The sequence below is a fragment of the Eptesicus fuscus genome, chromosome 11 (genome assembly GCF_027574615.1).
Source record: "Eptesicus fuscus isolate TK198812 chromosome 11, DD_ASM_mEF_20220401, whole genome shotgun sequence".
Taxonomy (NCBI): Eukaryota; Metazoa; Chordata; class Mammalia; order Chiroptera; family Vespertilionidae; genus Eptesicus; species Eptesicus fuscus.
The window spans coordinates 59,456,313-59,569,049 of record NC_072483.1 but is presented as its reverse complement, the minus strand read 5'-3'; the positions used below and the strand labels follow the sequence as shown (position 1 = coordinate 59,569,049).

Sequence of the window (112,737 nt, the reverse complement as noted above, 5' to 3'; positions counted from 1 at the left end):
TTCTGGTTCTCTCAGCCAACCAGGTTCAAGGACAGCTCTATTCTAGCTTGGGAGAAGAAATGAGGGAGGTCTTTTCATTCTTCCACTCCACTTCTCCCCCAGAGCTGACTGAAAGGCCTCCTGTGCCCCCAAGAAGGCTGAGAGCTGGCCCCCAACCAGGACAAGCTGTGCTGAAACTTTGGGGACACAGGTGACACACCTGAGGGAGGACTTTGCATGTGTACCAGGAGTAAGACTCAGCCCCTGTCCAGCGCCCAGGGGCCACAGACAGCACCACAGCCCCCCTCAGGTCCTCCCACAGCCCCCTGCCCCCCAGCTGTCTTGCTCAGCTCCCACATCCTAATGGCCCGCAGCCCCTCATGCTAACCCAAGGCTGCCAACAGCAACTGCCCTTCCATGGCCCTTATTTCTCCCAACCCCCTAACTTGCAATTTAAAAATGATTTCCAAAACTGGTATCAATAGAACAGTGAATTCCTGTTGCTGGGTTTGTCGTTTCCTTCCTCGGGATTTTAAAAAGGTAACTGCTTTCTAGTTTTCAAGTCCTGGCCCCATAGATCACGCACAGCTGGAAATGGTTTTATGGCCCAGGACACAGGCTGGGCAGGCATTCACCCAGGCTGTTCCCTGTGCTTGGCCTGGAGGACACCTGGATGCCACCGGCTAGATCCAAACTTGGTTCACTGGAGGGCAGTAGGATCTCGGATTTCCCAGCTCAGCCAGGGCCCCACCCCACCGGTCCGGCTGGCAGAGAAAAAAACCTTTCCCTGGGTGCTCGGCTGTCCGCTAGGGGTGCAAGTGAGTCAAAGGCCACCAAGAGGGACCCAAGGCAAGAGGTGACTCCATCAACTCCTTACAGAGCCGGCCACCTGCCCAGCAAAAGACCCATCCTTACTTCTCTCACTAACTCAACCCCCTTCTTTTTCACAAAGGCATATACACGTGCACAGCGCAGAAAGGCCAGAGAAATTCCTAGTGCTTATAACAGGGCCAGACACATGGTAGATCCTCAAAAGTATTCATTGAATTCATTCATTGTAATTAATAACAGTGAAATACAGCTTCATCAGCAAGTCCTCTGCGGTTAGACATTTAACTTGTTAGCAGTTTCCCTCTATTTCTTATTGCCATGCCAAATGCTATTTTAAAATAACCTCTTTTATTATAGAAGTAACAATATAAAAATACAGGTAAACAAAACAAAATAAATTAAAAGCTTTCATTGTCACCATTCAGGTAGTTTTTAGCATACATTTTGGCAAGTAGTCTCCAAACTGTAGCGGGGGAGGGGGAGTGGCTGCTAACAGGTACAGGGTCCTTCTGGGGATGATGATGAAAACGTTTCAAAGTAGACAGTGGTGATGACAGACCAAAGTTGGGAATATACTAAAAACAACTGGATTGGGTACTTCAAAATGGTGAATTTTATGTTAAAGGAATTATATATCAGTTTTTTAATTGGAAAAAAAAAAGACAACTAATGGTAAAGTAAAAGTAACTCTACAGTAAAGAAATCTGGTAAACCTCCGCTCAGCCAAGTGATCAAGGTTAACATCATTGGTGGTAAATCATGATGATGTGTATTTTTTAAAAAATATATTTTACTGATTTTTTACAGAGAGGAAGGGAGAGGGATAGAGAGTTAGAAACATCGATGAGAGAGAAACATCGATCAGCTGCCTCCTGCACATCTTCCACTGGGGATGTGCCCACAGCCAAGGTACATGCCCTTGACTGGAATCGAACCTGGGACCCTTCAGTCCGCAGGCCAACGCTCTCTCCACCGAGCTAAACCGGTCAGGGCTGTATTTTCAATATGATGTGTTGAGAACGGCACTTTTCCTCTGTGGTCTTCCTTCCAAAAAACTACCTCTGTCTAAGCATGAGAAAAACATCCGACAAATTCAACCTAAGGGACATTCTACATAACCCACAACCAGTCCTCCCCCAAACTGTCTAGGACACCAAACACAAGCTGAGTCTGAAGAACTGTTCCAGCCAAGAAGAGCCTTAGGAATCATGACAAGTAAATGTCACATGGTCCCGGGGTGGGACCCTGCATATGAGAAGGACATTAGGGGAAACCCCAGGACATCTGAATAAAGTGCAAACTTGAGTTACTAAAAATGTGTATCCATATTAGCTCCTTGATTGTAGCAAATGTGTCATCTATACTAATAAAAGGGTAATATGCTAATTAGACTGGATAGACCAGACGTCTTCCGATGTCCTTTCTGACAAAGCCAGGGCCTGGGCAAAGCCGGCCAAGGGTCCCGGGGGCACCTGCCCGGGCGAAGCTAGCCCGGGGTCCCAGATGCCTGCAGCCGGCCAGAGGGAGGGAAGCCCAGGTCCCGGGTGGCTGTGGCCGATCAGAGGAGGAAAACCTGGGTCCCAGGTGCGGGGGCTGAGGAAGAGGCAGTTAGGGGCATCAGACAGGCAGGCAGGGGGGTTAGGGGTGATCAGGCAGGCAGGCAGGCAGTGTGGTTAGGGATGATCAGACAGGCAGGCAGGCAGAGTGGTTAGGGGTGACCAGGCAGGCAGGCAGACGAGTGGTTAGGAGCCAGCGGTCCAGGATTGCGAGAGGGTGCAGGCTGGGCTGAGGGATACCCCCGCCCCCTGCAGGAATCTTGTGCACCAGACCGCTAGTATATTATAATGTCAGAAATTAGTAATAGGATGAACTGTGCGGTAGGAATATGTGGGAATCTTCATACTCTCTGTGCAGTTGTCTGTAAATCTGAAACTGTTTTAAAATTTAAAACATTTATTTTTCTTTTTTTACTGTTGACAGTATTACATATGTCTCCCATTTTTTCTCCATTTACCCCCCCTCCCCCTTCCTCCCAGCTCCTACCTACCCCGCCAGGTCTTCACCTCTTTATTGCCCATGTCCATGGGCTATGCATATAAGTATGTAAGTTGTTTGGTTTATCTCTCCCACCCTTTATGGAGGTATGTTGGTCTGTTTCATGCCTCCATGATTCAGGTCTTGTTTTGTTGGTCAATTTGTTCATTAGATTCCGCAAATAAGTGAGATCATGTGATACTTGTCTTTCTCAGATTGGCTTATTTCATTTAGCATAATAGTCTCCAGGTCCATCCATGCTGTCCCAAAAGGTAAGAGATCCCTCTTTGTTTTTTGTTTTTTTGTTTTTTGTTTTTTTTTTTTCAGCTGTATAGTATTCCATTGTGTAAATGTCCCACAGTGTTTTTATCCATTCATCCACTGATGGGCATTTGGGCTGTTTCCAAATCTTAGCTGTTATAAATAGCACTGCTATGAACATAGGGGTGCTGGTTGGTGTTTCAGGGTTTTTAGGATATATTCCCGGACTTGGATCGCTGGGTCAAAGGGCCGTTCCATTTTTAATTTTTTGAGGAAACTCCATACTGTTTTCCACAGTGGCTGCACCAATCTGCATTCCCGCCAGCAGGGAACTAGTGTGTTTCCTTTTCTCCACATTCTCGCCACACTTGTTTGTTGATTTATTGATGATGGCCATCCTGACAGGTGGGAGGTGATATCTCATCGTGGGGATTTTTGTGTGTGTGTTTTGTTAATCCTCACCCGAGGATATTTTTCCATTGACTTTTTGGGGGGAGAGTGGAAGAGAAAGGGAAAAATAGAGAGAAACATCCATGTGAGAGAAACACATCGTTTGGTTGCCTCCTGCACAAGCCCTGACCAGGGCCTGGCCGGGGAGGAGCCTGCAACCGAGGTATATGCCCTTGACCTGAATCGAACCCAGGACCCCTTGGTCTGCAGGCTGATACTCTATCCACTGAGCCGAGTCAAACCGACTAGGGCTCATCGTGGTTTTAATTTGCATTTCTCTGATGGTTAGTGACTTTGAGCATTTTTTCATACGGTTCTTGGCCATTTGTATGCCCTCTTTGGAGAAGTGTCTATTCAGGTCCTCTGCCCATTTTTTAATGGGATTGTTTGTTTTCCTTTTGTTGAGTTGTATGAGTACTTTATATATTTTGGAGATTAACCCCTTATCAGATGTATCATTGGCAATTATGTTCTCCCATACAGTGGGTTCCCTTTTCATTTTGATGGTGGTTTCTTTTGCTGAAGCTTTTTATTTTGATGTAGTCCCATTTGTTAGTTTTTTTCCTTTGTTTCTCTTGCCCTAGGGCAGTGGTCGGCAAACCGCGGCTCTCGAGCCACATGCGGCTCTTTGGCCCCTTGAGTGTTCTAACGCCACTTCTTCAAAATAGACTCGCCCAGGCCGAAAACCGACTTCTGCGCATGGGCCACGAAGTTTCAATCGCACTGTACATGCGTGCCCGCACGTGGTATTTTGTGGAAGAGCCACACTCAAGGGGCCAAAGAGCCGCATGTGGCTCTCGAGCCGCGGCTTGCCGACCACGGCCCTAGGGGTAGGGAAGAGGGCTGGAGGCCCAGCTCCTACTTTTGAGGAGGAAAGGGCAGCGCCTGTACAGGACTCTGAAAAGTGAAGGAGAACCTAGACCCTCTCTGAGGACTTGGCAGAGGGAGGGGCTGTGCGGAATCCTGGCCCTGGCAGTTGGGGTTCATTTTCAGGAAAGGGGGGAGCTGGAAGGCCCAATTCCTAGAGCCCTGGCCTTAGAGAAAAATGGATTCTGTCTTACCATATGCCCAGACCTAAGGATCACTGTTTGTGCCGCCCGGGCTGAGGTCCTGGACCAGCCCTCTCTCAGGGTGCTCTTGAATTCTTCAGTGCCCATGCTCCCCACATCACCTCCCACAGGAGAGGTCATTTCACACCTCTCCCCCGCAATGTCCTCCTCACTCTCAGCTCATGGCCTCACTTCCCATGTCACTGACAAACAGAAGGGAAATGCCACATGCCCCACACACGTGCACCTGCATGAGCCACGTACCCCGCCGAGCTGGCTGTGCTCTACTGAAAGCCCTGCCTGCCCTCTCTGGCAAGGACATCTCTTAAGCACTGATCTCTTCCTCTCTGGCATCATCAACACTCCCCTGTCTAATGGGATGATTCCTGACAGCCTCCCCTTAAAAGAACCCTCCTGTGACACCCCTCCCCCCACGTCTTCCTCTGGTGACCCCATGTCTCCATTGTCCTTAATAGTAAAATTACTGGAAAGTGGTTCTAAACTGGCTGTTTCCCATCCCTTCCTCCGGGTTCCCTTGAGGCCACAGGAGGCGGGCTTTCAGCCCCACCACTTGCTCACTTGCTCAGCTGAAGTACTTCCTGCAAGGACACCGCGATGTCCAGGTTGCCAAGAGAGTGGCCAATTCTCATGTCATCTAACTTGACCCATCAGAGACTTTAATGCGGTTTTCTCGCCTCCTTGAAGCACTTTCTCTTTAGGTTTCCATGGCAGCAAAGCGGCTTGTTTCTTGTTTCACTGACCCCTCCCTCTCAATCTTCTTTAAGGGACCCTCCTCATCTCAACATCGTCTAAACTCCGAAGTGACCCAGGGCTTGGTCCTTGGTCCTCTTCTCCATCCACACTCACTCCATGGTGACCTCAGCCACCCTCACGGATCTAAATACAATCTATTTGTTGAAGACTCCCAAATTTATTCTTCCTTCCTGGGCTTCTTCCTGAGACTCCAAACATGCACATCCAACTATCTTCTCAGTATTTCCATTTGGATGTTTGCTGGGCATCCCAGGAGACTCCTGACTCTGGCCAGGATGTAGTAACAGGGATCTGATTTATTTACACTGTCACCTGGACAACAACAACTAAACCAGACAAAATACAGGGAAGGATGGCTTTCATAGCAGACCTCACAGGGCAGTGATCTCTGAGAGGGGATAACGAGCAAGGTGAGCCCCACAATGGCCCCGCTCTGAGATCGGGAGGGGCCTGATGCAGAGCCTGGCGCAGTCCTTGAGTTGAGGAGATGAAGCCGAGTGTCCAGGGAGACCCAAGCAGCTAGAGTTCTCAGGACAGAGCGCTGGAGAGGAGAGAGCTTCCCAGAGAGTGCTCGGCAAAGCACCAGCCAGCACCTGTGTGAGGACACTACCTGGGCTGCAGCTCACCTCTGCCTGGGAACTGGGCCTGTTCCCACCAGCCAAGCTGGAATGGGACTCTAGATAGAGTACACAGAGGGCATTGGTCAGCAGTGGAAGTAACTGGTCCTATCGTGAGCACTGTTCCGCTCTTAAAAGCAGGAGCCAGAAGAATCAAACTGTGTCCAAGTGACTTAGCTGTGCCCCAGAACGAAGCCCAAGGATATTTCTAGGATTCCAGAATATCCACTACTTGACAAGGAAAAATTCAATGTTGGGCATCCAAGCGAAAATTGCCAGGTATGCAAAGAAACAGGAAAACTTGACTCGGGATGAGGACAGAAACCAATCGATTGAAACTGATGGACAGTTGACACAGATGTTAGAATTATAGAAAGTTGTTATTACTGATGACAGTAATGAATTTATCGCTTCTCAGCTCCAGATTCGCCCTTTAACATGAGCTCTGTGGTTTTTTTGTTTTTTTTAAATATATTTTTATTGATTTCAGAGAGGAAGGGAGAGTGAGCAAGAGATAGAAACATCAGTGATGAGAGAGAATCATTGATCGGCTGCCTCCTGCATGCCCCACACTGGGGATCCAGTCTGCAACCCAGGCATGTGCCCTGACTGGGAATTGAACCGTGACTTCCTCGTTCATAGGTTGACACTCAATCACTGAGCCATACCAACTGGGCAGAAATGTATATATTTCTAAGAACTTGTCCATTTCTCCTAGGTTGTTGAATTTGGTGGCATATAGTATTTCAGAGTATCCTTGTGTGATCCTTTGTATTTCTGTGGTGTCTGTTGTAACTACTCTTTCATTTCTGATTTTGTTTGAGTCTTTTCTCTTTTTTTATTAGTGAGCCTAGCCAGAGGTTTGTCAATTTTATTAATCTTTTCAAAGAACCGGCTTTTTGTTACATTATAATTTTGTATAGTCTTTTTGTTCTCTATTTCATTTAATTCTGTTTTAATTTTCATTTTTTCCTTCTGACTTTGGGCTGCATTTGTTTTATATATAAGTTATATCTATAGTTTTATATGTAAAACTGTAAGAATAAGGTGATTTTGGTGGAAGGATAAACAGCTCAATAGAAAATGGGCAAAGGATATAAAGAGGCCATTCCCTGCCCTAACCGGTTTGGCTCAGTGGATAGAGCGTCGGCCTGCAGACTGAAGGGTCCCGGGTTCGATTCCAGTCAAGGGCATGTACTTTGGTTGCGGGCACATCCCCAGTGGGGGTGTGCAGGAGGCAGCTCATCGATGTTTCTAACTCTCTATCCCTCTCCCTTCCTCTCTGTAAAATATCAATAAAATATATATATTTTAAAAAACAAAAAGAGGCCATTCCTAGAAGGAAAAGTCTGAATGGCCAATAGACATAGAAGGGATGCACAAATTCAGGGGAATTACAAGTTAATGCATTCAGGGAAATGCAAATTAGAACCACAATGGGAGACCATTTCATACCCAATACCCGGAGGTTACTAGACATTCAAACTGCTACATACTGCTTATTGGCATGGTAAATAGTATAACCACCTAGAAGACCAACCTGGTAATTCTAGCAAAGTTGAAAATGTGTCTGCTCCATCAGCCAGCACTTTCTCCTCTGGGAACAGACCCCAGAGAAACCCCTCACCTGTACCCTGGATTGCTTTTGCCAGAGTGTTTACTGCAGCTCTGTTTGTAACAGCAAATGATTGGAAGCAACCTAAATGTCCAGCAATAGGAAACTGGATAAATAATGTGAAATACTCTTATATATGAATAATCTATGCACCTATTAAAGTCAACACTATAGATCTTTACATAGCGATATGCATACATTTCAAAACATGGTATGAAGCCTAGCTGGTGTGGCTCAGTGGTTGAGGGTCGACCTATGAACCAGGAGGTCACAGTTTGATTCCCGGTCAGGGCACATGCCCGGGTTGTGGGCTCCATCCCCAGTGTGGGGTTTGCAGAAGGCAGCCAATCAATGATTCTCTCTCATCATTGATGTTTTTATCTCTCTCTCCCTCTCCCTTATTCTCTGAAATGAATAAAAACATATTTTTAAAAAAACAACATGATATGAAGCTAAAAATACACACGTTGTGCCCTGGCAGGTGTGGCTCAGTTGGTTGATCACCACCCCATGCATCAAAGGATCACTGGTTAAATTCTCAGTCAGGGCAGGTGCCTGGGTTGAAGGCTTGATGCCCAGTGGGGAGCGTGCAGGAGGCAGCTGACTGATGTTACTCTCTTACATCGATGTTTTTCTCTCTTGCTCTCTCTTGTTCTCTCTTCCTCTCTCTAAAATCAATAAAAACATATTTTAGAAAACATAAGTTGTGGAACGATAAGTACTTCTCTGTGTGTGACGATATGTATATTTACACCCAGAGTTGGATTGCATTTGTTCAATTTTAGGAGACAGCACCAACACCCAAAAGCCAACACACCAGTGCTCACTGCCCTCAGTGGTCTGAGAGTGGCCAGTGCCCCATATCCTGGCCATCGCTGGGTATTTCCCATTCTTGTCATTTAAGCTTCTCTGATGTGCGTGAAGGGATGTCATGTCATGGTTCCTCTGGCCTTTCCCTGATGACTAGCGAGGAGGTGCATGTTTCATGTGTTTCTTGACCTTTGAATCACCTCTTTGGTGCACGGCCTGTCCGTCTGGTGCTGGATTCTCTTTTGGGAATTTCTGCCTTTTCTTGATGGATAAGGTCTTTACAGGTTCAGGTTATGAATTCTTCGTGGGATATACATATTGCAAATACCTTCTTCCACTCTATGGCTTGTCTTTTTAATGGTGTCACTTGAAGAGAAATTCTAAATTTTAATGTAATCCAATGTATCCCTTTTGTCCTTTATGGTCAGTGCTTTTGGTGTTCTGTTTAAGGAATTTTTGCCTTCACTGGGGAAAGTACTCTGTGAGTTCTTCTCCCAGGTACTGCATCTTTCATATTTAGCTCTCGAGTCCTTTATGGAGCCAGCTCTGCTCACACTGTGACCGAGGGCTTTCAGCCTCCAGAGCTATGAGACAATACATTTCTTTTGTTTAAGCCACTCCATTTACCGTACTTTCTTCAGTCAGCCCTGGCCAACTAATACAATATACTGGTAAATATTTTCTGATAGTTTGGAAACTTATCTCTATCTAAACAGACTATTTTATACAAATGCCATTGCACTACTCATGTCACCTTGCCACTCATTTTTCCATTTTATGGTATATAATGGGCACTGTGAAAATTAATAAAAAGAAACCACACCAAAATGGAGTCAGAAGGCCAGAAGGGGGAGCTCTCACACAACCTGTCATGTCAGTCACTGAAAGAATTGTCAAAGACCCCAATAGAATTGTTCACAGGAAAGAAGCATTATAGACCCCACAGGAAAAGATGGATGTCGTGTCTCCAACAAGACATCAGATGCCCCAGCAACTCAGCCAGTGAAAAACTGGCATCTCCCTGAACTATCGGTTGTCTCCAATGGACTTTTATTCAACCTCTCCCAACTTTCTCCTTTTTCTCCATAAAATAACGTTCCTCTCTTTTGTTTATTGGACTTGGCGTAAAGCTTTTGCTATAGTTTGTTCTGAATTGCAATTCTTTGCTGTTCCCAAGTAAATCCATTATGCTGGTAAAACAACTGACCTTTAGTTTTAAGGTCAACAGCACTTTTTCATGCCTGGAGATCTGACAAAACTCTGTGAGCCCCATCCTTTATTCCCCTAGGCCAGTGGTCAGCAAACTCATTAGTCAACAGAGGCAAATATCAACAGTACAATGATTGAAATTTATTTTGAGAGCCAAATTTTTTAAACTTAAACTATATAGGTAGGTACATTGTTATTAACTTAATTAGGGTACTCCTAAGCTGGCCTTTGCTAAAAACTCAAGGGGCCAAAGAGCTGCCTGCATGTGGCTCGCGAGCCGCAGTTTGCCGACCACTGTCCCAGGGCCCTGTGGTGAAGATTTAAGTGGCTTCCAAGCTGTCACTGCTGAAAATGCAGCAGTGGTAGGGTGACATTTTCACCCGTTCCCCACCTGACATCCCATGCGGCCTCTGAGCCATCCTCCAGAGGCTAGCTGGGGCCTTCCCAGGCCTCAGGTCCTACTCTCCCGTCAGCTGGGTCTTGGCTGGTTCCTTCATGGGATGTGAGTTCTAAAGTATATCTGCCATGTACATTTTGAGAGACATAAAGTTTGTAAAATTTTTTATCCTGTTTTTTTAAAAAAAATCAACTGAATAAATTGAAGATCTAATTGGCTTTATTAAATTATTTATAAACCAGGCAGCATCTCGTCTAGCAAGCAGAGAGATACTCCATTTCTGGTGAGTGCCTTACTGAGTGAGTTAGCTAGAACTCCCAGAATAATATTAGGTAATAACAGTGAGGATGGATATCTTTGAATCTTTCTTCAGCCTACCGTACATGCCCTCTCCATCCTTTCTTCATCATAACCTGTGTACACGTCCCCAAGGGCCGTTCTCTTGCCTCTCAGATGTGGGGAGTATCTGCTTTCCCCTGCAGTACATGTTGGGGACTGCCACAAGCAGACCATATTTTCCTGTAAAAAATGTATGTTCAGAATTTCATTGAATGGACCTGAATGTGCTGTACGCTTAGCACATGGAGGGGCAACTCTATTGCTACATGGAAGTGACCTAAAACTAATATAATAAAGAGGCAATATGCAAATTGACCATCACACCATCACAAGATGGCTGCCTATGAACAGGCTGGCAGGGGGGTTAGTGAGGGACGACCAAACAACTGAATAGCAGGCTGCGTGGAGTGACCAGGCCGGCAGAGGGGGCAGTTGGGGGCGACCAGGCTGGCAGGGGGGCAGTAAGGGGTGACCAGGCCGGAGGGGGGGCAGTTGGGGCAACCTGGCTGGCAGCAGGGAGCAGTTAGGGGCGACCAGGCTGTTGGGGGGGCAGTTAGGGGCAATCAGGCCAGCACGCAGAGGCAGTGAGGGGCAATCAGGCTGGCAGGGGAAGGGGAGCAGTAAGGGGCGACTAGGCAGGCAAGCAGGTGAGCGATTAGGAGCCAGCGGTCCAGGATTGTGAGAGGGATGTCCGACTGCCGGTTTAGGCCCACTGGGATCTGGCATAAACCGGCAGTCGGACATCCCCCAAGGAGTCCCGGATTAGAGAGGGTGCAGGCTGGGCTGAGGGGACCCCCCCCACCCATGCATGAATTTTGTGCACTGGGCCTCTAGTCTCTAATAGTCACCATTTATTTCAAAGTGACTTTTTCTTCTTGGACTTTAGGAAGGCTTTCTCAGCATGATTTGCATTGCCTATTTTTAAACAACCTGTCTGGGAAGCCTTAAGCTTCTCCACATTTATTTCTCTAGTGACTAGCAGCATTAAAATTACTTATTTTGCATAAGACCTGTCTTCCAAATTAAGGATCAACTGTGTTTAAAAGAGACCATTGTATTGTGTTGCTATGAAAATAACATATAAACAAAGTAAGTGACAGGTTTTAAAAAAGAGAGGAAAACTTATAATCCTACCATCTAGACACAACAATTATTCATTTTTGTTTATTTACTTCTAGTTTCTGCCCATATATTTGTCTTTTCCAGAGTTGCAGTCATGGTATTTAAACAATTTAAATGTTACTTATTTCACTTATTAAGTATGTTTGTGGTTTTACATAATCTGCGTAATGATGAAGCTTAATGGCTGTGTAATGTTTCTGTAAGTAAATGAGCAGTAATTTAGTTAACCATTCCCCTAATGCTGAGCCTGAGGTTGCTTCCAAGTTCTATAACACAATGGAAATTTTTGTGCCAGAGCTTTTTCTGTTCTTGGCTTACTTCCTCAGGCCAATCCCTAGAGTGAAATTACTGGGTCAAAAGATTCGAAGGCTTTTAGGACTTTTACTGCCCAGCTAAGGGATTGTGCCAAGTCACCTGATACCAGCAGAGCAAGCAGTGGTCCAGGTGCACTCTGAATGGTGACTCCTCTTCACAGATAGATGTCATAGCATCGCTGCACCGAGTTCTGGTGTGGGATTTTAGTCATGACTTGGGAAAGGAGTCCCCAGAATGTTGGTTCCTTCCCCCAGTGTACAGGGAGAGAGAGCTGTGGCTGCAAGGGGAGGGACACTATATGGAGGTGGCACTGCCTTGACATGCCAGGTGACTGCTTTGGGTGACGCCAGTGTGGTCTCAAGGGTTGCAGCCCAAGATGCAGATCACAGACACCACCCTGGACGTTACAAATGCTCAGAACATGGTATAGTTGCTCCAGATTGTTCCTGCCTTGTTCACTCCAGTGTTCACATAACTAATGGATATACATTTCAACTGTGTGGGTTTGGTTTTTTTTTTAAGGGAAAACAGTGTTTTGTGGCATTTTGCCCACAGCACTCACTGAAGTGAGTGTTCTGATACCTGGTGTAACAGAAAGTATAGGTACTACACAAAATATGAAACATGGGCAGCAGTGCATTGCTGCCACAGTGGGTTCAGCATCCAGAGTGTGCCACGAGGAGCCCTGGGTAGAAGGTACCTGTCTGGACCCTCAGCAAGACCTCCTAAATGCCCAGACCCTAGGCCACACCTGCGCGGGCAGCAACCGTCCTGGGAATGCTTCCTGGAGATGACAGGTGCATTAGCTTGCTAGGGCTGCTTCTGTCCTGTGCGATGTTCACTGACTCTGGGGCCCCAGCCTGGAAGGGGAAAGAATCACAGACGTGCAGCTGCAGGAAAAGGCAGTGGGACCTGAGGAACTGACTGCACAACCTCTCCAAACTTAGAGAAAATGAGGAGTTAGCTGGGTGAAGGAGGAACCTGTTCCAAACAGAAGGACTACCATGAGCAGTGCTCTTGGCTGGTCTTCCTGGCTCTGGTCTCCTCTCTGCCTGGCCCCCCTCCCCTCCCACCAGCTCACTCAGAGCCAGAAGACGTTTTTAGAAAGAAAGTCACTCCACTGTTTCAAACCTTTCCACGGGGCTTCTGGAAATACAATTCCAACTCCTTGGCTCTTTCCTCCCGGTGTATGTGGTGAACCTCATCTTTCAGAGGGCCCATCCTCCAGGAGCCTTGCCTGAGCGCTGCTCCCCCACCCCCACCCCTTATCACCAATCACACAAATGGACGTGAGAAGAGTTTGTACAATTTGAGAGACTTTTAAAGTACTTTACAAAAGTGTAAAAGGAGAAAGAAGGAATATAACCCATTAAGACAAGCACAGGAAAGGCCCCAGCCACTCCTCTGCAGCCTCAGCCAAGGCACACCGAGGGTGGGTGGCTGTTTACACATCTCACCGCCCCGCCCTCTCACCCCCTCCACTGCAGGCTGTGGGGTCGGCCCTGTCCTCTGCATCCTGGGCACTGCGCTGGGCACACAGCGGGGACGTGCACCGAGGCGGTCAGTTCCGGCGCAGCGCGGGTCTCTCTGAAACGCAGAGCAGGCCCAGCACAGGGCGAAATGAATGGACGCAGAAACGAAGCGCAAAGGCCCGGGCGCTCGGAAGCGCAGGCTCCGCAGAGGACTGGAAGAACCCGCCCCCAGCCGCCACTCGCCAATCAGCGAGGACCGAGAGATCCGGCCCCGCCCCCGGCCGCACCCTCTGCCAATGAGCGAGGCCCAGCCGACTTCAGCGCACGCAGTTGTTCGCATTTCGTGCGCCAAATAAAGTTCTTCAGGGCTTTGAATTTTTTTTTTAAAGCGCCCGCCGCAGTCCCAGCAGCCGCGGACGAGAGTGGTCGAGTCTCCGCCCCGCCACTTCCGGTCCCGCCGCCCGGAGCCGGTGCGGCTGTGAGGGGCCGCGTCTCGCCGCCGCCGGCCGGGCATGGTGTTGGGCGCCGGGCCCGCCTCGCCTGTCTCGAGGTGCCCAGGTGAGGAGCGCGCGGCCCCGCGGCGGGCGAGGGGTGGTCGCGGGCCTGCAGTCGGCTCGGCTCCCGCGGCGCTGCTGCACCAGGCGGGCCGAAGGCTGGCGGCGCCGGGGCCGCCTCAGGCCGCGCGGCTGCTCCCGGGCGGGCGGCGTGAATGGGACCGGCCGGGGCCGGGGCGCTGGCCGGGCCGGAGGGGCCGCCCGCAGGAGCACCAGCCGTGCCGGGCACACACACGGCCGCCCTCGCTCGGCCCGCCGTCGCGGGGGTGCTGCTGGCCGCATTGTCCCGAGGAAACGGGGCGCCGGGCGCCGGTCCAAGGTCACTGGCCCGACGTGGCGGCGGGAGCGGGACTCGGACGCGGCAGTCCGACTGCGACCGCCATGGAGTCGGCCCGGGACCTGACGCAGTTGGGGGCGGCCGCGGCGAGCTGGGAAGCTGTTCCCGGGGGCGGAGGAGAGGACAAGGGAGGGCGGAGGACATCTTGGAACGATCGGTGCAGCTGGTCCCGGGTCCAGACCCGGTGCCGCTGGTGTGTAAACTTGGGCGTGGCCCTGCCCTCGGCGGGGCTCGGTTTCCTCCACTGGTCCCCGAGGGGGCTGGGCCCGCCCCTGTCCGCATTCCTCCAGCGCGGGAGTGGGTCTGGGTGGATCGCCGCGGCCCGGGAAGGCTTCGCGGAGAAGCTGGAATCTGGGTGGGAATGTGTTCTTCCTGTGCGAGGAGTAGGATTGGGTGGTGAAGGGAAGGAGGGCATTCCGGACCTGGGTATCCCAGTGAACAGAAGCTTCCAGAAATGACATGCTGGGTGTTGGGGAACAGGGAGGAGGCAGGCCTGCCTTGTGCAGAGGACTTCTGTTTGGGATGAGGCAGGGGCAGGGTACAGGTGGGAGAGGTGTTCAGGGACAAGTCACCCTGACATACCTGCCTTTCAGGTAGTAGGGTGCAGGAAGGGGCAGGTTTACTGCTGAAGATAAATGTATTGGACTCCAAAGGTTGATCAGCCAAACCCCAGTGACTCCGCTGCCTGCTGGGAGGTTCCTGGGCCCTGGCTTTCTGCCGGAGGAGAGTGGGGTGTGGACTGTTTTGGGTCCAGATCTGGGCCTCTTTGGCTGGAGAAGCTGGTGTGGTTGTTCCCTTAGTGACTTGCATTCAGTTCCATCTTTTACACTTAGACGGATTTTTCATGGCAGGAAGAATTGTAAACCAGGAGTTCCCCACTATGAGCTGACTGGCCCCAATGTCCCTGCACAGGTGACATGGTCTGATTTTGCCAGTACACGCAGGTAGGCTGAGTCAATCTTACTTGATGATGAAACTAGTAAATAGCACATATGGATCTTTGAACAGTCTGAAAGCGAGTCCCGCCCAGAGGAGGAACTTAAATGTGTGGAATTTAGAGAGACTGAGCATGCTAAATGCTGATCTGTTTCCAAAAATGCTGCCTTAGTCAGTGTTATTTGCAGTAAAGGGAAGTTTAGTTTTGAACCAGATCTTCAGTGTATGAAGCATACTGAAGAAGCAAAAGAATTCTGAATCAACTGGAGCTGTTCAGCAAACCTCTTGGCAAGTTTGAATATTTTTTCTTCAAATCTCTTCGTTTAGTGTTAATTTAGCACCTATGGACACATTTCCAAATTAGGCCTTTTATCCCTAAAGTGACATGTGATAATGATAATGATATAGGTGGTGGAGAAATAGGTGGTCATTATATACTTAAAATTCTTAGAATGCTAGGGGAGTAAGTCTTGTATTATCTAATGTAGAAGAGGAAACACCAGTGTTATTTTCTTTTATATGTTGCATGGTCAGTGCCCAGTATGTTTTATCAAGGACCACAAACTTGAAGGTCTCAAGCCAGGAACCTAAGTGGAATTGAGTGTGGGCTTATCCCAGAGAGGAATTGAGTGTGGGGCAATAGGGTTATGAAAGAACTAAGCAGAGTCCTTAGACTGCAGTGGCACAGAGGAGCGCTGGTGTGAGCCTTTCTTGGTGCGGTGAGTCTTGCCAGGGCCCTCTGAGTGGCTCCCTCAGTAGGCCCACCCAGGAAGCTGGGTGTGGACCAGGCATGTGCCCGTGCCCTGACTTTTCCACGGGGCTCTTTCTCGTGACTTTCCTCATGTGCTGTCTGCTGAACTCTATACGTGCTGTGCTTTTATTTTATTTTTTGCCATATTTCATTGCCAAGGTCAGGTAGAGGATAAAAACCAAGTGCTTCCAGCCAGACCCCAAGTGACAGATGCCTGTTTTGGCCATCGTCCTCAGGTGGCCCTGATGATGTGGTAGGACTGATGTGCTCATTCTTGGTGCATGGCAGTGGGCTTGGCTGGGAGGCAAGCCCTGCTTTGTGGTCCAGATCTCCTTAAGGGTGTCTGATGGATCATTCTAGGTGGGGGCTAATGCAGCACCAAAAGGTATTCTCATTCTGTTCCCATTCCCAGTGCTCCCCCTCCCCCTTTTGTGAAGTTACTTTATAAACTGAACTGGGAGCCCCTGCTCTGGGTAAACCTGAAAAGGCGTGCTCCTTGATTGTGGTCCATGCCTCTACATAGATCCACCTGAAAAGATGACATGATAGATGGGAATGAAAAAGCTAGTGTTGGTGTGCTTTCACCTTTTTTTCAACTTTCTTGAGGTGTAATTGAAGTACACTAACTGCACATGTTTTGAAGTACTAGTATACAAATTGCTGGATGGATGTATATACCTTTGGCACCATCACCACACTCAAGGTAAAAATGTTCCCATCATCTCCAGAAGGGAAACTAGTATTTCTGTGGTTACTGCTTCTGGCAGCCGAGTGACCTCAGACAAGCTAGTCCCCGGGCCCCCATGGTCGGGTTCCACATCTGTAAAAAGTGCGAGGGGTAGAAGGCCTTCCCAGATTTGAAATTCTCATAGCTTGTGAACCCTAATGTGTAATTGAACTATCTTCTGAAGCATTTAGACCAGTGATTCTTTAAGGGGTTAGAGGTGTGAATGTGTGTGCATGCACATGTGTGTGTTGCACACATGTGTCTGCAGAGGTCACAATTCAGAAGATATTTAATATGTTGTTTTCATGGCACAAATAATAGAAAATAAAACCTTACAGTCTCTGGGGGGATATAGAAGATGGTGTGAGAAGCTATATAATGGACTTGGGTTAAAATGGTAAAAAATACCCAGAAGGAGAGATACCCTTGTACATATTTTGCCTTTAAAGATCTTAGCCTCAAACTAATGGTTCTGTGCTTAGATCAAGTTTTCCTCTGAAGGTTTATTTTTATTTTTATTTATGTATTACATACCTTTATTGATTTCAGAGAGGAAGGGAGAGAGAGATAGAAACATCAATGATGAAAGAGAATCTTCGATCTGCTGCCTCCTGCCTGCCCCCTGCTGGGGATCGAGCTGGCAACCCAGGCATGTGTCCTTGACTGGAATCGAATCCAGGACCCTTCAGTCCACAGGCCGACGCTCTTTCCACTGAGCCAAACCAGCTAGGGCCCTCTGGAAGTTTTAGGTCATTTTCTCTTGAAAATGATCAGAGTGGCTCAGCCGGGTGTAGCTCAGCAGTTGAACATCGACCCAGGAACCAAGAGGTCACCGGTTCGATTCCTGGTCAGGGCATATGCCCTGGTTGCAGGCTCAATCCCCAGTGGGGAACGTGCAGGAGGCAGCCAATCAATGATTCTCTTTAATCATTGATGTTTCTATCTCTCTCTCCCTCTCCCTTCCTCTCTGAAATCAATAAAAATATTTAAAAAAAAGAAAAGAAAAGAAAATGATCAGAGTGTTATTGAAAGAAATTGATGTTAAGGTAATGCAGGAAATTATGGAAATACTGGTCTGGGAACCAATTTGTGTCCATAGTCAGAAGAAGCTTGAGTCCCTTTCCAACTGTGTCAAAGCAAGTAAGAACTAGGAGGCATGGCAGGTGAATGGCATCTTACATAGAAACGGAGGGCAGATTCTAGAGCAGCGGTCACCAACCGGTGGTCTGTGGCCCACTGGTGGTCCGTGAGGTCCAAAAGGTTGGCGACCGCTGTTCTAAAAGACAGTGATACCTGTACAGATTTAGTGACATTTCTTGAGCCCTTTCTTCCAAGCAGTCAGGTACATCACCTTGTTGGTCTTTATTATTCTTACCTGTGAGCTCTCAGTGGGAATCTGAAACACAGATGGGTTGGAAGCAGCCAGCAAAGAGAATCTATTTTGGGGGCATCGGTTATAACTTAATCTTGATGTTGATATTGCCTAAAAATGTAAATAAAAAGCAACAAATAAATGTGAAGATGCTTATTAAGGTTCTAGCCCCGCCTTTCTTAAAGGAAGAAGGAAAGCAAAGCATCACAGTGTCTTCTCCTCACCAGAGGCTGACAACCCCCCTAGTCTGCCATGTGCCCAGCATGCGGGGCACACACAGGTGCATGTCCCTGCAGTGGGGAAGGGCAGACTCACATGGACAGTGGTGAGCCCAAGTGGAACCTGTCAGTGGAGGCTCCCCTAGACTGTGAGCTCTGGAGCTCTGTCCCCACCATACCCCAGGGCCTGGCACCCAGTGAGTGTTAAATCCATTTTAAAAATTTTAAACTCCCTTTTAAACATTTTAACTCATACTTTAAAAAATTAGACTTATAGAGGGTGGTGTAGAGATTACCCAAATTTATTATGAAGGAATCCAGTCTTCATGTAGCTAATATGCTAACTTTTTCTATAACTAAAGAAAAAAATGAAAACCACTTACATCATTGTAGTCAGTATTCAACTGCTGTCTAGAGATTTGTTCTTAACTAAGCTTCCATCTGTCTTTCAGGGTAAAGGCAGCAGTAATGCTGACGCTGGCGAGCAAACTGAAGCGGGATGATGGTCTCAAAGGGTCCCGGACGTCAGCCACAGCCTCTGACTCCACTCGGAGGGTGTCTGTGAGAGACAGACTGCTCGTTAAAGGTGATGACGTCCATGTGAGCTCTTTTATCCCACAACAACATGAAGGCTGCTGGGGGCTCTGTTGGGGTGTGAAGCAGCTTGTTTGAAAATATGTTAAAGTGTAACCACTTATTACTTACAACCTGTGTGCTGTGGGAGTGCTGCTGGTGAGGAAGTGGATTAGAAACTGGTGTGTCTTATGTACTTGGAGTATTCTCTGTGGGGCTGCCAGGGTGCTGGTGGCAGGAGTAAAGTCCTGAGACTGAGCACGTCTACCACTCTGGTCTCAGTGCTGTCATTGTTGACTCCTGGGAGAGGGGTCTTTGTTCCTTCTGGACTCCTCAGCACCAAGGGAGGGAGTGGAATTGGGTAATCTCTTAGGATCCTTCTCCATTTAGTCAAGTCAAAGCCCGAGGAGAGCCTGTGCAGACTTAGTTCCCCTTGCAGAATTAACAGCACGTCGTCCCAGGGCTGTGGATCACATGCGTTTGTGTGCAGCTTCTGCGTGACTCATTGCACAGACTTACAGCTCTCAGGTGCATAGGCAGTTTCTTAGGGTCGAGGACTACAGAGTTGAGGGAGAAACGGCCCTGCCTTGAAAGAGCTTATGACAAATGTTTTCATTTCTTAAGTGTGAGGAGCTAGGAAGCACTTGGTGTGTGAGTAGTTTGTTAGAACTGTCTGTGTTCGTGTTCTTTTAGGCAGACACGGTGGGGGTGACTGGTATTTGATACCCTGACACTGAGTGTGGCAGGGGAGCCATGCGTATGCACGCGCTGTGTATACACGTGCTGTGTTGGGCCTTCTCGGAAACAAAGCAGTGCTCAGCTTGGGAAGGAACGGGAACAGGAAGGCCTCAGGTTCAGGGGCGCATGCTTCCTTGTTCTGCTGCCCCCGAACGTTGACTCAGCTCTGGCTTATGCCTCCTGGTAGAGTAAGAATCATTCTATACAATATTTTGGCATTGCCTGTTCTGTCGGGGAGAGCGCTGGGCTGCAGTGGGTTTTCTAAGCAGCTTTATCCTGTGGGGTCAGAGGGTGGCGTGGTGGCAACACCTCACTTGGGTGGGCCCTTTAGGACCTGAGTCTCTTTTCCAGGTGCTGGCTCAAGGGTTCCATCTACAGAGGAAGCAGGAACCAGGCAGCACCTGGAAAAGGGTTTGATGCGTGTTGTTGTGGTCCTTGGAGTGGAGGGTGTTTTGGTGCCTGGGGAGTTACAGTGAGGATGGTCCAGACCTTTGCTAAGGAGGAACAGGTGGGAAGCTGGCAGGTGTACTGTGCAGTCTGGTTGACCATACCCCCATCATGGTTATAGCAGCTTTGTACACTAAGCTCTCAGGGCCTGGCCCTCTGTTGGGCACTTTCTAGTGCAAATCTAGTCTGACCTTTGCTAATTTTGCTGGGTGGTGGTTCATTTTGAAGCTGGACTCAGGGGGTTGAGAAACTTGCTGGAGGCAGCTTTAGTGCAGGAGGACAGCTGGACCCACATATTGGGGCAGGGCAGGCTCTCGGGCAGGCCCAGCAAGCAGGAATGAAGGAGCAGGACAGAGTGCAAGGGCAGAGAAGAGAGGCTCCCACACACATCCAGCCCTGACATAGCTGGGTAGCCTGCTGGGGCTCGCCACGCTGGACTTTGCCCCTTCTCTAAGGGCAGGAGGTGTCTTCCAGGACCTGCAAGGTCCAGTTCTGAAGGGCAGCAGAAGGCTGGAGTCAGTTCTCCTTGGATGCACCAGAACCTGTCTCAGAGCAACGAGCATCCAGGAAAGAGACTCAGGTCCCAAGGGCCCAGCCAAGTGAGGTGCTGCCGCCACGCCCACCCTCTACCATACTGACACCTTCACCACACCAGCTCTTGATTTGAACCCCCAGGATGGTTCTCAAGGATGTCTTCCAGCTCAGAAATGGGGAGTGTAGAACAATCCAGTGGTCTGGGCCAGGATTGAGGGCCACTGCCTGCTCTGAACCCTGTGAGCTGGGGACCCTGGGGGAAGGGTGTCAGATCCTGTGCATTTCCTGTTGGCCCCAACTCAGGTCAGCCTGACTGGGGAGCCAGTGCTTTCAGCCAAAGGGCAGTTGGTGCTGCGTTCCTGCTGGACCTTTGTGGGGCTGTTGAGTCTGATGGTGTTCCCACCTCCCCAAAATGCCCTCAGGCAGAACTGCTGACTTCTTGTCTTTCAGAAGGTGGTCCTTTTCATGCAGTGGGAGTATGTCTGTCCCTGTTCTTTCACTTGTCCACCCAGCAAACTTAGTGCCTGCTTGCTGTCAGTCTACTGATTCTGACCCCCAAAGACCGTAAAGGGGCTCCAGCAGGCTGGCGGGCACTTTTTGCCTATGTTAGTCTTTGTTAAGTGTGGAGATTTGGAACTGAGTTGACTGAGTTCAAGCTCAGGTCTAGAATCAGCGGCTCTAAAGGGAATGAATCCGTGTGCAGCCTTTGTCCCCAGCTATCCCAGGAGAAAGGCTCCTCACGCCTCAGGACATTCACTGCCATCTTGCCAACAAGTGTGCTTGTTTGTCAAGCACTTCCTGAGCACCCTGTGTGTGCCAGGCTTAGAGCCAGGTACTGTCCCAGGGCTGGGCAAGTCTGTTCATTCTCCGCCATGGAGAGAATGCAGGTTCATCTGATCTTTCTGTGCAGTCATGCTTCAAGTGGGCTCTGTGGTTTGATCTTTAGTTAGAAAGGAAAAGAGTCTCATTTCTCAGAAGGAAGTTGTGCAGCCACGGAATTGTGCAAGGTGCCAGGTGCCTCCCAGAAAGGCCGGGCCAGTGTGCAGTGGAGGTGTTAGCATCTTGGGACAGGTGAAACCTTAAGCAGGGTAAAACTATCTGAATTTCTTGTTATGGAACGGGTGGGGTCATGTCCTTTGGCACTAAGGTTATGCAGGAAAGGGTGGCTGCTTTTCCAAGAGGCCGCAAGCATGTAAAGCAGTCCACTTGTTTCTTTGGTCAGAGTCTTAGTGTACATGGATTCTAAGGTGGTAACTGTTGATGTTGATGAATAGTATTTGCCATCATTGGAGATGTAGAGAAACTGTTGTCATTTATGACAGCTCCCCGAGAGCAACACCGCGTAGCTTCTGTGGCTCGTTTTGTCTTGTATAGTGGCCTGAATTAGAGTACCTGGCATCTTTATTGAAGTCCTTGTGCCCCCAGAATGCTATTCCTTGAGGGCCACTGTTGGACCAGAAGCCTGCAGATGTCCTGCCTGTGGTGGCAGTCATTGATGGACTGGGTCTGAGGGCTCTTCCCGGCCCTGTCCACCTTCCTTGAGTGAGTCACACTGACCGTGGAAATGCAAGCAGGAATTTAAGTTTAGTGCTCATTCAAGGGCTCATCAGGAATTTAAGTTTAGACCCCTGGTCGGCAAACTGTGGCTCGAGAGCCACATGCGGCTCTTTGGCCCCTTGAGTGTGGCTCTTCCACAAAATTAGGAGTACCCTAATTAAGTTAATAACAATGTACCTACCTACTCATTAGTCAACAGAGCCAAATATCAACAGTACAACGATTGAAATTTCTTTTGAGAGCCAAATTTTTTAAGCTTAAACTTCTTCTAACGCCACTTCTTCAAAATAGACTCGCCCAGGCCATGGTATTTTGTGGAAGAGCCACACTCAAGGGGCCAAAGAGCCGCATGTGGCTTGCGAGCCACAGTTTGCCGACCACAGGTCTAGACTATAGTATGAACTTGTTAAGTCTGTGTAACCAGCTGTGTATAAATATAGCTTGGCACAACAGCTGACAGCAATTTCCTGTACCTGGGGAGAGTAGCAACTCAGAGGCCTGGGCCCCACCTAGAACTTCTGGTGTATTGGCCTGGCAGGGCTGCTGAGGGGGCAGGGTTTGCTCTGCAGGTTCTAGGTCAGGGGTGGGAACCATTTCTCTGCCAAGGGCCATTTGTGTATCTATAACATACAAAATTATCAACTTAAAAATTGGCCTGCTATCCTTGGTCAAACATTTAATTAACTCACCCCTAATACCTTGGCAGGGCCAGACCAAATGATTTCTCGGGCCTTATATGGCCCTCTGGCCAGACATTCCCCATCCTGTTCTAGATTGTGGCAATGGAAGCACAACTCCAGATTTTACTAAAAATCATTGAATCATACACTTAAGTAGGTCTTTTTAGTGTGTAAATTGTACTCACTAAAGCTGTTGAAAAGGTCAGGAAAAATCTCCCCGGGTGAGTGGCATTGCTGCAGGGTAGAGAATCCCTGTCCTAGAGTGAGGCGTCCTCCGCCTGTGCCAGCGGTGTGGGGGCTGCTTCTGTGGCTCTGTCATCATCATGCCCTGGTCAGCACCTCCCCGCCACCCTGCGTCCAGACCTCCTCTCTTCCCTTAGCACTAGAATGTCTTCTCAAACATTTCACTTCTGTTAGTGCCCCCTCCCCCAAGTCCTCTGGGCACATTTCACTGGGCTTTTGTAAAGCTGGGCGAGCAGAGCTCCCCTGACTGTAGATGGGATAGGCCCCCAGAGAAAGCCTGGTTCCTGTGGCCAGCATCTATCTCAAAAGAAAGGCCTCAAGGACCGTTTCTTGCAAATTCTTATCAATAAAAAGTTAAATAATAGTATAATAAAATATGTAAATAAAATTTGCCTTAAAAACATAGTTTAATTATATGATAACTTTTAAAATTGTTAATATGAATGACTCATTTATAAAATGTCTGCTTTTCTGATACAATGAAATCCTCTGTGAGCTGTTGGAGCAGAGCAAGGCCCTTGCCCCTCCCCGTCAGAGGACCTGGTGTGGATGCCTCGGAGTGCAGAGTGCTGTGGTCCTCTACACCCCACTTTCTTTCGTGAGCACCCTGCTCTAGGGTAGGGCAATAGTAGGCCAGTCAGGAGGCCAAAACTGAAGATCACTGTGGTCGTTATGAGAGTAATGATACTGAACTTCTCACGGGCTCTCCATGATGTTTTGTTAAGTGGATGTTTGAATGTACAACATATCACTGCCAAGAAGGGAGACTCCCGGGCTTGCATTTCACCACAAAACCTGGTCCTTTTCCAGTCATGGCCAGAGGATGATTAGGGTTACTGCTCTCCCCACGCCCAGCTCCGCTGATTGGCTATAACACCCTGAACTGTGTTCCCTGGCTCCTCTGCCCCACTCCACTTTCTGGATGCAATTCCAAACCCCTGGGTCCCCAAGCTGATACATTTCGTAGGCCACCTGTCCCTACCCAGATTCTTAGTCAGCTGAAGTCAAAGGCCTGTGGGTTTCCTAAATCTTAGCCTGAGAACAGAACCGCCCACCAGTCTTCCCACTAATGCACTCAGCACTCAGCTTTGCAAACACGGTGGCCTCTGCCCTCCCCTCCCCTCCCCTCCCCTCCTCACATCACTTGAAGAAATCTTCATAACTGTAGCATTTATATTTTGACCACTCATTTGCTTTTTAGTTTTTTAAATCTGGTTTTCATCTTTCCACTTGCCTTCCTGCTGTTTTGAATGTCCTCAGCTGGGTCCATCACACCCACTGGCTATGCCTTGGGCCTCATTCCCCTTGGACCAGTCTGTCCTCTCTTTCATGAATCACCACATTTCCCCATAGTTTTCCACCTGTTTCTTACTATTAACTTTCCCGGCTTCTTGGGCTCTGCTTTCTCCTGAGGTTTTTTCACCAGTCTCCCCACTTTTGTTGGTCTCATGACCTCAGGTGGCATCACTCTACAGGGGCTCCTCGACCCTGACTTGGTCATGCACCCAGACTTCAGCTTATTTCTCCCAGGGCTTCCCAGCCCTATGCTCCATTTTGGACTCCTCTCGCCCCACACAGCTGGCAGCTCCTTCCATGCTCTGCCCTCAAGCACCCTGCCTCTGCCAGGCCCTTGCTGCCATCCGAGTGCCCAGCTCACAGGTCACCTGGCCTTCGCTGTGCCCTTCCTAAAGTGGTCCTCTTGAGGCCAAGCTTAGGAACTTTGGTTCAGAGATCTTCCTTGGCTGCTGTTGCTGCAGGATATAGTTTAGAATTCTGAGCCATGCTCTTGGGACCTCCACGATCCTGGCCTCCTTTCCCGAGCACCACACTGCTTGGCCTCTGTGCCTGTCAGTGTTCTATGCTTTTGCACATCGCTAACCTCCACCTCTACTGGACTAAATTCTACTTTTTCTTTGGAGCCCACTCAAACCCTCCTCCTCCTTTTAGTCTCCACAGCTGAAGGGAATCCCAGCACGTTCTGTTATGCCTGAGGCAGAGAGCACTGGCCTGCCCAGTTATTTCTGGGTGCCCCCCCAAGACCAGCTGTGTAGTAGCAGGATGGCTGGGGGTTTGTAGCTCTGTGCTGGCAGAGGGTGCTGGGCTTCAGTGCTGTAGTGACTGATAGAACAGGCCCTGGAGGAGAGCATTGGGGCCAAGGAATGCAGCTCCAAGGGCATGGGCACGGGCACAGGTGAGGCCCCAGCAGACGAGTTCTCTCATTGAAAAGTGCAGCACACAGTAGGTGAGCCATCATGGGAAGGCAGGTCTGAGAAGCTGGAAGAGAAGAGACACAGGTATATAAATAAATCAATTTTGAGGGAAGGAGCGTCTATACTTGGGAGGAACAAGGTTTTAGAAATTACCTAGAGGTAATTTCTGTGTTAATGTTATGGTTTTCATTTTGAAAGTAAACTCTCAAGGGCCCTTGGATGTATTTGGTGGCATCCTACATGTCACTTTGTATATTTGAAAGCAACTTCATGGCTTAAACTCTAAACTTGAGGCCAAGTGTAGGGTTTGGTTTTTTTTCAGTTTACTTATTTTTTCCTCAGTTCTGACAGAAATTGCGAATTTAGAGTTGGTAATTTCATGTGGAGTAGTTGACTGATATTAACAATAATCTCTTTGTTTCTACAGAGGTTGCAGAACTTGAAGCTAACTTACCTTGTAAGTATAGCTCCCCATCCAGCATTAGTTCTAAAAAGTAATTGCATGGAGAAACTTGTGCGTTTTAATAACCTGTATTTCATGTATGGTAGGAATACGCTTTAATTTTGTGCAGGCAGGGAACAGACTATTTTCAAGGCTGTGATAGGAGGAGATGAGTCTTTCTGACCGTAGCAAGCGGTGTCTCTCTCCTCACTGTAGCAGAGGTGCGTTCGGCTAGGTTTCCTATCTGCCCACGTCCTCTTTGAGTGAAAAGGTCTATAAATCAATAATGGACAGCCCTAGTTTTGCTAGTGATGATGTACCATTTTGGTCCAGAAAGTGCTCATTTATCTTTGTGCTGAGGTAGGATGGCTGTACTGGCTGATGTCACCAGGTCCCCACCCCTGCTTGGTTCTCCCACTCAGACCATGTGCAGCCCTCACTCCTGAGCAGGCTTGCTATCCAGGCAGTAGTGAACCTGTGATATGTGGCAACGTTCCTTTCTTAAGACCTTCAAAGTCTGAAAGCTTTGGCCATTTAAATGTTTTTCTGAATTAGAACTTTTTCTCGTCATACTTGGTTAAAAATGGTTCTGATACTGAGGATGTGTGTGATGTGGGTGAAATGTTTTACAAGTGGGTCTCCCAGTCTGGGCAAAGGCTACAGAGTGCCCATCTGACTGGGGAGAGAGGGGGCCCATTTCCACCTAAAGCTGGAAAGATAATCGTGGGGTACACCCTTCAGTAGTCATGAAATCAGTTTCTAAGGGTAAGTTCATATTTTTAAAGCATTTTTAATATATAGTATTTATGGGTATAGTGGGCTGTGATATGAACTGTTTCTTATTTGGGTCCCAGTAAAAAATGTCTTAAAAGTCATTGGATTGCTTGACCTCAAAGTTTTCTTCTAGTCAGAACTAGAAGGAAGTATCTTGGGATTCTATTAAAAGGTTACCTTTCTACCTACTGAAGTATTTATAAATGATTTGCTTTCAACTGTTCTGGGAAAACAAACAAATAATCATGTATTTGGATAGGTTAGACAGAGCAAGATTGGCAAAATGTTGAAGCTGGGTGAACTATTATACTATTAGTCAATAGTATAATAATTCATTATACTATTCTCTTTTTTCCCTATATATATATTTTTTAATTCTTACCTGGGAATCTTTTCATTTTGTTTTTGTTTTATTTTTTTATTAACTAGTTTTAGAGAGGGAAGGAGAGGGGGAAACATCCATCAGTTGCCTCTTGTACACAACCCCTATCAAGGATTGAACCTACAACCTTTTTGGTGTACGGAGGCGACATTCCAACTGAGCCACAGGCTGGGGCTTTTTTCCTTTTTAAAAAAATACGTTTTTATTGATATTTTTATCCACTGAGCCAAACCGGTTAGGGCTTTATTGATATTTTTAGAGAGAGAGGGGAGGGAGAGAAACATCAATGTGAAAGAGAAACATCTATTGGCTGTCTCTTTCATGCCTGCTACTGGGGGTTGAGCCCATAACTCAGGCATATGCTCTGACTGGGAATTGAACTGGTGACGTTGGTGCATGGGATGATGTTTAGCCAACAGAGCCACACTGGCTGGGCCTTTTTTCCTATTCTTTTAAAATTTTGTATCTAAGGACATTTTTCTAATTAAAAAATGAAGTGTCCCTGGTGGTGTTGCTCAGTTGTTAGGGCGTCGGCCCTTGCACCAAAGGGTCTCAGGTTTGATTCCCAGTCAAGGGCATGTACCTTCCTGGGTTGCAGGTTTGGTCCCAGGGCCCCAATCAGGGTGTGTGCCAGAGTGCGTGTAGGAGGCAACTGGTCAGTGTGTCTCTTTCACATCAATGTTTCTTTCTCCCCACTTCCCATCCTCCCTTCCACTCTCTAAAAATCAGTGGGAAAAGTATCTTCAGGTGAGGGTTAACAACAACAACAAAAAGAAGTGATTTTCTTGTTTTCTCCTCCCATCATGTCTTCTCCCCCACCCCCAATGTGAACATTTACACACACGTAGACATTTAATCAAGGACCACAACAACTTTCCACTTAAACACAGTTCATTTTGTCTTTGAATATGAATCTTACAGATTGCGGTTTTTAGCCCATAGAGTATAGCTTCAGCTTTACCTAAAAATTTGGATTAAAAATAATAAAACTTTATAATTGGCTTTCAAACCAATATTTTAACTAAATAGCTTAGGTTTAACTAAACATCTTAGCTCTTACAGCTAAAATGTCAGATTAAAAAGGCTACATGCTAGTCCTGGCTGGTGTGGCTCATTTGAGTGGAACATCATCCCATACACCAAAAGGTGCGGGTTCGATTCCTGGTCAGGGCACCTGCAGGCAGCTTATCTCTCTCTCTCTCTCTCTCTCTCTCTCTCTCTCTCTCTCTCTCTCTCTCTCTCCCTCTCTCTCTCTCCTCTTTAAAATTAATTTTTAAAAATGTTTAAAAGGTTACATGCTATATCCCTCTTCTTTTCTCCTTTTCTCCCTACCTCACCCCCAGTTACAGTGGGGAGATCTAAATTCCTTTATACAAATAGGCCACTTACTGTGGTAGGTGCGAATGACTGGTGCTAGGTGAGCAGACCAGAAGTTTGACCTGGGTTCTTTTTCTGGTTTCCCTATGTGTAGTGAGCCTTTATTTATCCATGTGTTTTAATCTCCCTGAGGTATGGTTTCTTCTTTTCTAAGTAAAGTAGCCTGATTCTTGAAATTAATGGAAAGATTTCTATTGTTAGTGACCATTTAAAGGAAAGAAAACATCTCAATCTAGAATTAAGTAGTAAAAGACAGTAGCAGGAAATCACATGGGAAAAATCACTGGTTTGCCAGTTTAGCACATTGGCACAATTATCAAACAAGCAAGGGGATCCAACACCGTTAACCTGGGTGTGTGTTTCGAGGTTAGCCTCATGGGAGCTGCCACCAGCCCTCAAAACTTCCTGACGTGCTATTTCTCTTGCAGGTACATGTAAAGTGCATTTTCCTGATCCAAACAAGCTTCATTGCTTTCAGCTAACTGTGACCCCAGGTAATATTCTTATATACTTCTTACACAGCAAATTTTAAAGGCTGCCCAAATAATCTTTGGCTTGATTTGTCCTCTAACTTTTTGAGTTTATGACAGTAATGACCTTTCCATATGACATCAAGATATATACTTTGTGGTCAAATAGAGCCTAATGCTGTGAATCTGAGGTATTCATTCCAGTAACTAGGGACAGACCAGGCCACAGTGAACAAGGACAGGTTGCTGGTGTGTGGTGAGGAGTGTGCGCTCTGGGTTCAGATCCTGCTCTGTATGTAGCAGCTATGGGACCATGAAATTACTTCCTGACCTCTCAGCCACAGCCCACCAGCATGGAGTGGGATGGAACGGGCCTACCTCCCAGGACAGTTGTGAGGATTATACAGATAGCGGAGTGCAGCACAGGTGGACAGGGCAGATTGCCAGCTGTCCTCCTTGGGACTGATAAGTGTCTCAGCTGCAGGTGCCCGACTCTTCCCTGGTCACACTGGGCAACGGGAGGGAGGACTGTGGTTTTCTGTTCACAGTGCAGCTCCAAGGGTTCCAGGTTCCAGCACAGGGCCAGCATTACCTTGGGCAGTGGGTATGGTGCCAATGGGAGGGAGGGAGGGAAGGGGAGGACCAAGGGAATTAACTAGAGGGAAAGGAATGTTGTGGAGGAAGTGAGGGTGCTGTATGTGGAGGATGGAGAGGGGATGAGAAACAGACTCAGGAGTCACTAGCTAATTTAAAAGTGAAAGAATGCAGAATTTCAGTAGGTGATAATGACCCACAAATAAGCCCTGGAATTGTCTTCCTATAGGTAGAGAGAGAGAGAGAGAGAGAGAGAGAGAGAGAGAGAGAGAGAGAGAGAGAGAGAGAGTGATGTGTGTGTGTGTGTGTGTGTGTGTTTCCTGTAAGATGTTTTTTATAATAGGAGAAATCCCATTTTCAAAATGTGCTTGAAAAGTTTTAAAAATTTATTGAATCCATGTGGTGGTTCCATAAACTGCTCTGGGACATGAACATAAATTCACTCTGGTACTATTTCCACTAAGATGAGTGCACTAGCATAGAGTTAAACCTGAATGGGCTGTTCCATATGCCTGATGCCCAAAGATAACCAGACTTGGCACGTCAAGCTGAAATGGCGAAATGGTGACCACTCTTGGCCACCTTCCTAAAACCCACTGCATGCTCTGCTGGTTTTATTGAAGGGCACCGAGCACTTTGTGTTTCTTGGTGACTCAGATCACCAGTGCAGGGTATTTTCAGAAATTGTCATGGGGATGAAGACTGGTTCTCTGTTGAGTAAGCAGTCTCAGAGTTGTGTATTTGTAGTAAAAACATTGGCTGCCCTCTGCCTTTCTGGGCATTGTCAGTGGCTCTCAGGGATTCTGTGGCTGTGTCCTGCCCAAGCGTTGGTTTTGTGTCCTTCTCAGCCACCATGGACTTTGCCATGCTTGTCACTATCTTCCTGGAGTGGGTTTGTGTCAAACCTTTGGTTAAGTGTTTCTTTTTTTTTTTTTTTTAATTGCATTCCTCCCTGCCCCCCTAATTACATGGATGTTGTGATGATGTACATGACACTGTCTTTCATGTTCTTTCTGTTCTTGAAAACAGAGCTCATTTGTTATGGTTTTGGTATTCTCTGTTGGATCAGGTTAAAAAGGAACTTGTTTCTGTGCCTGTAACTGTGAGTATTTAGCATTTCTGTTTGTGATATGTGCATGTCAGGGACACGATTGTCGCCTGGAGCTGTGCCCAGCGTGCTCCTCACATACTGAGTCAGAGAGCCTGTGGCTCCTGCCCTTGGTTAAGAGAAGCAGGGCTGCTATCTGCCAGCCCTGAACACTGGCCCGATAGCCTGGTTTTTAAAAGACTTTCTGGAGTCACACTCCTTTTAGCATTAAAAAAACTGACAGAGATGTGCGTAAGAAGTAGAGTTTTAAGGATGGATGAAGCAGGTGGTGTTGACACTGGATCATTTGCAGCCAGTAATCTTGGGGCCGAGTCCGAAAGCCCAGGAATGACTGTGTGCCATCTCAGCACTGGTGCTCAGGGTGGAAGAGCTGCTTCTGCATTTGAAGCTCAAAGCTCTTCGACTGGCTTCGGGCAACTTGATGACATTTCAGTTTTGGTGGTTTTTGGAGTGTCCCTCATGCTTGGAAATAAATGTGCTCTTCAGAGAAAAGATGGAACTGAAATTTGGTGACAGAGGAGAAGAAATGAATTTAGGAGAAAACAAAGTCTTCACATGGACTCACAAAAGAAAACAAAAAATACTAGCAAGTGAAACGAAACAAAACAAAGCAAAAACCCCAAACACTGGCTCATCTCTTCCCCAGAGCCTCCTGTGAGGTTTGACACACTGGGCCCGTTAGGTCATAGTTGCCCAGCTGGTCTGTGGAGGTCCCTCAGCCTGCCCCACTGTGGTGTGGAGGCTTTTAGGCAGAGGGGGCTGTGGACATAAATAACAATTATTATTTTAATTTTAGGTTTTCCTTTGTAAGTACATTTATTGGGGTATAAAATTACAAACAATAAAATGCACTAATTTTTTTAAAATACTTTTTTTATTGATTTCAGAGAGGGATAGAGAGACAGAAACATCAATGATGATGAGAGAGAATTCCAGTCAGGCCATATGCCCAGGTTGAAGGTTTGGTCCCGTGTGGGGCATACAGGAGGCAGGCAGTCAGTGATTCTCTTTCTCTCTCATCATTGATGTTTCTATCTCTCTCTCCCTCTCCCTTCCTCACTGAAATCAATAAAAATATATATATATTTTAAAAAGAATGGAATATCTGAGTCATGGGAAAGATATATTTAATTTTTTTAAGAAACTTTCTAAAGTGGTTGTACCATACACCAACTAGCAATGTGTGACAATTTCTGACTCTCCTACTGTCTTACGTACTTATCAGTGTTTGGGTGGGAAATTGTATCTCATCGTGGATTTAATTTTTATTGAGACTGTGTTGACACTATACATCAGTCCAACAAGAAGTGACATCTTAACAATATTGAGTATTCCAATCCATGAGCATGCTGAACATCTGTATTTACTTAGGCCTTCTTTACTTTCTCTTGGCAGCGTTTTGTAGTGTTAATGTATATATAGGTCCTGCAAGCACTTTGTTAAATATGTCACTAAGGATTCATTATTTTTTGAAGTTGTTGTAAATGGTATTTAAAAAATTTCTATTTTACTTGTTATTAGTATATAAAAATGCAATTGATAATTTAAAAATATTTTTTTATTGATTTCAGAGAAGGGAGAGAAAGAGATAGAAACATCAGTGATGAGAGAGAATCATTTTCGGCTGCCTCCTGCACGCCCCTTCCTGGGGATATGCCCTGACTGGAAATTGAACCGTGACCTCCTGGTTCATAGGTTGACACTCAATCACTGAGCCACACCGGCCAAGTAATGCATTTGATTTTTTAAAATATATTGATTATGTGTCTTGTTACCTTGCTAAATTCATTTATTAAATTCTGGTATCATTTTTTGTTGTTAATCCTCACCTGAGGATATTTTTCCATTGATTTTTAGATAGAGTGGAAGGGAGGGAGGGAGACAGACAGAGAGAGACAGAAACATCGATGTGAGAGAGATACATCAATTGGTTCCTTCCCACAAACGCCCCGATGAGGGCCAGGGATTGAACCTGCAACCCAGGTAAGTGCCCTTGACTGGGAATTGAACCCATGACCCTTCAATTCAAGCACCAATGTTCTAACCAGTGAAAAATACCAGCCAGAGCTGGGAAAGACCTTTTAAGCGTAATACCAAAGAAAGAAACCACAGAAAGACTGGCTTAAAATAAAAGCTAGTTGGACAACAAAATCAAATGCAAGCAGCAGATATTAAATGTTTATTTTGTGTAAACAGCTGAGGGAAGCGGTAAGATGTAGTATTGCTGATTTGTTCCTGATGAGAAATAATTTGGGGGAAGTTGAACCTTTGTTTTAAAGATGGGTTAATTTTGTCAAATTGTAGAATTTAATTACTGCTGGGCATGTCCAGGCTGGTGCACATTCGTCCCCGGCGCCCTCTGCTGGCGGCAGCTCGCAGCGTTTACACCCAGGAACCTGCCTCACCTGCAGGTGGACTCTAGAAGAGGCAGAGTGTCTGGTGGCACAGTTAAGGGCATTGGCACAGTGCTGTGGGGTCTGCAGACCTGGGGAGTGGCATGGAGGTGCCACTGCAAATCTGGGCCTCCTGCATGCCTGCCCCCCCAGCTGTTGACCAGGAACATTAGCGAGGCAGCAATTTTGTCTGGTTCAAGGGTGTGTCCCCAGGGCTTGGAGCAGTGCCCTGCACAGGGTCTGTCCTAGTAAACCTTTGTTAAGCAGCCAGAGGCCATGTGCCAGGCACTGGGGGTTCAGCAGTCACCACTAGTCTCTTACTCCATGGAACTGACATTCTTGTGGGGAGACCAGCAGCAAACAGGTGACCACATAACTTAAATAAGGCGTTACCTGTCATGAGATGTGATGAGGGGACATGCTGGGTGCTGCGGTGCAGAATAGGTGGGCCCAGGTAAGAGCAGGCTGCTTAGGTCAGGGTTCTGGAGACTGAAGAGGAGGAGCCAGTCTTCAGGAGGAGGAGGACATGGGGCCAGGGAGGAGGCCAGAGCAGGCAGGCATAGTGGAGCGGTGTCTGAACCGGGTCGGGCAGGATCTGGTAGCCTGACGAAGGACCCTGAGTCCTCTTGTGAACTCTTACTCCTCTGTGTTTGCCATATCCTAACATGGTGTTTGCTTTTGTTTCCTTTTTTTTTTTTTAATTTAAAGGATTTTTTGTTTTGTTTTGTGTTTTTTTGATAGATGAGGGTTACTACCAGGGTGGAAAATTTCAGTTTGAAACAGAAGTTCCTGATGCATACAACATGGTGGTGAGTAGCCTGTGCACGAGCCCCCGTTTCCCCTTCGCGTGGCTGGTGGCCGTAACAGGGCCCGGCACTCCCCAAACCGTGTCCCCTGTTACCACCCAGTCCTGGGACTGAGCATGAAATCCCTGATGTTCTGTGGGTAGTGTCACTCAGCAGCAGTATCTAGAGTCCTAGTAGAGAGATGTCTTTTGTGAACAAGTGCTTGTGAGGACTGCTGGGCAGTCTGCCCTGGGAGCACAGCCCCGCCCTCCGGAGACCGTGTGCCAATTGGCAGCTTCACCTAGTGCTTGGATATTCCCTTTTCCTAAACTCATCAAGATGGCATATTTTCATTATTTTTTTCCTTTTTGCCATTTTGGGAAGAAATAAGTGTTTTCTAATTGTCATTTGAACTTTCATTTCTTAAGTAGGATGTTAAATACTTTTTCTACTTATTAGCTACTCATGTTTTTTATGAGCTGTTTTGTGCTTAGCCCTTTGATCTGTTCGGTATTTGTTTTTCTTACACAGAAAGTATGCGAAACTATTTTTAGTTTTCTTAGCTGTGCTGTAAATATTTTCCTTGTTTTTTCCTGTCTCCTGTTGTTCTTTAAAAGTTCGTTTTTTGTCTCATCACTGTAATCAAGTCTACTTTTCTTTCATGAGCTTTTCATGTTATGAAATGCTTTAAAGAGACCTGGACCCAATAGCTCATCTCCACTTCCTCCAGTGCTCTGTGGCTCTCACCTGTGTGTGTCCTGCATCGGGACGGAGCTCTGAGTGGGGCTCTCACTGTGTTCTAGTGCCTAGCCGCTTGTCCACTGAAGAACCCCTTTCCCTGCAGTGGCTGTCATTTATTACACTCTTATCCCTGGGATGAATGGATGCAGTGCCAGCCACTGGGGTGGGTGGGTGGACTAGCTATTTCCTGTTTATCTAATTTTGAGGGTGGTGGGGTCTGCAAGAACAGTTCTGTTTGGAAAGTACGTCTGAATCTGGGTCCATGGTTCTCATGCAGAGGTTTCAGTTAAGAGTGCCATTGACAAGGGAGGTGTCTGTGCAAGGTGTGAAGGGACAAGGAGAAAAGGGGGCAGATGCAGACAGATACACTAGTTAGGGTGACCATGTGCAGGCTGGGACTCCATGAAAGGGAGGGAGAGAGGGAGAGAGCTCGGTTCCTTCAGGTGCTGAGCCGGCCAGTGATTCAGTCTGCCCATGGTGTTAACTATAGTCAGGTACCCACTAGTTAACTATATTGTTACTCAGTAGTTCACTATATTCAGTTGCCCATTAGAGAGAGTTACACAGCCTGGCCTCCCTACTTCAGCCTGCAGGCCTCACTGGAGTGCAGGCTGTCCTAGCATCTCCCTCTCAAATGCACTCTCATTCATTTGCCGAAAAGCAGATGAGCATATTAAACTTACTCTGGACCTAAATCTGTAATCCTCAGACACCTATATTTGCATAGTTAGATGAATCATTTTTTAGAGTCTCATGATATCTTGGTTTTTTTAAATCAGGAAGAAAATTCATAATGGTGCTGAGAGAGTATGTTTGCTTTTTAATATTTTTAAATTGATTTTTAGAGAGAGGACCGGAAAGGGAGAGAGAAACATGATGTGAGAGTGAAACATCAGTCGGCTGCCTCCTGCACAGCCCCTATTGGGGATTGAGCCCGCAACCTGGGCATGTGCCATGACCAGGAATCGAACTGTGACCTCCTGGTTCAACCCCTGAGCCACACTGGCCAGGCTGCTTTTATAGTTTTAAAAGAACAATTTGATTCAACACACCACATCATAAACAACGTTGGACTGCCTTATTTCCCAGTACTCGTTTCATTCTCCCTGCTGTGAGTGTAAATGGGCCAGACTTCCATCTAGGAAGATGGCAGTGGCATCTTCAGGAACACACACAGGGAACGGCACCACTTCGGGAGCAGTAACTTTCAGCCACAGCTCAGCAACTTCGCCAGAAGAATCTGTGGGGTCCTGTTGGCATTGGGCAAGAGCGTTGCAGACGCCCCCTGGAGTGCACGTGGGCTCCTCCTCACAGCAGGCCCAGTCACCATCAGGCCCCGGGGCTTGTAGAGGGTTCTGTTGGGGGCACGGCAGGCTTTACCAGCAAGACTAGCACATGTGGGTGCAGGGTGACAACACAGGCCTGCATGGGTGATGTGAGCCAGTATCGAGGTTAAATGCCTAGTAAGGAGGAGAACGAGGGACTGGGTGGGCCCGTGGTGAGGCTGTGGTCTGTGACGTGCTTGGAGGGCCTGTGACCTCTCTCTCTGCATTGCAGCCACCCAAAGTGAGATGCTTGACCAGGATCTGGCACCCCAACATCACAGAGACAGGCGAGATATGTTTGAGGTGAGTCCTCTTCTTCCTGTCTTCCACATTTCTGAGCACTGTGTGTGAGCCTTGGATTTCTAGAGGGAAGATTTTGAAGCTGGGCCAGATTGGGAGGGTTGGGAGACCTCTCTTGGGTCTTGGGGCTGCACTCAGTGCCTGGCTGCTGCCTCCAGACCCGAGGCCTCCTACGTCCTTTGCTGGACAAGGCTGTGCAATGTCATGCAGCTGCACTCCAGGAGAATTTGCCCCTTTCCTGTCCTGTTTTAATGAAGCTATAGTCCCTCCACGTGGCTGATTTTAGCTAAGAGGGAAAAATGTCATTAATGAAATCCGGGAAGAAAATGTTCTCCTTTCACTACTGCTCTGGTAAACACTATCACCTTTGAAAGGCAGTGTGCAGCCTGTGACTGCTCCGAGCTGCGCGGACAGCGGGATTCCTCGTCCTTGCTTACAGGTGCAGTTAGCACCCATTTTCCCCCTTCATATGTGGTGCCTCCTCTTCATGTCAGCCTTCTTTTTTATAGTTAAGAGTACATTTTATAAGAGTGTACCTGTTTAGAAGGCATCTTCCCTCTGAAGTGTCTGCCCTATAAGTATTGAAACTTTCAACCTGTGCCATCTTCAGTTTCAGGTGATAAGTGGCATCTGGTCCAGCTTTCTCCCTGGGTTCTCACCTGTGCTCATGTCCCCTTCCTCACTCAGAACTAGATCTGCAGCAGGAATCCCTCTTGTCACTTTTGCTGTCTTCTGAGAAATCAAATTATTAGCAGAGTATGACTAAAATTTAGCAGATGCTAGCCTGCTACAAAAGCCAGAAACATTGATCGGTTAAGATTAAAAATACAAAAACACAAAGTCCAAAGCGAAAAGCAGCTGGATTACATTGTTTGTGTAAGTCCTTACCAGTCAGTATGAAAAAGATGGACATCCCACTCTGGACAGGTGTCTCAGTTGGTTGGAGCATCATCCGTGCACCAAAAGGTTATGGGCCTGACTCCTGGTCAAGGCACATACATCGGGCTGCGGGTTTGACCCCTGGTCGAGGTGCATACAGGAGGCGGCCGATCGGTAATTGAAAAAGGTGGGCATGCCCATGGGGACAGTGGCATCAGCTGCAAACTAGTGGTGGCACAGGAGAGAAGCAGGGCAGGGAGTGCTGAGGGTGCTCCGTCTCCTTGGAGCTATTGGGTTCTGGTCAAGCAGCAGCGTGATATAATTCAGCAATGCCAAACTAATTTTTCACCAGAAAGAACCTTGGTAATAAATTTTCAAAATATGCAAAGTTCATTTTTGTGAGGATTCGCTGACCTCTGCTTTGTCTGTTCCAGTTTACTGAGGGAACATTCGATCGATGGCACTGGCTGGGCTCCCACGAGGACATTAAAGGTAGGTGCCTTTGACCACAGCCGTGCCCGGAAACCTCTCCCTCAGTAACCAGTCACCTGTAAGAACAGCCATGCCCTCTCTGTCCGGTGCACACAGGAGGCCAGGCACACCCTGACCCTCCTCTCCCCACCACCCACTACCGCCTGGGGCTGCTCAGCCAAGCACTCGCCCAGTTAGTTCCTCTGTCCCCATTCTCTGCGATGCAGGGAGCATGTCAGGTCATCTGCTCTGCCTTTGCCCTTTACCATCTTGCTTCATATAATCTACAGTTGTTTTTTCTTTCTATCTCCCTACCCCCCATCCTAGTCTTCTATAGTGTCTCACCCTTAAAGGTGAGGAGAGTTGCCAAGAGTGGGTAGAAGGGGAGGAAAAGAAAGGGGAGGTGTGACTTCGGTGTGTCCCTTCTGAGCTACCCAGAGGTACATTGCACAGAGGAGGGGCGGCAGGACAGCGCCGGGTCTGCTTTGGGGCGGGTTGTAGAGAGGGGAGCCACGGGGACTAAATAAATGACCCACTTGCTTCCACACCATGGGCTTGAGTTGCTTTCAGGGCCGATGTCATGGTGCCTGCGTGAGCCACCATCTGTAGCCTCCCCTCAAGGCGTTTTTGCAGTGGGACCCAGAGGACACGTAGCGCTTCTTCCTGTGGCCTGTTCACTCTCTCAGAAGTAGTCAGGCTTGGGCCAGTGTTCACTTGCTATTGAACAGCTACCTATCACCATCCTTGTTGACTAATGGAAATGGTTCCAAACCATTGTCACCTTTGCCCTGTCTGTGTTGGGTTGACACTGCCCAGGAGAGTGCCTCACTTTGCCCCAGACTCAGCACAAAGCTGTGGTCACCTGGGCCATGCTATCTTCCCCGGTGACTCCTCCTCTTAGCCGGGCAATGTGAAAGGGCTGTGGGTGTCAAACCAGCCTGTTTGTGAGGCTCTGAGAGCTGGCTGTACACTGCACATGCTGCCCCCTCTCAAAAGCAGTGTTTTCCCCACATGGCCCCTTTGGTTCAGTTGTGCATGGGTTATAAAAGTTGCACCAACTAAAACTACTTGAGTCTAAGTTTGGGCCAGATGCACGGAGATGCTGCTGGGCGCCGTCCCTCATGTTGAAAGGGTGACGCTGAGCAGGAAAGGACAGTCCTGGGCCCTACCCTATGGGTGCTGGGCTTCTTTTCCCACAATGCTTTGCAGACTAACTTTTAGGCCCCGCCTTCTAAAATAATGCGCAGAAACCTGACTGTATCCATCATATGCTGACTGAGTGGTTGGTCTCTGAGACCCTCCACATTCCTGTTCCTCGGCTCTCGGAAGAGGACAGTAGACACATTGCAGTGTCACTGTTCTTAGAGGACACAGGCCCAGAGCCACGTGTGGGTCAGAGTGGCCCGGCAGGCGACTGGACCTGACCACACCTCCTGGTAGACAGACTGGTGTGCAGACCACTCTGTGGCCAGAAGGGACTGGCAGGTGTTGTGGATCACTGAGGAGGCACTTTGGGGGAAGAAGAACACAGGGCCCCTTTGGGGCCCTGTCCCAGAGTCGGGACAATGCAGACTTCCTATGGTCATGACGGTGGCTCCTCAGGAGGTGTGGTCTCTACTGCCATGGGCAGCCTAGCCTGGCCTTTTCTCACCACACTCTGGGCGTGCCCTGCCCTCTTGGGACTTAGCTTCTGTCCAGGCAGTCCCTCAGCTTGGCAGGTGCTCCTTCCTGGCAGCGCCCCACATCCTCTCCCAGATGAGTTCTCTGTGGGAACACGCCTGTGGAAGCTCCTCCAGCCTGAGAGCTGGTGTTCACCCCCAGCTCTGGCCTCAGGCCTGCCTCACACCAGAAGGATGGATGGACGGACGGAGGAGTGGGTGTGTGGATAGACGAGAGACAGCAGAGAGGGCAATTGAAATAGTACTAGCAGAATATCGGATGAGAATGAGAGTAGGCCTGAAACAGACAAGCCCCTTGAGCTGATGCAAGGAAAGCCAGGAAAGAGTCTAATTAGAGTCCCCCATCACAAGTCAGTGCGGAGAGAAAGTGGGTTTCTGTCATATTTTAATTAAAATTTCTGATCTTAGAATTTTAAAAAATGTCTCCCTTGATTTTTGAAGTAACTAGAGCAAAATTTTTAAGACTCAGTGGGATAGTGGGTGATCTGGTCCCCAAGAGGCAACTGATACCAAAACAGCAGAGTTTATCTTAAAGGTGGCTGGACTCTGCCTGGGAGTGACAGGTGAGCAGTCCTGTGAGGTCAGGGTGTCCTGTGCAGAAGCTGCCTAAGGGCTGTTATCACCCAGGATTGGACTCGTCGCCCCGGGAGGGCAGTTTCTGTTCTCTGGTTTTACACTCACTGCCTGTGACTGCTCACCTCTGAAATTCCCAGAGTCTGTGGTTATAATGAGAGAAGTTGTTTTAATTTTATGGCTTGGGAAAAACAAAGCCTGCTAAGATGAATTTTGATATGGTCCAGTACGTATTTCTTACGGGTTTGAAAGACTGTGCATAGGAGCCTGAAACTTGTTTTCTTTTTTCCTCATTCCAGGATGTTGTTTGGGGATTAAACTCTTTGTTTACTGTAAGTATATTGACCAAAATCCCAAGCTTCTCTGGTTCCCCTGACTGTTGTTAGCCCATAAGAATAACACTGGGATTAAAGACAGCACCATGTCCATACTGACCCCCTTTTCTGTCACACTTTTGTGAGATGGCCCTGAGGGGGTTTGCAGTGACATGTGGGAGGTGACTGGGGGCACAGCGTCCCCACTCCCCAGGCCAGGTCGGTGGCTTCAGTCTCCTCACGTGGGGGTGGGTCCTCTGGCAGCACCTGGCAGCCCCGCTCCAGCTGCTCTCACAGCAGCCCCAGCCCATAGCCCTATTCACTCCCACGTGTCCTAGTTTGAGTGAAGGAGGATGTGCTCATCCATCTTGAGGCTTTTCACAAACCCAGAACCTTTGAGTCATTCTCGTATTAGTGATGAGCTGCCAACAGAGTTCACTGTCTTCAGAAAACAGCTCATCATGGCAGGGCTGTAGGGCAGTAAGGGGCATGGGAAAAAGCTAAGATGGGCACAGCTGAAAGCTGGAGTTTAGATTTTATATATTATGTGTTCCTTGGAGTTTTTGATCAAAAAAGAAATTAACTTCTTTGGAGGAAAGAAAAAAGCTGTGCTACTGTTGGTAAAACCTAAGGTCCCTGCATGAAAAGGAGGCCGTCCGGGACAGTGGCTGTAGGAGGGCCAGCTTCCTGGCTCATAGTGATGTGCCTACAGGGTGACCTGGGGTGGTGCTGCTGTCCTCAACCTGTCATCAGAGGTCACAGGCTTCTCATTCTTGTATTCAGCAAAATAAAAAACAAACAAAGCCTTGAAATTAGACTCCAAGTCCCCATCTTTCTTGCCTTCTGATGTGATGTCACTTGGCAGCACCTGGAACACAAGCAACCAACGCTTGCTGATTTCAGGACCTCCCTTAGTCTCCATGGGCAGGTAATACCAAGGGGAACGAGCATCTGGACGATTTTCTGCTGGGCCCAGTCGTTTCGCTGTGATTCTGTTTTTGACTTTCATATAAGTGAATGAAGTGTTACTTCTGGAGCAGCGCGGCCTGAGCATGGTTCACACTCTGCCTGGCGGCCAGGCCTCTCTGTCACAGCCAGAGAGCACAGGGCCGACGCTCATTGCCGTTCTCCCCCACAGCAGAACAGGCCGAAACCCATCCTGCTCCCTCCGGGTGCCTTGGCCCTGAATCGGAAATGATTGTGACCAGCAACTCGCTGCAAGGGAATTATGGGGAGGAAATAGTGGTGGCTCCTTGGAATTTTCTTTTTTCTCTTAAAGAAATCTGGTATAATCTTCACCCCTCCAAGTGCTCCAAACCTCCCAAATTCTAATGAGCCAATTTAGATTAATAATTAAACCTGTCATGGTTATTCCAACCAGTATAGTCATTTTAGGTCAAAGATGTGTGTGGTAAAGAAGATAAGGAATTCTGTGTGTCTGGTGTGGTCTTTGTACACACCGGGTGTCTTGTCTGATATGTACTTTATGTTTTTACCTGTTTCCACGTCTTAGAGTTTACTTTCCCCACCATAAATGACCATAGAGATTTACAGTTTTTGTTATATTTTCTTTCTTTGTCAATATTTATTTCCAAATCAGGGATACAGTCCACAAATTTAGCACTTGCCCTGAGGAGGAATATGGTTGTCTGCAATGGTCCTTCTGTGGCTTTGGAAAGTGGGGGCTCATTATAAAACCAACCTTACTGCCCGGGTAGAGGAGGCACACTCCATATGGAGATCAGACGTGGCCCGTCTGAAATCCCTGGTGTTGCTTGAGGGAGGGGGAGTAGCCATCCCAGGGCTTTCCTAAGGTAGAAGGGGGCTGGTGCCCCCACACCCCGCAAGGCCCTGGAACACCCGCCTGAGGCACCATCCTGCATTCAGCTGGGTTCCAGGCCGTGAGTGATGCTTGGGAAGGCGAGTTAGAAGATCAAAGGAAACTGCAGTTAAGGTCAAATAGAAACCACAGACTTACAAAGGCAAAGTTGTTAATCACAAAATGAAGGGGGGGCGGGATTAATTTTGAAAGAAAAAAGAGAATAATGGGACTTTAACTTGGGAAGCTCATAATGACTGGTTTTTCATTCTCCAGTTACCAATAGCATTAGAAATTAATGTGATTGCTGTTGCCCCCATTTTCACCAATTTTGGACAGTTACATGTAAATATGACCCCCCCCCTTCTTCAGCTATTCATCTCCATGTAGAACAAAGTGCAAGTTGAGTGCTCTCTATCAGAGGAGCTTCATGGTGGACTCCTCAGCTCCCCGGGCTTCATTCTGCAGTGTGCTGGTCGGTTTCAGTAGCCTAGTTCTTAACATGAAGATGTATCACAGCAGAGAAACAGAATCTTTCCCTTGTTTATGTTATGTCTCTGTCTTTAAGGATCTTCTGAACTTCGATGACCCACTGAATATCGAGGCTGCAGAGCATCACCTGAGGGACAAGGTAGGCCGGGGACATGAAGGTCCTGGCTGGTGTGTTTGGTAAAGAGATAACTGTATCTCTGGACTAGATAAGCGCAAAGATGAGAATGGTGGGATCCGGGACTGGAATTTAAAGCAATTTATAATGACATGTCACAATGCATGAGTGGTTTCAGTGAAGTGTTTGACCACTTTCAGTAAAGTGTCAGACACGTGTTTTATTGGGAGAGAATTCGTAGAATTCTGGTATACTGTTCCTTTACCTTTAGCAACATCGGAACATAGAAGGGACCGTGGGTGGCATGATGCCCTCAGTGCCCTCTGGGCCCCCAGCAGCCTCCTCACCTTCCACACCTTTCCCAGAGCTCTGTGACTGTGTAATGAATGGGGTCATATTCATTACTCCAGTCTCAGTCCCTTTTTTTCCCTCCAATGCATGAAGTGTCACTCTTCTACTTTCAGAACCGTTCCTTGTCTCATAAGCAGCTCTACATACTTATTCAGCCATTCTCTTACTGGCGGGCACTCGGTTTTTCCCACTGGTTTTTTTCCCCTACTACAACAGTAATGTAGTAAATACCCTTGTACACATGTCCTTACAAAGCATGTGGACAGGGCCTGGGATCTGCACGGGTCTGGGAGCCGGCCTGTGGGACTGGGAGGAGGCTGGCAGCTTGTTGAGCCTCGCAGGGGGCCACCTGATTCCTTGGAGTGCCCAGCATGTGTTCCATGCAGACTTAGGAAACCAGTGATAGGCACTTCAGGGAGCAGGAGGTTCTACAGTGGAACTGAAGGGTCAGGCAGAGGAGGGGTCACGCAGAGGAGGGTCGTTTGGCAGGCGACCTGAGGAGGCTGGGGCAGCACAGGTCTTCAGGACAGGTGCAGGGTGTGAGATGGCTCTGTCCCTGCCCACCTCTGGGCCACCCTGGCTGGGGGTTGCCCAGCAACGCCTCAGTTAGTCCACTGCTGACTAGCCTCGCAGGCTGCTCCTGGGCCCAGAGCCTTTCAGGAGGCTTCGTTTATGTTGTACTCACTCCACTTGTCACTGCTGCTGACAGGGATCAATCAGCGTGCGATTATTCCAGCCCATGTGGACTCAACCTTGTCAAGGGAAGACAGTGGTAACAGCAGGGGACACTCTTGTGGAGCTGTGACAAAGCTCATACAGATGGCTCTAGTTCTGTCTTTCTTGGAAGGCTGCTTCCTATTCTTTGTATGATATAAGGGCAGGTTTGCAATTAATAAACTTCTCCCTAGTCAGATGGTCCTAAAATCGGTGAAACAGTGATGCCTCCACATGAACTCTTAGATGTGCCCAGACCGACCTGCATCCTGATGTCGAGTCACGATCATGGTGTCTCTCTGCTCACTTTCTCTTGTAGTCATTTTCATCCCAAGGTTGACCGCTTGAGTACCAGATGAGGTGCTCAATGCTCAGGGGGATCAGTGGACAGACAGTCTCTGTCCCCGTGCAGCGTGCATTCTAGTGGGAGGAGGCAGAGCAGAGATAAGCCATCAACATGGAAGGTGCGGGGGGACAGGAATGTTGTGTGTGTGGCGAGGGGGCGGGGGGGGCGTTGATGGGTTTTGCACTTTATGGAGGATGTTCAGGGAAGGCCTTTCCGATAAGATGTGACTGTAGATGTGAAGTGAGCCAGGTGGGTCTCAGGGAGCAGTATTCCAGAGACGGACAGCAGTGCTAAGGCCCCAAGGTAGGAACATGCTCCAGGTGTTCAGGGCAGAACACAGGGGCCACGTTACTTGAGCAGGAGGGCAGTGGTGAATCGACAGTATCAGCAACCCTGAGTGGCCCTCCCAGGTGCCAGGCATTGTCCCACACTCTTCCCAGAGTACATTTGTTCTCCTGACTCCAGGAGGGAGGGCCTCTTGTTAGCCCTTATTCTCTGCTGAGAGACTCACCAGGAAGGGGCAGAGCCCCAGATGTGAACATAGGGGGTCTGGCTGCAGGGCCCACAGGGGGACAAAGGGAGATGTGGGAGGCATAGCGGCCAGAGCACACAGGGCCTTCTGAAGATGTGGACTCCAGGCTTTGTCCTTGGTGAGGTGATGAGAGCAAAGGGGATTAGGATTAAGCAGAGGCACCTTTGGGTGGAGGGTGCCTTGGGGCCTTCACTTCACATCCAGTGAGCTTGGGCTGTAGTTCCTTAGGAGCTGCGAGTATTGTTGGCTTCTGGGCACTGTGGTAGTGACCTGGTGAGAGTTTGTAGGGGCTGTGGAGCCTCTGAGTGCAGCACCGTCCGTGGACAAGTGCGGGTGCCCTGACCTTGAACATACTTGTGGGCCTCACTCTCCCCATCTGCAAAATGAAAGGTCTTGGGATCCCTTCTGCTCCAGCTGTTTGTACTCCCTGCCCCCGTAACCCTGGCACAATGTCTTGCACACAGTGGGCACCCAGGGGAACCAGCCCCATAGGTCTCTGGTGGCCCTGCCACCTTGGCTGCGGAAGGCTGAACTCTCAGTGGGCCCTTGGCTCGGTGGCTCCCACTTGTTCCTTAGTTGTCACTCACCCTCACTAACTTGCTCTTCTCGTGTTCCACAGGAGGACTTCCGGAACAAAGTGGAAGACTACATTAAGCGGTACGCCAGATGATAGGAGGGGCGCTGCAGCGCGGACTGTGCTAGAGGGTCGTCTCCAGCTCTTGAGGGGGCCTCCATCCCAGTCCTCGCTTCCCGCAGACCCTGGCTCTGCTGGGTCTTGTGACATGTCCTGCGGAGGAACCTCTTCACGACTGCCCATTGTAGACAGAGTTCCACATAAATACAGCAAGAAAATGTGTTTGGGCTCTAAAGAGTTGTCTGCTTACCTTAACATGTTTACTTTGTGAACCTGTACTGTATAGGCTGAGGAAATGCTTGAGAAGTGTAATGAACTCAGAATCGGAGCTTGCTTCTTACCTTCCCCCAAATCACTTCCCTGCACAGCAATGCCAATGACCTGCCAGGAGCTGGCAGGTGGGCGGTCCCGAGCACGCTGCAAACTGTGATTGGATGAGCAGTCTCTTATCTCCTCCCATGAATGTCAGCCCTGCCTCAGTGTCTGAGGCTTCCCAGAATGCAGTCATTCACTGTAGATCTCTTACTGAAATGCGTATTTTATTTAATGTAAGTATATTTTGGAACAGATTTGTAATTTGTACAATTTAATGCTTTAATTATTTTTTTCTATTCTCCTTTAGTTTGTATTTTCATTGTATAGAGCAGACAGAAAGATGTTGGGTCAAGCAATTATTGAAGAGAAATACAAAGAAAATATGAAAGACATTCATTCTGTCCAAATGCAGTGAGAATTTGGGTCTTAAAAACCAGCTCTTGCTTTCAGGTCTGGGTGGGGCAAAGAAGTTTTAGAACCTGTGAGGCTAGAGCTGGATGATTTTGGGGGAAAAAAAGGCAGGGAGTCCTTTGTTGCATTTGGCCCAGAGGAACTGGCTGGAGTGGGGCTGGGTGTTTCTGAGGGTCATGTGCTTAGGAACTAGTATGCAGGGACTAGAGCTACTTATCAGAGACCCAGACCCTTGCTCCTGAGGGACAGGAGAAACCTCAGGAAGCAGCCAAACAATGTCTGATGCCACTGAGACTACACCTGTGGCCTCAGTCTGCTGTGGTTCCAGGCCCGAGTGGAGGGCGGGAATCAGAACAGCATACAGCCATGCTCGGTCAGGTCTGCACACTTCAGAGGCAGCACACTCAGGAGACCCCTGGACCCGTGATGTCATATGCAAATAAATATCTGTATGGTTTTGTCCACTGCCTGCCTGGCACTCTCCAGTTTGACTGACAGCCTCCTCGCCTCTGGGTTTCCCATCTACCTAGGCTGATATGTGCTTTTCTTGATTCACAGTATCAAGTATCATCTGATCTGAAGGTCAGCAGGGGAGCAATGTAGGCCATACTTCCTGTTTGTGACCAGGAATTGTGCCCATTAGACTTGAGGGTGGCCTCTGCTCGTGGGCCACCTCTGGTACACAGAGGGGGAAGGGTCGGGCTGGATAAAGGGCATGGTGGCATCTGAGTGGTGCAGGCCTATCAGGGAGGCACAGTAGTCCCCATCCCCAGGCCAGGCAGAGGCACCGCAGCTCCTGCAGTTGTCATTGGAGCTTGTCAGTGTCCCTGGAGCTCACTGGTCGGGCATTAGGCCATCCTCTGCCAGGTGGTCAGGTCAGCAGCAGGCCCGCCCACACACCTGATTTCTGCCCTGTGACCCAGGGCACGAGTTCCCTGCCAGGGTCCTAGCACACGCATGGGCTGTCAGGGCGGGCACAGGTGCCAGTGCAGGTGGAAGGGTGTCAGGGCTTGTGGTTAAATGGACCAGACTGAAAGGGGTTCCTGTTGATTCCGACTTCCAAATATTTGACATAGAAAAATGCTTGATCAGGGATCAAGTCTTTTAAAAATGTCATTTCCACAGCACTGGACCTTCCCTTTCTGTCCAGGGAAACCCCATCTTGTCAAGCAGCACACCCAGCTCATCCCACTGCCATAAGCACCTAGTCTTTGTCCTCCAATTCAGTGGCGTGGGACCCTGACTTCCAGGCCTTGTGGCCTTCTTGGGGTCTCCCCACTCGGGGAAAAGTAACAGTTCTGCTTCCTGTCTGTGTGCCCCATCAACCTGGCGATTGTTGATTTCTGATCTCCCAGGGTTGGGATATCGAGCTTCCAGGCAAAAAGGCCAGTCTTGAGCAAGTCCTTGAAAAGCCCAATTAAAATTCAACTTCTTGACAAAACATGCCCGAATTCAAATTCTGGCTCTATCACTACCCATGTGAACTTGGGCAAGATGCTTTTCTGTACCTTAATTTCCTATATATAAAATGAGGATAACTACCTTCTTAATGAGGGTGTCATGGAGATTAGTTTGAATACATGAAAAGTGCGTAGAACAGTGCCTGGCACATGTGGGGTCCGCAATTAAACTTTGAGACAGTTATGCAAAGGGTGGCCAGTCCATGGCTTCATTCGAGTTCAAGAATCTGGACCTTGGCCCTTAACACTTGCACAACTGACATGGTTTACTGGGTCCACGAATGTTGGCATTTCCACCTGACTGTCTCTCCAACAACACATCCAAAACAGGTTTCATTCCTGTCCAGATGAAGGCGCTGTCTTCTGAGTCACTTCGTTACCCCTGGCCTCCGAACTCCCTCCTGTCCCACACTCAGCTCTCCCCCATTGCTGTCACGGCCTGAACCTACCTTGAATCCACCTTCCCTGCATTTCCACGCCCACTGCTCAGTGCTCCTCACTTCTCGCCCCTAGACAACTGGCCTCCAGCCTCTACTGCGGACCCCAAGAATCCATGCACAGTTGAAGGAACCCTAATTCCACTCAAAGCCACCTGTGCAGAGGACCCTGCAGCTGGGGCTGTGGAAGCATGTTTTAGGAGACCCCGGGCACGAGGACGCAGAAGCTACTTATCAGAGACCCAGACCCTTGCTCCTGAGGGACAACAGAAACCTCGAGAAGCAGCCAAACAATGTCTGATGCCACTGAGACTACACCTGTGGCCTCAGTCTGCTGTGGTCGCAGGCGAACCCCGCGTGCCGCGTCTGCAGTCCTCACCCCGTACACGCCGGCTTCACCCCGGCCCACGCCGCCCTGGTGTCGGGCGCCGCCTCCTCGCTGACGCCGGCGGACTCGCGAAGGGCCCTGGAGGGTGAGAAGCCGGAGAGACGCCCCCAACCCGCGACACGTGAGACTGGGACTCGCGGGGGTTCCCGCCAGGATTTGGCTGCCGGGACCACGCCCTCTGTGACGGGCACGGCGCCCCGCCCCAGGACCGTCACCTGACCGCGCGCAGCCAATCAGTGTTTCATCCTCTCCCAGCGCTGAAGTGTGGGGATTGGCCCGGAGTGCGCAACTCAGCCAATCCGGACGCGCCCCGGCCTCGCGACCCGGCTTCCCCTCGCCAAGCCCAGAGGTGACAGTTCGGGCTTAAGTGGCGGGGCGGGTGTGGGCTGCACCTGGGCCCGGTGAGCGGGAGCGGGGTCGCGGCGGGGTCGGGATGGAGGCGACCGCGGCACCGAGCAGGCATGCAGGGGGGCGTGTGGCGAGTCGGCCCGGCGGCAGCGAAGAGAAGAGCCCGCCGGAGAGGTGCGCGCCGAGAGGGGAAGGCGAGGGAAATCGCCGGCCCCCTCCACCGGGAAGCTCTCCAGGCGCCGCGGTGCTAGGGGTTGGCGTGTCCCGCCCGGGGAGGTCAGAAGGGGGGAGGGGGGCGCTGGTCACTCGCGGGGAGGAGCCCCACGCGGGGTTGCAGCGCTGGCCGGCTGGCCACGGGGGAGGCCTAGAATAGGGATGAGAGCTGGAGGACGGGCTGATGCGAGGCGTGGTCTGGGGCGGGCTCCGGAGGGAGACAGTGCGCTGAAACCGGAGTGACGCCCTGGAGTCGGCCGCACCGGTCTGGGCCCGCTCTGCACGCGGGAAGAGGGAACGGCAGTTCCAAAGGCCCCGAGCGCACAAACGAGCCTGGTCCGGGGCCGGCGGGAGCGCGTCGGAGCAGTCGGCGGCGCGTGGCCGGGCGGCGCCTCAGAGCCCAGGAAGCTCTTTGGGGTGTATTTATTCTAAAGGTGTGGCGGATCTTGGAGGTTTGAGCCCGGGAGTGATGCAATTTAATTTTATTGTATCCTGGCTGCTTTGTGGAGAGTAGGAATGGGGGTGGGGCAGGGGAGGAAGCAAGGAAAGCGATTGGGTCTCTAATAATCTCTAATAATCTAATAATCTAGGAGGGAAGAAGTGGTGGCAGAAGTGAATGAACTGAGGCTAGACCCGCTGATGCACTGGTGTTGGAAAGGAGGGATTAAGAAGGATGCCTCCCACGCCACTGGCCTGAGCACCTGGGAAAGTAGGGATGAACTCAGGGAGAGTAGTCCGTGGGGGTAGAGGGGTGGGGGTGAAAGTGGCCTTTTCTTGTTTGTGAATCTTTGCCCTCCGATTCAGTAATGTGTTAAATACTTTTTGTTTGGGTAATCCTCTTTACCTGAATATGAAGAATAAATCAGACCAGCTCTTTCATTAGTCATTCTACTCTGGTTGGGACAGAACAAATGGCAGCTGGGAAGATGCCCCCTAGGGCAGCGGTGGCCAGCCTTTCGGACCTCACGGACCACCCGTGGTTGGCGACTGCTGCCCTAGGGAGACCGAGTGGAGGGGAGATTCAGGGTGCCTTTTTGCCTTTTTAAATGGAGTTTAGCTTGTCCATACTATTGATAGCACTTTAAGGAAGTAGCAGGTAATGGAGCAGAGTAACCTACAAAGTGTCCCTCTGAAATTCAAGCCATAAATGAGCCAAGCAGCAGGTTGAAAAGCCCGTCACTCAGCTGACACTAGTAGCTTGAGAGGCTCTGGGACACTTAACTTATAGGAAGTGAGAGCCAAGTTGGGGCGCCTGCAGCTTTACGTTGCAGCAGGACTGGGAGTGTCCTAATACTGGAACATCCAAGGATGGCCGGTCAAACTGCCCAAAGCCCCAAAGCCCTGTACCTATCAGGTAACTTTGAACAATTTATAGACAAGATGCTGCATTAAAACATTCATGGTTCAAAAAAACGGGCTGTCAGACCAGCGGTTACTAGGAGTTGTAAACGCTCCGTCTTGCCGTCTCTAGGTTTGGGCCTGACTTGTGTTGGTGGGAAAAGAAACAGCCTGGTTGTGCTACAGCCGGGGCTGCAATGTCGAGACCAGTTCTGACCATGCTCCCACACACCATCCAGATGTTCCAGTCTCTCATGATGCATTAAGGACTTGGTCTTGCTGTAAGAGAACAACTGATTTTTTCTGATTTTTTTAAGCATTCTAGGCTTTACAAAAAGTAGACGTAATTATGAAAAGCCACCTGAGCCAGTCAAACCTTAAATCAAGACTACTGAGAAGCAAGAACTGTCTGAATTGATACTCAAATTTCAGGAGCACATCATTCAAGCCCCTAAACCAGCAGAATCAATAAAGAGGCCACCCCCCAACAAATCTATGACAAATTTGGAATTAAAAGTCTCTGCCTCCTGCCGGGCCAAGGTAGCTCAGTGATTGAGTGTTGACCAATGAACCAGGAAGTTGGCTTCGATTCCCAATCAGGGCAAATGCCCAGGCTTCGAGCTTGATCCCCAGTGGGGGGGCATGCAGGAGGCAGCTGATCAGTGATTCTTTCTCATCATTGATGTTTCTCTCTCTCCCTCTCCCTTCCTCTCTGAAATCAATAAAAATATATAGATATAGATATAGATATTAAAAAAGCCAAAGTCTCTTTATCTTTTTGTGCCACCTATTTTTCTTTTGAGTTACCTAAAATTGATTATTCGTTTCTCCTCACTAGTAGAACTGTAGTGTGTCCCATGAAGAGCTGGAAACTAGCTCATACATAGTTATAGTAGTTCTTAGTATAATATTATGATAAGCAGAGAAATATAAAGGAACATGTGTTCGCATCTCTTTCTGTTGTTTCACAGTTAGTAAGGCAAGATGGAATATCAAATTTTTAATTAGTTTTTACATGAGTCTGTGTTCCTATAGATTTTCCTTGAAAATCTTTAAGGAAAAAATGCTTTGCAATGTCTTTGCATTCGGGGCAGTTACTTTCTGTATGATTAATTCTGAGATGTAGTAAAGTAGTTAAAAAGGAGTATATGCATTGATTAACAAATTGGAATTCGTTTGCAACTAATTGAAATAAAAAATTATATCAGTACCTATGTTACTTGCCAAGCAGTATTATTTAAGAGTATAGGAAAAATTATAAATAAGAGTTTAGATGTATGAATTAGGTTAAAAATCACTATAAGACTAAGCAATAATGTTAAATATCTCTTTCCTGATTATAAAGTCTTGGTATGATGTTGTGATTAAATTGTATCTGAATTATAGCTTACACCCTCTTAAAATTTTGAATTATGTATAAAGAGAACTAAGTATATATCTGGCTTCCATGATGGTAAAGTATATTTATAAAATTATATATTAAAAGGCTTATGGAAATACATTAGAGTTTCAGAAGACTAAATATTTAAGCTTTGCTTCATGACAAATACCTATTACATGTTACATAAAATAGCTTCATTGTTTTATAGGGTGTTTTTAGTTTTCATGAACAGTTTGACAATTCTAGATGATACAACATTGATTATATATTGTACTTTATTAAGGAGGGATTACAGAGTTAGATTGTTTATGCTAACTGAACCCATACAGGATAGGTTACTTTTTTTCACATAGTGCAGAGCTCATGAAGAAAATGACAAATGTCATGAAGGGCCAAACCTCTGACAGAATTGAATAAGTTTGGGCATGAATTATGCTTACATAGATTAAAATTATTATTTCCTAAAAACAAAACAAAGTAACTGTTTAATAGACATGGTTAGTAACTGTGTTTGAATCTTCGTGTGGATTGGTTTAAACACTGTTGTTGATTTAAAAATCAGGTAAAATCATTTCTAGAATCAGGCCGATTACCTAATCATTATAGTTAGGTAATACATTAGGTCCTAATGTATATAGTTATGAAAATTTCTGAAGGTTTTTGATATTAGTAAGAAGATACACAGATAAATTTTACTGACGAGGATCTTTCTGAGAATGTGCCCTTTCTGTGACATTTACTTTGTCATCTTATGAACGGAGCCCGTGCTGTGTTCCGGCCGTTGTTCTCAGTGCTGGCCTCCAAGCGGTGAGGAGAACGGCAGAGCCCTTGCAGCTGACATCCTATTTCTCTCCATTGATGCAGACAGGAAACAAGGGACAGGTCTAGGGAGAAACTGCTGGGAAGGAGAGGGTGGGAGGCTGCCGAGAGCCTCACCAGAAGGTCAAGTTAGAGCAAAGATCAAAAAGAGTCAGGCGGGGGCAATGGTCATCCTAGTAGGCAAAGAAACCCAAAAGTTCAAGGCGGAGAGCAGCAGGCCTGCCCCAGGGTACACCTGCCCCCTGAGGGAGACGAAGAGGGAGAGAGAGTGGGAAGAATGGGTGCGGGGCTCACCCCGGCCTCAGCCTTCACAGAAAACTGGTGAAGTTATAAAAGCAAGCGGGGAAGAAGGGGCCTTTGGGACGTGCCGCTCCCCAGGCCGGCATGGGCCTGACCCTACAGCGGCTGGTGGGCAGTCCAGGCCCTGCGGGCCACCAGCCCTTCTCAGGTGGGACAAGTGTAGGCTGAGGGCTCCCTGCCCTTGCTTTACTTGCTCCTGTTGATGTGATAGACCCGGTGCACCTGTAATCCCACTCCCATCTCCTTTTCTTTCCTCCAGGAGGGTTTACATGGACTATAACGCAACCACCCCCCTGGAGCCAGAGGTTGTCCAGGCCGTGACCGAGGCCATGCGGGAAGCCTGGGGAAATCCCAGCAGCCCTTACCCGGCAGGTAATTCTAGGAGATGCGCACAGATGGCAGATATGCGGCAGAGGCATCAGGGAAATGACACGGGAGCGCTTGGTTTTGAATAGATTTTCTGTGAACTGCAAGTCTAGCTATAATTCTTGGCAAGTTTTTTTTTCGAGAAGTCCAACTTGGTACGTTGACCCTTGTTGCTACCACAGTCTTTAATCTTTAACATACATTCCTGTCTCCCTTTCTCAGATGAACAGGATGTCTTATTAAGAGTTATATTGCCGAAACCAGTTTGGCTCAGTGGGTAGAGCCTCGGTCTGCAGACTGAAGGGTCCCAGGTTCGATTCCAGTCAAGAGCATGTACCTTGGTTGCGGGCACATCCCCAGTAGGGGGTGTGCAGGAGGCAGCTGGTCGATGTTTCTCTCTCATCGATGTTTCCAGCTCTCTACCCTCTCCCTTCCTCTCTGTAAAAAATAAATTAAATTTTTTTTTTAAAAAAAGAGTTATAACTGTACCTAGAGCCCTTTAACGTATCTGTCTCAGTTGATCCTTATAAAGTTTGCAAAATAGATCTTTTAAATCATCAGGATCGAATATAATCCTGGCCTTTTAAAAAAAGAAAAGAAAATTACTTTTAAATTTTTTAATTATAAATATTCTTATTTCTCATTTAGTCTCATTTTAATGTAGAGTAGTGATTTTCAACCTTTTTCATCTAATGGCACATATAAACTAGTTATTAAAATTCTGCAGCACACCAAAAAATGTATTTTTTGCTCATCTGACAAAAAAAATAGGTATAATTTTGATTGATTTACAATAATAATAATAATAGTAATTACCTACCCTTTTTACTCCAAAGTGACTTTTTAAAAAATCAGGCGCCTATACTTGTATATAAGGATTTCTAGTACCAAGAATTAACCAATCAGCTGAAACCTTAATATGTGTTGTGACCAATAAGATGCATCTCTGTTATATGACCTATATATTTATGGTTCAAGACAGGGCAGTCACACCGGATGGCTACTGTGTGTTGGCTGTTGTCATTTGTTTATTTGACAATCTAAGGGAAAGAGGTCAATGCCCCTGGTTAAATAGTCATGTATTGCACATTTTAAAAATTCTTGCAGCACACTGGTTGAAAATCACTGATGTAGAGCATTAAATTGGAGGTTTGGGAAAACAATTTAAAATCACTAGTTCTACAGCAGAGTCACACGATGTTTTTCAGCTGGCGAGCAAAATCGTACCCTTCTGATCTAATGTTTATTGGGGATAATAAAGATAAACTATCTTAACTGGATTACAGTGGCTGAAGATAACATTCAAACAGACTACTGCCCTGGGATTTTGTAATGTCTGGGTACAGTTTCATCAGCTGTAGTAGACTTTCTTATCCATTTACTTTTGTAATTCCATAGCAACTTGATAACGGGAAGCATTTTCAAAAGCCGGTACTAGTCATTCGTTAGCATATCTGTTGGTTTATTTGGTACATGTGCCTGGCTAAACTGGACATTTCCTTGTCCCTAATATTTCCTCTAGTAAAATTGAGCTTTATGGTACATTACACGTGAGAATATGGAGAACAGTTAAACGCCAATAAAAAGCAGCTGATATGAAGAAGTTTGGGAACTGCCTCCAGGAGAAATAATGTTCTTGGCCCCAGGAAGGCCGTCAGTGGATTCTCGGTTACCTTGACCGCCCTTGTTTCCACAAATTAAGAGCCATAACTAGAAAATGCATCGCAGTTCACTTTCTGTTGATACTCAGGTAGAAATTCAAAAATATACAGGAAAACCACCTTTGTGATAGGATGATTTCATTACGGGGCTGGCAGTTCCCCACGGCCTGTCCAGTGGCGTCTTCTGACACTCTCGAGGCCAGCCTGGCCTCGCGTTAGAGACTTGGACTCACCTCCAAGGACCCAAGTCCTGCTCCACGACACACAAAATCAGACTTCCGTGAGCATTTTAGCGTAGTCGTTCGTCCAGCATGCTTCACCTGCGCTTGCTCTGTGCCCGGTGGGTACAGCAGCAAACAACACAAAGTCCCTGCCCTCATGAGGCTTCCATTCTAGTGAGGGGCAGACCGTGAGCAGACAAATGTGAGTGTGTTAGGTGAACAGGCTGTGGGGCCTGTGAGACGGGATGGGCCGGGCCCTGCTGGGTGGGGGGGAGGGTGCTGCCTGTGTAGGATGGCCGGGCCCCTGACGGTAAGGCATTCGCACGGAGACCAACAGGACGCACTGCAGCTGCAGGGAGTAACAGGTGACAGGCGGGGTGTGGGTGGGTGGGCCTGGGGCTCCCACCTGACGGAGATGGCGCGTGCCTGTTGGGTTCTGAGCAGAGAAGTGACAGCGTTAACCCAGCTGACAGAACAACTTTGAAAATGAAAAGTATTTTAATAAACACTGCCTTTATGGGATTTCATTCTGGGGGACACTATATAGCTGTTCCAGTTTTGTTTGTTCTTCCCGATAGGACTGAATAGTCCAAAAAGTTTGGAGACTGCTGGTCTATAGGCTACTTAAGTAGGAATGGTCATTGCGGTTTTCAGATTTCCCGTCCTGGTCCCTTCCTTTCTGTGCCTCCTGACGTTTGGTCCTACCTGGGAGCCAGCGAGCCTGGGAGGCAGCTGCGCTGCATGCCCCTGTTTGAAAGCAGGTGCTGCCCTGAGGCAGGGACCTCCTCGCTACCTGGGGGCCTGCACTGTGAGGTTAGGGCATTGGACTTGGTGCTGAGGGGTCATGAGTTCCAGTTCTGCTTATTTTTGTGTTTTTTTTGCAGCGTGACCTTAGGCCTTCCCATCCTTTCATTCTCCTGCCGGGATGAGCGGGAGGCAAAAGCGATGGCCACAGCCTCCCTGTCCTCCAGCACCCTGTGAGACAAAAAGCATGAGCAGGGACCTTCCGTTCCCAGGCTTCCCCTCCAGATCTCTAGCTTCCAGGGATCTCAGCTGTGGTCCCTGAGTCACTGATACCTCACTGCTGCCCTTGCACCGGGTTATTTCTAGGTGTTACACGTTATTGTGATTACACATGTTTCGTTTTAGAATTACCCACTCAGACCTCTCGCTCCTTCATGGCTAGTCATTCTTTAAACATGTCAATTGCACTTGATGAAGTGACGTTAATGAATGTCCATTTTGGTCCCTCAAGGTAGGAAGGCCAAGGATATTATCGATGCAGCTCGGGAGAACCTTGCGAAAATGATAGGCGGGAAGGCTCAAGACATCATCTTCACTTCCGGGGGCACTGAGGTAAGGTTTCTAAAGTCTCATCCTTTCGGCTGTCGTTTTTTTGTTTTTTAAAAAATATGTTTTTATTGATTTCAGAGAGAGGAAGAGACAGGGAGAGAGAGAGAAACATCAGTGATGAGAGAGAATCATCCATCGGCTGCCTCCTACACGCCCCCTAATCGGAATCAAGCCCGCAACCTGGGCATGTGCCCCAACCAGGAATCCAGGTATTTCAGCTGTAGTTTTAACAAGAAACAGAAGGGTGCCCGGCTGGTGTTGCTCAGTGGTTGAACATCAGCCTGTGAACCAGGAGGTCACCGGTTCGATTCCCGGTCAGGGCACAAGCCCACCCCCACTCGCCTGTTGTCCACTTCTTTCTCCAGGACACCAACACAGTTAGCTTTGTGTCCTCCAGAGGTGATCTGTGGGTAAAATGCAAATAGACATGTGGATTTGCATAGTCTTTTCTCCTTCCCTTTGTACCTGTTCAGGGATCTTTGTGCGCATACAAGCAAATGTGTATGTATCTCGCCCTTTCTGTATAGTTTGTGGGACACTATGTACAACGTCAGCTACCTCTTTACATTTAGCAAGTGTGTTGCTCTTTTGGTATCAGCCACAGAGCGTTCCCTTGGTGTTTTTACATCTGCTCGTGTTCCGCCGAATAATGTTGCATAATTTATTTAACAAGTCCCGTTATTGATACACATGGAAGGGCTCTCCAAGCTTTCCCTGTTACAGCGCTATAGTCAATAGTCTTCTACGTCCATCGTCTTGCTTCTGTGCAGCCGTCGGGCCAAGTCCATGATAGACTCTCTGAGTCAGAGACTTTACTGATGGAGATGCCGAAGGGCCCTGAGCAGAGGTGCTCCACCAGCCACGGGCCTGGGAAAGATAGTCTTTTTTGACGGATTTTTAAGTTTTAAAAGTGCATAAGTTGCACATGCAGACATAATCATGCAAAGCAGGTATAACTGACCAGAAATGAGTTCTGAGGTTTTTGAAAGTTTGAAACCCTCAAGTCTTTGCAGTCGGGCCTTTCAAAGGGCGCAGCTCAGGAGCTGACTTTTTCTTTCTGTCTTAAATGTTAGCCACGAGGAAATCCCCACGGGAGAGGTTGCTGTCCCCACTCTCCCCTCCGGGCAGTTTCTGTCAGTGGTTGTTTGCATGTCTCTGCAGTCCAATAATTTGGTGATCCACTCCGTGGTGAGGCATTTCCAAACCACCCACACCTCCAGGGGGGACACAGCCAAGCGGCACAGCCCAGCGGAGGGGGCCACGCCCCATATCATCACCTGCACTGTGGAGCACGACTCCATCCGCCTGCCTCTGGAGCACCTGGTGGAGGAGCGAGTGGCCGGTGAGTGCCCGCCCAGACTGCCGCAGGGACGGCTCTGCCGACCCGCCTGGCTGACCGAGTGGGGAGGGGCCCCGGGGACAGGGTGAGCCAGCGCCCTCCTGCGCTCCGGCTTCCTGGCTGTCCTCATGGAGGGGACACAGCCTGTCCCTCCAGGCTGCCACCTGGAGGTCAGTAGATGCCATGAGGTTTTCCCTTAAAGTGACCACCGGGTGTATGCAGATGATGTTTCAGACTCTTGTATACAATAAATATTTAAATGACATGTCTATAAAATGCTAAATGGTGCTTTTCATTGTTTGATTTTAAGAATTAAATGTTGGCTTCTACTCCTCTGATATGAAGAAGGATCAAATAGGCATCCCCTTCAGGGGGTCGGAATCAGGGGCTCTCAGTGAGGCTGGGGCAGGGTGGCCCGGCCTCCCCCAGAGCAGTGCCAGGCGGCCCGAGGGGTGAGTCAGGCTTAGCCGGCAGTGGCGATGGCCCTGTCATCGTCACATAGAAGGAACCGGTCCTTCTCTCACTTTTCCTGTGATTCCAGGTTAAGACCACTGACTTGAAAACATAAGAGCCTCCCCCCACCCCCCGCCCCCTGCCCAAGACAGCCATGGTTAAGTCTCCTTTACATAAGAAATTATTTCTTCTCGTTGTCAGCTTTCCTGTTGAATCTGCCCGGAAACCTGAAGGCGGATCTGGGAAGGCAGTTTTACCCCAGAGATGAAGGGCTGTAACAGAACTGCTGGGGTAGACCAGGACCTTGGTGATGGTTTTCCTGTGTGAGACTGGAAAGGTTTTCCTCCTCCTGGTCTTACCTGAATGCACCAGTCTAATTAAGGGGGGAGAGGAAGGAAGGTCTGGTCTAACCTTCATATTGGGTTGCAGTTCCTCATATCCCTGCTGCCTTTTTTCTGTCTTACACAGGGAAGGCAACTTAGTAGACATTGTTATCAGTTACTGTTGCCTTTACCCTCTTATTTAAAGTTACACAAATGTTACAAAGTATAAACATGCTCATGATAGAAACAATCGAAACGTTATAGAAAGGTGTAAAGTACAAAGTAAAGTGGCCCCAGTCCTGTCCTGCTCAAGCCCACCTGGAGTTTCTCTTATGGTTCACATTTCATTTTAATTACTTCCAACTTAATACTTAATCACTTACAAACATAATCTCCATTTCTTTTTTTTTAATATATTTTATTGATTTTTTACAGAGAGGAAGGGAGAGGGACAGAGAGTTAGAAACATTGATGAGAGAGAAACTTCGACCAGCTGCCTCCTGCACACTCCCTACTGGGTATGTGCCCGCAACCCAGGTACATGCCCTTGACCGGAATTGAACCTGGGACCCTTGAGTCCGCAGGCCGACACTCTATCCACTGAGCCAAACCCGTCAGGGCCATAATCTCCATTTCAGCTCAAGCATCTGTTTGCTGATACTCCCACCCCCATATAAAATGATGACTTTGACCGTTTCACACCCCCTCCACCTCTCCCAATTGCTTTCTTTATATAAATATATATATTGGTTGATTTCAGAGAGGAAGGGAGAGGGAGAGAGATAGAAACACCAATGATGAGAGAAATTCATTGATCGGCTGCCTCCTGCATGCCCCACACTGGGATTGAGCCCGCAACCCGGTCATGTGCCCTGACAGGGGAATTGAACTGTGACCTCCTGGTTCATAGGTCAGTGCTCAATCACTGCGCCACGACAACCAGGCCAATTGCTTTCTTTATAAATCAGCTTTATGGAGAGGTCATTCACATGCTACAGAGGCCCTCAGCCCAAGCACCCACTAACCTGCATTCTGTCTCTAGAGGCTCCCTGATCTGGACTTTCATAGAAATGGAATCATGTAATAATACGTGGTCTTTTGTGCCTGGCTTCTCTCAGCATGTTTTCAGGTTCATCCATACTGTAGCATGTGCAAGCACTTAATTCCTTCATGTGGATGAGTAAATCTCATTTTATGTGAATAATATTCTCATTTTATTCATCCATTCATCAGTTAAAGAGCATTCATCATTATGATAATGCCAGTATGAGCATTTGTCTGGAAGTGTGTTTGTGGGCACCTTTTCATTCTCTTGGGTTTATACCTAGGAGTGGGACAGCTGGGTCTCTGCTAACGGTGTTTAGCCTTAACCTTTGTTTCCAAAGTAGCTGCACCATTTTGCATTCCCACCAGTAGTCACAAGGGTTCCAATTTCTCTATATCCTCACCAACATTTGTTAATGTCTGTATTTTATTTTGTTTTATTTTGTTTTTTATTTTATTTTTTAGAGAGAGGAAGGGAGAGGGAGAGACAGAGAGAAACATAGATGTGAGAGCAAAATATCAATTGGCTGCCTCCCGCACACCCCCTACTGGGGATTGAGCCCACAACCCAGGCATGTGCCCTGACCAGGAATCGAACTGGCAACCTTTCAGTATATGGGACCATGCCCAACCAACTAAGCCACACCAGCAAGGGCTTTATTGTTTACTAGAGGCCCAGTGCACGGAATTTGTGCAAGAGTAGGCCTTCCTTTCCCCCGCTGCCAGCACCGGCTTCCCTCCAGCACCTGGGACCCGGGCTTCCCTCTGGCCGCCAGCAGGCACCCGGGACCCGGGCTTCCCTCTGGCCGCCAGCAGGCACCCAGGACCCGGGCTTCCCTCGCAGCCCCAGCTTCATCCGGAAGGAAGGAAGGACGTCTGGAAGGACGTCTGGTCTAATTAGCATATTATGCTTTTATTATTATAGATTATAGCCATCTTAGTGGGTGTGAAGTGGAATCTCATTGTGGTTTTGACTTGCATTTCCCTGTGGCTATTGATATTGAGTATCTTCTTCATGAAAAGACAGTTCTGGCCAGGCTGCCCTCCCTTTGCCTCCTGTCCATGTCCTGCAGCGGATGTGTGAGTTCTTCCCCTTCTCTCGGGCCCTCCCTGTCCTGGAGCCCCTGGGCCTGCCTCTCCTGTCTTGGGCATGTGATGCCACCCACTTGCTGGGTGCAAGGCAGGGGTGCTCAGACACCAGAACCAGTCCTCTGCCTGCCTCAGTCATCAGCCCCGCCCTGCTCTCCACACTGTGCACCCTGAACTTGGATGGTCACTGGATCCATTCAGACATTAATATTCTGAGTTTGCTTATCCTATTCCTATTAATCAAATGCCACTGTCTTTCTGGGGATTCCTCAGCTTCCCTTATCTAGAGGTGACACCTCTTACTTAGAAATAAATCTGTTCTCTAGTTTCTGAGGGACCTTGAGGGGCAAAAGGGTGTGTTTGTCTTTTGTTTTTTTTTGTTTTTTTTTTTTAATTACTTTATTGATTAAGGTATCACATATTTGTCCTCAACCCCCTCCCCCCGTTCCCTTCCCAATCCCCCCCACACACAAGCCCCCCTCCCCCTGTTGTCCGTGATCATTGGTTAGGCTCATATGCAAGCACACAAGTCCTTTGGTTGATCTATCTCCCTTGTCCCCACCTTCCCCTACTTTCCCTCCGAGGTCCGACAGTCTGATGGATGCTGTTCTTGTTCTTCAGTCTATGTTGTTCATCTTTTCCCCTAGATGAGTGAGCTCATGTGATACTAGGAATACACTTATAGGAACTGAAAATGAGACAAGCAATAATGGTTATGCTGAGAGGCAAATGAATCAGTCTGTAGTGAGTTTCTTTCTGGGCCAACAGTTCTTTTGAGTCCCGGTTTCTATGTCCAACAGTTGTTAATGTGTTCATAACAGCAATGATACTTCAGTTCTGGATGGTGGACAAACGGCGGTATTGCAGGTCCGACCCTCTCCGGTTTGGTCCTGGGCAATCTGCAGTGACGCACATCTGCTGACTGCTAGTATGGCAAGGCATCGTCAGCGTCTTCCATCTCTGGACTGTCTCTCCCCTGACTTCATGGCTGGAGCACTCCTGTCAATTCCCCTCTATCGCAGGAATCCACATGTCTCGGAGCTGTTCTCTTTTGTTTTGTTTTTAATCAGTATTATGTTCTCAATGTCCAGATGGCCCAGGTTCCTTCGAGCTACATTATGAGAGAGAACAGATGAGTTACCATAGCCCTGGGGCAGTACTGTAAATGCCTCCTGTTGTCCCCTCAGTGAATGCCAGTGGTTTCTGACGCTCTTTTCTGACATGGGTGGGGGAATCACTTCCCAGATTCCCAGATCAGTGGCTGCCTCTACCTGAGGCCAGGTCAGTCTGCTTTAGCAAAGACACCACGTCTAGAAGAGCAGCCTTAAGTAAGAGCTTATAACTGATTGAATATGTGGGGTCTACTGTCCTCTTCCGCGATCATGGCCTTTGTAAGGGTCAGACTGGTGAATTAAATATGGACATAACAGGGGCCACCATCCTTGCCTGTGTCAGGCCCTAACAGGCGGCAGCGCTCGCCCTCACTCCCCTGTGACGCAGCCTTGATGGGATTTACTGTCTTGGCTGCAGGGGGCGGGCGGTGTCGGAGGCTTCCACGCGCTTTTCTCCGCTACCCGAGCTCTCACCCCGGAAGCCAAGGCACCAACTCCTAAGTGTTTCCAGGTGTGTTCATGTGTGTGTTTGCTTTTGAACCCAAACCCTCTATTTAGTCACCCCACTGTTTTCCCTGTGCAGTGAGTGCCGGGAATGAGCACTGGCTCAGCGCCGAGTGCGTGGAGGTCAAGTTCGTGGGCCCCTGAGACGCAGGAAGGAGAGCGTTCCACAAAGTGAACCCACCAACTGAGGCTTCATTAAGGAAGCGTTCAAGTCGATCGTTTCTGGTGGGATGACAATTCCTTCTTTATAGTTTTCAGAATGTTTACAATAAATTACGTTTGTAATCGTGGAAAATGCATTTGTGGAGCTGTATCTAAGTGAACTGTCAAGGAGGGTTCTTCACCTCGGTACTTGTGTTTTATGCTCAGCGGTCACCTTCGTCCCCGTGTCCACGGTGAATGGGCAGGCAGAGGCTGATGACATCCTGGCGGCCGTCCGCCCGGCCACATGCCTCGTGACCATCATGCTGGCGAATAACGAGACCGGCGTCGTCATGGTGAGTCGCTCTTTCCTTTTTCGCAAACCCGGTGGGAAGGGGGCGGTCAGCCCCGCCAGTCCGTCCATCCTCTCGGCTGGGCCTCTTCCTCTGCTTTTATTTTTATTTTTTTTTAAATATATTTTTTATTGATTTTTTACAGAGAGGAAGAGAGAGGGATAGAGCGCTAGAAACATCGATGAGAGAGAAATATCGATCAGCTGCCTCCTGCACATCCCCTGCTGGGGATGTGCCCGCAACCAAGGTACATGCCCTTGACCAGAATCGAACCTGGGACCCTTAGTCCGCAGGCCGACGCTCTATCCACTGAGCCAAACCGGTTTCGGCTGCTTTTATTTTTTAAAAAAATATATTTTATTGATTTTTACAGAGAGGAAGGGAGAGGGATAGAGAGTTAGAAACATCGATGAGAGAGAATCATTGATCAGCTGCCTCTTGCACATCCCCTACTGGGGATGTGCCCGCAACCAAGGTCGAACCTGGGACCCTTCAGTCTGCAGGCCAATGCTCTATCCACTGAGCCAAACTGGTTAGGGCTCTTCCTCTGCTTTGAATTCTGTAGTGTTTTGGGTCTGTCCCAGTTAGTGTCTCCTTCTTTCATTCAGTTTTCATCAAATCCAAGCAACATACCCAACTCTTGGTTTTTCCCTCTTCAGCCCATCCCTGAGATCAGCCGGCGAGTTAAAGCCCTGAACCAGGAGCGGGCGGCTTCCGGGCTGCCTGCCGTTCTCCTGCACACGGATGCCGCACAGGCCCTGGGGAAGAGGCGCGTGGATGTGGAGGACCTGGGCGTGGACTTCCTGACGATCGTGGGGCACAAGGTGCGCATGCAGAGGCCTGCTTCCCTCCTGGGGGAACATGGCTCCATGACCTGGAGGCTCACCGCTTACCATCACCTGTCACCCAGGGCACCTGAGGGCCACTGAGAGCTGGGCCCTGGGATGCAGTGACAGCAGCTCCCCACTCGGAGGAGCTTACAGAAGGGGACCCGCGACAGCTAGCGTGTCATGTGACGAGTGCCATGGCTGGGATCATGGGGCACCCAACCCATAGGGGCGGGAGGGGGCAGCCAGGAAAGGCTGTGGGAGGGCACTGAGGGCTCAGGGGAGGTAGACGCAGGTGGGTTAGCCAGGTGGTGTGTGTTCTCTGTCGCAGGGAGTGTCAGCCCACTCGGCCCTCCCGCAAGGACGGAGATGTGGGCTTCAAGAAAGTGCTGCTTTCTCTCACGTGGTTTAAAGTGAGGCTCCTGAATGTAAAGGTTTGGTTCTGTGATGCAGCTTTAAGGTGGAGAGAGGGCCTGGCTCACCGTGAAGACCTTGGCAGTGCAGGGGGCCTGGCCCTGGTGCTTGGTTCTGCAGCTCAGGGCCTGCTGGGCTCCAGAGGCCGAGCGGCTGGCCTGGCACCGCGGCACCTACAGCTCTTGTGTGATTTCTGTGTGAAAATGTGGACTCACACCCAGAAATAGCCCTCGGTGATCTCTAGTTCCAACCCTGTCCTTTCACAAATGCGACCACATTGGGGCGGGGGGGCGCGGGGCCCATCACCACACAGCTGGGACTGAGTCCAGCCTGCCCGCCTCCCGAAGGCTTCCGTGACTCCAGCGTGTGCGGAGCGGTGACGGGGCACAGCTGTGGGCCCGCACGTCGCAGTGTCTCTGTGCCTCTCAGCGATCAGTTTTCATCCTGGGAAGCTCCTTGCTTATAACGACTGCCTTCTCCTTTCAGTTCTATGGCCCCAGGATCGGAGCCCTTTACGTCCGAGGGCTCGGGGAACTGACCCCTCTGCACCCCATGCTGTTCGGAGGCGGACAAGAACGGAATTTCAGGCCGGGGTAAGGTGGAGGTTAGCGAGGCTCTGGCTGCTGGCTGGGGTGTGCCCCCAGGGCCGGCTCTCTCTGTCTCCGGCCGCACAGGGGCCGCACAGCCCCTCACTGCTGAGCCAGCCCTGCTCTCCCTCCGAGCCCCCACTCAGCACTCACAGACCCACAGGCTTTTGGAGATGAAGGACATCTCTGTTTCTTTAAATGCTTCAAAGTGTTGGTCCGTGCCCTGGCCAGCATTGCTCAGTGGTCGGAGCGTCAGCCCACACCCCGAAGGGTTGCGGGTTCGATTCCCAGTCAAGGGCATGTATTTGGCTTTCAGGTTTGACCCCTGGCCCCAATCGCTGTGTCTCTCCCACATCGATGTCTCTCTCTCCTGCCCCCTTCCACTCTCTCCAAAAAAATCAGTGGATAAAAATGTCCTCAGGTGAGAATTAACAGCAAAAAAGCACAGTTCCCCTTGGCACTCTGGCTCGGCCACTGCACAGGTGCCGCGAAGCCCCCTGGCCGGACGGCTGCTGTTCGGCCTGCAGGTGAGCAGGGCGCGCAAACACCTGGCTCCTCCTGACTGCTCCTGGGGCCCCGAGACGCACAGGGCCGTTGCAACCAGGGAACGAGGGGGGACAGTCAGGACCTTGAGAAGAGTTTTCAATAGCTGCCAACAGGGAGATGACAAAGGCGTTAGAATGATCTGGCGAAGACTTTAAATCAGACACGGTAAAAACACGTCAAGGAAAAATGTGAACAAAGGACATAGAAAGTGTCAGCAAAGAAAAAGATGTAAAGAAGTGGAAACTGTAGACCAAAACTACAATAATGAAAATAAAAATTCGGCTGATGGGCTCAACAGCAGAATGGAGGAACAGAGGAAGGAATCAGTGAACCTTGAAAGATAGAAGAATAACTAGAATTATCCAATCTGAACAACAGAAAAGAAACAGAGAGGGATAAATTGGACAGAGTCTCAGGGACCCGTGTGACTAGAACAAAGGATCCAGTGCGTTTCTGTGAAGTCCCAGGAGAGTAGCAAGAGGGGGGCTGACAGCACTTGAAACAATGGCTGAAAAATTCCCAAGTTTGGCAAGAGACATAAGCTTGCAGATTTAAGAAACTGAACAAATCCCAAACAGGGCATACCGAAGGAAATCCATGTCACAATATGCGGTTAAGCTTCTGAAAATGAAAGACCAAGAAACATCTTGAAATTGGCCAGGGCAAAACTGACACCTTACCTAGAGGGTAAAAATTCATTTCAGAGACAATGGATTTCTCACCAGAAACCACGAGGCCAGAAGGAAATGGCAGCGCATTTGGCAGGTGCTCAGAACTGTTGCCGGAATCCTGCCCAGCACACCTGTCCCCCAGGGTCAGGGGGAAGTCAAGACGTTGTCGGCAGAAGGAAAACCGGGGAGTGAACATATGGACAACCAAATTAAAACTACAACACCACTTGCAGTCACTCAGATACAAATGTAACACGACCTGTACTGGGCATGCATGCTGAACAGCATGGTGCCAGCGAAAGAAATCAAAATCTAAATAAACGCAGCGACGCACCACGTCATGGGTCAGAAGACTCAATACAGTAAAGATGTCAGTTCTCCCCAAATTCATATACAATTTCTGTCTATCGAATCCCAGCGAGGAGACCATTGGAACAAAAGAGACACAACCAGACATATGCCCCATGACTTTTGGCAGAGATGGGGAAGCAGTTCTGTGGAGGACGGACAGCCCGCCCGCGCCTGGGGCTGCAGTGATGGCCGTCCGAGGCCTGCGGCGCGCCTCCACCCATCCCACGCCCTCCCCAGCATGACCTCAGAATAGATCCTGAACTTCTGTAAAACACAACGCTGACACTTTGGGGGGAAACAAAAACGGAAAAAATTGCCTGGGCCTAGGACTTGGCAGCGCCTTCTCTGCCCCAAACCTCCAGTGACGGTTCATCCATCCACGGTGGGGAGGCGCTGCTGAGCCTCAGCCGAGGGAACAGGGAGGAAGAGCTCTCAGACCCCCGCCCGTTGCAGTGGGGACCAAAGAGGCTGCTGTGAGTCTGCAGCGGGAGGAGGGTGGTTTCCCTGGTCCGGGCAGAACTGTCACGGAGGACCGGGAGGGGGAGGGGAGGGGTGGCCTGCCGGCCGCCGCTGGGCAAGCAGGAGACGGCAGGAGGGTTGGGGGCCTGTGTGGCACGTGTGTAGAAAGGGTGTTGGTGTGATTTTTGTCTTTGAACACACGACTCGCACATAAACGGGATTCCTTCCTGGGACATTTGTCAGTGGTTTGCATAAAAATGGGATTGACTCCCTGTCTTCCAGGACGGAGAACACCCCGATGATCGCCGGCCTCGGGAAGGTGAGCCTGTGAGCCGGGGCAGGTGGCGGGAAACAGCCTTCCTCCTGTGTCTCCTCCTCTCACGGGCTGCCACACTCACCGCACTCGGAGCCCCGCGGTTCTCTGTGACCCCCGCTGGCTGTCCTGAGTGTGGCTCAGTTCTGACACCGCCTGGAGGCAGCTGTCCCAGGAGATCCCACACTTCAGACTCTAGTCCCAAGTCCAGGTTGTCACCGGGCTTCTGACCGACGGGCTATAAATTGGAGGTTCCCCCTAGCCCCCCCACCCCCCACCATTCAATTAATTTGCTGAGGGGCTCACAGAACTCAGATCCCGGTTTCATAAAAGGATGTGGTGAAGGATGCGGGGGAAACGCCCAGTGGAAGAGATGCAGAGGAAGGCCGGGGCTTCCACGCTCTGGGTGCCACCCCCAGCGCCCCACGTGTCTACCCACCCTGAGTTCTCCCCACCCCGTACTCGGGGTTTTTATGGGCTTCAGTGGGTCTTAACTCCATTCCAGCCGGTCCTCTCTGGAGAATGGGGGGTGGGGCTGAAAATCCCAGGCTCCTGAGATGGCCTGGCCTTTTGGTGACCAGTCCCCCACTCAGCAGCCACCCAGTGAGGCCTCATTAGAACAAGAGGTACTCCTGTCACCAGGGAAATTCCAAGGGTCCGCGATGTATCCCACTCTCCCCTCCATCATCCCCCTCTCCCCATGGAGCCTCCTGCCATCCACGCCCTCACTAGGAGGTGCCCTTGACCTTGCTCTTATTCCCATGCTTGAGGCAGCAGCCAGGCCTGTCTGTCTGTCTCCACGATAATAGTGAGGATCTGCCTCTTGTCGGTTTCCATGGCCACCGCCACGTGACCAGGTCATCCCCATCCTTTGCTGACACCTGCCAGCCTCTTCCCTTCTCCACATACCGAGTGGTGGGTGACCGTGCAGGTCGGATCCCCTTCCCAGAATCCTTTGCCCTGTGACTTAGGCTCAGGTCCCGCCTGTCACGGAGCCTCGGTCCCTGACAGCGCTCACTCTGCTCCGGGAGCACTCACCCCTCCCCTGGCCTTGGACCTTGGTGGCTGCCCCTGCCCGACTCTGCGTGCCATCGCCACACCCCTGCCCCCGCGTGCCCGTGTCCCCGAAGATCACCCACCCAGGCAGTGTGATGCGCCCACCTGTCCCCGTGTGTGTGTCTGTCCGTCCCTCCGTCTCTGGAACAGTAGGACGTGCTTTGAGGGCTGACGTTCTTCCTGCCCTTACGGGCTGCGGCAGCTCTGGTGCGTGGCAGTTTCAGGAGGTGCCTGGTCAAGTACATTCCTGTGGATCAAGTGCGGTGACACTCCAGGCACTTAGCTCAACCGCCAGCCAGCCCCCAGCACTGTCTGCTGTTCCAGAAACGAGCAGTCTGCGGAAATGGCCCGTCAGTCCCAGGAATCGCCGCCCCTGCTCCGTAGAGCTTTGTGGTCCTTGGCTTTGCAATAAGTGGACGCCCTCCGTGTCCCTAGGCTGCTGAGCTGGTGGCAGAGAACTGCGAGGCTTACGAGGCCCACATGCGGGACGTGCGCGACTACCTGGAGGAGAGGCTGGCGGTGAGCGCCCCGTCGGCCCCAGGGGGGCGGGTGTCTTTGGGGCCTCATCTCCTTCTGCCAGTGGGCACTGAGGACGGGGACTGAGCCCAGCTGGTCATGAGACAGGAGCCAGAGTCAGAACCCCAGAGAGGGACCCCGGCAGTGGGTTGTTTTCCAGACAGAGACGCACCAGAGATGGTGCCTTTAGTGATCAGGTGGACTCGTGTGTCAGGATCTCATCTCCTTGTTGGCTTTGCTTCCACAGCCAGTCTAGGTAGGTGCTTCCCGGTGAGAATGAGTTTACGTGTTGAGGTTGAGGTTTCGTTTCCCAGGGAAGTCTAAAGGTCAAGAAGGTGGTTGGGGGGGTGGGGGCGGGGCGGGACTTTGGAGCCATCACTGAACAACTGAACATTTCATCCATCTTCAGGCCGAGTTCGGTAAGAAGAAAATCCACCTGAACAGCCAGTTTCCGGGGACTGAGCGGCTCCCCAACACGTGTAACTTCTCCTTCCGGGGACCCCAGCTCCAAGGTGATGGCAGTCTCCTGGTCTCCCGGGCGTGGGGGCGGGCTGGGCTGTGCTGTGGGCCGCTCGCTAAGGCACAGCGGCCGCCCTGTCCCAGGTGGCCTGGGCCGTCGCAGGCCTGCCTCTCCGACGGCTCGGCGCTCCCGGCCCAGGAGGAGGGCGTGCGCAGTGCTCAGCAGTCCTCACGCCCAGCTGAAAGCGGTTCGGGAAGGAGATAAAATGAACTACGTTTTAGGGTGGCTGATCCTTTTTTGCCAGCAAACTTGACAAGATATTTTATGAAGGTTAAGGAAAGTAGATCAACTCTAAAAACTGGCTGTGAGGAGGGAAGAGTGCAAAGCCAGGGGTTTCCCTGGCTGCTGAGACACTGCTCCCCATCAGGCAAAAGAGCTGTCCTGCGTCCCTGAGCCAGTCCAGGGGTGCCCTGCTGTGTTCCACTGGGAGGTGGAGTGAGCCACAGCTCAGAGCACATTCGCTGCTTAGGAGAAGAGGTCCTTGCTGCTTTGTCCTGGGTTACAGAGGTCGGACGGGGCAGCATCTCGGCTGCGTTAATGAGACCCTGGGCTGCGCTGCGTTCTCAGTGGGACGGGGCAGAGAGGCGAGTGCCTGCGTCTCCAGGCGTGGTCACTGTGGGAAGCTAAGTTCCTCCTTTCCCACTTCTCCCGGGGCAGACTGTATCACTGGCAACCTGTGTTAATGTGAACGGGACCGAGATGCTTGTTACTATTGTTGTCTCCACCTGGAAGAAGAGGGAGGCCTCTGGCTTCATGAAGGCAGCTGCCTCGTGTCCTACCTTTAGGAAACGCGGGTTAAGGCTAACTTATTGCCAGGACAACACTAAGTGCGGCCGCTAATCAGAATTCCGCTGTCTTACTAGGCGGTGGTGGGAAACGACATTTCTGAGGACAGTTTTATGAGCAGAACCATGCCTGCTTCTCCACAGCCAGGGAGAGGATGCCTGGTCCCGGGCCCCCTGCGGTTTCTCTCACCTCTGCTGGGGTGGGCGGGGGGCACAGGGAGGGGCCCCGCCAGGACTCTCGACCTCAGGGGACTGTGCTCTCTCCTCAGGCTGCTCGGTGCTGGCACAGTGCAGGACGCTGCTGGCCAGCGTGGGGGCCGCGTGCCACTCAGACCTCGGGGACCGGTAAGTGCTCTCCAGGACGCAGCACAGAGCTGTGCAGCCTGGTGGGGAGATAGAAGGTGACCCTGTGCAGGCCTCCGGGGGCAGGGCCCAGGCTTGACCAGCAGCTCTCACGGGGTGGGGAGGGGCGGGCAGTGGGGCCAGGAGCCCGATGAGGCAACCAGACTCCAGGTCAGGAGCAGCGAGGCCAGGCCGGCCTGGACCCAGAAAAGGGCTCATGGGCGTGTCCCTCACCGAGCTTTCAGGGGGCATCGCTCAGGGAATGCTCACCATGACGCTCGGGGATGATCTGAGTAGCCCATTTCTAAGATGAGGAAACTGAGGCAGAGAGGTCAAGCTGGCAGCTGCAGTCTGCAATCTTAACAGCCACAGAGGTGGGGTGGAGGGGACAAGGAGGGGCTGACAGCACCGCTCAGGGGGCACAGGTGTCCCGTGTGGCCCCTGGGTGGGTGGGAGGGGGAGAGGGTGGAGGCAGGTGCCCACTGCCCTGTGGGTGGGGTGGGGCCCTGTGGTGGTGCCTCCTGGAACAGAAGTGAGGTCACCCAGCCAGGAAGAGCTGTGTTGTCACTGCCCAGCATGGTCCTCCTCTCAGCTGTGACAGGGTCAGCTGCAGATCAGCTCTAAGCTGGGTGACCGGAGGTGATGAAATCACCTGCTGCCTGGCCCGTACACGGTGGCCTGGATCTGGGGGTTTCAGGCGCTGAAGTCCAGCAGCCCACGCTGCCTTGCTGTTGGGCCCCTGGCCTGTAGGTGGCCTGTGAAGGCAGAGCCTGCTTGGGGATTTGAGGACCCCCATGAGCTGCACATACCCAGCTTCAGAACTGCCTCCATTCATAAATATAGGCTGGACCCGTGTGCAGAAAGCCTTGTGCTGTGTACTGTGAAAACCCACAACACTTGGTACACCACAGCCTCAAACAATGTGGATGCAAGACGCTCCACCGTGTGTGTGTGTGTGTGTGTGTGTGTGTGTGTGTGTGTGTCTGCCTATCTCGGAGCCCTGGAAACCCCTGCGTGTTAGGACTGGGAGCTGTCCGTGCTCCGGGGCTGAGGTTCTGTGCTGACCGTGTGGGACCTTCTGGCATGAGAGGCCCGGGGTCTGGAGAACCAGGGAGGCTTTGGAGCCGGACCTGGAAGACGGGTGGCCGGGGGATGCCTGCAGAGGGGGTGGGGAGCTGGCCAAGAGCAGAGGGGGCCTGGGCCCTTCCCTGTCTTTTCTCTGTGACAGCTAATGCTGGTCTCTTGCCCCTCAGGCCATCCCCGGTGCTGCTGAGCTGTGGCATCCCCTTTGACGTGGCCAGGAACGCGCTTCGGCTGAGCGTGGGCCGCAGCACCACCCGGGCCGAGGTGGACCTCGTGGTGCAGGACCTGAAGCAGGCCGTGGCCCGGCTGGAGGGCCAGGCCTAGTGTCGAGGCCACCTCACAGGAAGCCTCTGAGGCCAGGGTGACCTTCCCTACAGAGTCAGAGTGGGCGGCAGCTCCCTCTCTGTACGTGGGTCAGTGTGGAGCGGGTCCTCCGAGCACAAAGGCCCGGACACACACCTGCGTGGGCCTATCGCTGTCACTGCTGCCCAGTGGCACGGGTTGAAGTGGAGACACTTTGGCTGTGCCCACACTCCCCCTAGGAAGCGAGCGCCCCCTTCGTGGAAGGTGGCATTTTTATCAGGAAGATGAAGTCCTAGTATTTATAATTGACTAGAGGCCCGGTGCACGAAATTTCGTACACTGTGGGGGAGTCCCTCAGCCTGGCCTGTGCCTTCTCGCAGTCCGGGACCCCTCGGTCCTTACCACCCGTCTGCAGTGGAGGCAGGAGAGGCTCCTGCCACTGCCGCTGCACTCACCAGCTGTGAGCCCAGCTTCTGGCTGAGCGGCGCTCCCCCTGTGGAGCTCACTGACCACCAGGGGGCAGCTCCTGCATTGACCGTCTGCCCCCTGGGGGTCAGTGCACATCATAGTGACCTGTCCTTCTGCCATTCAGTCCATTTGCATATTAGGGTTTTATTATATAGGATTGTTGCTATCATGAAAATAGGAAAGGAAACCTGGTCTTTGCTGCGATCACAGCCACTCTGTACGTGTTTGCAGAGCGGTCAATCTGCCTGTGCACCCACCCCTTGGGCCCTTGTCAAGCCCTTTCCAGATGGCCAGGCCCAGATCCCCCCAATTCCCAGCCCTGCCTGTCACTCAGGACTCGGGCCTCCCCACTCAGGGCCCTCCTGTCTTTCCCCTCAGATCGCTTACTCAGGGTCTCAGCTCACAGGGCACTGAGTTGGGGGCGGCCAGGCCCATGTGACTGGGTTGTTCCCAAAGTGGAAACCAGTTCCTCCCTCGCTCAGCTTTCACCCGATTTTACCTGCAGAAGGATTCTTCTATCCTCCCAAATGCTTTGTGGGATTCTGGTACACTTCAAATGCCATGTCCACACAGACTTTACATAGGAACGGCTTTTTAATTCACACTTTTAATGTGCAGTTTTAAGGCGCAGAACTACACGATGACATTGAGGATACAGTTGTCGGGTTAAACAAACTAATAAAATATTCCAGTGCGTGTATGGGGCGTGTTCCCAGTGGGCGCTTCTCTTGGGGCCCCAGAGTGCGAGCTGCTTGTGCGGAAACCCCAGCTCATCACTGAGGAGTCTCCCTTCAGCTTAAGACATTCACCTTGAGCCTGGCTGGCGTGGCTCTGTGGCTGAGTGTCGACCTATGAACCAGGAGGTCACAGTTTGATTCCCGGGCTCCATCTCCAGGGTGGGGAGTGCAGGAGGCAGTCGATCAATGATTCTCATCATTGATGATTCTACCTCTCCCTCTCCCTTATTCTCTGAAGTCCATTTTAAAAAATAAAAAACACAGTCACCTGAGACTGTGTCTGGAAGCCCTGGGAAGGCAGGTGCCCGATGTGCAGTGTCCCCCTCCGGGAGGCTGTGGGTGCCCAGCTCCAGGTCTGGGAAGTGCACCTTGTGGCTCTGAAATATGCACCTGAGACCGTTCGCTGCAGCCCCTCAGACTCTCACTGGTTGGTGGGTGGGCTGAGGCGGGGCCTTCAAACCCTCAGTCTCCCTTGGGGACTTCCTGTGCCCAAGGCTGGCCCTGCACAGCCAGCTGAGGACCAGGACCCAGCATAGGTTTCCAGGTGGGAGGGCTCCTTGTATGACGATAGAGCCAAAGCATTTAGACTCCAACACACCTGGTGGTATATTCCCCGGAAACAGCTCCATTGTGGGTGGGTCTGCCCTCCCGTGACAAATCTCCCAAGTGGCTTTCTCAGGCCAGCACGGGCTCAGGGCTGCTGCCGCGCTGGGGGAGCGGGCGCTGGGGGCCTGCCGCTCTCTCGAGAGGATCTTGTAACTAAGCGGCTGGATGTGGGAAGTTCATCCCAGGCTGAGACGTTTCCTCGGCCCTCGCCCCCCGGGAGGAAGAGGCATGGCCCAACGAGGGGCAGTTCCACTGGCCGGTGCGCAGCCCCTGATCTTAACACGGTGTGAGCCCTTCCCCTGTACCCTGTGCCCTCTGCCCACCACGACTCAGCGGGAGTGGCTCAGGCAGGGCTGTGGCCCAATCCCCAAGGCCTGCCCCCCCCCCCCTGCACCCTGCCGCCTCCCATCTGCCCTGTGGGCTGCTTATCGGGTAACCAGAGCTGGGAACTGCGTCCACGCCTGAAACAGGAAGCCCGGGCCTGTGCGTGAGCCCTGAGAGCCTGCAGGTGCCTGGGCAGGAGGATGGAGGAGCAGCGGGCGCTCGTGGCCGCCAAGGACGGGGACCTGGCCACCTTGGAGCAGCTGCTGGAGGCTGGCACCCTGGGCCCAGGCATCGTGGACGCCCTGGGGGCTGGCCTGGTGCACCACGCCACCCGGGCCGGCCACCTGGCCTGTGTCAAGTTCCTGGTGCAGCGGGCCAAACTGCCCGGCAACCAGCGGGCCCACAACGGGGCCACCCCGGTACACGACGCAGCTGCCACGGGCAGCCTGGCGGAGCTGTGCTGGCTGGTGCGTGAAGGGGGCTGCGGTCTGCAGGTGAGCACAGGGCAACCGGGAGGCAGTGTCCCTGTGAATAGAGGGAGGAGTGAGCTGTGAGCTAGAAGGTCCTCTGCCCTGGGCGCTCTCTCTCTCTCAGGGACTCACCATGAAAACCCCACAGCTCAGTCTGTGCAGTCTGTCTCTGCCCCCCGCTCCCACACCCTTCAACAACACAAAGCCCTTGCAAGCCAAGGCCGCCTCCTAAACCACCTTGCATCCCCATCGCCCCCACCTTCCCGCACAGGAGCGCCTGGCCTTGCCTGTGCGGGTCTCGCCAGTTCTCATCAGGCCTGGTCCCTGGGGCCTGTCTCTCAGGATCTAGAAAGGGCCCACAGGCACGCGCAGTGGGCACTTGGGCTCAGGAGCTGGAGCCCGTGCGTGACTGAGGCCCTGATGCTAGAGAGAGGTCTCCAGGGTTCAGGGACGAGCTTGTGGGGGAATTTCTACCAGGGCCCGTCCTCGCCCTGTTCCTGCCTGTCCGATACCCTTTGTGAGGAAAGACTGTGAGCAAGCTCTGACAGAGCCACGTGGGCATCGGGGACCCACCGGGTCCCAGGAGAGGGAAGACTCACTGGTCACAGCCTGAGCTGCCACCAGTCACAACCCCCAGGGGCAGCGGCGGGAGTGCTGCCTGTCCTGCTGTGCCTGGGAGAAGGCCCCAGGCTGCGGCTCCCGCAGTGGAAATGCTCCCGGCCAGGACCCGTGCTGGGGGTGGGCCAAACCAGTGGCAGGGGGGGTGGGGGGTGGGGGGATGGGAGTAAGGTCAGGAGGCCGCCAAGCCTGGCGCGGCACTGGTGGGCAAGCGGAAGCCTTTCTGACCGCTCGCAGAGATTGGGAAGGGGCACGACTGTGCATGGGGCAGGGTCACAGATTTTGACCCAGACCTGGACTTGAGCCCTGGCCCTGCCTCTTACCTTGAGCAAGTCGCCTCAGAAGAAAGGGCCTCCCTGGCCTTGGAGGGAGCAGTGTGGGGAGGAGGGAGCAGAAGCTTCCAGCAGGCGGGGTCCCTGGCAGTGTGGACCCCAGACTGGCTCTGGCCACACGGGTTCTGCCCAGCGGGGTGAGTCCAGACCTGCACCCATTCCCCACCCTGCCTGTGCCCCGGTAGGACCAAGATGCCTCGGGTGTCTCCCCACTACACCTGGCCGCCCGCTTCGCCCACCCGGTGCTGGTGGAGTGGCTGCTCCGAGAGGGCCATGCAGCCACGCTGGAGACGCTGGAGGGGGCCCTGCCTCTGCACCATGCCGCTGTCAGCGGGGACCTGACCTGCCTGAAGCTCCTGGCAGCTGCCCACCGCAGGTGAGGGGCTGGAGCGCCTCCTGTCGGCAGTCTGGGGTCCTGGCCCCTGGGGAGGCTGCACCCAGGAGGCAGAGAACAGCTGGTGGGCAGGCACACAGGGACAGGACACAGGGAAGGGCAAGCCTGGTTGTCCTCACGGCCCCACGTGTGTTCCCGAGACCTTGCATCTCAGCAGTGGAGCAGCGTTCTTTTTTCTTTTTTTAATATATTTTATTGATTTTTTAGAGAGAGGAAGGGAGAGGGTTAGAGAGTTAGAAACATCGATGAGAGATAAACATCGATCAGCTGCCTCCTGCACACCCCGCTACTGGGGATGTGCCCGCAACCAAGGTACATGCCCTTGACCGGAATCGAACCTGGGACCCTTGAGTCTGCAGGCCGACACTCTATCCACTGAGCCAAACCGGTTAGGGCTGGAGCAGTGTTCTTATTCCTGGTCCCCCCATTCCCACCCCTTGGCGAAGGCCTTTGGGACTCGCTTTGCGGATCTTCCTCAGAGTGTCCACGCTGGCCATGGAGTCTCTTAGACCCAGTTTTTAAAGTGTTTTCTGCCATTTGAAAACTGGGAGACTTTACATTAAAACATACGCTCACACATGCACGTGCATATATGTGCACACATGCACTTGCACATACACACACAAATGGGAAGGACCGTGCCCGAGTGGCCAACATTCCCACTTGGCACCACTGCAGGAGCTAGAGGTGAAGTCTGTGTCACCAGGGGACAGGGGTCAGCCTTGGGTAGGGGACGGCCCCTCCCTGCAGCGAGTCGCTGGCCCTGCAGCAGGTGGAGGCGGAGGGGATTCGGGAAATCCCAGGACCTGCTCCAGTCCATTCACAGCGGCCCCAAATGCCAGGCCCGAGTGCCCATGGATGGGATGGATGTCTAGTGTCTGGCTCACAATGTCCCCTTTTGCAGAGTAGGCTCAGCTCTGAGTTCACTGACCTGTCCACTGCAGGTCCCTGGGCTAGTCACCCTGAGGCGCCCCCTGCTGGCCGACCCAGGGGCGCACACCTTGATGAGGAGTGGGCGGAGCTGGATTCCAGCAGCCAGAGCCCTCATCCCCACTTCCCTGGCCGCAGCTGGTTCCCTTGGGGCGGGCGATGAGAAACCTGGGCAAGCCTCCCCTCCCCTCGATCTGGGTCCTTAGCTGGATCAGTCCCCACCCCCACCCCCACCCCTGTGACCCCTGGCCAAGCGCCCTCTGAACCTCGCCCTCCCCCGCAGCAGCGTGAACCGGCGGACACGCAGCGGCGCCTCCCCGCTGTACCTGGCCTGCCAGGAGGGCCACCTGCACCTGGCCCAGTTCCTGGTGAAGGACTGCGGCGCCGACGTGCATCTGCGCGCCCTGGACGGCATGAGCGCGCTGCACGCCGCCGCCGCCCGCGGACACTACTCGCTAGTTGTCTGGCTGGTAAGGGGGACCGGGTGGGGACAGGGGAGTCCCCGGAAGGCTGGCCCCTGCTTCTGCCTACTCCCCAGAATCCTTCCCAGCAAGCAGGGCCTGGCTGCGGTGGGGGGCCCACCCCCTGGATCCCCGCAGAACTGGGGACCCACAGGGTTGTGGGGATGGGATGTGCCCGCCATCGCTCCCAGCAGCGTGGGCAGCAGGCTCAGGCAGGGCCGGGGATGCAGCCTCCAGTCCACAGCTCCAGGCTGAGGCTGAGAACCCGGCCTCAGCAGCCCGTCCCCACTCGCCCAGGGGCCTCCTCCTCAGCCCTTCCAGCAAGCCAGCCTCACTCCCTGGGGCCTTTACCTGTGCTGCCCCCTCTGCCTGCAGCTCCCCAGGGCCCCTCCACTGCCTGCCCGCCCACCTGGCCAGGATGGCAGCCACCCTGTGCCCAGCCCTGTGCTCTCCTGCCGTCTTTCCTCCGTGGCACCAACACCCGACACTGTAATTCTGACTTGTTTATCTTGGTGGTTGTCTGTCCCCACCCTGGGAGGCAGGGACTCTGTCCAGCTGCTGTGTCTCAGGGCCTGGATGCAGTCAGGGCTCTGGAGATGTTCAGTGAGCAAATGAATGACGTCCTCAGGATGAGGTCCCGCTGCTCACCTGGGCCTCAGAGGCCGCCAGTGGTCACCTCTGGCCTCCCTTTTCCGGCCCCTCCCAGCCCCTCCCCCCAGGCTCTCAGCAGGGCCTCACCTTGGCACAGGCCAGGTCTCCCTCCTCCTGGGGTCCTCCTGCCAAGTGGGCCCTCCCCCGGAGAAAGCCCTGAGGCCCTCCAGTTGTCACCCCCTGACAGCCTGTGGCGTTGTCCTCACATCCCCTCCCCTGTAGGTGTGAGCCCATCCATTTCAGACCTGGCCTCCCCTCACCTGGAGGGACCCCCGGGCCCGGGGTGGGTCCTGGCCGTCTCTGGCAGCAGGGCCAGGCATAGCAGGTGCTTCACATATGAAGTGAGCCAGCAGGCTGTGTGGTGCCCGGACAGGTGGGTAGGAGGGCAGAGGGACCTCTGAGCCCCCCAGAGCCCCCCAGAGGCTCACCCGAGGGAGAGAGCAGCTGGGGCCATGGGGTCCCAGGATCAGAAAGGCCTTTCCAGATGGACTCCCTGCACCCCTCCCTGTAGAATGGCCGAGGGGGAGGGCAGCCTCCATCCAGCCTGGCCCACCCGCGCCAGGACTGGGCACCCTTGCCCTTGGGGTGCGGGCTGGTGGGAGGCCTCTGTCCCTCACAGACACGGCTGAGTGTGGGATGAGCCAGCAGAGCTTTGGGCTGCAGGTGACGCGCGGACCGAACAACCAAAGCCCGTCCCTCCCCCAGAAGGAGCAGGAGGCCGTTGACAGTGGACCAACCCCGTGGGCACGTCTCTGCTGTTCCCCTGGCCTTTCCCTCGGGGTGAAAGTTGGCCACGTTCAAGGCAGGAAGAGGGAGAAAAGGGGGCACCCACATCCGCCAGCCCCTTCCCTCAGGAAGGCAGGGTTTTCCTGGAAGCGCCCTTAACGTCTTGTTGGCAGACTAGGTCGTGACTGTCCCGAGGCCACAGGTTGCCCATAGAAGTGGGTGGGCAACCCTCAGGGTCTGCCCCTCACATCCCCCGACGCCCAGCTGGCTGCTCTGGACCAGAGACCACTGGTGCCCTCACAGAGGTGGGCTGCCAGCAGGACAGGGCCCAAGCCACAGGAGGACCAGGGTCCGAGTCCAGCGCTCTGAGAGGCCTGGCAGGACCCGCTTCCCAAAGTCCCGCGTCTGCATCTGTGCCGGGGGAGCCAGAGGCTGTAAACGTGTTTGCAGTCTCCCTGGTGCCCTCGAGGTGTTTTGCTCATTGGATGTGTGAAACCAGCCCCTGGAGGTGTTCAGCTTAAGATTTGGGCTGGGGCAGATTTGAGGACTGGAGGCGCCCAGTAAAACCAGATCTCACCCCAACGCACAGGCCCTGGGATGGTAGCAGGCTGAGTGTGAGGAGCCAGCTCTGTCCCCGGACTTCCTGGGGAGTGGTGCCCCTGCCCCCAAGGTCACCTCCCAGAGCTCCATGTCCTCCTCCTGGCGGCCACCCCCAGGAGTGGTCCCCCCCCCCATCCAGCCTCACCTGGTCCCTCTCCCCCCCTTCTCCAGGTCACCTTCACTGACATCGGCCTGACAGCACGGGACAACGAGGGGGCCACAGCCCTCCACTTTGCAGCTCGAGGCGGCCACACACCCATCCTAGACCGGCTGCTGCTGATGGGCGCCCCCATCATGAGAGACTCCTGGGGTGGGACCCCCCTGCATGACGCTGCAGAGAACGGACAGATGGAGGTAGGCAGCGCCGGGGACTTCTGTTTAACTCATTAGTCAGTGAGGAAACTGGGAATTCAAAGTGACGGTATATCCACACGCACACACTTACCCCCAACAGGGGAGGGATGAGGAGGCGAATGTACAGACAGACGGATGCAACCCGGTGGGTATGGAGGGCAGGTGATCGACTGATTGTACTCCATCAGACACAGACATTTTGCCTTTCTCTGGACAAGAATAATTTGTGGTACAGTTTTTTGCAACCTACAGGTACTGCCTCAAAGGCAGTGAGTGAGAAGCAGGGGCAGCGCAGAACGTGTGTGCGTGGGGCACTCAGTAATGACTCTTTTACCCATGGAGTGCCTTTCTGATTTTCCCTGATATGCCCACTGGACCGTGTCCTCTGTTTCCTTACACCTGAGCATTTACAGTAAGATGCACACTTATTACATTGTTCTCTTCACCTGTATGTTAGAGTTAGAGGGGAGTACTAATTATTTTTAAAAGTATGTGTGCAGCCCGGCCAGTGTGGCCCAGTGGTTGAGCGTCGACCTATGAACCAGAAGGTCATGGTTCGATCCCCAATCAGGGCACATGCCCAGGTTGCAGGCTTGATTCCCCAGTGTGGGGCATGCAGGAGGCAGCCAATCAATGATACTCTCATCATCGTTGATGTTTCTATCTCGCCCTCTCCCTTCCTCTCTAAAATCAATAAAAATATATTTAAAAAAATAAAAAGTATGTGAGCAGGTAAATGATAGCATATATGGAGTTCGTTTTAGAATCCTGAATGAGGTGTCAGGAAATATTTGTGATAAAAAGGGCGCATCGGGACTGACATTAGGAATGGAGGGCCCTGGACTCATGCTCAGGTGCCTTCCAGCCCTGCGCCCTCTGATGCTGCTCGGTCTGGGGTGATGGTCAAGGTCATGGGTTCTGAGAGCCATTGCTCTGCACCCAGGCTGCCCGCTGTCTGGTGTCTGAACTTGTGAGGCCTCTTATCCTTCCTGGTGCCTTGTTTCGCCTTGTGTAATACGGCCCCCCTAAGCCCCACGGGGTCGGGGAGCTGTGAGGAGTGGCCCAGGTGTCTACCCAAAATGGTGCCTGGCACAGTGAGGGACCTCACTGCCCCATCTCTGGGACAAGCTACCTCCTGGGGGTGAGCATGATGGTCCCCACAGGCCCGGCTGTGAGAGAGCTGGTGGGGGGTGGGCAGTGGAGGGAGAGGCCAGAATGGGGTGAGGTTGCTGTTTTTAATGTGTTTTATTTCTACAGTTTTCAAAAACCTATATGACATTATTATTTTTTATTCAGTACATGAATAAAGACATATTCAAACATACCCACAGATTTACCCCCTTTTCCTCTCAGGCCCATTCCTTCCGGCAACTTGGGACCCCACATGGAATTCCTTTCCGTCGGTTTGAGATGGTCCCTCAGGCTGGGTTTGCTTCTTGTTCCTTTCATTTGTCTGGAAACATCTTTATTTCATCTTCAGCACATTTTTGCTGGGTAGAGAACTGTAGCTTGGCAGTTTTTACATATTGGTGCTTTGAAAATGTCATTCATCACTTTCTGGCTTCCACCAAGAGGTCTGCGTGGGGGGTCACTGTTTGAAGATCATATTTTCCCCTCTAGTAAGATGCCCTCCGTGCCTGGTCTTCTGCAGTTTCGCTGTGATAGGACCAAGGTGGACTTCTCGAGTTTGTGCTTAGTGTTTCCACCTGTCTGTCAAGTTCTCAGCCATTCCCTCTTCAGACACGCCCTCTACATCCACTCTGCTGTCTCTCATTCTGCATTTTAGTTCTGGCTGTAGCTGCTGGTTTTCTGTCTTCATCTTTCTGTCTGGCCGTGCTGTATTCTAGATTGCTTCTTCAGGCCCATTTTCTGTTTACCAGTTCTTCAGCTTCAGTCCTTAACTTGGTTATTATTTTTACTAGAGGCCTGGTGCATGAATTCATGCATGGGTGGGGTCTGCCCGCCCATCATGGCGGATCGGGCCAGGCTGGCTGTGGGGAGGGAATGCGGTAGGTTGGTCAGCCGGCCCTGCCCCCTATTTGAACTCCTGGTCAAGCTCCCATTTGAGGGGATAATTTGCATGTTAGCCTTTTATTATATAGGATGTTCTCCACCTCTGAATTGGTCATTTTTCAAATCTACATGTGTTCGTTTTTATGATTTATCATTCCATGCCTGTACTTTCCAGCTTGGTCTTTATTTCTTTGAAAGTCGTAAGCCCGGTTGCATCGCAGTCGGTTAGCCTGTTTCTGTGTCTGTTTGTTCGCGTTCTGGTCTCCTTTCTGGTGCTCCTGGTTTTGTGGACTGTACGATGCACATTATATTTGAGAAATCATTTGCAGGAGTCATTTGAGGCCCAGATGTTGTCTTGATTGCCTCTGCCTGTTAGCATGTGTGAGACTTGCGAGCCCAGAATCATCTGAGTCCACATTCCAGGCGCGAGGCTCCCTGGAGCCCCTGCATGGGGAGCTGCGGGCTGGCTGGCTCTGGTGTACTTCCTCCGAGGGGGAGCCCTCAGCCTGCAGCGGCAGGTGGTGAGTCAGAGCCCACCTTCGGAGGCCTTGGTTTTTGCTGGTCCCCCTCCTCCCAGGAGGCTGCAAGGACCACCCAGGTCATGACTTTCTCCTGCATCAGCACTTTGAGTGCTGGGCTCATCCCTCCGACGCTTGTCTTCTGTCTTGGCCTGGTGGTTCCTCGCTCGCTTGTTGCCTCTTCTGTGCTTCAGGAAGGGGACTTTTATGTCTCGTCCCATTTTCTGCGTCATTGGGGAGGAGATGGGTCTGACCCACCTGCTTCCCTACTCCCTGACCTGGGTCCTTCTGCCCACCTGTTTGTGCTGCTGGCACAGCCACCTCACACATGTCCAGGCTTCCGTCTGTCACAAGTCCCAGCAGTGGTCGGGCCGTCACCCTGGGTCCCAGCTTCTTCATGTGAACATGGCACACCCCTCTGAGAGTTGCTGTAAAAATGGAAACTGGTTCTGTAGTTGTAGCCCAGGACAAGGGCTACAAGGGCAAGGGGCAAGGTCGGGGTCAGGCTCCGAGCAGGGAGGACCCCGGCCATGCCGCCTTCTTGCCACCTGAGCCCTCAGCGAGGTCTTTACCTCGGTACCTGGGATCCCATACAGGATGGGGTGCTGGTACCTGCAGGGCTGGGTGCCAGGCAGGGCGGCTGTGGGTGCAGAGAATGCTGGGATTCTCAGGCAGGTTCCTCAGATGTTGGCGGCCTCAGCGTCCCACCTGGGAGCTGGGGGTGTGGTGCCAGCCCTCCACGGCGCCTGTGAGTGCTGTGGGATCGGCTTGTGTGCCGTGGGTCACATGTGCCCGTCCCTGCAGTGCTGCCAGACCCTGGTCTCCCACCACGTGGACCCCTCCCTGCGGGATGAAGATGGCTACACGGCGGCAGACCTGGCAGAGTACCACGGACACCAGGACTGCGCCCAGTACCTGCGGGAGACGGCCCGGCCGGTAAGTCTCAGTCATCCTAGCTGGGGTGAGGGTGACAGCCCCTCCGCCCCCCGCCCTGACAGACCAGTTAGCTAGAAAGCTCTATGTATACCATGTCATTTGCAGGAAAAAGGTTCTGGTCAAGGCTGAGCCAGCCCCACAGCTCAGCTAGCTGGGTGCTGGGACTAGGGATGAGCCAGCAGCCATGACTGGGCAATGACCAGTCCTGTGGCAGGGGCTGTGACAGGGGCTGTGGCAGGGGCTGTGGCTGGGGCTGTGGCAGGGGCTGTGACAGGGGCTGTGGCAGGGGCTGTGACAGGGGCTGTGGCAGGGGCTGTGGCTGGGGCTGTGACAGGGGCTGTGATGGGCTGACAGGGGCTGTGATGGGCTGACAGGGGCTGTGGCAGGGGCTGTGGCTGGGGCTGTGACAGGGGCTGTGATGGGCTGACAGGGGCTGTGGCAGGGGCTGTGACAGGGGCTGTGGCAGGGGCTGTGGCAGGGGCTGTGACAGGGGCTGTGGCAGGGGCTGTGGCAGGGGCTGTGACAGGGGCTGTGATGGGCTGACAGGGGCTGTGACAGGGGCTGTGATGGGCTGACAGGGGCTGTGATAGGGGCTGTGGCAGGGGCTGTGGCAGGGGCTGTGACAGGTGCTGTGGCAGGGGCTGTGACAGGGGCTGTGGCAGGGGCTGTGACAGGGGCTGTGGCGGGGGCTGTGGCAGGGGCTGTGACGGGGGCTGTGACAGGGGCTGTGATGGGCTGACGGGGGCTGTGACAGGGGCTGTGATGGGCTGACAGGGGCTGTGACAGGGGCTGTGATGGGCTGACAGGGGCTGTGATGGGCTGACAGGGGCTAACAGGGGCTGTGATGGGCTGACAGGGGCTGTGGCGGGGGCTGTGACAGGGGCTGTGATGGGCTGACAGGGGCTGTGACGGGGGCTGTGACGGGGGCTGTGACGGGGGCTGTGGCAGAGGCTGGCAGGGGCTGTGATGGGCTGACAGGGGTGCCATCTACCGGGACCAAAGAAGCCATGCTTCTGACTCTGGACCCCACGGCCAGAGCTCCCAGGGGTGACGCTGTGTCAGACTGAGGGTCCCCCGGGGTGGGAGCAAGACGTTGTGTGCTGGGTGAGGTGACCCTCATGAGGCCCCGCCAGCCCTTTGCAGCCCAGGAGGCAGCAGCTTCCAGTCCCCCTTGGCTTGGCTTGTGACCTTGACCCTCCCTGAGCCACTACGCCAGTGATGGGCAACCTTTTGAGCTTGGTGTGTCAAACTTCGCCAAAAAACTGAGCATAACTCGGGTAGTGTGTCACTTTGAGGAAAAAAACATTATTTCGCGATATTTATAGTTTAAATAACATAAATGTATAATTGTTACATATAATTGTATTTAATAAACCTCAGCGGCCGCGTGTCATCAGAAATGGCTACGCGTGTCAGTGCTGACACGCGTGTCATAGGTTCGCCATCACTGCACTACGCAGTCTGTGAGGACAGGGGTCTGTCCTCCCGGCCCAATCCCCAGCACGTGACAGGCCACAGTGTTTGTGGAATAAATAGGAGCAGATAGGTGGATGAGCCAATGGATGGATATAAGGGTGCGGATGGACAGATATGATGGTGGATGGACAGACCGATGGGTGGGTGTGGACAGATATGTGGGTGGATGGACAGACCGATGGGTGGGGGTGGACAGATATGTGGGTGGATGGACAGACCAATGGGTGGGGATGGACAGATATGATGGTGGATGGACAGACCGATGGGTGGGGGTGGACAGATATGTGGGTGGATGGACAGACCAATGGGTGGGGGTGGACAGATATGTGGGTGGATGGACAGACCGATGGGTGGGGGTGGACAGATATGTGGGTGGATGGACAGACCGATGGGTGGGGGTGGACAGATATGATGGTGGATGGACAGACCGATGGGGGGGTGGACAGATATGTGGGTGGATGGACAGACCGATGGGTGGGGGTGGACAGATATGTGGGTGGATGGACAGACCAATGGGTGGAGGTGGACAGATATGTGAGTGGATGGACAGACCAATGGGTGGGGGTGGACAGATATGTGGGTGGATGGACAGATCGATGGGTGGGGGTGGACAGATATGATGGTGGATGGACAGACCAATGGGTGGGGATGGACAGATATGATGGTGGATGGACAGACCGATGGGTGGGGGTGGACAGATGTGTGGGTGGATGGACAGACCGATGGGTGGGGGTAGACAGATGTGTGGGTGGATGGACAGACCGATGGGTGGGGGTGGACAGATATGTGAGTGGATGGACAGACCGATGGGTGGGGGTGAACAGATATGATGGTGGATGGACAGACCAATGGGTGGGGATGGACAGATATGATGGTGGATGGACAGACCGATGGGTGGGGGTGGACAGATATGATGGTGGATGGATAGACCAATGGGTGGGGATGGACAGATATGATGGTGGATGGACAGACCGATGGGTGGGTGTGGACAGATATGTGGGTGGATGGACAGACCGATGGGTGGGGGTGGACAGATATGTGGGTGGCTGGACAGACCGATGGGTGGGGGTGGACAGATATGTGGGTGGATGGACAGACCGATGGGTGGGGGTGGACAGATATGTGGGTGGATGGACAGACCGATGGGTGGGGGTGGACAGATATGTGGGTGGATGGACAGACCGATGGTTGGGGGTGGACAGATATGTGGGTGGAGTCAGCAGTTTAGTCAGCATGGAGTCGGGCTACCTCCCACCCTCCATTCCAATCTGCCCTTCTCCTTAGTGGGCACCCTGGGATGGCTGGACCCCATTTCAGTTGACAGCCCTGAGGCCCAGAGAGCTGACATGTCCCTGTGCCAGGTCTCCCAGCTGTGCCTCCTTGTCCTTCAGGGCGTCAGGACTGGTGTGGGCAGGGCTGCAGTCCTCCTCGGCCACCACCGGCCAAGGTTCAGGGGCAGCTCAGGCGCTCTGGGGACACGCCGGTGCCCTGGTTTGTCCTGACGTTACAGTTTCAGAAGCAAGAACTACAGGTCTGCTGAAGCAATTTACTTCCTCATCATTTTACTGAACATTCGGTGTTTGGTCAAAGGCTGTTTCCCTGGCTTGGGTTGGAGGAGACGGTGGACCTCAGCGAGCTGCTGGTGTGGTGGGCGGAGCTTCACTGTCCATCCGCTAGGGGTGCCCGGCCACCTGGGTCCCTCCCGGCCCCTGTGTGGTCGCTGGGTCGGCCGGCAGCTGAGATGAGGAGGCAGGGTGGGGGGCTGCTTGGCTGCCAGGGAGCAGGTCCCACCCTGGGTCCCTTGCCCGGCCCCCGCCCGGCCACGCTGCAATGCCCACGGCCAGGGCTTGGCCAAGCAGGGTCTCTGCCCCGCCCTCCGTCCCCGGGCTCCTGCACATCCGCCAGCTCCTCCGCCCCTGCGCCCCACTCCCTTAGGGGGACAGGGTTGTGGGTGCTCTCCTGACACCGGGATATGGGGAGTGGCCCACCTCAGGTTACCTGGTGGTTCTTCGGGTCCAGGCTGGCTTCGTGGTGACACCACAGGATTCAAGGCAGCAGGTCCCCCAAACCAGCCTGGGCTGCGTGTGCAGGCCCCCCACCGACCTGCAGGCCAGTGGCACCCGCCCATCCACACGCTCCCCTGTGACGGTGGAGAGTGGGTGGGCTTGTGCACCTCCTTCTGACCCACCGCCCCTCCGGCCTGCGTCTGGGCTGGCAGCTGGCATGGCGCATTCAGTGCAGACCCTTGGCTGTGGGGCTGGTGTCCAGCGAGCTTCAGGAGCCCATTTGGGTCTCAGGGTTGGACCGCGGCCTCTCTCTTCTCCCTCAGCGAGCACCGGGCAGCAGGGGGTGCCAGCCCCTCGCCACTGGCCGACTGTCCCCCCACCAGGACTCCTGCCTCACTCTCCCGGGCGCAGGCTCGGCCCTGCGGGAGGGCGGCCGGCAGCTGGGGGCCGAGGCCCGGGAGGCCGCGCGCCTGATACAATATTGATGGAAACGCAATATCCAGAGGTCACCCGCGCTGGCCTCTTCCCATGTCGGGCTCGGAGGAGGTGGTGAAAGCCACAGCCACGGGTCCCAAGAGAGGCAGCCCGGGGACCGGGGCTGGGCAGGTGGAGACAAGACTTGCCCTGTGGGAGGCGCCCCCTCCGCGGGCTGGTCTGCAGGACAGTGGGGGGTCTGCATGCTGCTGGGGAAGTGCAGGCCCTGCCTCGACCTCTCCACCTGGACTTCAGCCAAGTCCTTCTGCTCCCTGGGCAGCCCCTCTGCACACGGAGGGGTGGGGCAGGGCTAGAGGCGCCCCCTGCACCCGGACTCCCTCTTCTGAGGCCGGGTGTGAGTGAGGTCCCGGTGGCAGCGGTTAGGAGCAGCAGCCCAGGGTGGCAAGCCAGGCTCCCCACACCTCCATGGCATCCACTGTCCTACCTGCGCCTGCCCCATCCTCATTCCCACCGAGATTGGAGCGGCTCTGCCCAGCAGGTGGTGAGTATCTCTGAGCCTCGATTTTCTCATCTGTAAAATGGGATTGAGGAGCCTAGTTGCAGGGTAAAAGAGACACCCACTGACAACCCAGCAGGCACCATTACCCGCCCCCAACCCAGGTCCAGAAGGGTCCTAAAACCCCTTCATTTTACAGATGGGGAAACTGAGGCCCAGAGAGGGTAAGGCCTCCTCCGGAAGCCTCCTCCCCCAGGGAGGGGCAGGCCTGGCTGAATCTCAGCCGTGGTGACCGGTGTCCAGCCCAGCTGTGGGTCATGATTTTGCCGGCCGGGTGGCATTACAGGCCTGTAACCCGGCTCGACAGCTGTCCCCAATGTATAATGCATGGTCGGCACAGCGCTGCTCAAATCTCACCAAAAACACAGCAAAGGAGACTGCAGGCCATGGGAAAGGCGCCAGGCTTGGGGCAGTTGCCCAGTTTGGGGGTAACACGCCCACTGCCAGGAGCCCACAGGTCAGGACCGCCTGCCGCTTCTTCTGGTCCTTGTAATTTGGTTCCTGTCCAGGCCTAAGTGAGGAGTGCAGGGATGTGGGACGCCCATTGCCGGGGAAACACGGCAGCAGACCCCTGTCCTAGCTAAAATTCAGAGGTCACAGTGACACTGCAGTGACGAGGTCTGTGCCGACGTGCCAGCCCTGCCAGGCTCTCTCCTTAACTCCCAACACCTGCAGCGTTCTTCCAGGAACCTGAGGCCCAGGGCACCTCCCCAGAGCTGCTCCTTGGAGCGGTGAGCAGGATTCAGCCCCAGGGACAGGGTGGCATAGGCCTCCCAGCTGCAGGTGCTGCACGGAGGCCCAAGTTCATTCCCCCGGGTCCCCGAGCAAGTTCCAGCTCCCTGCCTCTTCCACTCTCCCCCAGAGAAGGGCAGCTGCCATCCCAGCTGCGCTCGCACACTGCCAGGGGAGGGGAGGTTCTTGCCCCTCCCCCAGAGCAGATTCCACTGGGCTCCCAGGGTGGCCCGGAGCAGGGCCGGCAGGCAAGCCCACAGCCCTGTCCTGGCTGAGTGGGGGCAGGCATTGGAGTGGCCCTTCGGTGAGGGTTCCTGCTCAGCTCTCCTCTGTCCATCAGCCTGTCACCGCCAGCTTCTGTAGCTGTGCCTCGGGGCCTGGGGTCTGACCGACCCTGTTAGCAGCTCCTAAGCCAGGCTATGTCCGCCTCATGGACGCTGGAAGAAGACATGAGACTCCTGGGTCTGAGACACAGGGTGAAGGGAAAGCGTCATGTCTTGTTGGGTCCCTTTGCCCCCCAAGTCCCAGGGTTGTGTGATATGGGCCCAGGTGGCTGCTTTGCACCCAGGAAGTTTGCATCACAGCTGAGGACCCCGGAGCCTGGGCAGCCCCGTTTTATAGCAAGCAGTGAGCAGCCGGCCCCTCTGTCTGGGTCCCCGCTGCAAACACACCCCTGAGAAACGCCAGGAAAAGAGCAGCCAGGATGTGGCATCCTTAGTAGATGCGAGAGGCCCACCGCCTGCCTCTTCCTCCACTGCGGGTGCCTCTGGGCCCAATCACAGGGCAGTGATTCGAGGGGCTCCGGTCCTGGCAGGAGTAAGGACTGGGGTCCCAGCGTCGCCTCATCCCAGCTGCTGGGCCCTCTGTGCCTGGGGCTGTCCTGGGGGTGCAGGTACTGTACTGAGGGATTCCGCTAGGTGGTCGCTCCCTCTCATGTGATCGGGATCTCAGGTCCCTGGAGGGTCTGTCTCCCTGGGTCCTGCACTGTGGAGGGTTAAGGTGCATGGTAAGGGATCCCACATGCGGCCCCAGCCCGCCTGGCCACCTGACACCTCTGCCTTCAAATATTCATGCGACGCCTCCCATTCCCGGGGGTAGCAGCTGTGACAGCCCCGACAGCCCAGGACACCACAGCTCCCTGTGCTCGCAGCCCAGCCCCTACTCCACAGGTGCTCTCGGCTCCGGGCAGACCACCTCCGTGCCTGCTGAAGCTCCCCAACTGCTCTGCTCTGGGGCTCCCGGATTCCTGCGAGGAGCGAGGTGTGAGGTGGGTGGTGGCCGGGCAGACGGGGTTTCAGGCTGTGTTCCTGTCCAGTGGCCATGGTGGACGGAGAGCCCTGGACAGGAGTGTGACTCGGAGCCGGAGGCAGTGGGTGAAGACCGATGGTGAGGGCTCCCCCATGCAAGGCTCTGTGTGAAGGGAAAATGCAGGCCTCTCGCCTTCTGAGCGAGGAAGAATTTCAAGGCAGAGCTGGCAGCGCGTCACGCTGAGCTGCAGCGTGGGCCCCGGCCCGGCCACGCATCCCGCATGGGCTCATTGAACCAGGTTCTCGCCCTCTGACTCCCTCCAGCACCACCCAGGGCCCCGCTGGAGGGAGGGGTGCGGAGCTGCGGTCTGCTGGCCTGGGCAGGGTGCTTGGAGAGAAGGCAGCGTGCAGCCCTACTAGCTGAGCCGGAATGGGGCAGCCTCATGCCAGACGGCACCGAGGCACACTGGCCCGGCCAGGACCCCAGGCGTCCACCAGCTGAGAGACGCGGCCAGACAGCCTTCAACTTTCAGCTTGAAACCAAAAGGCTCTGGGGTCCTGGAGGACGGCTCAGGAGTCCTCCCGGAGAATTTCTGTGCCACCTACGTCGGGACGGGCAGAGGCGGGAGGTGAGCACAGTCCTGCTGCGGGCAACACCTGCTGTGTCAGGGCAGCCTGCATGCCTGGGGCCCCGGCTCAGCCAGCCCCGTGAGTCCACCCGGCCAGGAGTCTTGGCTCCCGACGGTCAATGCCAAAGCTGAGGCCGAGCAAGGCTGAGCTGCGGGGAGCACCTCCAGGCCAAGGCTCTTTCCGGCTGCTCACCCGTCAGTGCTTGGGGGCAGAGAGGTGGCCAAGGACAGGATTGTGCCCTGCCCCAGACACGGGGCAGGTTGTGGGGTGAAATGGGGGGGGGGGGGATCCAGTAGCCCCAGCACGGATTCCCAGACCCCGGGCTCCCACGGCCAATCTTGGTGTCTGTTTCCAGGCAGCCCAGGGAGGGTAGCCTGGACCCTGCGTGACAGGTCCTGGGCACCGTACCCCCGCCCTGAGGTGTGGTCAAGCGCACGGCCGCTGCTGGTGGCTAAGAAGAGTTTCAAGTTCCTTGTGGTTTTCCCCTAAGCCCAGGGGCCAGGCACCTGCTCTCCTCCGAGGGGCCCCTTCCAGGCGGCTCGTCTCAGCACAGATGTCGGGGGCAGTCTGGGAGGGTGTGTGCGCGCACATCTCTTGTCAGGCCAGAGAGAGGTGAGCGCAAGCTGGACACCAGGTCCTAACCCAGCACCTGGAGCTGCCGAGTTAAGCTGCCTCTAGAGGGAGCCCATGAGCTGGGCCTTGAGATAGGGATTCCCTGGTGGTGGTGGTGGTGGTGGTGGTGGTGGTGGAGACATTGGGGGGCACAGTGAGTGGTGGCCCTCAGACAAGTGCGTGGGTGTTTGGGAGCCCTGGTCACCCGGTGTGGAGGGAGTAGAGAGACATGGGGGACAGCACCTGGAGGGATACTTGACCCCCACTAGGCCTGTTCTAAGATGCACGAGATGGGCCAGGCTAGCCTGGACACCCCTCACCTTCACCTGGGCCTCCCGCTGACCAGGTCTGTCCACCCCCAGGTGCCGCTCCTGATGACACCCCCACCTCCACCATTCCCCCCTCCTCCACTGTCGGCTGCGAGGCGCTCCCCAGAGGATGGAAGAGGGGGCTCAGGTCTCAGGAGCCCCACCTGTGAGTACGCTTCTCCAGGGAGGACGGGCCTGGGCCATGGGTGCCAGGAGTGGGCCTCACCCCCAAGGTCCTTTGAGGGTGTGTGTGGGGGCGGGGGGGTAGCTGACTCCAGGCAACTGTGCTGAGAATACTCAGGACCTGGTTGGGGTCACCCCCTCCCACTGCCCAACCCCCAACTTCTCCCAGGTTTCCTTTGTTGTCTTTGTTAAACAGCCTCCTGCCCAGGCAGGGTCCCTCTGTGAGCTCTGAGCCCCTGGGGCCTGGCTGCCCTGCCTGTGGGATGATGGGCAGCCCCTCCCTCTCTGGGCCTCCCTAGTCCGGAGGGGAAAACCCCTACAGACATGCTGCTGCTGTCTGCGACACCAGCAGGGGCAGGGACACAGCCCGTAAACTGCAGGTCACCACCCAGACCTGCGTTTATTAGGATGGAACGGAGCAGCTGAGAAATGTTCACAGGCCCCTACGCAGTGAGGCCGCAGCAGTTCATGGGGTGCACTGTCGTCATGTAGGACTGTGTGGGCCCGGGTGTGATGCAGAGTGTGGGGCCCTGGTGTGGGCATCTGTATGGGGTTCAGGGCACGGAGGGTGGTACAGGACAGGCTTTGTGGCCCAATGGGCTGCACCAGGTCCCCAGGCCACTGGCTGTAGCAGGACTGGGAGAGGATGAGAACAGGCCGTGGAATGGGATGATCACAATAGAACGCAGGCTCTCCCACCAGCCAGCCTCTGGAGGCCTGTGCACACCCCTGGTGCTTCTGAGAGAAGGGGGCTAGTTGGGTCTTTGGCTCCAAATCCAATGTCCTTCAGGGAGGCCGGCTCTACTCCAGGTCCCGGGTCTTCTGCTCCCCAGCCCCCTGCCCTGGAAGCCCCTCTGAATCCAGTTTCCCCTTCCACCCAGCAGCAGCGTCGCTCAGCCCCGCCTGGCCTGGCCAGCCTGACCAGCCTCTTCCGAGGGAGCAGATGACCCACGCAGTCCCCCTGGGGATCAGCACCTGCGCCATGGCCGTCGCTACGGTGCGTCCTCACTGTCCACGTCTCCGTCTGCCAAGGCCCCCAGCCAAGCCTCAGAGCCCAGGCCAGGCCACGGGGGCAGCCAGGGCCCTCCTCGCAGGAGGGCGTCAGGCCAGGCCTGGGGCGCAGGCTGGCTCTGGAGGACACCGTGGGTTCTGAGGAGATGGGAATCTCAGGGCCACAAGCAGCTTGTCATCCCAGCACAGAAGGCAGGGGACCCTTCTCTGACCCCAGGGAGTCCCAAGCTCCCTCTTCCTGACCTCTGAACTCAGGATGCTGCTGTCATGATATAGAGAAGCAACATCCATGGAGAGGGTGGGCCTGGTGCCCACTGCCCTTCGCCTTGGAGCTCTGGGCCAGCCCAGGACCCGTGGGGGGATGGGGGGGGGCCCACTTCCTTTCTGTCCTCTTTCTGGGCATGAGGCCCTCACAAATCCTGCCCACCGTTCCTTGAATGGGTCCTGGGAACTCTCAGCTGCTGAGATGTCCTGTGCAGGTTTGGGAAGTGCTGCACTGTGCTGCTCCCTCTTGGAGAGTTATGGGGGAGCGGGGGGAGCCCCTTAAAGGCCCTGACAAGTCCTGCAGTCCAGAATTGGCCACCAGACTCTGTCTATGCAACTGTTCTGCAAACTTGTTTGCCCATCTGCATGGCATACTCTGAGCAACTTCTTCCCGGCCAGATACAGCAGAGCAGGAGGAATCTCTCCTTGCCTCTCACCCAGCGATCCCCCCCTTCGATTCCACAGGGGACACTGCTGTCCTTGGTCTCCCCACCCTCCCTGTCCAGCCCCCACCACCCCTCCTCCCTGGGCTGTGCTGGCCCCAGGTGGCCCTCCCTTCCTCTCCCTGGCAGGGCCCCCTAGGGGCCCTGAATTACCTGCTCTTGTTCGCACAGGGGGCAGAGACAGCGGCGGGGGATACTCCCCAGGGCCTGGCTGCGCTACAGCTGGACGGACTGCCCTCTGGCGACCTCGATGGGCTGGTGCCCACGCGTGATGAGCGCGGCCGGCCCATCCCCGAGTGGAAGCGGCAGGTGATGGTGCGGAAGCTGCAGGCACGCCTGGGCGCTGACCCTGCCCAGGAAGCTCAGGTGGGGCTGGGCCAGTGGGATGGGGAGAGAGGGGTGGGGCCAGATGGGAGGGGTGGAGCCAGAGGATAGAGGACGCGGTGGGGGGCAGGGGAGGGGGCGGGAGCTTTGTCCTGGCAGGTGGACATGGAAGGTAGGGTCCTGAGGCAGAATGGGTTGGCCCAAGGGAGGACCAGGAGGAGGCAGGAGTGGAGTGAATGAGGGATGGAGGGCAGAGGTGAGGTCAGAGAAGGGACAGGCAGAATATTACAGGACCTCTCGCTGCAAGGCCTCTGGGGAGCCTTTGAAAGTCTGAGCAGAGCCCTGGCTGGTTGCTCAGTGGTTAGAGCGTCCACCCGAGGACCCAAGGGTCATGGGTTCATTCCAAGGCACATACTTCGGTTGGGGTTGCATGTTCGAACTCTGGCCCTGGTCGGGTTTGGTTTAGTGTGTCACTCTCACATCGATGGTGCTCTCTCCCTGTCTCCTCCCTCCCTTCCACTCTGTCTGAAAATCAATGGAAAAAATATCCTCCGGTGAGGATTTAAAAAAAAAATCTGAGCAGAGAAGGGCTGTGGTTTGACGTGGACTTTGCCAGGCCCCCTCTGCCTGCCGTGTGGACAGTAGTCCTAGAGACCTGCCCTTGAGGGACACGGTTTTGTCTGAATGAGATGCTCTGCATCTCTTGCTGTAGAGCAGCCCCCTGCAGAGCAATCATACCCGTCACGTGAGGCTATTTAAGTTCATTAACGGGAAATAAACGACAAAGCCCCTCCCAGAACAGTGGCCACTCCCTGCCCACGGGCTCCTGAGCTAAATGCCCACTGACTGGCTCTCAGAACGTAGTGCAGAGCGTGCCTGGCACCAGACAGTTTAGGCCTCTTGGCAACCAGGCGGTAGGTAGCTCGCCTGTGAAATGGGCGCCTCCTCCAGGGGTTCTGAGAGGTAATCAAGAGCCCCAGGGCCTGGACGCAGAGGGAGCCCAGCTCAGGGTCCCTCCGTGTCTGTCCCCCGAAGACTCTGAGCACTGGGGCAGGGCTGTCTGGTGCAGGGAGGGCCCAGGGGTCCTGGGGTGGGCCATCGGGAGAACCCAGAGCAGAGTGGTTGAGGCTGCCGTCCTCCGAGGCCGCCTTCCAGCACAGAAGGCTCTGGAGTTTGGCAGGAGGAGCAGGAGGGCTCTGAGGAGAGAGATCCTTTGCATTAAACATTGGGGAGATGAGAGGGAGAGATTAGGCAGAGCAGACACCCCAGCTTCTTTGAAGGGGGAGGCTGGGCCCCCGCAGGGCTGGGGGACTGTCCTGAGCTTCAGTCTCTAAGTCCAGGCAAGAGCCAGCTGGTGTCCAGGGCTGGGCTCCCCAGAGGCACCGGGCGCCGGCCACCTCGGGGAGCTCGAGTCCAGCAGGAAGGAGCATGCCCTCCCAGCCACCCCGCTGACCAGCCCTTCTATGCCCAGGAGGACAGTGGGAGCGCGGGCCCCACGGAGCAGGCGGCCTGGCGGTACTCGCAGACCCACCAGGCCATCCTGGGCCCCTTCGGGGAGCTGCTGACGGAGGACGACCTGGTGTACCTGGAGAAGCAGATCGCCGACCTGCAGCTGCGAAGACGCTGCCAGGAGTACGAGAGCCAGCTGGGCCAGTTGGCGGCAGAGCTGCAGGCCCTGCTGCCCGAGCCCCTGGTCAGCATCACCGTCAACAGCCACTTCCTGCCCCGGGCGCCAGGGCTGGAGGGCGAGGAGGCCCCCTGCCCAGTGCCCGAGCCCTCGGGCCCTGAGGTGGCCATGGAGGCCGTGCCCGGCGGGCAGCCCCTGCCCTTCTGGTGCAGCCACGTCGCCCGGCTGGTGCGAAGCATGTCGCTGCTGCTGAAGGGCATGAACGGGCTGGTGCAGGGTGAGGAGAAGCCGGCCGGGCAGCCCCCACAGGAGGCCAGCAGGGAGGCCCCGGCCAGCCCCCCACAGAGCGAGGCCCAGCGTGAGATCCAGGAGTGCGGGGTGTCTGTGCGGACGCTACGTGGCAACTTCGAGTCGGCCCCCTGCCTTCCCTGCATCCCAAACCTAGGACCCTGTGAGGCAGGGGCCCAGCCCGGGCAGTGCCCCCGAGGCTGCTGGCCTGCCCCACCGCAGCCCCGGGGCAGCCCGATCGGAGGGGAGCCCGGGCCGGGCGACACCGAGGAGGCCAGCGACTCGGGCATCAGCTGCGAGGAGGCCCCGTCGGAGGTGGGTGCCGGGCACAGCCCCGACCTGGCCAACCTGCGGAAGGAGCGCATCGTCATGCTGTTCCTCAGCCACTGGAAGAAGTCGGCCTACACGCCCGCGCTCAAGACGGCTGCCTGCAGGACCCTGGAGGCCCGCCGCGCCGGGCCGCGAGGGCAGGTGGTGGCCAGGGCTCCTCCGCCACCCTCGCCACCGCCCAGCGAGGGCCCCCGGCTGGGCCACCTGTGGCAGCAGCGGACCATCATCACCCACCTGCTGGGCAACTGGAAGGCCATCATGGCGCACGTGCCGGCCCGGCAGCTGCGGCGGCTGAGCCGGCGGCCCCGGGGCCTCCTGTCTCCCGAGCAGTTCCTGCCCCACGTGGACGGGGCGCCGGTGCCCTACGGCAGCCTCACGCTGGACCTCTTCATGCTGGGCTACTTCCAGCTCCTGGAGTGCGACCTGCCTGCCGAGGAGAGAAAGATGCGCCACCTGCTCTGCTTCGAGGTCTTCGAGCACCTGGGCGCCCACGGCTGGGCGGCCGCGCGGGCCTTCCACAAGGCCGTGACCGACGAGGTGGCCGCCGGCCGCCGGGCCTGGACCGATGGCTTCGAGGACATCAAAGCCCGCTTCTTTGGCTCCAACCGCGGTCCTGCCTGGGACACCGAGCCTGGCCGCAAGTCAGGCCTGACCCCACTCGGGCCCCTGCCCCACACCCCCAGCCCCAGTGGCGGCCCCGAGCCCGCAGCCCAGCGGCTGGGGTCCGGCTCCCAGCGGGGCAGCTTCAACAGTGAGGACATCTGCGGTTACATCGACCGGAGCTTCGCCTTCTGGAAGGAGAAAGAAGCTGAGATGTTCAGCTTCGGAGACTGAGACGGGCGGGCAGCCCCTTCCGGAGGGGCCCCGGGGGTGGTGTCGGTTCTCTCTCCTCGTGTCCTTTTTCACCCACCTGGTGGCCAGGTGAGCCCCCCGCCAGGCGGGCAGACACTCAGCGTGCTAGCGCCCTCCAGTCCTGCCCTTGACAGAGCTTCCTCCTCAGCTCTGGGCTCAGCCTCCGAAGCCTTCTCACCCCCGAAACCCAAGGAGCCTCTCCCAGCTCTCCTTCGGCCCTGAAGCTGACAAATGGCTGTCCCAGCCCGGGCCCCTCTGCCCGATTGTCCCCTGCCCATGTGGGGGCCAGCCCATGCTTTCCGTGGGTCCTCCTCCCAGTGCCTGGGGGTCCTGCCCCTCAGTCTCTCTGGGGCTGGTGGTCCTGGCCGCGTCCAGACCTGTGTGCCCTGCAGGGGTTCTGCCTCGGTTTCTCCTGCACACCTCAGGCCTGCCCCTCCACGTCACCTGGCCTCTCTTTCCCTATCAGTGGCAGAGGCCTCCTGTCAGACAGAACTGCCCTCCGAATTCTCCGGGTCAGGGAGGTGCTTCACACTGGTGCATCCTGATCGCCCACGGCCACCCGCTGACTCACACGTGCCCACCCCGGGACTTACAGGGGATCCTGTTCCCTGTGGGGCTCCTGTCCTCAGTGTGACAGCCCCGCCCACGCCACATGGCCCAGGCAGCAGGGGCGGCTGTGAGACAGGCAGTGTGTGGGGCGGGGCCTCAGGAACTTCCTCTGGCTGCCACCTCCCTGTAGCCAGGCCCCCGGACTGACAAGGGCAGCAGACGGGTCGTGGGATGGGCCAGCCCATTCGGGGTCCCACAGGGAGAGACACGGGGGAGCTGTAGAGTCGGGAGTGTTGGGCGGCCAAGGCTGCCAGGCCCGGGAAGGAGGACATGAATTTGCTAAATAAAGACTCCCGTTCCTGGCCGGTCTTCACGCTGTGCTTGCTGCCCCCGGGGAGAGCTGCCTGGTCCCGGCACTGGGTGGGCACCAAGACCGAGTCCTCATCTCAGCGTCACCGTCCTTAGCCCCGCAGAGCCTCCACTTCCTCATCTGTAAACGGGGTGCAGCACTGGCCTGCCCTCCCAGGGTCATGGTCAGGGCAGACTGAGGTCCTGTATGGGGGGGCCTCTGTCCTGAGAACACAGTGACACCCGCCCACCTGCGGTCATTGTTCAAGGAGCAGGTTCCAATGAGCAGAGCGCCCACCCTGGCTCCCCCAAACACCTCCACGCTGTTTCCCAGCTCTTGGCCCCAAAGCATGACTGATGGAGCCAGACAGGAGCTGCCTGGGGCTGCGTGAGCCCTGGGGGTGCGGGGGCATCAGAAGACGTGGGCATTCGATGTCTCCATCCCTGTGCTGCCTTCAGGGCCTTGTTCTAAGGGCCGGGCAACAGAGGGGGCCAGGATGGCGGGGGCGTGGGGGGCCTAGGATGGCGGGGGGGGGGTGGACAAGGCCGGGCCTCAGAGGCGGTCTTCTGGCTGGGGTGCTCAGGAGAGCACTGGGCAGGGCCAGGACACCTTCCTGGGACATCCCTGCCCACTCGCTGTGGCCTGGGGCAAGTCCCTCAGCCTCTGGACCGAAGTTTCCCAGCAGGGGGTTTGGACCAAGGCCAGCAGGGGGTGCCTCACAAGCTGCCTGGGTTCTGGGAGGACATGGGGTCGGGCTGGGCTGCCAGGAGAGGTGCGAGGCGGAGGCTCACACCCAGGTTTGAGGCCTGGAAGGAGGGAGAAAGCACCTCATGTTTATATAAGACTCCTGGGGGGTCTTATATAAACATAGTGTTCTGGGCAGCCCCACCCCTTCTGAGCCCCTCGGCCTCGGCTGGTGCTGGGAGAGCTGGTACTTTTCATGACGTTCCAGGTGATTCTGATGCTCAGCAGCCTGAACCCCGGCCCACTAGCAGCTCTTGTGTGGGGAGCAGGGTCCCCTGCAGTAGACGCTGGCTTGTAAGGCCCGTCCGAGGACCCCAGAACCCCTGCCCACACGGCAGACTTCAGTGAGGTGACCAGGCCCAGAACAAGGTGAACCCCAGGGCTTCCCGATGAGTTAGAAACGCACTGGAGAGAGGGGAGCCCTGTGCCCTCCCTGGCCGTACCGTGTGCAGGGCGCTGTAAGAAAACCGCTGCCCAGAGGCGGTGAAAGAACATCCCCTCCTCGTGGCCAGAATAAACCGGGCACCTGCGCGCACCGATGCGCAGGTTCAACACAAGTCCACCTGTTTTCCCAAGAAGGCCCCAGCTGCCCTGGCCGGGTAGCTCGGTTGGTTAGCATGTCGTCCTAATACACCAAGGTGGAAGATTTGGTCCCTGGCCAGGCCACATAGGAGAATCAACCAAGGGTCCAGCTAGCCTGGCTTGGTGGTTGAGCGCCGACCTATGGACCAGGAGGTCACAGTTCCATTCCTGGTCAGGACAGACGTGATCTTCCAAGTCTTGATATCAAGACTCCCACCTTGGCTGCTCCCATCTCCGGGGAAGCCGCTGCCGTGTTGGGAGCGGCCGTGTGCAGAGGCCCGTGTGTGAGGAGCAGAGGCCACCTGCCCAGTCCAGCCTGCGGTGCCTCCTAGGTCCCAGCTAAGAGATCCTGAAGAAGAACCACCCAGAAACAGTGAGAGATCATTCATGTTTGCTGTTGTAAGACACTAGACGGTGGGGCCATTTGTTATGCTGCAGCAGCAAACACATACAACAGACGAGAAAATTTCAGATGGGAAGAGATCATAATTATGGAGCAATCGTCCATCCACCCAGCTGGTTCTGATCCCAGAAAACAGTCACTCGGATCCACAGGCCAGAGTCGAGAAAGGTGAGACACCGCCCCCGGAAGCCCTGCCCTGAGGTACACATGCTACATACAGCACGATCTCGGGGAAGAAGGAATTGTCCATCATAGTCCCAAGCACGTTGTCAACTAATTAAGGGAGAGGGGGATGACCTCATGGCCCCGTGCCCCAAATAAATCCCAGGTGGAATAAGATACCCTGAGCCAGTGAGGCCATAAGACACCGGCAGAGCGGGCGGGAGGGCTGGTTGCGCTGGGAGAGCCTCAGGCGTGCAGGCGCCAGGCAAGCACCGGGACAGCGATACCTCCCCACGGAGACCGTGCGTCACGCGCGCGAGCTGGACGACCCTGAGCTGCAAGGTGACCTCACTCTAACTTGGTGACTTCGCTCTCGGCATCCACCTGGGGACGTAATCACAGAGTGGCCCTATGTTAGTTATCATTGTCCCGACCCACACCCAATCCAGTGTCTGTTCCCAGAGGTGCCTGGACAGCGCCTCCAACGTGCTGAGGTGTGGCGGATCCCTACTAGGATGAGATTTAAAGTCATGCTTTCCAGAGACCACGCACAGCAGCCGTGCTCGCGATGTAAGTGACAAAGCAGGACGCAGGCACCTCCCCGCAGGCACTCTGACCGCAGGGGTCGGCGGAGAGGGAGAGGCCACTGTGTTCACCGGGGTTGTCTTGCTGGCTGCATTTCCTGCTTTATATTTTCCTGTGTTTTCCAAATTCTCCACAATGAGCGTGTGTGGTTTTTGTCATAAAAAGAAACCAGCAGCGTGTTTTTAAGACTGCACCACCGAGTGGCGATCTGTTGATGAGGATCCGGTGTGAGCCCTGGTATCGCGTTTCCCAAACCGACCTGTCATTCAAGGTGCTGGGCCTCCGATCCCCATGTCCCCGGAAGGCCTCCATTCAGCGCCCAAGCCGGGCAGCTCTGGTGACAGCAGCCTCTCGTCAGAACCCCTGTCCTCGCTTCCTCCAGCCTTGACCCTGGTGTTCTGCCTGCAAACGGGGCAGGGGGGTGTTTGAGGGGGGGGTGAGGGGGGGTGCAGGCACACTGAGTCCTCTGTTCCTGCTCCACCACCCTTCCCCTCCACGCTAATGCCCAAGGCTGGGGGGAGTCCTGAAACTGTCCAGGGCCTAGGGCTGGGTTGAACTGGGCTGGGCTGAGCTGGGCTGAGCTGGGCTGGGCTGGGCTGAACTAGGCTGAGCTGGGCTGAACTGGGCTGGGCTGGGCTGAACTGGGCTGAGCTGGGCTGAGCTGGGTTGAACTAGGCTGAATTGAGCTGGGCTGGACTAAACTGGGCTGGGCTGGGCTGAACTGGGCTGAACTGGGCTGGGCTGGGCTGAACTAGGCTGAGCTGGGCTGAGCTGGGCTGGGCTGGGCTGGGCTGGGCTGGGCTGAACTGGGCTGAACTGGGCTGGGCTGGACTAAACTGGGCTGGGCTGAACTAGGCTGAGCTGGGCTGAGCTGGGCTGGGCTGGGCTGGGCTGGGCTGAACTGGGCTGAGCTGGGCTGAGCTGGGCTGAGCTGGGCTGAACTGGGCTGGGCTGGACTAAACTGGGCTGGGCTGGGCTGGGCTGGGCTGGGCTGGGCTGGACTGGGCTGGGCTGGGCTGGGCTGAACTGGGCTGAGATGGGCTGAGCTGGGCTGAGCTGGGTTGGGCTGGGCTGAGCTGGGCTGTGCTGGCCTGGGCTGGGCTGGGCTGGGCTGAGCTGGGCTGAACTGGGCTGGGCTGGGCTGAACTGGGCTGAGCTGGGCTGGGCTGGGCTGAGCTGGGCTGGGCTGGGCTGAGCTGGGCTGAGCTGGGCTGGGCTGGGCTGAGCTGGGCTGGGCTGGGCTGGGCTGGGCTGGGCTGAGCTGGGCTGAACTGGGCTGAGCTGGGCTGAGCTGGGCTGGGCTGGGCTGAGCTGGGCTGAACTGGGCTGGGCTGGGCTGGGCTGGACTGGGCTGGGCTGGGCTGAACTGGGCTGAGCTGGGCTGAGGAGGGCAGCATAGATCCAGAAAACCTGTGAGTGAGCAGAGTCTGGAAGCGCCCAGTGAACATGTGATTAGCTAGTCACTCATTGCAGTCCTTGTGGAGCAGCTGCGCCCCCCACTGGACTGCACGCATCCTGAGAGCTCACAACCATCTCCTCAGCAGGTAGCAGGGCCAGCAGCCGTGCCGGTGGGGCAGGTGCATCTGTCCCGGACCAGCTGTCATGATGCCCTGCTCCCCTTGAGAAATTACCTGACATTGCCAGGCGTGAGGGCTGTCACCCTGGGGTCCACTGTGAGGGCATCAGCCAGCCTGGCTGGCGTGGCTCAGTGGTTGGGTGTCCACCCCTAAACCAAGAGGTCGCCGGCTCAGTTCCTGGTCAGGGCACATTCCCGGGTTGCGGGCTTGATCCCCAGTGCGGGAGACAGCCAATCGATGTTTCTCATCGATGTTTCTATCTCCCCCTCTCCCTTCTCTCTCTCTCAAACCAATAAAAAGATATTTTTTAAAAAGAGCATCAGCCAGCCCTAGAGGACATTGGGAGGCCCTGTCGGACTTGGCCCCACTGGCGCGGCCCCACACACCTGAAGAGGCTGTTAGTAAGGCCCTTGGGAAGGAAGGAGGGGCTGACGGGTGGAAGCTCCCACCTGGCCCCCCATGCGGCTCCTCCCCTGGCTCCCTGCAGGCCCTTGGCTCAGAAGCTTTGCTCCGAGATTTCGGAGACGCCTCTCGGTGCCCCAGCGCAGAACGCAGGCGGCCTCAGACGCGAGGGCCCGGTGACCGTGTGCCCAGCACTGCCGGGAGCCCCTGCTGCTGGATCTCAGACGACCCATTCTTGGCCCCCTTCGGCTCTCACACTAACAGACACCACGGCAGCCCGAGGCCAAGGCCAGGATACAATGGGGTCAAGGTCTCAGGATCCCGCGTCCCCGCCACCAGCCTGGAGGGGCACTCGGGATGCCTCCTCACCCCTCGCCACCGAGACGGCCCCACTGCCACCAGGGACCCCCCTCTGGAAGCCTCTACTGACCACCCGCCCTTGTGTGTGATCAGCACTTGGTCCCACTTGGCCGAGAACTAGAGGCACGTCGATGCCCGTCAGTAACCGTGGAGAAGCGAGTGCCGTCAGCTGAGCTGGGGCCTCCGGGTGCCCCCCAAGTCCCCAGCACAGGCTCCCTGTCCCATCTCCCAGACAAGGAAGGAGGAGGGAGCCGCACCCCTCGTCAGCCCACAGGGAGGGGTGAAGCCCAGACTCACCCCCTCCTGGAATGCGTCCTGCTCTCTGTCCCGGCCCCTGGTCCCAGAGGCCTTGGCCTTCCTGCCGTGATGTGGCTCGTTCGGGCTTTCGGAGTGGACAGCCCAGGAGGAGACCACACCAATCTCCTCCCCCACCGCCCGCCCCCCCGCCCTCCCTCCCGATGCAGACAGAGGCTAAAAATACCCCTTCGGCCCCACGTGGCCACCCAGCCCGGCAGGCCCTCCATGCCCCTCGGCCAGCTGGCCAGTCCTGTTCTCCGGCCGGAGTCCTCAGCAACGGGGTGCAGGGGCCCACTGAGAGGTAGGTCCAGGGGGCTCTGGAGTGGGCAGGCAGGAGGGGGAGAGGGACTGGGAGATAGTGGATTACGGTGGCAACGTCCGTGGGCTTGGTGATCACAGTGCCGGACACTTCCACGGTCACAGCGGGCCGTGGCTCCCCCAAGACACCAGATTCGAGATTATGGTCAAGCCTGGCCCTCAGGGTGGGGTGGGGACTCAGACTTTCCTCTGTGCCCAGCAAGGGGGAGGCTGGACCACACCCCAACGGCAGCCAGGGCCACAGCACCCAGCATTCGGCTGGAGCTGGATTAAGGCCTTTCCTTTGCTGCCCTGCCTGCTCAGCCCGCCTCACCCCGGCCCAGACAGGCACCGGTTGAGGCGCAGGGACCCTCCAGAAGCCCCCACCCTGAGCTGTTCCTGCAGGGTGGCAGGTGTCAGCAGACAAGCCTATGGCCCCACAGGAATGTGGTTGGGCACTCCCGCCCCTGGGGCCTGTCGTGGTAGCAGTGGGCCAAAGGGACCCAACAATGACGGGAATGCAAGGTCTGGGGACAGTGGCTGGCCCACTAATCTCCTGCTAACCCCCCTTCAGAGAGCAGAGCTGCCATCACCAGCCAGAGGGCCTCTGGGGGGGGGGGGGGGCGGGGAGGGGGAGAGGCAGGTATCAGCCAGGGCCCGCTGACCCGTCCTGTCCTGGCATGAGCCCAAGAAGGTGCTCAGGACCCCAGGTGGGTTCCCTGGGTCCGTCCCTGCTCTGTAGGATGGGGATGGGCAGGGAGGGGAGGGACCGGCCGCTCAGCAAGGCCTCCCCACCCCAGGGGCCTGGGTAGTTCACCACTTCTCTTTCCGGGGCTTTGTCCCCAGGGACGACAGCTGTGGAAGGCGCCCCCTGGTGGACAGACAGTTTCTCTGGGTGCAGCTCCTTGCAGCTGTGGGTAACGCCAGGCGAAAGCCTCCAGGCAAACGGTTTCCTTCTCTGGGGAGGCTTTCTTAGAGTGAAATATCAGAAGAACATAACTCAACACGGGCGTAACTAAATAAGCCCAGAAGGGGATTTGCTGACTCAGACGAAATGAACACTGGGCTGTGAAATCCCACTCCAGAAAGTTTACCTTCGTTTGTCCTTACCAACCTACACCCAGAGACGACAGAAACCCGGGGCGGGGAGGGGGGGGGGGGCGTTCAGCAGGGGTTCCCCAGTCTGGCTCCCCCACTTCCTGCGGTGTGACCATAAGCAAGTGCTACTTTGTGCCTCAGTTTCCTCATCTGTAAAAGGGACGCTAAGAGCCTGCACCTCACAGGCATGTCTGTGTGTGGTGAAGGCGTGAGCCAGCCTTGGGATGTGGCCAAGCACACGGGAGCCTGTCAGCGAGAGCTGCTGCAGAGACGTGATCACACAACCCCTTCACCATCAGCTCTCAATCTGCAGACGAGGAAACCGGGACCGGAGCGGGCCGTGGCTCCCCCAAGACACCAGCAGGGTCATAGCAGGCCGAGCTCCGTGTGACCAGGGACGGTGGGGCAGGAAGCCTTTCCGATGTCCCCAACGCGCTCCCCAGCCACGGCGGCTCGGGGAGCAGGGGAAGCCACTGGGTGCTCAGCCAAGGCCTGTGGAGGGGTGGGGAGGACTGGTGTGAATGAGACCACCAGCCCCAGCTGACCCTGCTTCCCTCTTGCCCCAGGAGCTTCTTCCGGGGGGCTGGCCGTGTTGGCTCCGCAGTCATGGTTCGGAACGTGGACGACCTGGACTTCCACCTGCCCTCGCACGCCCAGGACATGCTGGACGGGCTGCAGAGGCTGCGCTCTCAGCCCAAACTGGCCGACGTCACGCTGCTGGTGGGCGGCCGGGAACTGCCTTGCCACCGCGGCCTCCTGGCGCTCAGCAGCCCCTACTTCCACGCCATGTTCGCAGGCGACTTTGCCGAGAGCTTCTCGGCACGTGTGGAGCTGTGGGACGTGGAGGCTGCCGTGGTGGGGCAGCTGGTGGACTTCGTGTACACGGGCCGGCTGACCATCACCCAGGCCAACGTGGAGGCCCTGACACGCACGGCCGCGCGCCTCCACTTCCCCGCCGTGCAGAAGGTCTGCGGCCGGTACCTGCAGCAGCAGCTGGATGCCACCAACTGCCTGGGCATCTGTGAGTTCGGGGAGCAGCAGGGGCTGCTGGGCGTGGTGGCCAAGGCCTGGGCCTTCCTCCGGGAGAACTTCGAGGCGGTGGCGCAGGAGGACGAGTTCCTGCAGCTGTCCCAGGACCGGCTGGCCGCCTGTCTGGCCAGCGACCTGCTGCAGGTGCAGCCGGAACAGAGCCGGCTGGAGGCCCTGCTGCGCTGGGTGCGCCACGACCCCCAGGCCCGGGCCGCCCACCTGCCTGAGCTGCTCGGCTTGGTGCGCCTGGACGCCGTGCCCAGGCCCTGCGTGCAGCAGCTGCTGGCCACAGAGCCACTCATCCTGGAGTCGGAGGCGTGTCAAGCAGCCCTGTCCCAGGGCCATGATGGGGTGAGTGGGGAAGGGGGAACGGGGGGGCGGCGGAGCTCAGGCACTCCACCTGCATGGGGATGGAGAGGGCACCATTCACCCCCAAGTGCAGATTGTGCCCTTGCGTGTCAAACGTAAGGAGAAGGGAACAGGAACACAGACAGGCGTGGCAGCCGCTACCACCTGCCCCTTAGGAAGGGGCTCGAGCTCTTATGGGTGCGATTTCCTCTCTGTGCTGGCAGTGGGCCTGGCAGGCAGGGCAGGTCCTGATGAAGTGACAGGCCAGGGTGTGGCTGGGACAGGGAGCCGACAAGTCCACCTGCTGCTTGCTCAGGGCCTTGCTCCAGAGGATGTCTCAGCAACCAAGTCTGGAGACAAAACCGTGCTCAGGCCAGGGATGAGGTGCAAGGTGGCCCTGTACCGCCAGGCCCAAAGGGCCCGCCCCGTGGCGGAGCCAGCTGGGGGCCTGCCCCGTGGGGGAGCCACCTTGTACTTGCTGGTGGAGGGAAGTGTGGGCATCCATAGGAGGGGCCAGAGGGACAGTGGAACCCCTGGATCCCGGGAGCTCTGGACAGTGGCTACTTACCAACTAGGGTGGGACCATTTCAGCATTTCTCACCTGCCAGGGCCATCCGAGTTGGGTGTGCACCTGCGGGCCCAGGAGAGCAGGGATCCGGGCACAGGGGAAGGCTTATGTGGGGGCTTGGGGACAGCGTCTGGGATCAGTTCCAAAGGGGGGTGCAGGAACACCTCTGGCAGGCACGTGGTGGCCACTGGAAGGAGAGCTGCTCTCACACTCAGGGCCCAGGGGCAGCTGCCCTGCCTCTCGCTGTTCTGTGCTTTGATGCAGTCACCACACATATGGGCACACGTACACACATGGGCACATGCACATACATGGGTGCACACACACACACACAGGCATACACACTGAACCTTACCCACCCATGCATGTGCACCAACACGGAAGCACATGTGTGGACCCAAAGCTGTCCCCAAATGTCAAGGCTACTACCCAACTCAGAAAACACCGCCAAGGCCTGCTGGCGCTGAGGCCCTGGGAGCGGACACAGTCGCCACCCTTCCCTCTGACGGCACCCTCCTGGCCCACAGGCACTGCCTGCCCTGCCGCAGCAGCTGGAGGAGGTTCTGGTGGTGGTGGGCGGCCGGGCCCTGGAGGAGGCCGAGGAGGGCGCCGAGGAGCCCGCCCCCCATCTCGAGAACTTCGCTTTCTACAACACCAAAGCCAGTGAGTACTCCGGCATCCAGAGCTCCGCCTGCCACCTGACAGGAGCCCTTGTGAGGTGCACAGAGAACAGGCCCGTCCTGGGTGTGCCTGGGCCTCAGGGGGCTGCGGGCGAGACTGGGGGAGGGGAAGCGGACAGTGGGGGGCCCTGCAGGCCCCTCTCCCTTCACCCAAAGCCCTCGGTATTGTCTTTTAGGCCGTGGGGCCCCAATAAGAGGTTCTGCTGCCCAGACCACACGGTGTGGGGTGGGTGACCTGGCAGCTGCTTCCTCATGGTGCCCTGTGCCCTCAGTGCGCCTATGGCCTCAGGGTGGGGTGCAGGCAGCCTGGGGGCTGAGCACTCAGGTTCTGGATCAGCCCGAATGGGATTCGAATTGCAGCCTTGGAGCAGGTCACTTTACCTCCCTGAGCCTCAGTTTCCTCATCTGTGAAATGGGCTCCTTTGCACAGTTGAAATGAGGCGCCAACAGGCAGGGGCCTGCCCTGCCCTTTGATGTGCCTCTCCTGCGGGGGATGGGGAGGGCACGTTGGCCCAGACAGCTCTTTGGGCAGCGCTGATGCAGGCCGGCTGGTGTCCTGGGGCTGCTGGGCAGGTCGCCAGCCACCCCCATGGCGTCAGTGGCTGGTGGGCTTGGGGCCGGCTGTCCCAGGTCAGGGGCTGACGAGAGGGGATTTCGGGCCTGACATCAGAAGATGAGCTCGGCTGACTCAGTGCGGAAGCAGCTGTCCCTCGGATCCCACTGGGAGGGGGGCAGGGGGGATGCTGGCAGGCCAAGGCCTGGTGACTGACTACTGGGCAATCCCCATGGGGTGGCACAGACATGAGTCAGGAGGGCACACAGCCCCTGCCCAGCAAGGCCCGAAGTTCTGCGTGTTCTGAAAACTGTTGTCAACAATAAACAGACTTTTCCAAGGGACGTCCCCAAGGCTATGCCTCTCCCACAGCCTTCCATAAAAGCCCAACATGTGTCCACTTACAGGACGTAAATATTCCCACCTTTATTGTCTCGTTTTTGTTTTCTCAAAGCATCTTCTCAGCACTCCTTCCTCAGCTCACCTCATGTGGCTCCATGAAGGAGGTCTGACTTGGGTGCCTTCCTCTGTCCTAAAAGCTACCTTTGCTGGGCAGTCGCTGTGTGACAGACACACGTCATCTCGTGCAGTCCCCACATATCCCTGGGAGGTGGGGATTAGCCCCATTCCACAGAGGAAGAAACTGTGGCCAGGGCTTCCCCAGGCCACACAGCTGGTGCCTGAGAGCTGCCCATCGCAGGCCCACGTCTGGCCCCTGCATGCCCCTGGCTCACGTGAGCACAGCAGGGGCTCAGGGCAAATGCGTGAGGGATTCGGGAAGGAAGGATGTTTCTGTTATAACCCACTAGTGACTAGAGACCAGGCCCTTTAACCCATCACCCCTCTGACTGCGGTGGGACCAGACCAAGAGGCCCATTTGGGGTTAGTGGGGTCAACCGCAGGGTCGTGTGAGAGCAGCCTCTGGGGCCTGGCCGCCTCTCGGCTCACCCTGGGGCTGTGCTGTGTCCAGTCCGGGTGCCAGGCTCCAGGGGGCCACCAGGAGCCGGGCCTGGCAATGCACATGGAGCACCGGGGCGCCTCGGACCCGCCCCACTGGGGTGGCCCCCCACTCCTGCGGCAGCTGAGTCGCCCCTTACCCTTTTGCTGGTGAGGGGCCGTCTCTGCACCACTGAGTAGAGGAGGGGTGAGGGGTGAAGGCTCCAGCAGAGAGCTCTGCATGCTGACCCCTGCCTCTCTCCTCCTGCCAGAGAGGTGGACGCCGCTCCCCGACTTCCCCGACTTCCACAAGTGGGGCTTCTCCCTGGCTGCGCTGAACAACAGCGTCTACGTCACAGGTGGGCAGGCGGGGGCTCCCCCTTCGCTTAGTGGGATCCCACAGTTTAGTTAAGACTCTGGCAGAGCTTTTCAGGGTGTGAAAACGAGGAAATTTTAGGGCCACGGGGCCACACGTGGGTGCAGGGAACAGTCCCTGCCTGACGTGGACCCCAGGTGGCCTTGCCACGCTCCTGCAGCCGGGTCCTCCCAAGACGGAACTGTGTGATGGGGGAAGGGGTCCTTCTGGCCTCTCTTACCTCAGAGCTTCCACGGGTGGGGTTTTAAACCACTGATATTACGCCCGTTATTTGTGGAGCAGGAGGGACCTCTCCAAGCCACCCTGCTAGACTGGGCCACCGTGGTCCCACCCGGCCTGGTGTCTGGCAGCACGGAGGCCTGGCCTGGGGAGAAGGGAGCAGGACCCTTGATGCCCAGTCCCCACTGGCTCAGAGACCCCAGGCTGATGGGCACCTAAGGGACAGAACCTCTCCTGGCAGGTGGCTCTCGGGGCACCAAGACGGACACCTGGTCAACCACCCAGGCCTGGTGCTTCCCCATGAAGGAGGCAGCCTGGAGGCCGGTGGCACCCATGCTGAAGGCCCGCACAAACCATGCCAGCTCGGCGCTCAACGGGGAGATCTATGTCATCGGCGGTAAGGCTGCCCTCCCCACCACCCCCAGGCTGCCTCCTGCTCCTCAGAGCCCCCTCTCCACCTCTCTGCAGCCTGGGGCCTCGCAATCCTGCAACAATGGCTCCCCACCCCCATACCCTCACTGGGGACCAGAGGGCCCCCATGCTGGCCCCAGGGACGACAAGGGCACTGCCCCCCATCCTGCCTTCAGGAGCTCACTGTCTGGGGTAAACAGGACCCACGCCAGGGCTTCCGGGCAGGCTGGGCAACAGAATTCCCACCTGGGCGGTGCCACCTGGACATCCTGGAATGAGGCTCAGGCGTGCAGCAGCACCCCTCCAGGTGACTCTGGTGCACTCCGGGGTCACAGGAAACAGGACGAATCAGTCCCCAGAAGGAGACCCTTGAGGGGCTGGCCTCCGGCCGCCAGCAGAGAGCTACTTCCATCCCAGAACCTCAGCTCGGGTCCCCTCCTCAGTGAAGTCCCTGGGGTACGGAGATCCACAGTGGGTCCCTTTGCTGTCACCTTTGCCCCACCATGCCCCCTGCAGCCCTGTCCCGCCCCCACAGGCACCACCCTGGACGTGGTGGAGGTGGAGAGCTACGACCCCTACACGGACACCTGGACGCCTGTCAGCCCGGCCCTGAAGTACGTCAGTAATTTCTCCGCGGCCGGCTGCCAGGGCCGGCTCTACCTGGTGGGCTCCAGCGCCTGCAAGTACAACGCGCTGGCCCTGCAGTGCTACAACCCCGTCACAGGTGGGAAACCCCGCGGACACGGGGGGCCCAGCGGGGAAACGAGGGGTCACCTGCACAGAGCAACAGCCCCCACCTGACTAGCGGTCAGCGGGGCTGGGGCAGAGTGCCCCAGGGCAGGTGACAGGGAAGCCCAGCCCCAGATCTGGGACGCCGGCTGGCTGCCGTATCTGCCTGGAACTGGCCTCATGGGCCAGGAGCGGTGGCCTGGACCCACAAGGCCCAGTGGCAGCAGCTCGGTCTCTGCGCTTTGGGACAGAGTTTGGCTCCAGCTGGGCTGTCTCTGGCTCGGTGGTCCTTCCAGCCCCATCTCTCACCCTCTGTTCTGTCCCCTGGACAGTGGACAGGATACTGGGACCCACTTTGCAGGATGGGTGTGAGGGTCCCACAGGAGACCAGCTGGACCCAGGGTCAGGTGGGGCCCCAGGTTACCAGACTAAGGAAACAGGGCAAGAAGGAGGCAGAGGCCCAGGGTGCCGGTGAGGGTGGGGTGGCCGCCCGACCAAGGCCCTGCTCAGGACCTGAGGATGAGGCCCTGAGGGCCTCCTGCCCCTGAGCCCCTCCCGCAAGCCCCCCACACCCCCTCCACCTGTCCAGAGAACGTGAGGTGCGAGCAGTGGGCTCGGGTCTGTGGACCCCTACCTCCCGTGCACGGCCTCACTCCCCGGCTCAGAAGGGGGTGCTGACTTGGAGGAGCCTCAGACCCTGTGTCCCCGCAGAAGCGTGGAGCATGATCGCCTCGCCCTTCCTCCCCAAGTACCTGTCCTCGCCTCGCTGTGCGGCTCTGCAGGGGGCGCTCTACCTGGTCGGCGACAACACCAAGAAGGTCTACGTGTACGACCCCGGGGCCAACCTGTGGCAGAAGGTGGGCCTCAGCCTCGCCCCCCAGGGTGACTCCCACCCCCGGAACCCTGACACCACAGAGAGCAGCCTGTGGACAGCGGGACCTGGGGGTGTCCCCACAGGGGCGGACAGTGAAGGGGAGATGAGGGCCCAGCGCCTGGGCTGAGACCACGAGGATGGGAGAGCCAAGGACGGGGGATACTGGTCACTCTGAGTGCTCTGTCCCCAGCATGGGGTGGCCTGCCCTCCTTGTTGGGCGCAAAACCAGGCTCAGCCAGAGGTGCTTCAGCCACAGCTGAGGGCCAGGCCCAGAGGGAAGGAATCTTCCGTCCACAGAGGTAGTCAAGCCAGGGTGCAGATTCCTGAGCTGTGGGTGAGGTGGGGGCAGCCAGCTTCTCAGCACCCCCTTCTCTTCTGCCACTGGCCCAGGGCAGGGAGTAGGGAGTGGGCATTTTGAGACTCACCCTCGGGGGCACCAGAGCCCTGACCCTTCTCCGGTGTCTCCTGGAGGAGGAGGGCAGTGCCCGGAGCCCACACTGGCCTCTGCACTGGTCAGTGCTGGGCCCTCCCCACCTGCCCTGAGATTCTCAGTCCCTGGAGCCCCAGGAGGTAGCTCTGCTTCCTGCAGCCACCCCAGGGCCTGGCCACACAGGGCCTCCGAGATCCCACTGCCCACAGCTGTCCCTTGGCGTCAGTGCTCAGCTGACCAGAGGCCCCATTACGGTGGCACAGCAGGTGCAGGGCACACGCTGCCAGGCGGGGCTTTCTTCCCGGGCCCGCTCCACTGGCCTCGGCTCACGCCACTGCTCTGGGCAGGGTCCCAGCCACGTAGCTGCACTTGCCCTCTCCAGGCCCGAGGCGGGTAGTGGGGTATGTGTGTGTGTGGGGACAGGGGGGGGGGGGGGGGGGGGGAACCGCCCATTACTGCCTTCAGGTGCAGGCCACAGACAAACCTCTCCTTACTGCCATCCGGGCTCTTCCAGAAGCGCCCACATCTCTCTTGGGCCTTAGGCGGCTGCTGGCCCTGACCCACACCCCTACCCAGGACACTCCTGAAGCCATGAGCCAAGGCCAGGGGTGCAGGGGCCGAGTGAAGGGCCCATGGAGCAAGTGGCCCCACACATGTGTCTGAGGCTGAGGCCACATCTGTCCCCTTCAAGAGAGCAGCTGAGAATCAGAGGCTCAGCCCAGACCTCACCTGGGAGGCAGCTCCCGGCTCAGGCCGCCCTGTCCCCTCACCCCAGCTTCTAGGAATTAGCAGATCTGGGCCCTGGGGAGCACGAGGGGGCTGGAAACATCGTCCTGGGCTGGGGGCCGGAGGGGGGCGGGGAAGGGAGGTCTCCCCACAGAAGGAGCTGGAGGGGAAAGAGAGTCACAGGGAGCCAGAGTGACATCCCAGGTCCCGAGTATGCAGGTGCCCTGGGTGGCACGTTGGGCGGGGTGCTGGCATCCTCTCCGCATGTCCCCTGGTCACCACACTCTGGCCACCCACCGGACACTGACCACTGACCACCCACAGGTGCAGTCCCTGCATAGCCTGCACGAGAACGGCGCGCTGGTGCCGCTGGGCGACGCACTGTACTTGACGGGCGGCCGCTGGCAGGGCATGGATGGCGACTACCATGTGGAGATGGAGGCCTACGACCCTAGAAGGGACGCCTGGATCCGCCACGGCGCCCTGCCCCGCCTCTGGCTCTACCACTGCGCCTCCACCGTCTTCCTGGACGTCTCCAAGTGGACCCAGCGCTTCAGCCCCGCCCAGGAGCACTGAGCGGCTCCCCAGCACACCCAGAGGCAGCCAGCTGCCCCCCATGGGAGCGCCCCGTTTCGTTTTACTTGTTTGTTCACTCGGCGGGGGCTGGACTCAGGGCACCAGGGACATCAGAGGGACATGGTTTTGGTCTCCGCGGCCACCACACCAGCTCTGAGCTAACCAGCGGCTGCCTCCAGCCCACAGGGGTGTCTGAGACCTCAGAGGAAGGAGCGAGGGTCCAGGAAGCATTGTGAGAACCCAATGGGCTGGCCCTGGAGAGGAAGCTGTGCAAACGAGGGGTGACACAGAGTGGCCCGGGCGCTGAAGCTGCTGGGGAGGGGGGCAGCCTGGCCCCCAGCTGTGTGCCCACGGCCAGCAGCCCCCTCTCTGGGGCTCCGGCTCCAGCTCCAGGCCCACTGGCAGCTCAGGTGGCTGCTGGCTCCCCGCCCCCCCGCCCCCCCCCCCTCACCCCTTCTCGGCCTCTGCTTGTTGGCGCCAGTTTCCCAAAGGCTGCTTCTGGGGACAAAGGAGGACCCCGCTCAGCTTTGCTGTGCCACGCCCCTGGGAGGGCAGCACCCACTCAGCACTGGAGGAAGGAGCCGTGTGTGGTGGACAGGAGAGAGGGTCCTTCTACCTGCCCAGGGGCTCCGGGGGAGGTCAGCAAAGCCTTCTCAGGGGGGTGAGCAGGAGGGCTGCTCTCTGGCCAGGGTTTCTATTTCTTGGGGTGGTTTGCATCCAAAGGTTCTTCATCAGGAAGTCCCCGGCAGGAGGCCATGTGGGGTGGGATGCAGGGAGTGGGGACCGGGGGCAGGGATCCCGTAGGGACTTCTGGGGAAGCCTCTCGGGCACTTTGTGGCCTGCTGCCAGGCAGCCTCCTGAGCAAGGGCAGCGCCCAGCGGGCTCCTCCTGCCAGCACATAGCAGGACTCAGGTGGTCAGGCTCCCTGCTCCTTCTTACTCATCCTGAATGAGACCTGTCACCAAGGGGACAATGGAGGGCTCTCACTGGGTGCTGAGTAGCCCTCCAGCTTTGTTACTGACTCTGTCAGGGTCACAGGCCTGCAGGTCTGGGTCCTGGGCCCAGCTTGGCTCCAGCCCCATACAGCCTGGCCGAGGCCCTGGTAGTTCCAGTCTCTCTCCCTCTGGCCTGGGGTTCCTCTCCAGGGCCAACCCATGGGCTCCTCCTTGAACCCCACCAGGGACCAGAGGTGCCTCCAGCATCCTGGTTCTGAGGGAGGGTCCCTGGGCCCCCAGCTTCGTGGATCAGACCCACTTTGCTCCCAGACCTGCCTCCTCATGCCCATTTCTTGTGGAGAATGAGTTTGCCCTCAGGCCCCAGATGCCGAGGGGCTTCCTGGGAGTCTGCTCCCAAAGGAACACCAGCCCCAGCCCCAGGACCCCTATTCAGCTGGTGGAGTGGGTGAAAATGAGGGCGAAGGTTTCTGGGACCCTTAAATCTTTCTGTTCGAAAATCCTGTGAAACATTTTCTAGTTATTGAAGGTGCTCAGCCAAGCGCTGTTTCAAAACAAA

The 112,737-nt window shown here is 54.4% G+C and overlaps 4 protein-coding genes and 1 long non-coding RNA gene across 8 annotated transcripts; 4 read left to right on the top strand and 1 right to left on the bottom strand.

The window, feature by feature from the left end:
• Nucleotides 1-13,756: 13,756 nt before the first annotated feature.
• On the top strand, nucleotides 13,757-45,956 carry UBE2F (ubiquitin conjugating enzyme E2 F (putative)). Of its 4 annotated transcripts, none has more exons than XM_008138441.3 (10): nucleotides 13,757-13,832; nucleotides 18,622-18,755; nucleotides 25,579-25,608; nucleotides 28,555-28,620; nucleotides 33,433-33,500; nucleotides 35,775-35,845; nucleotides 37,156-37,213; nucleotides 39,744-39,776; nucleotides 42,146-42,208; nucleotides 44,747-45,956. In XM_008138441.3, the coding sequence occupies exons 2-10, from the start codon at nucleotides 18,638-18,640 to the stop codon at nucleotides 44,795-44,797; spliced, it is 558 nt and encodes a 185-aa protein (XP_008136663.1). In that variant the 5' UTR covers nucleotides 13,757-13,832; nucleotides 18,622-18,637; the 3' UTR covers nucleotides 44,798-45,956. The 4 variants fall into 4 exon arrangements, with proteins under 4 accessions (XP_008136663.1, XP_027996518.1, XP_054578714.1 ...); XM_028140717.2 differs by having other exon boundaries at nucleotides 33,400-33,500; XM_054722739.1 differs by lacking the exon at nucleotides 39,744-39,776 and having other exon boundaries at nucleotides 33,400-33,500.
• A 2,171-nt stretch (nucleotides 45,957-48,127) lies between these two features.
• SCLY (selenocysteine lyase) lies at nucleotides 48,128-72,063 on the top strand. Its single transcript, XM_008138444.3, has 12 exons — nucleotides 48,128-48,294; nucleotides 52,431-52,543; nucleotides 55,675-55,775; nucleotides 56,934-57,114; nucleotides 62,006-62,133; nucleotides 62,790-62,954; nucleotides 63,858-63,964; nucleotides 66,268-66,304; nucleotides 67,790-67,873; nucleotides 68,280-68,382; nucleotides 69,445-69,520; nucleotides 70,771-72,063. Exons 1-12 carry the CDS (start codon nucleotides 48,206-48,208, stop codon nucleotides 70,922-70,924), a joined length of 1,338 nt encoding a protein of 445 aa, XP_008136666.3. The 5' UTR covers nucleotides 48,128-48,205; the 3' UTR covers nucleotides 70,925-72,063.
• A 1,175-nt stretch (nucleotides 72,064-73,238) lies between these two features.
• Nucleotides 73,239-95,531, top strand: ESPNL (espin like). Its single transcript, XM_054723406.1, has 9 exons — nucleotides 73,239-73,532; nucleotides 74,644-74,834; nucleotides 76,066-76,252; nucleotides 78,392-78,574; nucleotides 81,910-82,041; nucleotides 90,098-90,209; nucleotides 91,111-91,223; nucleotides 92,116-92,310; nucleotides 93,740-95,531. Exons 1-9 carry the CDS (start codon nucleotides 73,239-73,241, stop codon nucleotides 95,345-95,347), a joined length of 3,015 nt encoding a protein of 1,004 aa, XP_054579381.1. The 3' UTR covers nucleotides 95,348-95,531.
• Nucleotides 95,532-97,997: 2,466 nt separating this feature from the next.
• LOC129150812 (uncharacterized) lies at nucleotides 97,998-101,438 on the bottom strand. The gene is made up of 3 exons (XR_008557550.1): nucleotides 101,376-101,438; nucleotides 98,999-99,141; nucleotides 97,998-98,538 (listed from the first exon to the last, which is right to left on the bottom strand). It is a non-coding gene; the product is annotated as an uncharacterized LOC129150812 (long non-coding RNA).
• A 1,910-nt stretch (nucleotides 101,439-103,348) lies between these two features.
• KLHL30 (kelch like family member 30) lies at nucleotides 103,349-111,634 on the top strand. Its single transcript, XM_008138724.3, has 7 exons — nucleotides 103,349-104,150; nucleotides 105,243-105,378; nucleotides 107,157-107,243; nucleotides 107,721-107,876; nucleotides 108,426-108,614; nucleotides 109,331-109,476; nucleotides 110,974-111,634. Exons 1-7 carry the CDS (start codon nucleotides 103,377-103,379, stop codon nucleotides 111,223-111,225), a joined length of 1,740 nt encoding a protein of 579 aa, XP_008136946.1. The 5' UTR covers nucleotides 103,349-103,376; the 3' UTR covers nucleotides 111,226-111,634.
• The last annotated feature ends 1,103 nt before the right edge of the window (nucleotides 111,635-112,737 follow it).

Coding starts and splice junctions, on each gene's coding strand:
- UBE2F (XM_028140717.2), top strand. CDS start 18,638: ATGCTGACGCTGGCGAGCAAACTGAAGCGGGATGATGGTCTCAAAGGG. Junction 25,609..28,554: donor ACTTGAAGCTAACTTACCTT/GTAAGTATAGCT, acceptor TTTCTCTTGCAG/GTACATGTAAAGTGCATTTT. Junction 28,621..33,399: donor TCAGCTAACTGTGACCCCAG/GTAATATTCTTA, acceptor TTTAATTTAAAG/GATTTTTTGTTTTGTTTTGT.
- SCLY (XM_008138444.3), top strand. CDS start 48,206: ATGGAGGCGACCGCGGCACCGAGCAGGCATGCAGGGGGGCGTGTGGCG. Junction 63,965..66,267: donor GAACGGAATTTCAGGCCGGG/GTAAGGTGGAGG, acceptor CCTGTCTTCCAG/GACGGAGAACACCCCGATGA. Junction 68,383..69,444: donor CCGGGGACCCCAGCTCCAAG/GTGATGGCAGTC, acceptor CTCTCTCCTCAG/GCTGCTCGGTGCTGGCACAG.
- ESPNL (XM_054723406.1), top strand. CDS start 73,239: ATGGAGGAGCAGCGGGCGCTCGTGGCCGCCAAGGACGGGGACCTGGCC. Junction 76,253..78,391: donor ACTCGCTAGTTGTCTGGCTG/GTAAGGGGGACC, acceptor CCCCTTCTCCAG/GTCACCTTCACTGACATCGG. Junction 78,575..81,909: donor CAGAGAACGGACAGATGGAG/GTAGGCAGCGCC, acceptor CCGTCCCTGCAG/TGCTGCCAGACCCTGGTCTC.
- KLHL30 (XM_008138724.3), top strand. CDS start 103,377: ATGGTTCGGAACGTGGACGACCTGGACTTCCACCTGCCCTCGCACGCC. Junction 105,379..107,156: donor TTTCTACAACACCAAAGCCA/GTGAGTACTCCG, acceptor TCCTCCTGCCAG/AGAGGTGGACGCCGCTCCCC. Junction 107,244..107,720: donor CAACAGCGTCTACGTCACAG/GTGGGCAGGCGG, acceptor CTCTCCTGGCAG/GTGGCTCTCGGGGCACCAAG.